General features: G+C 39.3%; 1 protein-coding gene across 5 annotated transcripts; it reads left to right on the top strand.

The window, feature by feature from the left end:
• Nucleotides 1–509: 509 nt before the first annotated feature.
• LOC139746591 (palmitoyltransferase ZDHHC20-B-like) lies at nucleotides 510–111,697 on the top strand. 5 transcript variants are annotated; one of them, XM_071657985.1, is made up of 12 exons: nucleotides 510–667; nucleotides 4,060–4,188; nucleotides 5,807–5,982; nucleotides 10,909–10,935; nucleotides 13,041–13,135; nucleotides 20,970–21,096; nucleotides 28,557–28,780; nucleotides 35,318–35,447; nucleotides 37,302–37,440; nucleotides 61,001–61,102; nucleotides 107,619–107,755; nucleotides 110,705–111,697. In XM_071657985.1, exons 3-12 carry the CDS (start codon nucleotides 5,832–5,834, stop codon nucleotides 110,749–110,751), a joined length of 1,179 nt encoding a protein of 392 aa, XP_071514086.1. In that variant the 5' UTR covers nucleotides 510–667; nucleotides 4,060–4,188; nucleotides 5,807–5,831; the 3' UTR covers nucleotides 110,752–111,697. The 5 variants fall into 5 exon arrangements, with proteins under 5 accessions (XP_071514086.1, XP_071514090.1, XP_071514088.1 ...); XM_071657987.1 differs by having other exon boundaries at nucleotides 662–799; XM_071657986.1 differs by lacking the exon at nucleotides 510–667 and adding an exon at nucleotides 670–807.
• The last annotated feature ends 4,086 nt before the right edge of the window (nucleotides 111,698–115,783 follow it).

The raw sequence follows: 115,783 nt of genomic DNA, 5'->3' as shown, positions 1-115,783 counted from the left end.
AGGATCAGTAAAACATTGCTAAAGAATTAAGTAGCTGGAGGACCATCCATTCTAAACAGCTTTTATTTCACGCAACATTTAAAGGTGTTGACAGTGAAGTAGTAATACAAAGTCTTTCATTCGGTTGTGGCTTTTTCTGATTCATGGCCAAAGCAAAGACGCGCTATAAGTGTATGTGTTATGTGGGTAAATGGGTAGAACTAAATGCTAAACGTTTCCCCTGGGCTTGAGACAACTGGAAGGGGTTACTGTGCTAACAATTTGCATGAAATAACTTTCATGTCTGTTACCTTAGTAAGATATGGTATTTAACATATGTCTGCTTTCTCTTATTAGAAATGATCTTTTTTGGAGAACAGAGTGCATATAATTTTTGTCTAGAAGCCATTAATTTTTCACTAAAAACATCATATTTGGAGGCAATAGGGGTTACAAGTTTCTCTTTAGTAAGAACCTACTTATACAAGGGAACGGCATGAATGGTATCAAGGAATATAGAATAAAGAATCAAGTTGCTTAAGGCACGAATCAAATGTTACCTTGGCTTCAAAACTCGTAACTTATATATGGATTTGTTTTCCTGTGTTCTTGTCAACTTGTATCGTGAAATTCGAGACTTACTTAATAATTTTAGTGAAAATTGTTCTCCTAAGTGGGAAGAGGCGGGGTAAGTGGTGGGGTGAGGCGCAGGTGTAGTAATGGCTGACTCTTTCCTCAGCGTCCTGTCTTCTCAGGAATTACATGATCACCTTAGAGAGCCAGCTGAGTGCACTGGCAACAAGAAAGGATATAATGCTGAGTAAGAAGGTGCTGGACTGTGTTTATCAAGTATCATGTCATGATAAGTTTGTATTTCCATCATGTAGTTGCTGTAATAGTTCCCCGTGGGTGTACAAGCGGTCACGAGCTGGGTGACAGTTGTGATGGCTCATGGAGTGACAGGAGTGTGTCGTAATACTCAGTGATATGGCCATAGTCAGGGCACTTAAATTGTGCAGAGAATGATAGGAAAGGTAACGTTGAAATGGTATTGGTGTTTAGGAAATCGAAGGGCTTCAGCTCGCCAAGGACTTTCACTGATTTTGTTTTCCACTGATATTATTTTGTACAGTAAAATGAGCGTGTGAGCAGGATATTGTACATTGATATGATAAAGTTTCAGTTTAAGGGTACTATAGGAATAAGTCGTGTCTTTGAAAGAAATTCAAATCAGCAGACACATTATCTTTAAGAGAAGTGATGAAGACAAGGGAATCTTTATTTTTATCATACAAAGCTAATTTATCAGAAAGAGGATGTGTGTGTTCTGTTTGATCTTGATGATAGTATTACGAGTGGATTCCTTACCCTTTACAGACATGATGTAGAGTGTGGATTTTTACTCATAACACCTCCTACGCCCACAATTTTACAGTCTTCAAATAGAGTAGGGCTTTCAGTTATGAAGGAAGTTGTGAAGTTAAAGCATTCTCCACCAACTGTTCAGGGAAAGGAATGGATTGTTACCACTTTCATTAAACTTAACAACCAGAATAGAAAGGTTGCCTATGATGTCCTGTTGATGAGTCATACTACCACATGGCACTTGTTTAGATTCTTTGGTTGGTTAGTATATTGCTGTACTAAAGAATTACAACCTGCATAATAAGGTAAGAAAGTCAAATGAATTACGTAACATGCTTCCTATTTGAATCTGCACCATCTGTTGCAATCCTCGCATCAACATGTGTCTTCGCAATATGGAAGCAGCATTTTTTATGTTTCTTCTCTAGAACAATGTGGGCACTGTGTAATCTTATCAATTAATCGATGTGTCAGAAGGAAGGCAACTATAGTGACCATGTCGAGAAATAGGCATCATAGCTTAAACTTTGTAAATCATAATTGTCACAAACTTCTATTGATGAAGTGCTGCCTGAAAGAGGTGACGAAAATAAGGTCTTTGGACAAACTTTTATCAACTTTTTTTTGGAAGAACAAAATTCATCATTGACGAATAATTATTTCTTATTCCCCCACCCCACCCCCAAGAAACATATTCCTTTTCCAGTAGGACTTTCTAACCCTTTTGAAATATTTAGTTATACCATTTATATATGAAACCAAAATTGCATTAACTTAAAGTGTCAGATTCTGTCTGAAAGGATCTCATGTCTCTGTAGAGTTATCAATTCCTCTTAGAAATAATGATTACCAAGTTTATCCTTGTTTTCCAAATGTTTATCTCTTGACACCTAGTATAGATGCCAGAAACCACTTACAATGAAAACATTAGTGCACTTCCTCTTAAATGAGGTAATTTCGCTATTCTTAGAATGCACATCTCATAGGTACCCCTTGAAAATTTCAAGTTATATGTTTTAGTGTCATCTAAGGTATTACCATATTTAAGACTTTTTCATTATTCACTATTTTTTAACTCCACATTTTCCCAGTCCTTCATCAACCCTGCCACTGTTTGTGTATTGATACTGAAAGATGAGTTATGTGAGAGCCAGTAAAAGGATGAATATACATATACCCCACATCTCTTCTACTGTATTGATATCAAGTATTTTTATCCAGTTAGTATATTGCTGAATTCATGTCATATTTTCTCAAAGTTTACTCACCCGTGAACTGGGTTTAAAGTTTGTTGTCAGTGACTTCATATCTTTTAATTATCTCTAATCTGATGATATAATGATTGCAATTTGCCAGAGTCTCGCCTACCTCACAGGAGTTGATCACTTTATACAGGAAACATGAAAACCTTGAGTATCAGTTTAGGGCACTCAAGCAAGTAACTTAGTCATGGACCAATAAGTCTTCTGTAATCTGGTTTTCCTGTGTACTTCAGTGCACTTACATTAACAGCAAAAAAATTGAATTTGATTATATTTTGAATAAAGTGTTTATGGCAATTCAAGAAATTTTCTCGTGCTAATTTAATTGTTAGGCTTATTTGAATTAGTAAATATTTCTTCACCACCAGATATTTTCCTCTCATATTTCTTTCATGATACCTTGTCTCAAAAAGTTCTTTGTAAAATGTGGTTAAAGAAATTTCCTATTAATTAATTAATTTCTAGGACATTACATTTTGGCATTGTGGTAATATATTTTTTATTGATGTTATTATTTAAGGAATTATTATGCACTGGGGATAAGGGAGAAAGAATACTTCCCATGCATTCCTCACGTGTCGTAGAAGGCAACTAGAGGGGACCGGAGCGGGGGGCTAGAAACCCTCCCCTCCTTGTATTTCAACTTTCTAAAAGGGGAAACAGAAGGAGTCACACGGGGAGTGCTCGTCCTCCTCGAAGGCTCACATTGGGGTGTCTAAATGTGTGTGGATGTAACCAAGATGAGAAAAGAGGAGAGATAGGTAGAATGTTTGAGGAAAGGAACCTGGATGTTTTGGCTCTGAGCGAAACGAAGCTCAAGGGTAAAGGGGAAGAGTGGTTTGGGAATGTCTTAGGAGTAAAGTCAGGAGTTAGTGAAAGGACAATTGTCAACTGTTGAGGAAAATGGTGCATAATTATTCCAAAGTTGTGATGTATCTAGGTGGAAATGATCAGCCCATTTCTTATTCTTCTATGTTCTTACATCAACTTTCCAAACTTTAACACGGTTTTAACCCTTCTGTAAATGCACATCCATTAGAATCATATCCGGCTCAGCTAAAAACCCAGATGATACATCTGTCATCTACCTAGGTGGACCCTGTACTTCTCATAAGGGAGACCCCCCCTAAAAGGGAGACCAGTGAGCAAACCTCCCTTTTTCTTTCCAACTCCCATCCCTACTTCTGTTCACTTCCTGTTGTGTAATTTAGCATTTCCTTAAAAGGAGAAGTGGAAAGGGAAGTGACTACAATTTTCCAGGCACACTATGCCTTTGGATAATGACAGTGGTTGTGATCAGTGGTTTGTGCAAGGCAATCTTGTCGATAGGGGCAGATGGTGGGTTATTCTCAGAGAGAGTGGAGTTAGGATTTGCCTTGCTTACTGGTCTCCCTTGTTAAAGAAATAGCTTAACTGAGTTTCAGACTCCTTTTTTTTCTTTTTGTACCCACAGTGCAGTAAACAAGACCAATGAAGACAAACTTGCATGATGGCTAGACACCGGTGGCAGCACACGAACGCAGTTGGCCTATGACTCATGTCCAGCCATTGTCATCTGCTGCCACACCCTGACCCTTATCCTGTAAGTTCTTACATGTTGTTTGTTAGAAATAGATACCTTGTTTAATGATTGTAACATGGAAGATGATTTTTACCCCTATGTCATCTCATTGAAATTAGAATTTAGAAATGTGAGTTTGTCATTGCTTGGTGTAACAGTAAGTGAGGAGTCCACTCCAGTAGTATGTATGGAAAATGAAAGAGAGCAGATGAACTGAGCTAGAGGATAGACAATTATATTAGTTTGATAATGAGGGAGGGCTAGCCATGAGACAACCTTTGGTTAAAGAGAAATGTAGTAGGATGTTAAAGTGTGTCAGTATGTGAAATGTGATTAAGCCATCTATAACCTGATAAGAATTTTTACAGTTGTGCTTTTTTATATCTATTTTATTTTTTGATATTTCAAGCATGAAAAGTGTCAAAGCACAAAAGGATTGAAATGTTCATGATATTTTCACAAGTGTGGTTACTCCAAAGTATGCTAAAAGAGATATTGTGATATGTTTTTTATTTTTTTTATTTGCTTTGTCGCTGTCTTCCGCGTTAGCGAGGTAGTGCAAGGAAACAGACGAAAAAATGGCCCAACCCACCCACATACACATGTATATACATACACGTCCACACACGCAAATATACATACCTATACAACTCAATGTATACATATATATACACACACAGACATATACATATGTACACATGTACATAATTCATAGTCTGCCCTTATTCATTGCCATCGCCACCTCACCACGCATGGAATAACAACCCCCTCCCCCTCATGTGAGCGAGGTAGCGCTAGGAAAAGACAACAAAGGCCCCATTCGTTCACACTCAGTCTCTAGCTGTCATGTAATAATGCACCGAAACCACAGCTCCCTTTCCACATCCAGGCCCCACAGAACTTTCTATGGTTTACCCCAGACGCTTCACATGCCCTGGTTCAATCCATTGACAGCACGTCGACCCCGGTATACCATAGTAAGACAGCTCTAGCATCTACCATTGACACTTTAAAAGGCTACCAAGAGCAGCAGGAGCAAGGGCTGGAAAATTTTCCTCTCCTTTATTATCTTTTGAAAAGTAGAAATACGAAAAGGATCAAGGCAAGGATTTTTCCTTGTGGGCTGAGTTCCATATGTTGCCTCACAAAAATGGGAAACTCAAGCATAGATAAAGGAAAGATTTTTTTGATTTTGTGAACATTCAAGATATAACATATAAGTGTGTTATGGTTCAAACATCATCAGTACCTGTTTCCCTGTTAACAGTGAATATTTCTTTACTGATTTATGTTAATGGAAACACAACACCAAGTTAGTTTGCTGCATTTAAAGCCAATGTCTTTCCACAAAGTTTTTTCCCACACTAGGATAAAAGCCCAAAATTAGACCCTGGTGTCTCCATTTACATGGTTAGTTGTTATTATTGATTTCCATTATTCTTTTCTTCCCCCACCAAATGCAATAATGATTGGGCTGGAACATCCTGTTGACATAATCAAGTAGATTTAAGTAAATTCCATTGATCACATAAGACTCATGTAACAGTACAAGCCCATCAGAACATCTAATGGGTTGTGATATGTAAAAGTATTTAATATACTTTGAATAAGAAAGTTTACCTGGCCTCCTGATTTTCAGAGCTTGCTGAAGTAACCTATTTGGGATGTCGGCAACAACAGCCATGGCACCCAAGTTCAGTGTGAAGACAGCTCCATGCAGAATATGCTTTAAGGCTGCAAAGTGGCTTCCAGTTCTTTTTATTGTGACTGTAGTAGTTTGGTCGTACTATGCTTATGTAATTCAACTCAACCTTCGTAAGTATCTTATAATTCACTTTTAAGATATTTTCATTGTGAAGTATGAATTGTCCTGAAATGTAGGTCATGTTGACATTCTTGGATGCCTAAGAATTTGATTTAAAATCAGTTCATAGAATTTCATGTACACCTTTTTGTCATACATAATATTGTTTTTGTTATGAGGGGTGAATATTTCTATGAAAGATTGTGTAAAAAAAAAAAAAAGGAAATACGAGGTGGTTCTCTCTTTAACCATATCCATGCTCCCTGTCACTGTTGTGGCAAAATGTTGGGAAGTTCTTTGACAGTTTGGCTCATTTTGAATTCCCAACTTCTATATGATTCCACAACTTATCAATAGATATCACTAGCAACCTAACAACACAGCTGGAAAAAGTCTCACGTTTCATAATCACCTAGAAATTGTCTAAGAAAGTGTATTTATCTTATCACAGCAGGAAATGAGATTTGTATTGTATTATAGAGAAAGTTACAAGAACAGAAAGTTCCACTTGTATTATTGCTTGCACTTTTTATGAAAATTTGGTTATTTTTTAATTTATTCATGGGATAAAGTTCTGTCCATGTAAATACTTACAAATGTACCTACCTCCTGCCCAAGTAGACTATCTTGATGAGGCACCATTTGCATTCAACAAGCTGGCTGTGCCCACAAGTCAGGACCATAGTTCATACAGTGTAGTGATGTTTTTGGGTGCCTCTGTGAGTAGAGAATGCAAGGCAATTGAGCTACAGTAAATGCTTGATGCATTCATTGGTGGTAGCTGCGTCATGGGTATAATACCATCCACTCCAGCCGCTTTTGCCATATTTCATCTTACACAGGGCTTTCACTACTACTTCTCTCTTCACCAAATGTAATGAAAAATTTTGGCTTATAGCCAGAATTTAAGATATGATATTTGTAACTGTATATCGTCTTTCACGTCAGACAAATACAGTCTAAATCTGGGACATCACTGTCAGTGTGTTTGTATAATGCTTTTTTGTGGGACAGGTGATGCTCTCTTTGCTTGCTTGAAGTTACATTGTCAGTAAAGATTCACTTTTAGCAAGGTTGTATCAGTCACTTGACGAAAGAGAGTACAGTCTCATCAAAGAACTCTCTGCTAATGAAGCCTTAAAGCTGAAGGAGCCCCTGGATAAGGGCTTGTCCGGTTGTAGCCCAGTACCTCTTTCATGAATGGGCATTTTGTGACATGAGATTAAGGTTGGGGTGATAGTGATATATTGCTGAAATATAATGGAAGAGAATGGAAGGTACCACGTGTATGCAGATGATGCTCCTTTTTTAAAGTGAGTCTAAGAAGGGATGATTTTCTGGTAATGTATTTAGTAGGAAGAGGTTTGAAGTAAGTGGGAGTAAGAGCAAGTTTCTTGTTTTTACACAAGATGGGCTATTAAAGTGCAGTATTAATTTAAATGGAAAAGAAACAGAGTATGTAAATAACTTTAATTATGGAGGAGTGATGATAGAATAAGAATATGTAAATAAGTTTAATTATGGAGGAGTGATGATCAGTAAGGAGAATAGTGTGAATGATGAAATTGGGAATAGAGAAGAATTAGAGGTGCACTGAAATGGTATTGATTGGAAATAATGTAAGTATCAAGTGTTGAAGACGCAAGTTAAAGGAATTTTGTGCTTCATCTCCCGTGAATATCAAGTGAATGTGGTCATTGTAAAATCAGCAGGGCAGTTGATATGCATAGGTATCACTGGACTCTCCCTGCTTAAGCTTACTCCGCGAGTGAAAAGTCACTATTAGCCAGGTTGCATTATTGAGATTATGTATTCATTAAAGAAGTTTCCACTTCAGAGGAGTCTGTTTCCCTATCCACTCAAAAGGAGTCTATTTCCCTGCTAATAAAGTAAAAAAATACTTGGGCAACAAGAGCCTTTAGAGTGTTCTTGGGTAACAACAGGACTCTTTCTTAGAAATTTGTCCTGGGATAATTATGAACGATTACAGTGACATAGATATAATATTTAGGGTTAGGGAAAATGATTTGGTAAACAGAGAAGAGGTAGTAAAAGCTTTGCGGAAGATGAAAGCCGGCAAGGCAGCAGGTTTGGATGGTATTGCAGTGGAATTTATTAAAAAAGGGTGTGACTGTATTGTTGACTGGTTGGTAAGGTTATTTAATGTATGTATGACTCATGGTGAGGTGCCTGAGGATTGGCGGAATGCGTGCATAGTGCCATTGTACAAAGGCAAAGGGGATAAGAGTGAGTGCTCAAATTACAGAGGTATAAGTTTGTTGAGTATTCCTGGCAAATTATATGGGAGGGTATTGATTGAGAGGGTGAAGGCATGTACAGAGCATCAGATTGGGGAAGAGCAGTGTGGTTTCAGAAGTGGTAGAGGATGTGTGGATCAGGTGTTTGCTTTGAAGAATGTATGTGAGAAATACTTAGAAAAGCAAATGGATTTGTATGTAGCATTTATGGATCTGGAGAAGGCATATGATAGAGTTGATAGAGATGCTCTGTGGAAGGTATTAAGAATATATGGTGTGGGAGGCAAGTTGTTAGAAGCAGTGAAAAGTTTTTATCGAGGATGTAAGGCATGTGTACGTGTAGGAAGAGAGGAAAGTGATTGGTTCTCAGTGAATGTAGGTTTGCGGCAGGGGTGTGTGATGTCTCCATGGTTGTTTAATTTGTTTATGGATGGGGTTGTTAGGGAGGTAAATGCAAGAGTCTTGGAAAGAGGGGCAAGTATGAAGTCTGTTGGGGATGAGAGAGCTTGGGAAGTGAGTCAGTTGTTGTTCGCTGATGATACAGCGCTGGTGGCTGATTCATGTGAGAAACTGCAGAAGCTGGTGACTGAGTTTGGTAAAGTGTGTGGAAGAAGAAAGTTAAGAGTAAATGTGAATAAGAGCAAGGTTATTAGGTACAGTAGGGTTGAGGGTCAAGTCAATTGGGAGGTGAGTTTGAATGGAGAAAAACTGGAGGAAGTGAAGTGTTTTAGATATCTGGGAGTGGATCTGTCAGCGGATGGAACCATGGAAGCGGAAGTGGATCATAGGGTGGGGGAGGGGGCGAAAATTTTGGGAGCCTTGAAAAATGTGTGGAAGTCGAGAACATTATCTCGGAAAGCAAAAATGGGTATGTTTGAAGGAATAGTGGTTCCAACAATGTTGTATGGTTGCGAGGCGTGGGCTATGGATAGAGTTGTGCGCAGGAGGATGGATGTGCTGGAATGAGATGTTTGAGGACAATGTGTGGTGTGAGGTGGTTTGATCGAGTAAGTAACGTAAGGGTAAGAGAGATGTGTGGAAATAAAAAGAGCGTGGTTGAGAGAGCAGAAGAGGGTGTTTTGAAATGGTTTGGGCACATGGAGAGAATGAGTGAGGAAAGATTGACCAAGAGGATATATGTGTCGGAGGTGGAGGGAACGAGGAGAAGAGGGAGACCAAATTGGAGGTGGAAAGATGGAGTGAAAAGGATTTTGTGTGATCGGGGCCTGAACATGCAGGAGGGTGAGAGGAGGGCAAGGAATAGAGTGAATTGGAGCGATGTGGTATACAGGGGTTGACGTGCTGTCAGTGGATTGAATCAAGGCATGTGAAGCGTCCGGGGTAAACCATGGAAAGCTGTGTAGGTATGTATATTTGCGTGTGTGGACGTGTGTATGTACATGTGTATGGGGGGGGTTGGGCCATTTCTTTCGTCTGTTTCCTTGCGCTACCTCGCAACCGCGGGAGACAGCGACGAGGTATAAAAAAAAAAAAAAAAAAAGATATAATATTGTCAAGCCTTACATAACCCTTAAGTTTTACTGGTCAGGCTTTGTAGAAATGAAGAGCTGCTGAAATGGTTTACCCATGTAGTATAGTTGGAGGAGGAGGAATAAGAATGAAGTCATTGGATATATGCATGGATGAAAGTTCTTTAAAATGGTGAGGCTTTATGTAATACATGGCATTTGATTTGCTTATCAATAAAGTTTATGGAGTTACAGTTGAAAGTACAAGAAGAGATGACCTTGGAAGAGATGGATAGATGAAGTGAGAGAATTCATCAGAGTTGAAGGTATTTCAAATGAGGATACCAGAAGAATGACTTTGAACTGGGTAGAATGGTACCATTTTCTGAAAGGGTATTGTGGATGGAAATACTCATCTTATTTCATGGAGATCATGAAATAAGGGAAGTAGTAGGTGACAATAAAGGGGTGATTCTTACTTGCAAGAATATGTGAAGATGAGAAGACAGTGGAAAAAGTGTTTATATCTATTAGAACTTTGTGTTGGAATGACCAGGGATTAGGTTGCAGAACATGGTGAAAAATTTTTGTTGTTAACTACAGTGGAATGTGATTGACAATTGTTAAGTGATTCTTTATAGGATACTGCATTAGAGCATATTGTAGGCTGCACACGTGGAGTTTTTAAGTGTAAGCCACATCTCAAGGTAATTTGGAAGGTCAGAGTTTAAAGTCAGGATGTTTTGGTTCAAACAAAGCCAAAATTTGCTTTAACTGATACTAATCTTTTGTTCACTGTAACACATTGATCGTGCATTGATGATGGAAAATAGTTGGAGGAAGGGATGAGTGCTGTTTTGGAGGCTCTGTGTACCTGAATTACCTCACTGAATTGGGAATGGCATGACAATGGTAGATGCAGTTCTTATTTTTGTGATTTTATTTACAGTTTGAGGATTCTAGACCAGTGAAATCATATTGATTAATCATATCGAAATATCAGTCAAGCCTGTTGACCATCCCTTGTCTTATAGGAAGTTTGCTCTTGGATTTATATTGGATTTGTGTCTAAATAACTTTGCCAGAATTTTAAAGTGTGCCACAGTATGATTAAAACATGTTTAAGATACAGAATTTCTTGCTTGGTAGAATAATCCATATACTAAAATGTCAAATGATATTTATCCTTCCTTTGTTTTGATCTTTTCAGTAACAATCTCAAGCATCACAGAAAAATGTAAGTGAAACTTATACTGTATTATTTTTTATATAGATTGAGAGTATTTTAACATTAGAAAATTTTTGATTGAAATAGTAAGATTCATTAATCATTCATTGTAAAATGAAGGTTATTTATGCGATTTAAACTTTTTAGACTTTAGTACTTATTTTGAAATATATGTTATATTCATGTTCATATTGATTTGATATTTGATACTCAGAAAAGTTGGTATGTCATATGGGATTTAGTGGACACAAGTTTTGAACTCACACAGAGGGATTATACTCTCCTGAGTTCTTTATGTAATTTTCTTTTTGCCAGTAATTTGTATGTCCCCCTTTTCTATCTGTGGCTTATTTAGACCACAGTAATTATTGTGGATGTCCATCTTATTTCTTATTGTAGGATTTTTCAAGACTTTTTTTGAAATCATGGAAGAAAAGTAGGTTATTAGTTTAAGAATGAAGTTCAGTGAATGATTCACAGAAGTCATACTTGCATATTAGATATACATAATCATTTCTTACGTCCTTGTTTATAGAGTTTTCAGAAATGCAGAAGTAGGAAAGATTTTATTGATTATATCCTTGTTATCCTGGGGATAGTGGAGAATGAAAACTTTGTATTCCCTGCATGTTGTGGTTTTTTAAAGTTGAAACTGATGAAAGAGCCATGTTAAGAGTGCTCATCCTCCTTGAAAGCTCAGGTTTAGGTGTCTGAATTTGTGTGTATGTAACCAAGATAAGAAGGGAGAGGTAGTATGCTTGATAAGAAAAACTTGAATGTTGTGGCTCTTGAGTGAAACAGCTCAAGGGTAAAGCAAAAGAAAGGTTTGGAAATGTTTTAGGATAAAGTCAGGGATGAATGTGATGATGAAAACAAAGAAAGGGGTAGCACTTTTGCAGGAGTAGAGATAATGAGTGAAAGGAAGTGAGCCATAGATTGGTGAAAGTGGATTATATGAGAGGTGAATGATTCTTAATGCTTATGCATGTGGAAGTGAGAGGAGTGAGGAAGAGAGATGAGTGTTTTTGCCACTAGGGATTGGGTATTAGTGATTGATTTGAATGCAGAAGTGGGTAATGCGACTGTTTAGGGCATCAGTGTTTGAATGTATAAGATTACTGACAATGATGTATAGATGTGAGGCATGGGCTTCAGATGAGAAAGTGAGCAATATGGTGAATGTTTGATGATCATTTGTGTGAGGAGGGGTGATTGAATAAGAAATGATAGGTTAAGAAGGACATTTGGTAATAAGAATGGTATGGTTGAGAGAACTACAGAGGACATATGGAGAGAATGAGTAATCAGAGGTAGACAGATAGGGTACATAGATCAGAAGTGGAGGGGACAAGGAGAAAAAGGAGGCCATATTGGAGTTAAAAGGATGGATTGAAATGGTTTTAAGTGCATGGGGCCTGAACATACAGGAAGGTTTAAGGTGTGTACTAGATAGAGTGAATTGGAGCAATATGGTGCATAGGGGGTCGTATGAAGTGGTCATTGGAAACCATGGAAAGGTTTGTAGGGCCTGGTTATAGTTTGGTGGCTGTAGTTCTGATGCATTACATATGATGTCTCTCATCATAAAGCAGATGGACACCTTCCTTGAAGGTTTATCAGAGCAGCTAGGTTGAACAGCATATGATAGATCTAGACCTGTAGAACTGAGCAGCCTTGTAAACTCGGCCTTCAAAAGGGAAGTTTGATGGTTCATTTTCTTGCAAAGGAGGTAGGACATTCCCAGTCAAGGAAGGACAATTTAGATGTTGTTCTCAGATTATAGTGACTAGTTTTGTGGATACTGGTAGAATATCTTGTCCTGCTTTCCATTTATTAATTGTTGTGATAACTCATACTATGAAACAAGGTTTAACTCTGCTCATTTGGGCTTTAAAAACCACATTTGTTCCAACTCTTTGTAATTACTCTTTGCACCAGGTTACGGTGGTTGATGTATTTTAAGAATATCTCTAGGTCATGTGTTCCCTGTTCAATGTCATACTTGGTATAGTGTTCACATACTGTTTGTGTGTTTAATTCTATGTGAAAGTGATAAATTATAAATTTTTCTTGAATTTTGCTGACCATAGCTAACTTATTGTTATGTATTTCAGGTTTTTATCTAGTTGTGTACCATATTTTGTTGGTGCTGTTTTTGTGGGCGTATTGGCAGACTATATTTACAGAAATTGGCATTGTTCCCAAACAGGTAAGTGAATGAGTAAGTGAAGAATTTTCATTTTTCAATAGCATTCATTTATTTATTTTATTTTATTTTGCTCTGTCGCTGTCTCCTGCATTAGCGAGGTAGCGCAAGGAAACAGACGAAAGAATGGCCTAACCCACCCACATACACATGTATATACATACATGTCCACACACGCAAATATACATATATATACACACACAGACATATACATATATACACATGTACATAATTCACACTGTCTGCCTTCATTCATTCCCATCGCCACCCTGCCACACCTGAAATAACAACCCCCTCCCCCCTCATGTGCGTGAGGTAGTGCTTGGAAAAGACAACAAAGGCCACGTTCGTTCACACTCAGTCTCTAGCTGTCATGTAATAATGCACTGAAACCACAGCTCATAAACATCAAAAGGATTTTGACAGAAGTAATGACTTTTCATGTTTCTTAATTTCACTTATTTATGATTATCCAGGATCAAAATCAGTAAAAGAGTCCTGCATTACCATGGACCTTTCTGAATACTCCTGCTGCTTAAGGTTGTGCCACTTCCAGTAACAGGGAAATTTAGCCTCCTTTGGAGAGAAAAGTTCTTTGAAGAGTGCACAACCAATCAAGCAGCCTCGCCAACTTTGACTATTCACTCATGGTGTAACCTCAAACAGGTGTAGGGGGTAATACATTTTATTTTATGGGGCCTAGATGTGGATAGGGAGCTGTGGTTTCATTGCATTTAGCATGACATTTATAGAATGATGTGAGTAGATGTGGCCTGTCTTTGTCTGTTTCTTGGCACTGCCTCACTGTCACAGGAGGTGGCAATGCTGTTTCCTATGGGGTGGGGTGGCACTAGCAGTGCATAAAAGCAAGCAATATGAATATGTACATGTTTATATATGTATTTATATGTATATTTAAGGCATGTGTAAACGAGGATGAAGAGAGGAGGATTGGTTCCCAGTGAAGGTCGGTCGATGGCAGGGGTGTGTGATGTTCCCATGGTTTTTTAATTTGTTCATGGATGGGATGGTTAGGGAGGTAAATGCAAGAGTTTTGGAGAGAGGGGTAAGTATGCAGTCTGTTGGGGATGAGATGGCCCGGGAAGTGAGTCAATTGTTGTTCGCTGATGATACAGCACTCGTAGCTGATTCCAGTGAGAAGCTGCAAAGTTGGTGACTGAGTTTGAAAAAGTTTGTTAGAGGAGGAATTTAAAGGAAAATGTGAATAAAAGCAAGGTTATTAGGTTCATCAGGGTTAAGGGACAAGTTAGTTGGGATGTTAGTTTGAATGGAGAAAAATTGGAGGAAGTCAAGTGTTTTAGATATCTGGGAGTGGACTTGGCAGGGAATGGAACCATGTAAGCGGAAGTGAGTCATAGGGTGGGGTAGAGGGTGAAGGTTCTAGGAGCAGTGAGGAATTAGTTGAAAGAGAGAATTTTATCTTAGAAAGCAAAACTGAGTATGTTTGAAGGATTAGTAGTTCCAACAATATAATATGATTGCGAGGCATGGGCTATAGATAGGGTTATGTGGAGGAGGATAAATGTGTTTGAAATGAAATGTTTGAGGACAATATGTGGTGTAAGGTGGCTTGATTGTGTAAGTAATTAGAGGGTAAGAGAATGTGTGGTAATAAAAAGAGTGTGGTTGAGAGAGCAGCAGAGGATGTGTTGAAATGGCTTGGATATATGGAGAGAATGAGTGAGGAAAGCTTGACAAAGAGGATACACATGTCAGAGGTGGAGGGAACAAGGAGAAGTGGCAGACCAAATTGAAGGTGGAAGGATGGAGTGGAAAAGATTTTGAGTGATCGGGACCTGAACATGCAGGAAGGGTGAAAGGTGTGTATGGAATAGAGTGAATTGGAACGATGTGGTATATTGGGGTTGACTTCTTTTTAGTGGACTTAACCAGGGCATGTGAAATGTTTGCCATTAACCATGGATAGTTTTGTGGGGCCTGGATGTGGACAGGGAGCTGTGGTTTCATTGCATTACACATGACAGCTAGAGAATGAGTGTGAGCTGATGTGGCCTTTTTTTTGTCTGTTTTCCTGGCGATACCTCGCTGAAGCAGGGGGGCAGCGATGCTGTTTCCTATGGGACGGGGTGGCGACATGAATGGATGAAGACAAGCAAGTATGAATATGTACATGTGTATATATGCATATGTCTGTGTATGTGTATATATATATGTATATGTATATGTATTAATTGGCGGGGTGATTGTTCCCTCCACTTCTGATGCATATATCCTCTTTGTCCTCTATCCTCATGTTCTTAACACTACCTCACTAATATGGGAAATGACAAATATATATGAAATAAAATATATGTGGTTTGATTGACTAAGTAATGAAAGGGTAAAAGATATGTGTGGTAATAAAAAGAGTGGTTGAGAGAGCAGAAGTGGCTTTGTTGAAATGATTTGGACTCGTGAGGATGAGTAAGGAGGATTAACAAAGAGGATGTACGTGTCAAAGATGGAGGGAACGAGGAGAAGTGGGAGACCAGATTAGAGGGGAAAAGATGGAGTGAAAAAGATTTTGAGTGATCGGGGCCTGAACATGCAGGAGGGTGAAAGGCATGCAAGGAATAGAGTGAATTGGAACGATGTGGTATACTGGGGTCGACATGGTGTCAATGGATTGAACCAGGGCATGTGAAGCGTTTGGGGTAAACCATGGAAAGTTCTGTGGGGCCTGGATGTGGAAAGGGAGCTGTGGTTTCGGTGCATTATTACATGACAGCTAGAGACTGAGTGTGAACGAATAGGGCCTTTGTTGTCTTTTCCTAGCACTACCTCACACACATGAGGGGGAAGGATGTTATTCCATGTGTGGCGGGGTGGCGATGGGAATGAATAAAGGCAGACAGTATGAATTATGTACAGGGGTATATATGTATATGTCTGTGTGTGTATATATATGTATACGTTGAGATGTATAGGTATGTATATGTGGTGTGTGTGGACGTGTATGTATATACATGTGTATGTGGGTGGGTTGGGCCATTCTTTCGTCTGTTTCCTTGCACTACCTCGCTAGCGCGGGGGACGGCGGCAGGGCAAAGTGAATAAATAGATAAATATATATAGGGGAGAAAGAATACTTCCCATGTATTCCCTGCATGTTGTAGAAGGCGACTAAAAGGGAAGGGAGTGGGGGGCTGGAAATCCTCCCCTCTCATTTTTTTTTAAATTTTCCAAAAGAAGGAACAGAGAAGGGGGCCATATGAGGATATTCCCTCAAAGGCCCAGTCCTCTGTTCTTAACGCGACCTCGCTAATGCGGGAAATGGCGAATAGTATGAAAAAAAAAAATGTGCATATATGGGCATTTATGTATATATACATGAATGAGAGTGGAGGAGCCATTCTTCATCTGTTTCTTGGTGCTACCTCGCTGATGCAGGAAACAGCAGTTTTGTATAATGAAAATATGAATAATATATATTCTGAACTGAAGTGAGAGGGTTAGGGAAAATGATTTGGTAAACAGAGAAGAGGTAGTAAAAGCTTTGCGGAAGATGAAAGCCGGCAAGGCAGCAGGTGTGGATGGTATTGCAGTGGAATTTATTAAAAAAGGGGGTGACTGTATTATTGACTGGTTGTTAAGGTTATTTAATGTATGTATGACTCATGGTGAGGTGCCTGAGGATTGGCGGAATGCGTGCATAGTGCCATTGTACAAAGGCAAAGGGGATAAGAGTGAGTGCTCAAATTACAGAGGTATAAGTTTGTTGAGTATTCCTGGTAAATTATATGGGAGGGTTTGATTGAGAGGGTGAAGGCATGTACAGAGCATCAGATTGGGGAAGAACAGTGTGGTTTCAGAAGTGGTAGAGGATGTGTGGATCAGGTGTTTGCTTTGAAGAATGTATGTGAGAAATACTTAGAAAAGCAAATGGATATATATGTAGCATTTATGGATCTGGAGAAGGCATATGATAGAGTTGATAGAGATGCTCTGTGGAAGGTGTTAAGAATATATGGTGTGGGAGGCAAGTTGTTAGAAGCAGTGAAAAGTTTTTATCGAGGATGTAAGGCATGTGTACGTGTAGGAAAAGAGGAAAGTGATTGGTTCTCAGTGAATGTAGGTTTGCGGCAGGGGTGTGTGATGTCTCCATGGTTGTTTAATTTGTTTATGGATGGTGTTGTTAGGGAGGTGAATGCAAGAGTTTTGGAAAGAGGGGCAAGTATGAAGTCTGTTGTGGATGAGAGAGCTTGGGAAGTGAGTCAGTTGTTGTTCGCTGATGATACAGCGCTGGTGGCTGATTCATGTGAGAAACTGCAGAAGCTGGTGACTGAGTTTGGTAAAGTGTGTGAAAGAAGAAAGTTAAGAGTTAATGTGAATAAGAGCAAGGTTATTAGGTACAGTAGGGTTGAGGGTCAAGTCAATTGGGAGGTAAGTTTGAATAGAGCAAAACTGGAGGAAGTAAAGTGTTTTAGATATCTGGGAGTGGATCTGGCAAGGGATGGAACCATGGAAGCGGAAGTGGATCATAGGGTGGGGGAGGGGGCGAAAATCCTGGGAGCCTTGAAGAATGTGTGGAAGTTGAGAACATTATCTCGGAAAGCAAAAATGGGTATGTTTGAAGGAATAGTGGTTCCAACAATGTTGTATGGTTGCGAGGCGTGAGCTATGGATAGAGTTGTGCGCAGGAGGATGGATGTGCTGAAAATGAGATGTTTGAGGACAATGTGTGGTGTGAGGTGGTTTGATCGAGTAAGTAACGTAAGGGTAAGAGAGATGTGTGGAAATAAAAAGAGCGTGGTTGAGAGAGCAGAAGAGGGTGTTTTGAAATGGTTTGGGCACATGGAGAGAAAGAGTGAGGAAAGATTGACCAAGAGGATATATGTGTCGGAGGTGGAGGGAACGAGGAGAAGTGGGAGACCAAATTGGAGGTGGAAAGATGGAGTGAAAAAGATTTTGTGTGATTGGGGCCTGAACATGCAGGAGGGTGAAAGGAGGGCAAGGAATAGAGTGAATTGGATCGATGTGGTATACCGGGGTTGACGTGCTGTCAGTGGATTGAATCAGGGCATGTGAAGCGTCTGGGGTAAACCATGGAAAGCTGTGTAGGTATGTATATTTGCATGTGTGGATGTATGTATATACATGTGTATGGGGGTGGGTTGGGCCATTTCTTTCGTCTGTTTCCTTGCGCTACCTCGCAAACGCGGGAGACAGCGACAAAGCAAAAAAAAAAAAAAAAAAAAAAATATTCTGAACTTCATTGTCAGAATTTATAGATATATTTAGGGTACTGTTACTAAGTATGTCACTTTATCAGTGTCATTTTTCATTCCCTACTGCAAAGCAGGGGGCAGATTGGTTTGTTTTTGACCATATGCAGTTACATATTTTTACTGTACAAAGAGGGAGTTTTACACTTGGAGGGGCCATTTTCTTGAACATTTTCCTCTGTTCATAAAACTTTTCAAATTTCTGTACATTGTCTGCTTTTAACATTTCTATATTCATTTTGATCCCTCATTCACCACATTTATATTACTTCACATCTGTCTTGACAAGTTTTTAGCTTAATTTCATGTTGTGTCCTGTGGTTGTACTATTTCTACAAATGTCTAAAAGTTCTTATTGTCTACATCATCAAACTGTTTCAGAAACTTAAAGGTTAGAATCGAGCACCCCTCTTTCTTCATTCTTCCAAGGTGGGAAAATTTAAGGCCTCTGTCCTTTCCATGTGACTCAGCTCACGTAATTTATATACCATCTTTGTTGCTCATCTCTGTTAGCTTTTTGTGTTTTTAGGTGCAGTCGCCAAACTTGGGAAATTGTAGTTTTGGCCTTGAGTAAAATGTGAACAGCTTGCTGAATGTTTATTTATCCTTGAACTTGAATGAAATGTTAATATTTGCCAGCAAATGGTTGGTCTGATTAACTATTCCCTTAAGGTGGAACTCTGGTGACAGGATAGGAATGATATTGACTCCCAAGTCTTTCTCTTACATAGATTCGTGCTGCTAGTTGATCATCATATCCAGACTTTCATTTGCTGTGACCCATCTTTATTCCTTTTCATTCACTCCATTTGAATTTTATCAATCATGTATCAGACCAACTTTAGGTTGATGCAATCTTCCATGCTATGCACTTACCTCATGACCTTTGAAATCTCCTGTTTGTATTATACAGGGAAGGAGTTTTACACTCATAGGGCCCATCTCTTGAACAGTCTTTATCATTCATCTTTTGAATGAATGTTCTGTGTAATGACCATATCCTTAGTCACTCTTTTCCATTTAAACACCTTTCTTATACTTTAGAAATACAAATTTTGTACCTGGTTTTGTGTTATGTCCCCTACTTGCTTTTTAAACAAGTTTCTCTATTAATTTCACATAATGTCCTCTGGTTGCTCTATCCCTTTATCTCAGATAACTGTCCACTAACCACATTATTGGTCTTTTTTAAAAACATGAAGCTTATGATCATGTCTCTATGAGCTCATAAGGTTCAATTTAGCTGTGTTGCTGAACTGCAGCTGAGTTACGAGACATCTCAAATATTAGTTGACATTGGCAAGGACTATGCAGTAGCATCATCTTGAACAGTTGGACGAGATCAAAGTGATGGTTAAAGTCATTGTGTTTAGTCCCTCTTGATAGGTTGTGGATGAGAGAGAGAGAACAGCAGTGCATGTTCATTTCTTTCCCTTCTTTATTTTTCTCTCTTTTGTAGTAGATAAGGTAGAAGACAAGGCAGGGAGTTTAGGAAGAGTGACATTTATGAAAGTGTGCTTGAGTTCAGGTACAGGGAGTACGTATGTCCAGAGTTGATGAAGATTATAGAGATGATAGCTGGAAGATTGCATAAAGATACTATTTATCTAATTACTGGATACTGAATGGGGAGGGAGTTGTACACTTGTTAGGCCCCATATCTTGAACATTCTCTACTGTCATGCATTTTCTTTAACCTATGGAAAGATGGAGTGAAAAAGATTTTGAGTGATCGGGGCCTGAACATGCAGGAGGGTGAAAGGCGTGCAAGGAATAGAGTGAATTGGAACGATGTGGTATATCGGGGTCAACGTGCTGTCAATGGATTGAACCAGGGCATGTGAAGCGTCTGGGGTAAACCATGGAAAGTTCTGTGAGGCCTGGATGTGGAAAGGGAGCTGTGGTTTCGGTGCATTATTACATGACAGCTAGAGACTGAGTGTGAACAAATGGGGCCTTTGTTGTCTTTTTCTAGCACTATCTTGCACACATGAGGGGAGAGGGGGTTGTTATTCCATGTGTGGTGGGGTGGCGATGGGAATAAATAAAGGCAGACAGTATGAATTATGTACATGTGTATATGTGTATATGTCTGTTTGTGTATATATATATATATGTGTACATCGAGATGTATAGGTATGTATATTTGCGTGTGTGGATGTGTATGTATATACATGTGTATGTGGGTGGGTTAGGCCATTCTTTCGTCTGTCTCCTTGCACTACCTCGCTAACACGGGAGACAGCGACAAAGCTAAATAATAAAAAAAAATAATGCTGTCTTTATGTGTATTTGTGTGTGTGCATGTATAAATGTACTAATATGTCTGTGTCTGTTTTTCATTATGTCTTTGTATGTCTCAAGGTTTTTAAAGTTTTTTGTTACCTACATTTCATGGTATCTTATGGTAAGTCTGATGACCCAAGAAGATTCTCCAAACTGTTTTGTTGTGAGTTACCAGCCTTTAGACCCAACATTTACATACTTTTTTGGATCAAACCTTCATTGTACTCTTCTGTGGTATTCCTACTTTTGTACCCAGCTGAAGTAGTCATTCATGAAGTGTAAAACTATTTATTTTGCATAATCAGTTTAGATTACCACCTGGTGAACTGGACCGCTATGAGTCAGCAGAGTCAGACGAAGTGAGACGGGACGTCTTGGAGAGGTTTATACAGAGGCAAAATCTTCCTGTCTACAACCGCACCATGACAGGTGGTAAGCTTTGATAGTTTACTGTGAAGTTTCTTACAAATTTATATATTTTTTATTCAATGTGGGATAGAATCTTTTGGATACTTTGAATTCGATTGACCAGTTTTATATATCTGCTCGTTCACATCATATTTCAAATTTGTGTTGGTGGCATGTTTATAATCATTCTCACATATATCATGTAATAACCACATCTTGTATACATTGCACCTGAGTTGTTAAAGACCTTGTCAGAATGCTCAGATGATGTTGCAGAGAAATCTCTGTATTGTTTTGGCTGTCATACATGTAAGGTATATTGGTAGAGAATGAGAATTGCATTAGCCTCAGTACAAGGAAGACAACAGAAATTAGGAGAGCAGAAAGCTAAAAATGAAATATAGCAGTAAAAGATTTAAAACAGATTAAAAGTCTTGTTAGAATGAAGTGTGAGAATGTTTGTATTGCAATTGTTATATCATTACCTGTGATGTTGTAGGGTTGCCCCAAAGAATGCTTTTCAGATACTTTTCCTCACAGGTTTTTTTAACATTCCTCCTTGTAAACATGTATATCATTTATTCATCTCATTGTGTTTACCAATCAATATCTTCATCTAATCCCACAACTGAATAGCTCATCATCTTTAACATTCTTCTTTGTAAACACATAGCTCATTTATTCAGTATGAGTCTCATTATGTTTGTATACCTATCATTTTTTTTTTTTTTTGTATACCTCGTCGCTGTCTCCCGCGTTTGCGAGGTAGCGCAAGGAAACAGACGAAAGAAATGGCCCAACCCCCCCCCATACACATGTACATACACACGTCCACACACGCAAATATACATACCTACACAGCTTTCCATGGTTTACCCCGGACGACTCACATGCCTTGATTCAATCCACTGACAGCACGTCAACCCCTGTATACCACATCGCTCCAATTCACTCTATTCCTTGCCCTCCTTTCACCCTCCTGCATGTTCAGGCCCCGATCACACAAAATCCTTTTCACTCCATCTTTCCACCTCCAATTTGGTCTCCCTCTTCTCCTCGTTCCCTCCACCTCCGACACATATATCCTCTTGGTCAATCTTTCCTCACTCATTCTCTCCATGTGCCCAAACCATTTCAAAACACCCTCTTCTGCTCTCTCAACCACGCTCTTTTTATTTCCACACATCTCTCTTACCCTTACGTTACTTACTCGATCAAACCACCTCACACCACACATTGTCCTCAAACATCTCATTTCCAGCACATCCATCCTCCTGCGCACAACTCTATCCATAGCCCACGCCTCGCAACCATACAACATTGTTGGAACCACTATTCCTTCAAACATACCCATTTTTGCTTTCCGGGATAATGTTCTCGACTTCCACACATTTTTCAAGGCTCCCAAAATTTTCGCCCCCTCCCCCACCCTATGATCCACTTCCACTTCCATGGTTCCATCCGCTGACAGATCCACTCCCAGATATCTAAAACACTTCACTTCCTCCAGTTTTTCTCCATTCAAACTCACCTCCCAATTGACTTGACCCTCAACCCTACTGTACCTAATAACCTTGCTCTTATTCACATTTACTCTTAACTTTCTTCTTCCACACACTTTACCAAACTCCGTCACCAGCTTCTGCAGTTTCTCACATGAATCTGCCACCAGCGCTGTATCATCAGCGAACAACAACTGACTCACTTCCCAAGCTCTCTCATCCACAACAGACTTCATACTTGCCCCTCTTTCCAAGACTCTTGCATTTACCTCCCTAACAACCCCATCCATAAACAAATTAAACAACCATGGAGACATCACACACCCCTGCCGCAAACCTACATTCACTGAGAACCAATCACTTTCCTCTCTTCCTACACGTACACATGCCTTACATCCTCGATAAAAACTTTTCACTGCTTCTAACAACTTGCCTCCCACACCATATATTCTTAATACCTTCCACAGAGCATCTCTATCAACTCTATCATATGCCTTCTCCAGATCCATAAATGCTACATACAAATCCATTTGCTTTTCTAAGTATTTCTCACATACATTCTTCAAAGCAAACACCTATCATTATCTTCATGTAATCCCACAGCTGAATAACTCATCATCTTTACAGTCTTGACCGCCTTATTACTCCATTATTAATCAATTTTTCTATAATTACTTATCATCAATGAATTTCCTTTTTCCTTGGTATTTTCACAATTGGTAGGTAGTAGTTGGAAGGGCAACCACTGACCAGGGAGGTATATTACCAGTTTTACTCACCTTGGTATCAGGTGGGCCTGTGATGCTACTAAGTAAGCCAGGGCTTCAATAGTTGTCAGGTTGTACTCCTTTAACCTAGGTAGCTGTCTTTTCTTTCTGGCTCTTCCACACATAACACATGACAACACTTAACTCACACAACTAATTCTTCCAAACACCAGATTTTTCTGTTGTGAGTGCTATGTGTTAGCCCTGCCTTTTGACAAAATGTTTGGAGCAACACATAGAAGGAGTAGGTAGGAACATCAGACAGGAGCATTGGGTAGAACCTTTTGGTAGAAGTACTAGGCAGGAACATTAGCTTGAAGCATCAGGTAGAAGTAGTTGGATTGAATATTAAGTAGACACAGGTAATAGTAGTTGGTGGGAACATTAGGGAGTACGTGGTGTAACATGATAGAATGCCAACACTGCTTCCCAAAGTACCTCCCATTCCTCACCCACTCCCTTAGCTTCATTTACTCTCATCTTTTGCCATTCTACACTCCATCTCCCCTAGTATTTCTTCACACAAATGTCTTTTCCAAGGCCACTTACTTTCTTCACCCGCTTCTCACCTATATCAGTTTCTTGTTTTCTGTAAACCTCTTCAAACCTTCACCCTCGCCTCCACTTGGTAATGATCAGACATCCCGCCAGCTGCCCCTCTCAGCACATTCATATCCAAGAATCTCAATTTTGCCTGCTTATGTCCCTCTTTTTAACCCAGGTAAACTCAATCACCAGCTCTTTTCAGCATTCACCTCCACAAGCTGTTTGCCATTTCCATTCACCTTAATGAACACCCTATACCCCCCAATCATACCTTTAACTGCCACATTATTCACATTTACATTTAAATCACCCACCACAAACCCCACTTTTTATATCAAAACTATTGAGACAACTTACCCTGCTGTTCCATAAACACTTGTCTCATATTGTCTTTCTTTTCATGGCCAGGTGCATAATTACTAATAATCACCCATCTCTCTCAGTCCACTTTCATTTTTACCCACATCATTCTAGAGCTCACTCACACATTTTTGTACATTCTGTAACTCTTGCTTCAGCAGTAATGCTACCCCTTCCTTAGCTTTTATCCTTACACCAACCCTGAACTTTACTCCTAAAACATTCTCAAATGATTCTGGAGTTTCTGGAATTATAATGATAATGATACAGATATCCCCTGCTTAATGATGTATCAGTATATGAAGTTTTGCATATATGTTGTTCAGGAAAGAAAATAATAATACAGATAAGATAAAGTTGACACAAAAGGGAATTAAGTTGCAGTAAATGCACATGGCAGTAGTGAGCAATCACTTTAGTAAATGACCATTTGTGAGCAAGTGGTACCACAAAGATATGTTGGGAGACAGTGTTGAATGTTTTACTGAGATCTGTTGCCGCTGTTACTTTGTAAGAGGCACAGAACAGAATGTTTGCATCCCTATAGAAATCAACCATGACCTTTGTAAAGCCTGACCCATAGATGAATCCATCCTGCATCCTCTCATTACCCTGAGTAAACAATCACTCCCTATCAACAAATCACCAACCACTTGAGATATCACATGATGATGTACAGATGATATTCGCTCCCCTTATCACGAATATCGATGCAAAGGCCTTACACAAACTAAATGCCTTCAGAACACTTTAAACAAGAACACCAATCCCTCAGTGTCCTCTACAAACAATGCATGTGATCTGCCTTAAAAAGAGTTTCACCTGCTTGCTCACCCATCATTTCAGAAGCAAACATGAAAGATGTACAAACTGCACAAAATATAGTGCTCAGAACAATCACTGATTGCTCATCAAGCACATATATTAAACATCTGCATTACAAAACATAGATAGTTCCAGTACAATCCCACCTCACCATGCTTGGTACAGTTTTATGCAGCAACACTACCCTCCTCACATGGAAGCAACTTCATGTGAAAACCATCCACCAATCTCCTTTTGGAAATAGAGATCATCCCAGATTCACATAGCAAACTATAGTAACAGGTCCTCCCACCTTCAAGCAAACATACTTTTCCTATTAGAATGATGCAAGAAACAGTCAACAATTACCACACCTCCTCCACCACAGTCTTAAATTCCATTCCCCCTGATGTACATGAACCTGGAACTACACTCCCTAGACATGTGAAAGTCACACTTTTTGTCTACTGTGGATACTACCCATTCTTCAACATTACAAATATTAATATAACACATCACAGGACCTCCCCATGCCCAAGTTGTAATATCCACACTGAAGATCCTGAACACTGGCCACTTACTCTTGAACTTCTCTGAGTTCACCTCACCAAAACAAACATACAGTATGATACAGCTTGACCTATGATCCCTTTTGTTGGATGTAGCTGATTTTCTAGGTGCTGAAAGAGCCCCATAAAAGGGTTATTAAGTATCCCAGGAGTTAGGGGAGAAAGAATGCACTCATGCTTTTATTACTGCTGCTTTATTTGTGCTGTTTTATTATAATACTCTTGTTGGGTAAAAGTCCTGTTCAAGAACAGTCAGGATGCATAGGTCTCTTTTGTCTGAGCTGTGTGCTTAGCCAGTGGTTAGAGCAAGTGTTTGTTGATCAGTGTACAACCTCTCAGTACCTTGGGCTACCAGTTTTGAGTGTTCTCCAGACTGCCAAATTTACTGCAGTATGGTTGATTTATTTATCTTATTTTTGCATACTTTTGTTTGCACAAGAAGCCCATAATGTCTGAAAAAGACCTGGAGGTGCTAATGTTGATTGTGTGGGCAGTCATTCGAAAGCAACAGTTTGGATGTGAAAATGCAGAGTATATGGCATATTGGAGTTCTTTATGTTCATTTCCAGCACTGTGGTTGATATATTTTTATTTGCAATAGGCCCTTAATGTCTGGAAAAAGGCTTGCAGACATTAGTGTTGGTAATGTGGGCTAGCATTTAGCAAAATGAAATAGTTTGGGTGCGAAAATGTAGTTTTTAAGACATGATTGGATCCTGACATCCTTATTCACTGCAGCATGGTTGGTTTATTTATTGTATTTTTGCCCATTTTTGTGTTTGCAAGAGGCCTATCATGTTTGGAAAAAGGCCTTTAGGTCTTAGCATTGGTATTATGGGCAAGTATTAAGGGAAAAGCAACAGTTTGGATGTGAAAATACATACAGGTATACTGCCGAATTTCTGGCAACTGATAGTTCGGCATCTCCTTTAGTCCAGACAAAATTACATGAGGGAACTTGAAATTACCACAGCCACGAGACTACTTTACTGGGCAGCCACAGATGGTCTTGTGTGTAGGGTGCGCTTATTTACATTCTTTACACTGCACTTGTTGATGGTGATACCACAATTCTGTGAGATTCTTAGCTTATTTTGCTTAAATTTAACCCTAGCTATGGCTTCTAAGACATATGAGAGTGTCAGTTGTGGTGTCAAGTGTAAACACCAGTCCATATCGATCGAAGATTAAGTAGAACTGTTGAAAAAAAATGGACCGTGGTGTTTCGGTGTGTAAGCTGTGTGACACCTACAGTATTGGTTCAACTGTTTCTGATATAAAGAAGCAAAGGGAGAAACTATTGAAATTCTATGCAGACAGCGATTCCAAGAAGCAAATGATGATTAGAAAAACTATGAAAGATGGTAAGAGTACTGAGCACAATCGAGTGATGATGGAATGGTTTTGACAGGGTTGGAGTGATGGGGTGGGAAGGATGACTTCTAAGATTCAAGAAGAGTCATGGATTTCCATGAAGAAAGTGCGCAGAGAAAAGCGATCTGCAGACCACGAAGGAGCTGCCAAGTATGTGGATGAATTTGCAAAACTCGTAGCTGACAAGCACCTTAGTCCTGAGCAGGTGTATAATGCAGATGAAACTGCATTATTTTGGCAATGCACACCTAGGAAAACACTGACAACAGAAGACGAAGAAGACCCCACAGGATTCAAACAATATAAGGACAGGCTTACCATCTTAGGGTGCTCAGACATTTAATATTTGTTTGATTTAAATTTCTAGCAGTCCATGGTATACTTTAGACACATGGGAAACATATAATTAGTGGGTTAGAGGTGTGTTGATGAATTATTATTATGTGACGATAGTTGGTCCAGCAGAATGGTTAATCTGGCTAGGCTTTGGAACCAAGAGTGCTGCAAATTGGTAGTGTACCTGTATTATGTGTTGAGGCTCTTGTTTGTTTTCACACTGGTTGAATTGTTTATCATATGTTTGTTTATGTTTGGGTGTGCAGGAGATCTATTATGTCTGGAAAAAGGTCTACAGGTATTAGTGTTGGTAATGTGGTCAACCATTCAAGGTAAAGTAATAGATTGGGTGCAAAAAATGCATTTTATAAGGTGTACAAATGGTGGTTGTCATGTTATTGAAAGTTATTTTAGTTATTTAGAGATTGATTTAGAGCATTATTGTATGTGCTCTAACTTCATTTGTGTTATTACCAATATCCCAGTAAAGCCATTATATATCATTTATAGGTGAGCAGTGTTGCTGTCTTTACACATCTCCATTTGAGCCATGCTGTAATTACCTTGTTTAGCTTTCTTTTTAAGGGCTCCTGGCATTAATCAAGGAATCTGTGTTTTTGTGATGTATCTCCTCTCTGTTGCATGTGGCAAGAGGGTTTTGGAGTGGAAGGACTAGAAATTCTTCCTTTCTGTTGTATGATTTTTTAAATGGAACAGAACAAAGATTTTTCCTGAAAGGCACAGTTGTATGTTTTTGTTGCTCCATGCCGATATAGAAAAGGCTGGTATGTTTATGGAAAAAAAATATATTTCTGGAGGAGAGTGAAAGGTGTGCACAGGATAGGGTAAATTGGAGGGATTTGGTATATAGGGGTTGATGTGCTGTCATTGGGCTATACCAGGGCATGCTAAGTGGCCAGGGAAAGCCATGGAAATGTCTGTGAGGTATGATTGTGGATAGGAGGCTGTGGTTTTGTTGTATGACACATGACACCTTGAGAATGGATGTAAATGAATATTGCCTTTCTTCATCTGATCCTGATGCTGCCTTGTTGATTCTAAAAATGCATATCAGGTATGAAAAATATTTCTTATTTGCTTATTATTCATGTATATTTGTTGGGCATGTATCTTTGTAAAGGTCCAGAGATGGTATAGTCTTTACGGCACTGTTAGATTTGTGGAGTTTGCAGACAAATTAAATGGGTTAATTTTCTTTTCTTCAGACATTCGTTACTGTGATAAATGTGTGCAGATCAAACCAGACAGATGCCACCATTGTTCTGTATGTGGTGTGTGTGTTTTAAAACTGGATCATCATTGTCCATGGGTCAACAATTGTGTTGCCTTCACAAACTACAAATTCTTCATCTTATTCCTTGGGTATGCCCTCTTGTACTGCCTCTTCATTGGAGCCACGACCATACAGTACTTCATTAGGTTTTGGAAGGTAAGTACAAGTTTCTACAGTAGATTAGTACTTGCTTTGCTTTGATATAGGAAGAAGGGAGAGTGTTGTGTGTGTGGGTGCTGTATAAGCCATTTTTATATCATTGTAGGTCTGACCCAATTTGATGAGCAAATAAAATGTGGTAGAAGTTTAATTTTAAAGATTGTTTTTAACTTAAACCACTGTACTTCTGATAATATTTTAAGAAAAAAAAGAATTAAAGAGAATGATATGGTATATTGAGATAATATTACGGAAGTAATTGAATTAAAGGTTATATGGATGATATGATTATTATGTAGTTGCTTTTGCAGAAGTCTAGGGAGAGATTTAATGTTGCAATATGTAAGAAAGATTACATTTCTTATCCAGATCTTTATGTTTATGTTGCCTGAAGGGTCTTGAGTGACTTGGTGTGAAGTTGATGCTTTATGAGGAAAATTAGGAATATGTTCGCAGTGAGAATTTTAATTGTTGCTTTACCTGATATATATTTTCAGATAAATCGTATTTAGTGCTTCTAATTTATTTATTTCTTAAATTGTTTTGTATTATACTTGATTGCTGTTTCTCCCGTCAGTGAGGTAGCACCAGGGAACAGACGAAGAACGACCCATCTACTCATATACACACATTTATACATACACACACATACCCGTACATATACATATCAACATATACATACATGTACCCAGACATATACATGTATACATGTGTATATATTCATACTGGCTTTCCTTCATCCATTCCTGGCACCATCCTGCCCCACAGTAAACAGCTTCACCACCCCCTGCATCAGCGAGGAGCGACAGGAAAACAGACAAAAAAGGCCACATTCGTTCACACTCACTCTCTAGCTATCATGTGTGATGCACCGAAACCACAGCTCCCTGTTCACATCCAGGCCCCACAGACTTTTCCATGGTTTGCCTCAGACATTTCACTTGCCCTGGTTCAGTCCCTTGACAGCATGTATCAGTCCATGCAACATGTAGACATTGTTCCAATTCACTCTGTTCCTTGCACACCTCTCACCTTCCTCTTAATGTTTCAACAAAAACTGAATCTCATTCATGAGTAGCTGGAAATCCTCCTGTTTTTGAATTGCAATTTTGAAAGATGGAATGGAAGAAGGAGCTAATCAAGGATTGCTTATCCTCCTCAAAGGCTCAGGCTGAGGTGTCTGAACATGCCCGTGTGGATGTAACAAGGATGAGGAGAAGAAAGAGCTAAGTTTGAGGAAGAAACATGGATGTCTTACTGCTGAGTAGAATTAAGCTCAGGGAGTGGGAGGAAGAATGACTTGTTTATATCATAGGGATAAAGTCAGGGGTAAGTGTGAGGGTAAGAGCAAAGGAGGGGGTTGGCATTTCAGCTGGAGGAGGAGTTTTGAGAATGTGTGAAAGAGTATAAGGAAGTGAGCCCCAGATTGATGTAGGTGAAATGATTGTTAATGCTGATACTCCTGTCTCTGAGAGAAGTGAGGAAGAGAGGCATATGTGTTAGTGCTGTTATCGAGAGAAGTAAGGAAGTGAGGCATGTATTTTGAGAGGAGCTTTGTGAATGCATAGGCAGTTTGATGGAAAAGGCTAAGTGTTATTGATGGATGATTTGAATGTAGTTTAGCTAAGATTTAGGGGCCTGGGATTTATAGTGTTGTCAACATTTGTGGTGAACAGTATGTTTGGTGATTAGGAAGACTTGGTTTAAAAAGAGGGTTATTCATAAGTGTATGTTGGTGAGAAGGGTAGAAAGTAAGTTGGCATGATTAGATTATGTATTAATCGATAGCTATGCTAAAGAGAGACTATTGGATGTAAGAGTCTTGAGAGGGACAGCTAGCAGGATGTCTGATCACTTCTTGTTGGGGGTGAGGTTGAAGGTTTGTAGATGTTCTAGAAAAAGAGGAAATGACATGTGTGGGAAGGAGGTGGTGAAAATGAGTGAGTTTGGAAAAGGGGATTCTGTGAGGAGATTCCAGGAAAGATTGGGTGAAGGATGGCAAAAGGTTAGATTAATGAAACTATAGGAGTGGATTAGGTATTTACAGAAACATTGCTTGCCTGTATGAGAGTCATGTGGTATGTGGAAGGTGGGATGTGGGTAGAGATAAAGGATGGTGAGTGGTAGGAAGTAAAATTGTTTTTGAAAGAGAAGAGAGAGTTGTATGGGTATTACCTGCAGGGAAGTAGTGCAAATGAGGAGGTCAAGAGGAAGGTGCAGAGACTGAGAAAGAGTATCAGCAAGCTAAAAGGAATATCAATGAAATTTTTGAAAGGTGATTAATGGTGTGAGAACAAGAGAACAAATGGGAGTATCTGTGAAGGGAGAAGATGAGGAAGTGGTGACAGGTAAGGAAGAGTTGTAAAAGAAATGGGGAAAGTATATTGAGGGACATCTGACTGTGTTAAATGATAGGGTGACAGATGAAGGGCATTTGGGTCTGGTAAGTATGCACAATGTGAGAATCATGGCAAATGGTTCGGTGAAAAGAGAAAAGTTTGGTGAAATCCTTTTGAAAAGTAGAGTGTGGCAAGGCAGCTGGAGTGGATTGGATTGCAGTTGAGTTTCTCTAAGGAGGTGACTGTTCGTCATGGTTAGTTTGGAATTTTGATATATGTATGGCTCATGGTGAGGTGCTTGTGGAATGGCAGAATGCATGAATTGTGCCTTTGTGTGAAGGTAAGATAGACAGAATTGAATGTTTGAATTACAGAGGTATAAGTTTGTTGAGTGTACCTGATAAGTTGTGTGAGAGGGCAGTGAATAAGATAATAGCATGCACAATGTATCAGATTGGATAGGAACATTGTGGCTTTAGGAGCATTAGAGGATTTGTGGATCAGGTGTTTGCAATGAAAAATTTGTGTGAGAAATTCTTAGAGAAACAGAAGGACCTATATGTGATGTTATTGAGCCTGGAGAAAGTATTTGTTAGGTTGATAAAGATACTCTGTGGAAGATGTTGCAGATATATGGTGTGGGAGGAGAGCTGCTAGAAGCAGTGAAGATTTTTTAACGAGAGCAAGACGTGTGAGTAGAAAGAGTGGGAGATGAGTGGTTCCAGGTGAAGTTTGGTCTGCTACAGGGTGTGTGTGATGTAACCATGGCTGTTTAATCTGTTTATGGTTAGAGTGATAAGGGAGGTGAATGCAAGAATGTTGGACAGAGGAGCAGGTATGCAGTCTGCTGTGGATAGCAAAAGGCTTGGAAGGTGAGTCTGTTGTTGTTTGCTGATGACACCGCACTGCTAGCATATTCAAGTTTGAACTTGCAGAAGCTGGTGTTTAAGTTTGGGATAGTGTGTGAAAGGAGAAAATTGAAAGTAAATGTATAAAAAACAGGATTGTTAGGTTTAGCAGTGAAGAGGATTGGATTTTTTGGAGTGTGAATTTGAATGGAAAGAACTTTGAGGAAGTGGAATCCCTGTTTAAATGTTGAAAGTTCCTTTCTTCTGAACCGTTGCTATGTTTATACAAAGGATTGACTCATCCTTGTAAAGAGCACTGCTCTTTCTAGCTTTGCATCCTTACTTGACAGAGTCAAAAGCTGCCTGACTTATAAACTCTTTCAGACTAACTGCAAAACTTGACCCGCTTTCCCTGTGTCACAGTGTTGGTTCACTTACCCTCTTCTTTCCTTTGGTTATTGCTTCCAAGAGCTGGCTGCTTGTATGCCCCTACCACTAGCTAGATCATGCAACACTCAGCAAGCTTTGTGTTAAATGATTACTGTGTGGCTGTTGGCAAATCAGGGGTGGGCTGTTTTGATAAATGTTTCTTTCCTTACACACAAGATTTGGAACTCTTTACCCTTTCATGTTTTTCCCAATAACCATGACCTGACATATTTTAAAAGAATTGTCGGTACTTTCCCTTTTGTCTACTTTTTCCATTCATTAACCAATACCCAAATCCTTCACAGTATTGTGGTGATAGAAATCAATGGAATATTTGATTTTGTCTTCTGACATCCTCTCACACAAAATATACTTGAGACCACCCTCCATAACAATGATATAAAGTGGTTGACCACCTTCTCAGCCAGCTACCATGGAAGAGTCACTCATAATGGCTTTGCCTCTAAAATGTTTAAGTTCTACAGTGGAGTTCCTCAAGGAGCAATTCTTTCTCCATTCCTCTTCTGTTTCTTCCTACAGTACCTCCCATTACCACAAGCAAATCACAAAATGAAAGTCTTCTCATATGTAGATGACCACACAGTCACATCAAAATACCCTGACACCACAGTAGGAATAACAAATGAGCAGCACAACATCACACATTTAGAACAGTGATTCATTTAGGAAAGAACTAGTGCTTCTCCACAGAAATCTTCAGTCAACTTTTCAACCCTAGACTGACTTGAATCCAATCTGCACCTTCAGATCAACTTGAATGGACAGTCACTCTCACCCAACAAAACGACACCTATTCTAGGCATCATATATGAAACACTTGGTATTCACTTCCCATGCCACAAACACTAGCATAAATGTAACATATGAACTAAATGATCTCAGAACTCTAACTGGTACCATATTTGGACAAGAAAAAGAATCCCTAAGTATTCTCTACAAACAGTTTATCCTCTCATGCCTAAGCTGTGCCTCACCTGCCTGGTCATCTACCATCTCAAAATCAAATATAACAAAAGCTGTAAGCTATGCAAAATAGAGCTCTGAGAACAATTAGTGTCTGTCTTGCAACCACAAACGCTCAGCATGCAGACAGTGAAACAGAGATCATATGAATGCAGTCTTACATCGGTATGCTTTGTGTTTAATTCCTCGCTGCGTCATTAGACCCCTCTCGTCCAAACCAATGCATGACTCGCCTCTGACCTGCAACTAGAAATGAAAGCTTACGACTGCCTCACAGATCAGCAGCCTATACTCATATCCTCCCACCCATAACAAATATATTACTTACAAGATGTTTACTCATGGCAATGATTCATGAAGCACTAAACATCCACACTCAACAACTTAGTCTTAAACACCACCATACAGCATAAACTTGTCTGAAATCACACTTCTCAGAATACATGAGTTGCACTCTTCTATGTATAGTGTGGTCATAGCCAATCCCTACAACATTACAAATACTGATTCTCAACATATCTTAAGTCCCTTCATGCCCATGGTGCTACTCCCACAATGTGGACATTGAACACTTACTGCTCATTTGCCCTGCACTCTCTCCACATTGACACACACACACACACACACACACGCACACACACATCAGTACACTTTATGGCCCCTTCCTAAGTTATATGGAATCCCCATAGATGATAGATGGGACTCCTAGGGCAGGAAGTAACTAAGTATGTAGCCTGTCATACTAAAAAGTACGACTGATAATAGACGTTTTCATGAACACCACCAGCCCTGCTAGGTTAAGCTCAAGTGACCTCTAGATAGTGTAAGTTGCTCTGTATAACTAGTTGCTGTAAAAGGTGGTCACAATAGTTAGCTTTTAAAGATGCAAGGTAATTGATGAACCACTTTAGACTTCAGGTTTGCATCACATTTTTTAAATTAAATATTTCAATTTTTTATGAATCATTACTTCCTTCTGCCTGTGGTTTATCATAATTTAGATAATCACTTTGACTGATCTTCTTGGATAACATTGTAAGTGATTATTGTTTTATAGTATATACATAAAGTGATACATCAAAATCATTGAGAAAAAATTTAAAGACCACAGAAGCTTATACATCAACAGATACTAAAATTATCTGTAATGGATTAACAAGGTTAGCATGTGATGTATCATAAGTTTATTTATAAAAGCAGCGCTGATAACATGAGAATATTTAAAAAAAAAATGAGGAGAAACTGATAATAAAGGGAGTAAGATAATAATGTGAGCTGCCTTCCCCTCCCAATTTCCAGATGTTTGTATATTTTTAGTGTTGCAGTCCCAAGGAACATTACCCTTTTTCATATGTCTATACACATTGCATAGAATGTGAAGCACTCTCTCATTTCCTTCAGCACTCTATTTTTTCCATCCATTTCAGGAGCTTTTGCATATTTTGCCTTTAGTAGTTTGGTCTTATTTCAATTGCTGATCATCATACATTTATTTTCATCATCTGGTCTTTCCTGCCCTAGACACAAAAGTATTGCACATGCATATTTGACATATAACAGACCTCAAAGATTATTCCATCTCCAGCTTTTGTCACAAGGGTTTAAATGTGTATCACCATTTTTTTTTCTTTGTTCTTTACCCTCTCTCTCTCTCTCTCTCTCTCTCTCTCTCTCTCTCTCTCTCTCTCTCTCTCTCTCTCTCTCTCTCTCTCTCTCTCTCTCCTCTCTCTCTCTCTCTCTCTCTCTCTCTCTCTCTCTCTCTCATGATTACAACACAAACCATCTCTTTACATTAATTTAAAGTTTAATTTTGCTATCAGGGACATAGGTAATGTTGAATCTCTTAAAACTGAGTTTTGAAACATTATTGATAGAAAGATTTTGGAAATGTGAGTTCTTTTATTACTGATAGAATAAATTCTGTTGATCCTCAGAATCAGCTTGATGTTGATGGGAAGTTCCATATACTATTCGTCTTCTTTGTGTCCATTATGTTTGCCATCAGTTTGGTTTCATTGTTTGGGTACCACGTCTTCTTAGTCATCAAGAATAGGTCCACCCTGGGTAAGTATGACAATGAATTTTGTTATTATTTTGTAAGAACTTGTTTGCTTTTTCTTCATTTGTTAGTCTATGTAAGCAGGTGTGTCAGATATAGAAGGAATTTTTTCAAATGTAGTGCCTTCCAGGCAACTAAGACCTACTATTGCCCTACATCTTTAGTTTGTTATACCTGTTTGTTTCATGTACTAGCTGTTCATTGACCTTTCACTTACCTGTTGCACTCACTAGTGTGGTTTGGGTGTCTGGAAGTATACCAGTGATGCAAATTTTAAGTAGCAATCATTGTCCTTTTGAAAATAAATTTTGATGAGAAGGTAGCCCTTTAGGAAGACCTCTGTGTGCCATGAAGTACTTTTATAATGTAAGTAGTTTATGTAAGTGGTGGAATGAGCAAGTGGTTTGAAATAAGTGTGAGAAAGCATCAAGCATGTGAGATGTCACCATGGATATTTAATGTTTTTATGGAGTGGACAGTGCTTAAGTTCAGAGGAGGTGGGATGATTACGAGATGATGCTAACTATGAAGGAACAAAAAGGAAGTTACCATCATTATTGCATACACATTAGCTAAATCAGTGAAAGGTTTGAAAATAATTGTGGGCCACTCAGATGAGGCATGTAGGAGGAGGATGGTGGGCCACTCAGATGAGGCATGTAGGAGGAGGATGGTGGGCCTCTCAGGTGAGGCATGTAGGAGGAGGATGCTGAAAGTTAATGCTGAGAAACATATGATGCGAATTTTAGAGAAGGATTGGCAAAAACAGTGTCAGATCAGTTTTCTTGGTGAAGAACTGGAGTATGTGGAGGAGTTTGGGTATTTGGGGTAAAGTTTGATAAGGAGAATAGTGGAAAAGCTGAATTTAAAAGGCTTTGCTTATGCTGTATGAGAAAAATTTTAATATGTACACAAGAAGCTTGCATGAAATGCTAGTGCACATAAGTTGGAAGTAGTAGATAGGAATTTTAGACAGGAGCATTAGGTGAAAGTGGTATGTAAGAGCATTAGGTAGAAGTAGTAGGTTGGAACATTAGGCAGGAACATAAGGTAGACTCATTTGGTAGATGTACTTACTAGGAACATTTGGTTGGAACCTCTGAAAAGACTGTGCTCGAGTTGCCCTCTGCTAGTGGCCCTTTAAGAGTGAGGCACTAAAGGCTAAGAAGTGGCAATAGAGTTCATTAGTTATGGAGACTCTGCTGTGGCCACCCCCCTTGAGGGAGTTCCCAAAGGGAATGGGTGCTAGAGATACAGATAGATAGATAGATGTAGGTCAGGATAGGTTGAGAAATGTGAATGGTAGACGTAGATGATTTGTATAGCGTAGTTGGAATTGGCTGATAGATAGATTGAAGAATGAAAATTAGATTACATGGTATGATAAGTCTTTGGAGAACATATGAGTAAAAGTCTTTTAGGGTGTTATGGTCATACAGAATTTATGGCAGATGATGGGTTGGTCAGGAAGGTATTTAGCAGTATAGTAGAGATTGATTGCAGAAGAAATGGATAGATGTTGTGAGAGAATTGACCAGGGCTAAGAATATCTTAGATGACGTTAGAGGAATTATTTAGGATTGGATGCTGTGGAAGCATTTTGTGAATGGAAGCAGTATGAATGGAAACATTCATATGCAAAAATCAGGTTAGAATCACTTTTAGTGTTATGGACATATATTTTTCACTATAACACATGAGGCATGGGTTGAGGAGATGTGTGAATGATGTTCAGAGGCAGTGATTTTGATCCACCTCATTAGCTGGATAGATTGGTCAATAGATGATTGTAAAATCAATGAAACATGATTCTGATTGATGATTCAGTGAAAAACACTAATGTACATGTATCTGAACAGAATCTTTTCGTGCCCCCATCTTCCGGGTGAATCATACATGGATGCAGGACAAGGACGGCTTTAGCTTGGGTGCATTCAATAATTTTATTGAAGTGTTCGGGGATAATAAGAACATGTGGTTCCTGCCAGTGGCGTCAAGGTGAGTATCTCAAACCTTTATGGAAGTCTTTGGTGTGGTTGATCTTCTGGTTATTATTTTGTGAAGTATGGTTATGTTGAGGGGCTAAGAATTTCTGAGTTGAAGACAGCCGTTGCATCTCATACTCTGCCAATGTCAGGTAAGGTAATATTTTCAGTAGTTTTATTTTAGTGATTTGATCCAGGTTTTATTGTACTTATGTTTTGGCTGATGAGTTGGGAAGACCCGTGCCAAACCAGCTTCTCTCTGCTCAATGGAAAGTTTCATTCACTTTAAGAATACTTGGATTATTTTTTAAAATACTCTCAATTAGCATTCATGCCTGTTGCTGGCAAACAACCTTAGGGATAAATGCACAGTTTTATATAGCTTTTGTGCTACTTATCCCTTATTGGATTTACTCCTTCCAAAAATATTACCTTTTAGCAATAGTTGGTACATAGAAAGAGGATATATGTGTCACAGGTCTAGGGGTAAAGAATGGGTAAACCAAACTGGAGATGGAAGGATGGAGTAAGAAAATATTTTTTAAGTTTTTAGGTCATAAGCATGCAGTAGGATGAAAGGCAATTCACAGGATACAATGAATTAGAATGATGATGTATTCAAGAAGCAACATGCTATCAGTGGACTAAACAAGGGAATGTGAAGTGGCTTCGGGAACCATGGAAAGGTCTGAAAGGTCTGAATTGGAATGATGTGGTATACTGGAGTCGACGTTCTGTCAATGGACTGAACCAGGGCATGTAAAATGTCTGAGGTAAACCATGGAAAAGTTTGTGGAACCTGGATGTGGATAGGGAGCTGTGGTTTCAATACATTACACATGACAGCTAGAAACTGATTGTGAATGAATGTGGCTTTTTTTGTCTGTTTTCTTGTTGCTACCTCGCTAATGCAGTGGGTAGCTATGCTCTTTCCTGTGGGGCGGGGTGGCATCGGGACTAGATGAAGGCAGGTGAGTATGAATATGTACATGTGTATATATATGTATATGCCTGTGTATGTATATGTATATGCACATGTAGGTATGTATATGTACATATATGTGTGTGTGTGTATGTATATATGTGTATATAGGAGTGGATGGGAGCATAGAAAAATGTGTGGAAGTCGAGAATGTTATCTTGGAAAGCAAAAATGGGTATGTTTGAAGGAATAGTGGTTCCAACAATTATATATGGTTGCGAGGCGTGGGCTATAGATAGAGTTGTGCAGAGGAGGGTGGATGTGCTGGAAATGAGATGTTTGAGGACAATATGTGGTGTGAGGTGGTTTGATCGAATAAGTAATGAAAGGGTAAGAGAGATGTGTGGTAATAAAAAGAGTGTGGTTGAGAGAGCAGAAGAGGATGTTTTGAAATGGTTTGGTTGCTTGGAGAGAATGAGTGAGGAAAGATTGACCAAGAGGATATATATGTCAGAGGTGGAGGGAACGAGAAGTGGGAGACCAAATTGAAGGTGGAAAGATGGAGTGAAAAAGATTTTGAGTGATCAGGGCCTGAACATGCAGGAGGGTGAAAGGCGTGCAAGGAATAGAGTGAATTGGAATGATATGGTATACTGGGGTCGACGTGCTGTCAGTGGATTGAACCAAGGCATGTGAAGCATCTGGGGTAAAGCATGGAAGGTTTTGTGGGGCCTGGATGTGGAAAGGAAGCTGTGGTTTTGGTGCACTATAAATGACAGCTAGAGACTGAGTGTGAACGAATGTGGCCTTTGTTGTCTTTTCCTAGCACTACCTCACGCACATGTGGGGGAGGGGGTTGTTATTTCATGTGTGGCGGGATGGTGACGGGAATGAATAAAGGCAGACAGTATGAATTATGTACATGTGTATATATGCATATGTCTGTGTGTGTATGTATATATGTATCTGTTGAGATGTATAGGTATGTATATGTGCGTGTGTGGACGTGTATGTATATACATATGTATGTGGGTGGGTTGGGCCATTCTTTCATCTGTTTCCTTGCACTACCTCGCTAACGCGTGAGACAGCGACAAAGTATAATATAATAATATGATATATATGCAGAAGGGTGAAAGGCATGCAAGTCATAGAGTGAATTGGAACAATGTGGTATACTGGGGTTGATGTGCTGTCAATGGATTGAATCAGGGCATGTGAAGCGTCTGGGGTAAATCATGGAAAGTTTTGTGGGGCTGGATCTGGAAAGGGAGTTGTGGTTTCGGTGCATTATACATGACAGCTAGAGACTGAGTGTGAACGAATGTGGCCTTTGTTGTCATTTCCTAGTGCTACCTCGTGCACATGTGGGGGTAGAAGGTTGTCATTTCATGTTTGGTGGGGTGGCGACGGGAATGAATAAGGGCAGACTATGAATTATGTACATGTGTATATATGTATGTGTCTGTGTGTTTATATATATGTATATGTTGAGATGTATAGGTATGTGTATGTGCATGTGTGGACGTGTATGTATATACATGCGTTTGTAGGTGGGTTGGGCCATTCTTTCATCTGTTTCCTTGCGCTACCTCGCTAATGCGGGAGACAGTGACAAAGTACTACTAAGGAAAAAAGAAGAGTGATTGTGTGTAATTAATTATTTTTACTATATAGGGAGGGAGTTTTACACTCAGGGGGCCCCATGTCTTGAACATTTACTGCTGTTGTACAACTTTTCAAATTTCTATTTGCTGTCACCTTTTTCTCAGTCTTTTTGTTCCATTTATCCACCTCTCTTATAGAATAAAAGCACTTCTTTACAATTTCCTTAAATGTTTTCTTTATTTCATGTAATGTCTTGTGGTGGTTCTATCTCTACACTTCTCAAAGAACTGTTCACTGTCTGAGTCATCGATCTGTTTTAAGAATTTAGAGGTTATCAGGTTACCCCTTACTCTTCTTTGTTTCAGGGTGGGCAAATTGAAAACTTCCAGCCTTTCCCTGTAATTAATCTCTCTTAATCCTGGTACCATCTTTGTTTCCCTCCTGTGGACCTTTATTCACTCTTTGTGCTTCTTAGGTGTGGTGACCAAACTTGAGAAGTTGTGTGTAGGACATGAACAACTTGTTATTTTCTTATCCATATACTTGAAGATTATTCAAATATTTGCTAGCAGACAATTTGTCTCCTTAACTATTCTCCTAGCGCAGGTCTTTGGCAAAAGGTTAGGGATGATATCTCTTCCCAGATCCTTCTCTCACCCAGATTCCTAAAGTTCATTGCACACTATATAAAGATCATATTAAGGTCTTTTTCACTCTGTCCCATCATAAATTTTAATTGCTGTGGATGAATTTCATCAACCATATATCAGACCTTTTTTTTGAGTGTGATTAAGTTCGTATGTGAGATGATGCAGTGCTCCTTGCTTTTCACTTCTTTTATAACCTTTGCATCTACAAACTTATTCAGGAAGGAGGTTGTACATTCAGGCAAGTCATATATATTGACCAAGAACAGTTCTAGAACTGAATCCTGTGGAACTCTGCTGGTTGCTTTGACTTATTTGGAGAGGGCTCTTCTGTTATATGTCTTTTTACTCCCTTCTACTGAGGTAATCTTTCTTCTATTGAAGGAGTTTCCTCCTTATTCCTGCCTGATGACCCAGCCTCTTAATCAGCCTTCCATGCAAATACTCTCTGGCAGTACAGATAGAAACAGTCCATCCGACCTTGCCTTTTGTCTAAGACACAGCTCAAATCTTGCATAGAAAAATTGAAAGGTTTGTTACAAAGGACCCCTCTTCCATAAAACCATGCTGTCTCTCAATGGGGCAATTTTCCCTACATAGAAAGTCATCCATTTGGTTTGTAAATGAATTTCCAGAATCTTACTGACCACAGTCTGTGAGACTGGTCTGTTGTCCAGCACTTGTTCTCAGTCATCTTTCATGTAGATAGGTATGACATGCACCCTTTTCCATTCTCTTAGCACTCTACTTCTCTCCAGTGATATCTTGAAGAGTATTTCTAATAGGTCTGCTCTTAGCTTCAGCACATATGTGTAATTACCTACTTGTATGGGGCCCCATCTCTTGAACATTTTCTGCTGGCATACATCTTAGACTCATGTATGCTGTCTACATTAACCATGTCATTAGTCATTCTGTTCATTCATCCACTATTCTTATACTATAAAGTACTTCTATACATATTTTTTTTTAAGTTTCTTGTTTGATTTTATGTTAAATCCTCTGGTCACCCCATCCCTACATTTCTACAGAAACTCGTCATTGTCTGTGTCATTGATCTGTTTTAAAAACATAATGGTTGTAATCAGGTCACCCTTCACTCTTCTTTCCATGAAGGGCAGATTTAAAGCCTCTAGCTGTAAGTTTGTATGACTTCTTCTTTCTCTGTTTTGACTCCTAGATATACTGTCCCCAGATTTTGTTTTGTTATCTTGAAATAAGGGCTAAGTGGGAGCTTTTTTACATATACTCTTTCAAAGTACTGTGTCTGGTACGGGAAGATGGGTTTGTTAATAGATCCTTTGTGCAATTCCATTTTTTTTTTTTGGTTCCCTTCCATTGCTTTGTGTAGAGAGTTACACAATTGAGGAAAATAAATTTTTTCCCTTAGCTTTCCAGTTTGATCCGTTGGAATCTGATCCTGTACATCATTCTTGTTCTCAATCATTATGGTTCTCATTTTCTTTAATTTCATTGCTTAGATTATAGTTCTGTGTTCATCTGTATCTATCTATCTCTATCTCTGATGCCCATTCCCTCCGGAAACTCCCATCAAGGGGTGGCCATGGCAAAAGAGTCACCACTTATCCCTGTCCTTACATACCTCCCTCACATACACAATTCCATGCATTCATCCTCTGTTTCTCTCCCTCTAGTATTCTTCTGTCCTATTTGCCCATGTCACAGGTGGTCTCCCACTCACTTCAACCCTTTTAATTGTGCTATTGTATACTCTCCTAGTAAACTCCCAGTCTTGCATTCTTTCCACATACTCAAACCACCTCAAAGTATTAAGTTTCACCCATTCTACCACTCGATAATTCATTCCCTTTGCATTCCTTTCTATACTACATCTCTTATACACCCTTTCATTTCTTTCGTCATTCCATCTAGTCACACCACATGCTCTTCTAAAATAGCTCATTTCCACTGCCTGGATTCTTAACCTCTGTGCCTCATTCCACATCCATGTTTCGGCTATGCTGTCCCTTAATTCTTTCTTCACTTTCATGCTTACACCTCTACCCTGCATTATTCTTTTAAGGGACCCAATGACTGTTCTGCCCTTTACTGCTCTGTCCCTTATCACTCCTTCCATATCACCACACTTAGGAAAGACAGTTCCCAGGTACTTAAATTCTCTCGCTTCCAGTCTTTTTCTCCCCATATCCACTGCGCTATTTAGTACACTTTATTCTTTCGCTCTTTATGGTTTCACAAAATCTATACTTTCACACGGTTTCCTTTCATACACCATTACTTTCCTTTTACTTGCATTTTCCTTCAAATTCTTCCGTTTACACACATTGTAAAACACACAACCTTATGCAGCTCCTCTTCACTCTCTGCAAACAACACAGTATCATCTGTGTACAGGCCTGCCACTATCCATCTTATCTCTGCCACACTCCATCTCTGCACCCTTTTCCCCTAGTTTTGCTTTCATCTCTTATTTCACAGCCCTGCCTCACACCTACATGTACCCCAAGACTTTTGCTCAGCTCTCCATCCACTCTCACACTCATTTGCTCCTCTGTTGAAGGCTTTCACACCATCCAACAGTTTTCCCCCTGTATCATATATCCTTAACACATCCCAAAAGCAATTCACTCAGCTCTGTCATACACTTTCTCCAGATCCATAAAAGCTGCATACAACTTGCCTTCCACTAAATACTTTTCCATGGTCATCTTTATGACAAAAATCTGATCCACACATCCCTTACCTTTCCTGAAACCTCTTGCTCTTTACTTTTTCTGCATTCAGTCACTTTCATCACTGTCAATTGATATTCTTGTATACACTTTTCCTGGTTTACTTAACAGTCATCTTTCTTTCTTTTTCTTTCAAACTATTCGCCATTTCCCGCATTAGCGAGGTAGCGTTAAGAACAGAGGAGACTGGGCCTTTGAGGGAATACCCTCACCTGGCCCAATTCTCTGTTCCTTCTTTTGGGGAAAAAAAAAAAAAAAAAAAAAACGAGAGGGGAGGATTTCCAGCCCCCCGCTCCCTCCCCTTTTAGTCGCCTTCTACGACACGCAGGGAATACGTGGGAAGTATTCTTTCTCCCCTATCCCCAGGGATAAAACTTAACAGTCATATCCCCTATAATTGCTGCATACATCTTTTACACCTTTTCATCTCATACATATGATTATAATTGCTCATACAACTATCCTTTTCTGTATCTGTTATCTTTTAAATCCATTTTCATTCATATGGGATAGATAAAGTGTTTACAGCATACCATTTCATTTGCAGAAATCCTCAACATATGTCCAGTGTGCTAAAGTGAACAAAGGCTTCCACCCTGTAAGAACTCTTTTGTTTTTCACCATGCACTCTAGAATGATTCCTCAAGCAAGATTATTTCCATTCACACCTCCGTAATCTTATGCAGAATCCCTTGTTGCAGATGACAGTATCATTCCCTTGGCATCTTTATTTAGATTATTTCTAGCCCTAAACAGTTTTCTGTGTGTCTGTCCATCTTTTTCCCACATATTCTATTATCATTGTCCTAGATCTTTACCACCCTTTCATGTCATACATCCTGCATGGCTTTGCTATTTTGTAAAGCTTTATTCCTTCATCATTTTAACCGATTCTTCAGTGAATGTATCTTTTTTTCATCTTTGGTCTTTGCCATATATATTTTGAATCCTATTATACTGCATAAGCTATCAGGCTCACTCTGAATTTTGGACAACTTTGATTTCACATTCATGCTGGAAGAATATCCTGCAAGTTTTAGCACATTCTACACTTAAAATTCCATTCCCTAGAGCTTTTAGTGGACCTTCAGTTGATAAACTTTGCAAAACTTCTCTCTTCTTCAGCTATTTCACTACCATCCTTTCTGATCATCACTGAGGTACATAAAGTGTCTTTTACCCTATGATGAAACTGTAATTGGTAATTGTTTCAGAGGACATTGATGAGTGATTTCTGGATGAAATTTTGTGATGCTTAAACTAGATGTCATCATTCGCTCAGTTTTTTCATGTCAGAACTAGGCACTGGTATTCTGATTTCATTAGGATGTGCATTGTATCAGTTTTAGTTTTACAAAAGAATAAGTCTGGTTTTGTCCTGATAATACATGGACTGGAAAGACCATCTTTTGTTTCCCATCCATCTGATTGGTCAAGGAAAATTTCTTTGAGGTTCTTGCTCTTACAGTTTTGGAAAGTAAAGGTGGTCATCACATGGATTATTGGGTGACCTGTTGCAGTGTTGAATGTTTGCAGGTTGAATGTAGGAATGTGAGTGAAAGATACTTTTCAAAGCTTTTTGAAATTCTTGTACAAATGAGAAGCTTCCGATAGACCAGTAGTTAAAGATTTTGCTGTGGACTTCCTAACCCATGTGTCACTTGTATTATTCTAGATCTCAAAACTGATTTTCTTTTGCTAAGGATAAAAGCTCCATAGGAAGTAGCCGCTGAGGCTGGGTCACTTCTGACAGCATCAGCAACAGTAACAAAAAGCTGCTGCTACAGAAGCAGTCTTCTTTGTCATCACCACTACAAACAAGAAACCATTGACTGAAAATGAACAAGCATTTAGGCCTTTCTTAATTGTGTAGCATTGCTGAAAGCTCTGCCATCCTTACATCTTTTAACTCTGCTTTGTCTATGCTGATGTCAGAGGCTAAGATTAAGGAGGATAAGATTATGGTTGATGAATCTGTGGGATTTATGAGATTTCTGCAAGGGAGTAAGCAACATATTATATAAAAAAAAGGTAGATGACAGTGTTTCTCATCAGCCTCATAAACTATTTCATTTTATTTGCAGACTGCTTGCATGTCTGTTGCAAAATTTCACTTTTGACATTATTAGACATATTTAAGGAGCTGGTAAGTCAGGATGGTAAGACAGATGTTTAAAGAGCTGATGAATCAGCGTAGTTCTATAGTGCATTCAAGTCAATTTTCAAGTTGTGATATATGTGAAAAGTCTGCTTTTTACACTTAGGTAGAAGTCTAGTTATGTATAGTCTGATGAGTATAACTAAAGAAAGAATAAGTCTTACTAATTCACCTCTGTGAATATTTTATAGTACCTATGAAGAAGTAACAGAAGGCCTTTTGGCCTATGACTTGGGTATATGTTGTTAGCTATTCAAGATGGTTGGTTCACATACCAGTTGAATGGTAAGAAGGCTCACTCCCACCTTCCATTCTTCCAGCAACAACACCCAGCAAATAAAAGAACTGAAGAAAAACTTTGCATTGCAGATATAGAACAAATTGGAACAAAAGGAATTGAAACACCAATTAGCTACTGTCAAAATTGATTTATCACATTGCTAATATACTCAATACAGTGTTTTACTGTACTATCCTACTTTGTGTCATTGTTTCACTCAGAGAAGTTATCTCTCAGATTTAGGTTGAAAGGGTGTGTGTTGTTTTATGTGTGAATATTATTTTTTTGATTAGTGAATATCTGGATGTAAGAAATATTCATCCATATAGTGTTTGGTGTTAATAGTTTTCATTACAACACATGCTTGTAATTTTTTCAAGTCTTCAGCAATTCCATTTGGAAAGAAACTTTGTTCCACTTTAATGTTACACCTATTTGCTATAATTAGGTTTTATTCCATATATTCTGATGACTGTATTACCTTGTATTTTAACACACTGCTGCACAGAGGGTGAGGCCTTATCTGTAGGCTTCGGGCACAAGCTTTCCCAGCCTCCTGCTCTAATGGCTTTGGTGGCTTGGCAGGATACTAGTTCTTCTCACTTTCTCCCTGGTATCTCCACTGTTTTTTTTTTTTTTTTTTTTTTTTTCATACTATTCGCCATTTCCCGCGATAGCGAGGTAGCGTTAAGAACAGAGGACTGGGCCTTTGAGGGAATATCCTCACCTGGCCCTCTTCTCTGTTCCTTCTTTTGGAAAATGGAAACTTACCTCCACTGTTTTTATTATTGAATAATACTTTTGGATGTGTTAGTTAGGTAAGACATTACTGAAGAGAACTGTATATAATTCAGTGTTAAATAGAAGAAAGTACTATGTGTTTGGATGAGCATAAGATAACAAATGGTTAGCACATGGCTCAAACAACTGATATAGATATGTAATTTTTTTTTTTTTTTTTTTTGCTTTGTCGCTGTCTCCCGCGTTTGCGAAGTAGCGCAAGGAAACAGACGAAAGAAATGGCCCAACCCACCCCCATACACATGTATATACATACGTCCACACACGCAAATATACATACCTACACAGCTTTCCATGGTTTACCCCAGACGCTTCACATGCCTTGATTCAATCCACTGACAGCACGTCAACCCCGGTATACCACATCGCTCCAGTTCACTCTATTCCTTGCCCTCCTTTCACCCTCCTGCATGTTCAGGCCCCGATCACACAAAATCTTTTTCACTCCATCTTTCCACCTCCAATTTGGTCTCCCTCTTCTGCTCGTTCCCTCCACCTCCGACACATATATCCTCTTGGTCAATCTTTCCTCACTCATTCTCTCCATGTGCCCAAACCATTTCAAAACACCCTCTTCTGCTCTCTCAACCACGCTCTTTTTATTTCCACACATCTCTCTTACCCTTACGTTACTTACTCGATCAAACCACCTCACACCACACATTGTCCTCAAACATCTCATTTCCAGCACATCCATCCTCCTGCGCACAACTCTATCCATAGCCCACGCCTCGCAACCATACAACATTGTTGGAACCACTGTTCCTTCAAACATACCCATTTTTGCTTTCCGAGATAATGTTCTCGACTTCCACACATTCTTCAAGGCTCCCAGAATTTTCGCCCCCTCCCCCACCCTATGATCCACTTCCGCTTCCATGGTTCCATCCGCTGCCAGATCCACTCCCAGATATCTAAAACACTTCACTTCCTCCAGTTTTTCTCCATTCAAACTCACCTCCCAATTATGAGTGATAATAACACATTTCCATTGTGTGATTATTGCTTGTATTATTAGTTTATGTGTTAGGCAAGACATTTCTAAAGAAAACTATATGAGAATCCATGTAGAATAGAAAGTAACAAATGCTGTAGGTTGATGAGCATGATAAAAGGAAAGGTAAGTGCCTGGATCAAACAACTATTATATGCTGAGTAATTATATGTTTTGATTACACATTTGTGATTATCTATCCAGTTATCTGTATCGTTGATGCCTGTTCCCTCCTGTAACTCCCTCAAGGGGGTGACCATGGCAGTAGAGCCTCCATACTTAGTGAACTCTAGTGCTACTTAGTTTTTCAGTGCCTCACCCTTAACAGGCCACTTAGTTTTTAGTGCCTCACCCTTAACAGGCCATCAGCAGGGGGCAACTTTAGCACATTGTTTGCAGAAGCTCCTACTTAATGTTCCAACTGACTACTTCGTAATGCTCCTGCCAAACGTTTCTACCTACTACTAATACCTAATGTTTCTTGCTAATGCTCCTGCCTAAATGTTCCTACCTTCTACTTCTACTTATTGCTCCCACCATTTTGCCAAAAGGCAAGGTTAGCGCATAGTGCTCACTGCAGGAAAATCTTGAGTAACAAAGAATGAGCTGTGTTAGTTAATTGTTGGCAAGTGTTATGTGTAACAAGGTGAGATTTTATGTTTGTGGACTGAATGCCAATAGTCCATGTGTTTGCGAGGCAGAAAGAAAAGAGAAGCTACCCAGGTCAAAGGAGTGCCACTTGACAGCCACTGAAGTGCTGGATCACTACACAAACATCACTGACTCTCCCACTGCCCAGGTGGGTTGTACTTGTGATATTTATCCATGGTTGTTGGTTGTCTACCAATACTACTTACGTTGTGATTGTTTCTCACAATATTTGTTTATGACACGTAAGACATTTCTGAAGGGCACTGTTAAAATGGCATCAGTAGCTTAAGGAATAAATTTTTAGCAAATTATTTCCAATTGTACTCCAGTTGGTGTCATTCATGTCCAAATGGCACTACAAATATCAGATGTCAATGTGACATCATAAGTGCATGAAAGTACAAAATAGTCTTCATTGTTTGCATTGTTGAATTAGTTCAGAATTTTGAAAACTTGTATCAGGTCCTTGGGCAGTCTTTCCTAAGAGAAGAGAAAAGTAATATCTCTCAGCTCCACATCATATGGAAGAGATATAAGAGTTGAAACTAATTTTGTTTTTTCTTTATTGCCAGAACTGGACTGCATATTCAGGATGCAGTTTACTATTGCGTCTAAAGATGCAGGATTGTTTCTGATGTATGTGGACGATGTTTCTGGTTGTGAAGTAGCATTTAGTTTGCTCTTCTACATGCTGTAATGCACTATGTAGTGTTATTTAAATTGTTACTGATTATTACTCCAACATTCTCTTTATTAACTTGGAGTTGTGGATTTTTGAGCTTTTGAAAGTCATGGCTTGTATTCATATCTCCAGAAAGCATAACTTTATATTTGTCAGTGTTAGATTTCTTTTGTGTCAGGCATTACCACTCTCCAGTCTTTGATTCATCTATACCCAATGTTCTTGTTATAGATGTTCTTATATCTCCTTTGATATTGATACTTTACGTACATAAAATATTTATGGTTAACACATATCCCCTTCTGCAAAGCACAGGGTGACATTAGTTTTCCCTTTTTAGTCCACCTCTGGCCTTTTCTGTCCATGTGAACACCAAGTGAACTCTGTCTGTCATAGCTGAGTGATTGGGCATGGACCATAGGTAAAGCATACAGAGTTGTACACCTGCTTAAAGTTTTCAGGGTTATGGTCAAAGGTTAAGGTCACAAGTTCTTGTGAACTAAAATTCTGTTAATTTTGTGAAATTTACATATATAGATGTGAACCAAATTGGTACCCAAAATACTACGTAGAAAGTGCTACATTTAATTATGTTTTGGAGATAAGGATCAAAGATGAAGGTGACCAGGTCTTGGACACAGAACTTACACTAAAGGCTTGTGTATGCTATGACTTCTCAAGTGGATGCTGACAAAACTTACTCCATAGATACTGTATAAAATGCTCCTCACCTAAGTTTTTGAAGTAGTATCAGGGGTCAGGGTCATAAGGTCTTTTGTACCGATGCGATTCATTGCTAGTGTACGCAACATATGAACACTGGGTTAATGGATGTATACCAGTTGTATACATCTGATATGATAATGATATTTCTAATTCAGAATTAGATAGGAAGTTGATTGTTTGAGGTAATGGCATTTGACCATTTGTTTGATAATTATACTAAGTGCATCAGTCCACAATATCTGATGAAATGGATATTGACCATATTTGTATCAGTGCCACTTAATGCTTTGCTCTGCATCTCATTTGAGGTTGAATAATCATGAGAATAAAATGTGGATGAATTTTTGTGCATGATAACATATGATTAGATGAATGGTGATACTGATCAAACTTTTACCATAGCTGCAGCTTACTTCTGACTACCTTATAGAAGTCAAGAGTCAAAGTAATATGTACTTAGATACAACTTACTGTTTGTGCACATGATATCAGAATAAAAGATGAATGGATATTGACCAAGCTTGTGCTACAGATAAAACTCACAAAGTTCTGCATGTGATAAACATTAGGATGTCAGGGTGAAAGGTCTTATACATTGAAATGTCATGAAGTGCCTGCATACACAGTATCTGAGGAATGGGTCAGTGGATGTTCTATTCTGTTCTATTCTGTATCTCTAATGCCCCTTCACTCAAGAAACTCTCATCAAGGGGTGGCCACTGCAAAAGTCTCCGCTTATCCCTGTCCTTACATGCCTCCCTTGCTTATGCCATTCCAAGCATTCTTCCGCTATTTCTCTCCCTCCAGTATCCTTTCATCCTATTTGCCTGTCACAGGTGGTCTTCCACTCACACCAACCCTTTTGATTGTACTGTCATACACTCTCCTTGTAAACTCCCAGTCTTGCCCAAACCGCCTCAAAGTATTACGTCACCCATTCTACCCCTCCACAATTTGCTCCCTTTGCATTCCCTACCATACCACATCTTATACACCCTTTCATTTTTTTCTTCATTGCATCTAGTCATAGCACATGCTCTTCTAAAATAGCTCATTTCCACAGCTTGGATTTGTGACCTCTATGACGACGCATTCCATGTCCATGTTTCGGCTGCATAGGTCAGGGTTGGAAGGACTGTTCTATCCCTTAATCCTCTCTTCACTTCCATGTTTACACCTTTACCCTTCATTACTCTATTAAGGGACCCAATGACTCTTCTACCATGTACTGCTCTCTCCCTTATCTCTCCTTCTATATAACCACACTTACCCAGGACAGCTTGTATTTATTTATTTATTATTATACTTTGTCGCTGTCTCCCTCGTTTGCGAGTAGCGCAAGGAAACAGACGAAAGAAATGGCCCAACCCCCCCCATACACATGTATATACATACGTCCACACACGCAAATATACATACCTACACAGCTTTCCATGGTTTACCCCAGACGCTTCACATGCCTTGATTCAATCCACTGACAGCACGTCAACCCCGGTATACCACATCACTCCAGTTCACTCTATTCCTTGCCCTCCTTTCACCCTCCTGCATGTTCAGGCCCCGATCACACAAAATCTTTTTCACTCCATCTTTCCACCTCCAATTTGGTCTCCCTCTTCTGCTCGTTCCCTCCACCTCCGACACATATATCCTCTTGGTCAATCTTTCCTCACTCATTCTCTCCATGTGCCCAAACCATTTCAAAACACCCTCTTCTGCTCTCTCAACCACGCTCTTTTTATTTCCACACATCTCTCTTACCCTTACGTTACTTACTCGATCAAACCACCTCACACCACACATTGTCCTCAAACATCTCATTTCCAGCACATCCATCCTCCTGCGCACAACTCTATCCATAGCCCACGCCTCGCAACCATACAACATTGTTGGAACCACTGTTCCTTCAAACATACCCATTTTTGCTTTCCGAGATAATGTTCTCGACTTCCACACATTCTTCAAGGCTCCCAGAATTTTCGCCCCCTCCCCCACCCTATGATCCACTTCTGCTTCCATGGTTCTATCCGCTGCCAGATCCACTCCCAGATATCTAAAACACTTCACTTCCTCCAGTTTTTCTCCATTCAAAAAAAACTCACCTCCCAATTATGAGTGATAATAACACATTTCCATTGTGTGATTATTGCTTGTATTATTAGTTTATGTGTTAGGCAAGACATTTCTAAAGAAAACTATATGAGAATCCGTGTAGAATAGAAAGTAACAAATGCTGTAGGTTGATGAGCATGATAAAAGGAAAGGTAAGTGCCTGGATCAAACAACTATTATATGCTGAGTAATTATATGTTTTGATTACACATTTGTGATTATCTATCCAGTTATCTGTATCGTTGATGCCTGTTCCCTCCTGTAACTCCCTCAAGGGGGTGACCATGGCAGTAGAGCCTCCATACTTAGTGAACTCTAGTGCTACTTAGTTTTTCAGTGCCTCACCCTTAACAGGCCACTTAGTTTTTAGTGCCTCACCCTTAACAGGCCATCAGCAGGGGGCAACTTTAGCACATTGTTTGCAGAAGCTCCTACTTAATGTTCCAACTGACTACTTCGTAATGCTCCTGCCAAACGTTTCTACCTACTACTAATACCTAATGTTTCTTGCTAATGCTCCTGCCTAAATGTTCCTACCTTCTACTTCTACTTATTGCTCCCACCATTTTGCCAAAAGGCAAGGTTAGCGCATAGTGCTCACTGCAGGAAAATCTTGAGTAACAAAGAATGAGCTGTGTTAGTTAATTGTTGGCAAGTGTTATGTGTAACAAGGTGAGATTTTATGTTTGTGGACTGAATGCCAATAGTCCATGTGTTTGCGAGGCAGAAAGAAAAGAGAAGCTACCCAGGTCAAAGGAGTGCCACTTGACAGCCACTGAAGTGCTGGATCACTACACAAACATCACTGACTCTCCCACTGCCCAGGTGGGTTGTACTTGTGATATTTATCCGTGGTTGTTGGTTGTCTACCAATACTACTTACGTTGTGATTGTTTCTCACAATATTTGTTTATGACACGTAAGACATTTCTGAAGGGCACTGTTAAAATGGCATCAGTAGCTTAAGGAATAAATTTTTAGCAAATTATTTCCAATTGTACTCCAGTTGGTGTCATTCATGTCCAAATGGCACTACAAATATCAGATGTCAATGTGACATCATAAGTGCATGAAAGTACAAAATAGTCTTCATTGTTTGCATTGTTGAATTAGTTCAGAATTTTGAAAACTTGTATCAGGTCCTTGGGCAGTCTTTCCTAAGAGAAGAGAAAAGTAATATCTCTCAGCTCCACATCATATGGAAGAGATATAAGAGTTGAAACTAATTTTGTTTTTTCTTTATTGCCAGAACTGGACTGCATATTCAGGATGCAGTTTACTATTGCGTCTAAAGATGCAGGATTGTTTCTGATGTATGTGGACGATGTTTCTGGTTGTGAAGTAGCATTTAGTTTGCTCTTCTACATGCTGTAATGCACTATGTAGTGTTATTTAAATTGTTACTGATTATTACTCCAACATTCTCTTTATTAACTTGGAGTTGTGGATTTTTGAGCTTTTGAAAGTCATGGCTTGTATTCATATCTCCAGAAAGCATAACTTTATATTTGTCAGTGTTAGATTTCTTTTGTGTCAGGCATTACCACTCTCCAGTCTTTGATTCATCTATACCCAATGTTCTTGTTATAGATGTTCTTATATCTCCTTTGATATTGATACTTTACGTACATAAAATATTTATGGTTAACACATATCCCCTTCTGCAAAGCACAGGGTGACATTAGTTTTCCCTTTTTAGTCCACCTCTGGCCTTTTCTGTCCATGTGAACACCAAGTGAACTCTGTCTGTCATAGCTGAGTGATTGGGCATGGACCATAGGTAAAGCATACAGAGTTGTACACCTGCTTAAAGTTTTCAGGGTTATGGTCAAAGGTTAAGGTCACAAGTTCTTGTGAACTAAAATTCTGTTAATTTTGTGAAATTTACATATATAGATGTGAACCAAATTGGTACCCAAAATACTACATAGAAAGTGCTACATTTAATTATGTTTTGGAGATAAGGATCAAAGATGAAGGTGACCAGGTCTTGGACACAGAACTTACACTAAAGGCTTGTGTATGCTATGACTTCTCAAGTGGATGCTGACAAAACTTACTCCATAGATACTGTATAAAATGCTCCTCACCTAAGTTTTTGAAGTAGTATCAGGGGTCAGGGTCATAAGGTCTTTTGTACCGATGCGATTCATTGCTAGTGTACGCAACATATGAACACTGGGTTAATGGATGTATACCAGTTGTATACATCTGATATGATAATGATATTTCTAATTCAGAATTAGATAGGAAGTTGATTGTTAGAGGTAATGGCATTTGACCATTTGTTTGATAATTATACTAAGTGCATCAGTCCACAATATCTGATGAAATGGATATTGACCATATTTGTATCAGTGCCACTTAATGCTTTGCTCTGCATCTCATTTGAGGTTGAATAATCATGAGAATAAAATGTGGATGAATTTTTGTGCATGATAACATATGATTAGATGAATGGTGATACTGATCAAACTTTTACCATAGCTGCAGCTTACTTCTGACTACCTTATAGAAGTCAAGAGTCAAAGTAATATGTACTTAGATACAACTTACTGTTTGTGCACATGATATCAGAATAAAAGATGAATGGATATTGACCAAGCTTGTGCTACAGATAAAACTCACAAAGTTCTGCATGTGATAAACATTAGGATGTCAGGGTGAAAGGTCTTATACATTGAAATGTCATGAAGTGCCTGCATACACAGTATCTGAGGAATGGGTCAGTGGATGTTCTATTCTGTTCTATTCTGTATCTCTAATGCCCCTTCACTCAAGAAACTCTCATCAAGGGGTGGCCACTGCAAAAGTCTCCGCTTATCCCTGTCCTTACATGCCTCCCTTGCTTATGCCATTCCAAGCATTCTTCCGCTATTTCTCTCCCTCCAGTATCCTTTCATCCTATTTGCCTGTCACAGGTGGTCTTCCACTCACACCAACCCTTTTGATTGTACTGTCATACACTCTCCTTGTAAACTCCCAGTCTTGCCCAAACCGCCTCAAAGTATTACGTCACCCATTCTACCCCTCCACAATTTGCTCCCTTTGCATTCCCTACCATACCACATCTTATACACCCTTTCATTTTTTTCTTCATTGCATCTAGTCATAGCACATGCTCTTCTAAAATAGCTCATTTCCACAGCTTGGATTTGTGACCTCTATGACGACGCATTCCATGTCCATGTTTCGGCTGCATAGGTCAGGGTTGGAAGGACTGTTCTATCCCTTAATCCTCTCTTCACTTCCATGTTTACACCTTTACCCTTCATTACTCTATTAAGGGACCCAATGACTCTTCTACCATGTACTGCTCTCTCCCTTATCTCTCCTTCTATATAACCACACTTACCCAGGACAGCTTGTATTTATTTATTTATTATTATACTTTGTCGCTGTCTCCCGCGTTTGCGAGGTAGCGCAAGGAAACAGATGAAAGAAATGGCCCAACCCCCCCCCCATACACATGTATATACATACGTCCACACACGCAAATATACATACCTACACAGCTTTCCATGGTTTACCCCAGACGCTTCACATGCCCTGCTTCAATCCACTGACAGCACGTCAACCCCGGTATACCACATCGCTCCAATTCACTCTATTCCTTGCCCTCCTTTCACCCTCCTGCATGTTCAGGCCCCGATCACACAAAATCTTTTTCACTCCATCTTTCCACCTCCAATTTGGTCTCCCTCTTCTCCTTGTTCCCTCCACCTCCGACACATATATCCTCTTGGTCAATCTTTCCTCACTCATTCTCACCATGTGCCCAAACCACTTCAAAACACCCTCTTCTGCTCTCTCAACCACGCTCTTTTTATTTCCACACATCTCTCTTACCCTTACGTTACTCACTCGATCAAACCATCTCACACCACACATTGTCCTCAAACATCTCATTTCCAGCACATCCATCCTCCTGCGCACAACTCTATCCATAGCCCACGCCTCGCAACCATACAACATTGTTGGAACCACTATTCCTTCAAACATACCCATTTTTGCTTTCCGAGATAATGTTCTCGACTTCCACACATTCTTCAAGGCCCCCAGGATTTTCGCCCCCTCCCCCACCCTATGATCCACTTCCGCTTCCATGGTTCCATCCGCTGCCAGATCCACTCCCAGATATCTAAAACACTTCACTTCCTCCAGTTTTTCTCCATTCAAACTCACCTCCCAATTGACTTGACCCTCAACCCTACTGTACCTAATAACCTTGCTCTTATTCACATTTACTCTTAACTTTCTTCTTCCACACACTTTTCCAAACTCAGTCACCAGCTTCTGCAGTTTCTCACATGAATCGGCCACCAGCGCTGTATCATCAGCGAACAACAACTGACTCACTTCCCAAGCTCTCTCATCCCCAACAGACTTCATACTTGCCCCTCTTTCCAAAACTCTTGCATTTACCTCCCTAACAACCCCATCCATAAACAAATTAAACAACCATGGAGACATCACACACCCCTGCCGCAAACCTACATTCACTGAGAACCGATCACTTTCCTCTCTTCCTACACGTACACATGCCTTACATCCTCGATAAAAACTTTTCACTGCTTCTAACAACTTTCCTCCCACACCATATATTCTTAATACCTTCCACAGAGCATCTCTATCAACTCTATCATATGCCTTCTCCAGATCCATAAATGCTACATACAAATCCATTTGCTTTTCTAAGTATTTCTCACATACATTCTTCAAAGCAAACACCTGATCCACACATCCTCTACCACTTCTGAAACCACACTGCTTGTAGATACTTAAATTCTCTCACTTCGTCCAGTCTTTTTCCCTCCATATCCAAAGCACAATTTAGTACACTTTCTTTTTTCAATGTATATGGTTTTATAGAATCCATACTTTAACTCTGTTTCCTTTCAAATGCCATTACTTTACTTTTACTTGCATTTACACATATCATAAAACACAACTTTCTGCAACTCCTCCGCACTCTCCACAAACAACACAGTATCATCTGCAAACGGGCTTGCCACTAGCCACCATATTTCACTGCCACACCCCGTCTCTGCACCCCATTTCCCTAGTTTTGCATTCATCTTTATCACTCCATCCATAATTATTTTAAAAAGCAAGGGTGACATCACACAGCCCTGCCTCACACCTACATGTATCCCAAATCTTTCACTCAGCTCTCCATCCACAGTTACACATGCTTTTGCTCCATCCAGCACATCCCATAAAGCATTCCACTCAACTCTGTTATACGCTTTCTCCAGATCCATAGATTCTGCATGCAACTTCTTACCTTTCACTAAATACTTATCTGAGGTCATCTTTACTACAAAAATCTGATCAACACTTCCGTACCTTTCCTAAAACTCCCTTGCTCTTCACTTATTCTGTATTCAGTCACTTCCATCACTCTTTCAATTAATATTCTTGCTTACACTTTTCCTGTTATACATAAGATTTATTCCCTTATGATTGCTACATACATCCTTAGCACCTTTTCCTTTGAATAAAGGAATGATTGTAGGTTTCACCCAATCCTCAGGAACAACCTTCTGTTTCCATGCAAAATTACGTATAAGGTGCATCCACCCTATCACACTTTCTCCTCCATACTTCTGCATTTCAGCCATAATCCCATCCACTCCAGGTGCCTTTTCTACCTTCAGCCTCATTATTGCCCTTCTTACCTCCTTTTTAGCTATAGGCCCTTGCATTTGTATCCTCTTCCTTCCATCTGCCATACCCATGCATGTAACAACTGCCACTCCCTTCTCTCCCACACATCAGTTTGTCAAAATACTCTTTCCATCTTCCTTTCACTTCCTTTTGATTCAGCAACTCTCCTTCCTTACTCACATCAACATTTCCACTCTTGTATCAACCTCTTTCCTTTCTCATCTCCTTCCAGTATAGTTTCATATTATGCCAAAACTTTTCACTTGATTTCCTTCCAAAATCTTCATCTACTCTTTAATTACTTTCCTCTATCAGCTTCTTAACATTCCACTTACATATTTGTATTCTTACCTCCTTTTCTGAACTTCCACTGGTACTTTCCTATCGAGCAATCTACCATATGCCTTTTTCTTCTCTTCCACAGCATTTTCAATCTCTTCTGCTCTTTTCATTCCCATATCTCTCTACCTTGTATTCAACTACTGATTCTACAACCTGTAATAGTATTTCTCTAAATATTTTAAACACCTCATTCACACATGACTGCATTCCTACATTCACTTCATTGCCATCTAAGCTTTCAGTTCCCTTCCTTTCATACTCCTCCCTGCATTTTCCTGATTCATCTTCTCTCTTGCCAATGCTTTTACCTCTCCATTCTTCCTTATGCCATACCTCCACTTCTCCCTGATCCTCATCCCCACAAGAGCTGCGAAATGGTCAGTCTTCAGAGAATCCTTTCACGACTCTAGCATCTAGCATGGCCTTTCTCAATCTTTCATCCAGTGCCACATAGTCAGTCAAAGCATTTTGCTCTTCTCTTTTATCATTCCTCATCCATGTATATCTGTGAATCATCTTGTGCTGTGAAAAGGTGTTTGCAAGGAATAAACCAAGCTTATGCTGCAGGTGCTACACCAAAAGCTGATTTAATTTTCAAGGTAGGGTTCAGAGATTAGGGTCACAAGGTTATACATACTAAAATGATATTGAATGTTAATATACACAATATCTAAAGACTTAGTAGATGAATGTGGATTAGACTTGCACTACAAATACTGAGATACAGAATTCTCAGTCTCATGAATTTTTGGTAATTTGGCATTTTTGTGTACATCATGAACTTTATAAAGTTAAAGTTCATGATGTACACAAAAATGCCAGTAAATTCATGTGTGCAGATCAGAGGAATGGGTCAGTAGGTGTGGACTAGTTTTATACCTTGCATACTACTTGTAAAGGCTTTCATTAGATTATGTTTTATGGTTAGGGATCAGATTTCAATGTCATATGATCTTTGATAAAACACTAGCAAGTTCCTGTGTACACAGTATCTTATGACCAGATGATTGCATATGAACCAAACTTATACCACAAATACTGCATACAAGTTCTACTCATGATTAAGTTTTCAAGTGGGGGTCAGATGTCAAGGTTATGGGGTCTTGTGTACTAATATCTGCTAAATGCTAATGTATACAGTATCTTACTTGATGAATGGATGTGAACCGAACTTGTACCACACATATTACATACAAAGCTCTTCACCTTTAAAAGATTTAAGGTGTGGAGGCAGAGGTTGAGGTCACAGGTTATTCTGCACCAAAATTTTTTAAATGCATTGGTACTCTATCTGTAGCTTAGATGAATGGATGTGAACCAAACTTAAATGAAAGAAGCTTCATGGAGATTTATGAATTTGATAATTTTTGACTTAAGGTAAAATGTCAAGTTCAGAACATGACATTCTTTGGGATGTACAAAACCCCATGCAGGGGCTAAAGGGTTTTTCAGTAAGACCAGTTTTCTTGCTTTGATTTTCTCCAATCACTCATTCCTCCTCTGCTTAACCCATTTTCTGTATCGTGTCATTCAAATGTTGGTTCCCAAAAAGTGTCAGTTTACCACTAAAGATGATCATATTAAATTTCTAACTACTTTTCTAGTGTGAAAAGACAGTAAGTTTTCTATATCTGATGATTGCTCTCCTTAGAATATATTAAAAAAAAACGCTGAATTTATGGAAGAAAACAAATGCAGAAGATATTTGAATGTCCCTGCGTGGATGCAGGTTAGCTGGTACTGTTTATGTTTGTGATTTAACTCACTGCTTCAAGGTGGCAGCACCTTCTGGACAACTGCAGCCATTCTGTATTTAGGGGGAGTTAACATTTTTTGAAGTTCAATGCTCAAGTGATTTGTTAGTACAGAAATGCACTTTCTGTAGCGAGAGGGTTAGTACATTTCATGCTGTTATAATAAAAAGATCATGCCTCATCACCCATTTTGCCCCATTTATATACTTTAAAACATTCAGCAGCCCTCATCAATTTAGCAGTGGTTCTTTTCTGTATGATGAGTGATTTTTCCCAGAGGCTGCCCCGAGTCCACCACCTGTGGTTCATTTAATTGTACGTCCCATGAAATAAGGGAAGGATAGCCATACAGCACTTATACATAAATTTTAACGTTACCAAGTTGTCAAGTTCTTTGCCTTCTTATAGTCACTACATAGATTTTACCCACTATACCTCATTTTTAGCATATAAAGCAGAGTTTTATTGTTGTCGGCCCACTACAATAATTATTGGGTTTTTCCTCATGAGAACAGTATCAAGTGTTTTATATGTTTGCTTTGTGAGTGCACATGAATTCTGTATCAACTATTGATGGTAATGGTAAGTTTCAGCTTCCACTACCAGCATAGTTGGAGGACTTGTCCTTGTAGGAAAAAGTTATTACGTGGAGCAATTGATTTTCCCCACCCCTTGTTGTTAGTCCTCTTGTAATTTTTGTAAAGCACATTGAAATAAAGACCTAAGAATTGTTGATTACTTACTTATAATCACTGTTACAGTATTTTCATTAATTTGATATCCCAGTCATAATAATTAAGAAGGTAAAGGACCACTTACAGATTGAATTGATTTATCAGATGTTTTGCTTTGTTGGCTAGCTTTTTCCATACTCCAGTCTGATTAGAATGTAACAACAACCAGCTGTGGCCTGTTATGATAAGCCATCATCTCGTGGTTCTGATGTTTGAATAGGAAAATTTCATGGGATAAGTTTGTTACATTTTTTTAATATGTGTAAACAGGTTCTGGTCAAAGATGTTTTATGAAATGGTTATGCATACCTTCTCAAACTGTATTAAAGCACATTTTTTCATGTTCATATTACTGTAATGATAGTTTTATTTATGGTGTATATAATGTACAAATTAAGTATCATCCCAGAAAGTATTATTATTCCATTAATTCAAGTCATTTTGTATAGGTTTCATTATTCATTGTGCCACATTTGCTTGATAGCACAGTAGAATTCATTGATATATTCTTTTTGTGATGTTAGATATGAAAGTGTTTTCAGTGAAGCATTGTAGGTATGTTTATTTATCATTATGACTGTATCAAAGAGCTACAACCTAATAGCGGTAGCATTGTAAATTACATAATAGTCATCCAATTTCTTATGATCAAAAAATTCAGATGCATATAGGATGTTATGAGTTGTTGATCAGAGTGGCATCACAAACAACTACCATCACCACCCTACCTAGAAGCGTCAACCCTTTAAGAATGTGTACTCTCTCATTGTTGTTCTAGTCTAGGCGATGGTGTAAGTTACCCGGTGCGAGGCCAACAGCCCCCTTCTACCACTACTGCCACCACTACCCCTGTGCAATCCTATGGCAGCACACAGACCAGGTAGAGAGCTTCACTTACCCACCTGGCACATGCCTTGTCAGGGGAGGGTTTAACTTATTGTGGTATTTGATTTTGATTTTTAATGCATCCTCCATGCCCACTAATTCCTGGTAGATCTTTACCCATTTCTTTTCCCTAATGTCTTCTTATTTTCTTCTCATTCTTCTCCCTCTTATCTGTACCTTTTCCCATAGATCTTGTATGAGTCTTCATGATGTTGCCTTATCACTTTTTTCCATACTCTGTTCCATGGTAACATTTATGTGGCTTCTTTTCCTTTTGTCATTCTTTTCTAGACTCACTTTTTATTGAACCCCTACTCTCTGACGTATGTTATTTTCTTTTCTGTACCCACCTCATTTTTAACTAACTTATATCCTTTTTATCATCTCTCTTACCTCTTACCTCATGATTTATCCATGCTGACATCTGCCTTAACTGTATTTCAGTTTTCCTTACTGATATTTCATCTTCATTTACTGTGTTTTAGTAACAGTCTGTCACATTTTACTTGTATATCATTTGACCTTACCTGTCTCACACTTAATTTGTTGTTTTTTCCTCAAGAAGTTTATGGTATTTGTAGGTTTTCATATAGTTTTATTGTTGTCTTACCTTCTTTATATCATAAATTGATTATGTTTTCTCTAATAATCTGATAACCTATTTTATTGTCTTTTTTTGATAAACTTTTTTATTAACTTTTTTTTTCCAGCTTTTGATTTTATTGTTCTGTCATTGCTGCTATCATTTTTCTCTTCTTTTGCCCAATAATGTTATTTTTATGTATTTGTTTACTATCATCCCCTTCCAAGCCTCCTCCTCCATCCTCATTCTTCCCTTGTCAGTATCTCCTACTTTCCCTTTCCTTCCTCTACTCCTCTTCCTTCTCATCCTTTGCATTTTCTTCACTATTTCCCTTCTTTCACTCATCCTTCACTCTCCCATTTCCACTTTACTCATTATTGACCTTCCCTTCTACTTGCTCTTTTCCTCTGCCTCCTTCCTTTGTATCCTCCTCCTTCCAGTTGTCATAACCTTCTTGTGGACCATCTGGTCTCCCATTGTCTAACTTTTTCATGCACTTGCTCCTCACCCTTTCCTCTCCCTCCCCATTCACCCTCCCTCTTTTCCCAATCCCAAATCCATGCCTGTCATGTGCTTGTGGTTGTCTGGTGCAGTGTAAAATTTTCTGCTTGAAAATGGAGCCTTGAGCAATTTCTGACATGAGTTTATTCAAAATGATTTATGTAGTTGAATCTAGGCAGTCATAGTGCTTTGTTGAATTAAGTGAAACATGATGGATTAATGGAAGGTGTTATTTGCCCTATGAGCTAAGCATGACAGCCTTGTATTTTTGTGGAGCATTTGTGTAATTTCACTGAAGATTTTGCTATCATCACGAATGACTGAATTCTATTGTAGGTTAATGTAACTAATAAGAAATTAGTATTGTTCACTTGAACTCAAGCTTAAAGAAAGCTGCATGTATTGATGCTCATTGTCTTAACAGTTTTTAATGTAAGAAAATGTGATTTGAAATTCTTTTATACAGGTTTAAATGATTTGTGTGGGACAGATGAATGTCATTTCTTGAATGTTGTATAGTAACTTCAGCCTTTTTTTGTAGCAGTGAGACTTTCCATATTTCAACTATCGAATGATACTCCACATAGAAATAATTTCAAAACAGCATGGATGTAAATAATCTTAAAACTTTGATTCTTACTTTCTTTTTGTCTGAATGTTTATGAAGGTGCACAGTTCAACCACATAATCATTGCAGGTTTATTATCTTTCAACATAGGTTTTGAACATTGTTGCCCCCAAGTTTTGTAGAGAAAAAATCTGGAAAGTTTTTGTATAATGTTAAATATTTCACTGAAAAATAGAGTAAGTTACTTTTCTTAGTAAGATAACGTTGATGCTCTTTATTTCATGCATTTGATCTAGTCAGAAAATTATATGCTTCTTACATTGAAAAATAGGTCAACTTGATTCTGAAATGTGGTAGTAAAGAGTCATACAAGTGATTATTAAAATAAAACCTGGAATGTGCTGCCATTGGTGCAATGAAGATTAGATCCCCAGTACAGTCCCACTTAAACATGATCGGCACTGAAGATATTCAGCGGCACTAGACCTCTCTCACCCAAATCACTCTATAACTAACAACCCCCGAGTAGAAAGAAAAGTTTGTTCCTGCCTCACACATCTGTAATCATTAGTCACATATCTCCCTGCCTCCAACAAATATAACACACACATACTGAACTAACCTGGCAGACCCTAACAGCTGACCTTCCAACTCATTCTTAGACCCTAACCCACCAGATATACAATCATCAGAAAATACACTTCTCATACAGCATGAGTCACACTCTCCTGCAATCTCTGGACATCACCCATCGCTATAACACTATTGTTGCTATTTCAACATATCCTAAGGCTCATCATGCACACAATGCATCTACCATAAAGAAGACACCTAACACTTATTACTCAGTTGCCCTGTACTCGCTGCACATAGATGCTCACATAACATCACAATATTTTGTGACAAGTTATCCCAGCCAAAAGATGAGTGCTGCAGGAGCCTCGTAAGAATAAAAGAGACTCCTGGAGCAGGAAATAAGTAAGCAAGCAAGTATATATATATATATATATATATATATATATATATATATATATATATATATATATATATATCTTTCTTTCTTTCTTTCATACTATTCGCCATTTCCCGCATTAGCGAGGTAGCGTTGAGAACAGAGGACTGGGCCCTTGAGGGAATATCCTCACCTGGGCCCCTTCTCTGTTCCCTCTTTTGGAAAATTAAAAAAAAAAAAAAAAAGTGAGAGGGGAGGATTTCCAGCCCCCCGCTCCCTCCCCTTTTAGTCGCCTTCTACGACACGCAGGGAATACGTGGGAAGTATTCTTTCTCCCCTATCCCCAGGGATATATATATATATATATATATATATATATATATATATATATAGAAAAGAAGAGTGAATGTTGGGGTGAAGAGGGTGGTGAGAGTAAGTGAGCTTGGGAAGGAGACTTGTGTGAGGAAGTACCAGGAGAGACTGAGTACAGAATGGAAAAAGGTGAGAACAGTGGAAGTAAGGGGAGTGGGGGAGGAATGGGATGTATTTAGGGAATCAGTGATGGATTGCGCAAAAGATGCTTGTGGCATGAGAAGAGTGGGAGGTGGGTTGATTAGAAAGGGTAGTGAGTGGTGGGATGAAGAAGTAAGAGTATTAGTGAAAGAGAAGAGAGAGGCATTTGGACGATTTTTGCAGGGAAAAAATGAAATTGAGTGGGAGACGTATAAAAGAAAGAGATAGGAGGTCAAGAGAAAGGTGCAAGAGGTGAAAAAAAGGGCAAATGAGAGTTGGGGTGAGAGAGTATCATTAAATTTTAGGGAGAATAAAAAGATGTTCTGGAAGGAGGTAAATAAAGTGCGTAAGACAAGGGAGCAAATGGGAACTTCAGTGAAGTGCGCAAATGGGGAGGTGATAACAAGTAGTGGTGATGTGAGAAGGAGATGGAGTGAGTATTTTGAAGGTTTGTTGAATGTGTTTTATGATAGAGTGGCAGATATAGGGTGTTTTGGTCGAGGTGGTGTGCAAAGTGCGAGGGTTAGGGAAAATGAGTTGGTAAACAGAGAAGAGGTAGTAAAAGCTTTGTGGAAGATGAAAGCCGGCAAGGCAGCAGGTTTGGATGGTATTGCAGTGGAATTTATTAAAAAAGGGGGTGACTGTATTGTTGACTGGTTGGTAAGGTTATTTAATGTATGTATGACTCATGGTGAGGTGCCTGAGGATTGGCGGAATGCGTGCATAGTGCCATTGTACAAAGGCAAAGGGGATAAGAGTGAGTGCTCAAATTACAGAGGTATAAGTTTGTTGAGTATTCCTGGCAAATTATATGGGAGGGTATTGATTGAGAGGGTGAAGGCATGTACAGAGCATCAGATTGGGGAAGAGCAGTGTGGTTTCAGAAGTGGTAGAGGATGTGTGGATCAGGTGTTTGCTTTGAAGAATGTGTGTGAGAAATACTTAGAAAAGCAAATGGATTTGTATGTAGCATTTATGGATCTGGAGAAGGTATATGATAGAGTTGATAGAGATGCTCTGTGGAAGGTATTAAGAATATATGGTGTGGGAGGCAAGTTGTTAGAAGCAGTGAAAAGTTTTTATCGAGGATGTAAGGCATGTGTACGTGTAGGAAGAGAGGAAAGTGATTGGTTCTCAGTGAATGTAGGTTTGCGGCAGGGGTGTGTGATGTCTCCATGGTTGTTTAATTTGTTTATGGATGGGGTTGTTAGGGAGGTGAATGCAAGAGTTTTGGAAAGAGGGGCAAGTATGAAGTCTGTTGGGGATGAGAGAGCTTGGGAAGTGAGTCAGTTGTTGTTCGCTGATGATACAGTGCTGGTGGCTGATTCATGTGAGAAACTGCAGAAGCTGGTGACTGAGTTTGGCAAAGTGTGTGAAAGAAGAAAGTTAAGAGTAAATGTGAATAAGAGCAAGGTTATTAGGTACAGTAGGGTTGAGGGTCAATTCAATTGGGAGGTGAGTTTGAATGGAGAAAAACTGGAGGAAGTGAAGTGTTTTAGATATCTGGGAGTGGATCTGGCAGCGGATAGAACCATGGAAGCAGAAGTGGATCATAGGGTGGGGGAGGGGGCGAAAATTCTGGGAGCCTTGAAGAATGTGTGGAAGTCGAGAACATTATCTCGGAAAGCAAAAATGGGTATGTTTGAAGGAATAGTGGTTCCAACAATGTTGTATGGTTGCGAGGCGTGGACTATGGATAGAGTTGTGCGCAGGAGGATGGATGTGCTGGAAATGAGATGTTTGAGGACATTGTGTGGTGTGAGGTGGTTTGATCGAGTAAGTAACGTAAGGGTAAGAGAGATGTGTGGAAATAAAAAGAGCGTGGTTGAGAGAGCAGAAGAGGGTGTTTTGAAATGGTTTGGTCACATGGAGAGAATGAGTGAGGAAAGATTGACCAAGAGGATATATGTGTCGGAGGTGGAGGGAACGAGGAGAAGAGGGAGACCAAATTGGAGGTGGAAAGATGGAGTGAAAAAGATTTTGTGTGATCGTGGCCTGAACATGCAGGAGGGTGAAAGGAGGGCAAAGAATAGAGTGAATTGGAGCGATGTGGTATACCGGGGTTGACGTGCTGTCAGTGGATTGAATCAAGGCATGTGTATGGGGGTGGGTTGGGCCATTTCTTTCGTCTGTTTCCTTGCGCTACCTTGCAAACGCGGGAGACAGCGACAAAGCAGAAAAAAAAAAAAAAAAAAAAAATTTATTATACTTATTCCCTGTCTCCTTCGTTTGTGAGGTAGGGCACATGTACATACATATACATTGACAGACATATACATATATACACATGTGCATATTCATACTTGCTGCCTTCATCCATTACCGTCGCCCCTCCGCCACACATGAAATGGCACCCTCCTCCCCACGCGTGCACGCAAGTAGCTCAAGGAAAAGACAACTAAGGCCATGTCCGTTCACACTTAGTCTCTAGCTGTCATGTTTAATGCACTGAAACCTTATGTATATATATATAAACCTTTTTTTTTTTAATTATGGCCACCTCCCACCATTCTCATGCCACATGCATCTTTTGTGCAAGTCCCCACTGCTTCCCTAAATACATCCTATTCCTCACTCACTCTCCTCATGTCATTTGCTCTCACCTTTTGCCATTCTACACTAAATCTCTCCTGGTACTTCCTCACACAAGTCTCCTTTCCAAACTCACTCACTCTCACCACTCTTTTCTCCCCAACATTCTCTCTTCTTTTCTGGAAACTTCTACAAATTTTCCCCTTCGCCTCCACAAGATAGTGATCAGACATCCCTACAGCTGCCCCTCTCAGCACATTAACATCCATGAAAAGGTAAGGTTGTTAGTTAAAGAGAAAAGAGAGGCGTTTGGAAGATACTTGCGGGGAAGTAGTGCAAATAACTGGGAGATGTATAAAAGAAAGTGGCAGGATGTCAAGAGAAAGGTGCAAGGGGTGAAAAGAGGGCAAATGAGAGTTGAGATGATAGAGTATCTTTAAATTTTAGGGAAAATAAAAAGATGTTTTGGAAGGAGGTAATTTACTTGCATAAGACGAGAACAAATGACAACAACTGACTCATCTCCTGGGTCCTCTCACCCCCAGAAGATAGCACTTCTGCTCCTTTCTCCAAGACCCTTGTGTTCACTTCCTTCTCCACCCCATTTATAAACAAATTAAACAGCCTTGGTGACATAACATCCCTGCCATTTACCCACCCTCACCTGGAACCACGCCCCCTCCTCTCTTCCTTCGTGCACTCATGCCTTACTCTCTTGATGAAAACTTTTTACTGCTTTTGATAGCTTTCCTCCCACACCATATATTGACAATGCCTTCCACAGAGTATCTCTTTCAACCCTATCATATGTTCTTTGCAGAACCATAAATGCCACATACAAATCCTATTCTCTTAAGCATTTCTTGCACACATCCTTTGAAGCAGACACCTGTTCAACACATCTGCTACTCCTGAAGCCACAGTGTTTATACCCAGTCTGAACTCAGTGCATACCGCCATCCTCTCAGTCATTAATCTTCTATACAGCTCACCAGGTACACTCAACAGACTTACACCCCTGTAATTTGAGCATCCACTTTTGTCTCAATTATCTTTATACAGTGGCACTACACAGAGAAGCACTGCAGACCTCTCCATGGTTTTCTCTGGCCATGTTCCAGTTCAACCCATTGACAGTACATCGTCCTATATACTACATTGCTCCATTTCTCTCTCTCTCTCTCTCCCCCTTACACACTTCACACCCCATGCACATTAAGGTCTCAGTGACTCAAAGAGTCTTTTGCTCTTTCCTTCCATGTCATCTTTGGTCTTCCCTTCTTCCTTGCTTCCTCTGCTTCTGATCCTTATTTATTCTCCATGTGTCCCAACTATTTAGGCACAGGCTGTTCACCTTTGAAATATACCTTGATTTCTACTCTCTCTCTCTCAGTGTCATTCCTCAGTCAATCAACTCTCCTCACATCATACATTTTCTAAAGGCATATCATTTCCAACTCATCCCTCATCTTCGGTACATTTGCATTTTGGGCTCAAAACTCACATCCACAAAGCACTGTTGAGACTACTATACCATGTCATACATTCACCTTTGCCTTTACAGAAAGGATTTCTCTTTCCATATATTCCATAACATACTCAGGATCTTAACATACTCAGGATCTTAATCCCTCCTTACCTAGCCTGTGGTTCACTTCAGCTTACGAATTCTATCCAGTACCATATTCACTCCCAGGTATCTAGAAAACTCCACATCCCACAGGTTCTCACCATTCAAACTCACAATCTAACAGAACTGTCTCTCTCCTGCTAAATCTCCTTACTGTACATTTATTCACATCAGGTGCACTTACCCGTATACAATCCTTGAATTCTATCACCATCCCATTTGCTACTAATCCATCAATATCTTCAGTTTGATATTACCATCTCGTAACACTTCTGCCCTCTCAACAATGCTGTCAGGGCTGTTCAGTCCTCCTGCCTAGTTTGGCATCTCCATTTTTTTTTCCCTCTGACTGTAGTTTTTGCTCTTCTCCCTCTCGTCCTTTACCACATTCAGTGAATGCTCCACTCAATTCTACCTTGTTTTTAAGTTTCCTTGTCTGTTTAAATATCTCCTTGATAGTTGACTCCAAAGTCAAAGCCAACCATAATTGGTTGTCCCTTTATGTCTTGATTATAATGACCCATGCTTTTCCCTTCAAATCTCAATGAAATTGCATCTGACAGCTCTAAAGCTTCCAGTAGCTTTTCTATAAGCACTCCTTTTTTACTTTCTGTGTGTGTATGTGATTACTTATTTCTCTTGTGTGGTTTGGGAGTTTTCATGTGGGGCCCCATCTCTTGAACATTCTCTGTTATCATACAACTTCTTAAGTTTATGTATGGCATCTTTATTAACTATGTCCTTAGTCATTTATTGCTATTCTTCTACCGGTCTTATACTATGAAAATGCTGCTTCACATCTTTTTTTAACAAGTTTCTATCCGAATTTCATGTTATTTGAAGAACTGTTCAGTCAGTGTCATTGGTCTGTTTTAAAAGCAAAGGTTGTGATCAGGTCTCCCTTACTCTTCTTTCTTCTAATATGGACAGATTTAAAGCCTTTAGCCTAACATTTCCCTAAAACTTCTCTCTCTTAATTCTGGTACCATTTTCATTGACTTCATTTGAACTCACTCTGTTAGCTTTAAGTATTTCTTTAGATATGGTAACCAAATTTGAAAAGCATATTCTGCTTTTGACCTTTTGTATGATATTAACAGCTTGCTAAATATTTCCTTATCCATTTACTTAAAAGCTATTCTGATATTTGCCAGAAGACAGTTTGTCTCCTTTACTGTTCAAACCTTCCTTATTTAAAATGTAATTCCTTGGTAAAGCATTTGTTCAGTTCCTCTCAAAAGATTCACCTCTCTTTTTAACTCCTTTTGTTACCAAGTGGTTAAGAACTGATGGTCATCCATCTTCCACTTTCTCACCCAAATGTCTTGAACTGACTTTTTTATTATTTAACATTTCCCCATAACTCCTCCTCCATCAGAAGTGGCACCACCCTCCTTTGTTCTTGTTCTCTCACTTACCTTAGGCTTTATCCCTTTGAGCTTTATTTCACACAGAACCAGAACACCCACATCTCAGTCCTCAGACTCTTCCTAGACATTTCACCCATATCTCCCTTCCTATCCTGGTTACATCCACACACAATAAGACTCCCCAGTCCAAGTTTTCAAGGAGCACTCCTTGCCGAGCTCCTACTCTTGCTCCTTTTAGAAAGTGACATTATAGGGATGGAAGGGTTTCCAGCTCCTGCTCCTGCTCCTATTAACTGTCTCTAATCTTGCACACAGATAAGTTGAAATAATAGAACCTAAACCAGCATTGAAAGAAATGTTGACTCTACAATATATACATTTTATAGTATCAGGAGTGTTTAGCTTCACAAACAGGTTTAGATCTTCAGTTCTAGAAATGTTTGGATGATTTTTCCCATGTTGTCCCGTAGTGGTGTATCCATTGGACTGTCTCCTGTTAGTTAAGACTTCAGTATGGTTCCTTTTTTAGATATTAGCAATTTGATGGGATTTTGCTGTTTTCGTAACTTCAGACAAGTGTGAAATAACTGTTTACTTATGTGTGACCAGCAGATTTGGGCTCTCAGTTTCATCTGCTATCTTCTGCAAAGGGCTGGAGGCCTTTGAACCCCCTTGGAATCAGCCATATCTGTGAAAGTCATGTCCAATTAGAAGAAAAACATGTCACGGGACAATTCTGTATTGTATGTCACCATAAAAGTGGACTAGACTGAATTTTTTTCTTAATTTGTTTAATATTTCATTTGATTTTTTAATTTTCTTTTCTTTCTCCTCTCTTGATTTTGAAAACTTGTTCTTAGGAGCCATGAATACACCCACAAATTTTATCTCAATTAGCTCACCCATATTGGCTTAGGAGACTTACCCTCATATAGTTTTGCTTTTAAATAAAAGGTTTTATCCTTTTTTTACCATAACCTGTCCCTTGGAGTCCTGATTACACCCACAAAATTTCATTTCAGTTGGTGCACACATACAGGTGTCAGAGCAGTATATGTAAGGCATGTGTACAAGTAGGAAGCAGGGAGGGTGATTGGTTCCCAGTGAATGTTGGTTTGTGGTAGGGGTGTGTGATGTCCCCATGGTTGTTTAATTTATTTATGGATGGGGTGGTTTGGGAGGTAAATGCAAGAATTTTGGAGAGAGGGGCAGATATGCAGTCTGCTGTGGATGAGAGGGCCTGGGAAGTGCGTCAGTTGTTGTTCGCTGATGATATAGCTCTGTGGCTGATTTGGGTGAGAAACTGCAGAGATTGGTGACTGAGTTTGGAAAAGTGTGTGAAAGGAGAAAGTTGGGAGTAAATGTGAATAAGAGCAAGGTTATTAGTTTCAGTAGGGTTGAGGGACAAGTTAATGGGAATGTAAGTTTCATTGGAGAAAAACTGGAGGAAGAGAAGTGTTTTAGGTATGTGGGAGTGGACTTAACAGCGGATGGAACCATGGAAGCAGAAGTGAGTCACAGGGTGGGGGAGGGGGCGAAGGTTCTTGGAGTGATGAAGAATGTTTGGAAGAAGAGAACTTTATCTCGGAGCAAAAATTGGTATGCTTGGAGGGATAGTAGTTCCATCAATGTTATATGGCAATGTTATATGGCATGGGTTATAGATAAAGTTGTACGGAGGAGGTTGGATGTGTTGGAAATGAAATGTTTGAGGACAATATGTGGTGTAAGTTGGTTTGATCGAGTAAGTAAAGGGTAAGAGAGATGTGTGGTAATAAAAAGAGAGTGGTTGAGAGAACTGAAGAGTGTTTTGAAATGGTTTGGTCACATGGAGAGAATGAGTGAGGAAAGATTGACAAAGAGGATATATGTGTCAGAGGTGGAGGAAACAAGGAGAAATGGGAGACCAAATTGGAAGTGGAAAGATGGATTGAAAAAGATTTTGAGCGATCGGGGCTTGAACATGCAGGAGGGTGAAAGGCATGCAAGGAATAGAGTGAATTGGAACAGTGTGGTATACCGGGGTCGATGTGCTGTCAGTGGATTGAACCAGGGCATGTAAAGTGTCTGGGGTAAACCATAGAAAGTTCTGTGGGGCCTGGATGTGGAAAGGGAGCTGTGGTTTTGGTGCATTATACATGACAGCTAGAAACTGAGTGTGAACGAATGTGGCCTTTGTTGTCTTTTCCTAGTGCTACCTCGCGTGCATGCGGTGGAAGGGCGTTATCAATGCATATGTGGCAGGGTGGCGATGGGAATGAATAAAGGCAGCAAGTATGAATTATGTACATGTGTATATATGTATATGTCTATGTATGTATATATGTGTATATGTATAGGTATGTATATGTGCGTGTGTGGACGTGTATGTATATACATGTGTATGTGGGTGGGTTGGGCCATTCTTTCATCTGTTTCCTCCACTCCCACTTCTTGTTCCCTTCACCTCTGACACATATATCCTCTTTGTCAATCTTTCCTCACTCATTCTCTCCATGTGACCAAACCATTTCAACCCCCCCTCCCCTCTTCTGCTCTCTCACCCACACTCTTTTTATTACCACACATCTCTCTTACCCTTTCACTGCTTACTTGATCAAACCACCTCACGCCACATGCTGCCCTCAAACACCTCATTTCCAACACGTCCACCCTCCTCTGCACAACCCTCTCTACAGCCCACGTTTCCATATCCTCGTTCCGGTTTCTTTAAATACTCCCTCAAATTTTCATCTCAGCCCACCCATATAGGTGAGGAAGCTGGGCATACCCTCAGATATTCAGAATTTCATTTTTTTATGTGATTATAACTGTATACTGGACTCTACATGCTTGAGGTTTCATGGCAAGTGAAAAGTCACCATTGGCAAGGCAGTATTATTTGGAGTACAGTCTCATCGGAGAACCTCTCATCCCAAAGGGGCTCACACATTCCTGTTATTGGAAGTGGTGCAGCCTTGAGCTGCTGGAGCTTCTGGAAAGAGATTCTGGGTAACAGCATGTGTCTTACATAGAAATTGGTCCTGAGATTATAATAGAGAAATGAAGAAATAGATGTACAGTACAGCAAGAGAACTCTGTACTTGTTAGGCCCTTCCTCTTGAACTCTGCTCTTTTTCATCCAATCTAAACTTATGTACTGTATTCATGTTTACATTATATATGACCAAAGAAAGAAAGAGGGCAAAAAATTAGAAACAAACTGGGAAGATAGATGACAGAGTGGCGGGGAAAATAGTTTCCATCCTGCCACCACCTGGTACGGGCTGCCATAGGTGGCCACAGTTAGGAAGAAAGTCAACTATCCTTCCAACCACCCTGTTGCCTAAGCAGCAATATAAAGATAATTTGCTTCAAACAGCTGTTTACTTCTGATAGATCTAAGGAAAGGAAAATATTCTTGTCAGATAAATAAGTAATAGACAATCATAGTAATGCAGTCAGTGTTCATTGTTTTGTCATTTATGTATGTATGTAAGATTGTCCTCATCGACAAGTGTTTGTCATTGTGTGATTCGTATTCATTTGTTGATAGAGTTTTACACTCATTTGTCTGGATGTATGAGTGACTATGTTTATTGAAGTACAGCAATCTCTTAAGGATTCTTCATATTTCGTGAATGCCTCATAGTTTTGCTGATAAGCATAACTGACAAGGAAAATTACTTGCCAGTACTATCTCCAGCAACATTGCTTATCATGCACATGACCAGGCACACTGTACCCCCTTTTCCCATCCATCCCAGCACTTCCCCTCACCTAGCTTCCTCTCCTATTGACCCACCTGCACTTGGCTAGCTCTTCATTCCCATATATTTCTGGTGAATGCAGTGCAGTATACTGTATTTCATATTCAATGCATATTTTGCTGTAGAAATTAAACTCATGTTTGTTTATTAATTTGCTCTTGCAAATATGGTTTTTCTTGTATGTTGTAGAGTAAAATGCTAACAAGTCAGTATATTGCAAATCTCTGTCTGATGGAAGGGGGCCATTCTCAGTTGGTTAAGATATCCAGGTCCTAACTATATATATATATATATATATATATATATATATATATATATATATATATATATATATATATAAATAAATAATATATATATATATATTTTTTTTTTTTTTGCTTTGTCACTGTCTCCCGTGTTTGCGAAGTAGTGCAAGGAAACAGACGAAAGAAATGGCCCAACCCACCCCCATACACATGCCTTGATTCAATCCACTGACAGCACGTCAACCCCAGTACACCACATCGCTCCAATTCACTCCATTCCCTGCCCTCCTTTCACCCTCCTGCACGTTCAGGCCCCTACCACACAAAATCTTTTTCACTCCATCTTTCCACCTCCAATTTGGTCTCCCTCTTCTCCTCGTTCCCTCCACCTCCGACACATATATCCTCTTGGTCAATCTTTCCTCTCATTCTCTCCATGTGACCAAACCATTTCAAAACACCCTCTTCTGCTCTCTCAACCACGCTCTTTTTATTTCCACACATCTCTCTTACCCTTACGTTACTCGATCAAACCACCTCACACCACACATTGTCCTCAAACATCTCATTTCCAGCACATCCATCCTCCTGCGCACAACTCTATCCATAGTCCACGCCTCACAACCATACAACATTGTTGGAACCACTATTCCTTCAAACATACCCATTTTTGCTTTCCGAGATAATGTTCTCGACTTCCACACATTCTTCAAGGCTCCCAGAATTTTCGCCCCCTCCCCCACCCTATGATCCACTTCCGCTTCCATGGTTCCATCCGGTGCCAGATCCACTCCCAGATATCTGAAACACTTCACTTCCTCCAGTTTTTCTCCATTCAAACTCACCTCCCAGTTGAATTGACCCTCAACCCTACTGTACCTAATAACCTTGCTCTTATTCACATTTACTCTTAACTTTCTTCTTCCACACACTTTACCAAACTCAGTCACCAGCTTCTGCAGTTCCACACATGAATCAGCCACCAGCGCTGTATCATCAGCGAACAACAACTGACTCACTTCCCAAGCTCTCTCATCCCCAACAGACTTTATACTTGCCCCTCTTTCCAAAACTCTTGCATTTACCTCCCTAACAACCCCATCCATAAACAAATTAAACAACCATGGAGACATCACACACCCCTGCCGCAAACCTACATTCACTGAGAACCAATCACTTTCCTCTCTTCCTACACGTACACTTGCCTTACATCCTCGATAAAAACTTTTCACTGCTTCTAACAACTTTCCTCCCACACCATATATTCTTAATACCTTCCACAGAGCATCTCTATCAACTCTATCATATGCCTTCTCCAGATCCATAAATGCTACATACAAATCCATTTGCTTTTCTAAGTATTTCTCACATACATTCTTCAAAGCAAACACCTGATCCACACATCCTCTACCACTTCTGAAACCACACTGCTCTTCCCCAATCTGATGCTCTGTACATGCCTTCACCCTCTCAATCAATACCCTCCCATATAATTTACCAGGAATACTCAACAAACTTATACCTCTGTAATTTGAGCACTCTCTTATATATATATATATATATATATATATATATATATATATATATATATATATATATATATATATATGTATATATATATATATATGAATGTATTGGAAAGAATCACAATTTTGCGCATGATCAAGATATTCCTATGAGTCCACGGGGTGAATGAAACACAAAATGTTCCCAAGTGCACTTTCATGTAATAATCACATCATCAAGGGAGACTCAAGAGAGAAATATAAGTCAGTTGATATACATTGAAGACATGAAGCTAGGACGCCATTTGGTAAACATGTGGAAAGGGAGCTGTGGTTTCGGGCATTATTGCATGACAGCTAGAGACTGAGTGTAAACGAATGGGGCCTTTGTTGTCTTTTCCTAGCGCTACCTCGCACACATGAAGGGGGAGGGGGATGGTATTCCATGTGTGGCGAGGTGGCGATGGGAATGAATAAAGGCAGACAGTGTGAATTGTGTGCATGGGTATATATGTATGTGTCTGTGTGTGTATATATGTATACATTGAGATGTATAGGTATGTATATTTGCGTGTGTGGACGTGTATGTATATACATGTGTATGGGGGTGGGTTGGGCCATTTCTTTCGTCTGTTTCCTTGCGCTACCTCGCAAACGCGGGAGACAGCGACAAAGCAAAATAAATAAAATATATATATATAAAATACAATATATATATATATATATATGTGTACGTGTAGGAAGAGAGGAAAGTGATTGGTTCTCAGTGAATGTAGGTTTGTGGCAGGGGTGTGTGATGTCTCCATGGTTGTTTAATTTGTTTATGGATGGGGTTGTTAGGGAGGTAAATGCAAGAGTTTTGGAAAGAGGGGCAAGTATGAAGTCTGTTGGGGATGAGAGAGCTTGGGAAGTGAGTCAGTTGTTGTTCGCTGATGATACAGCGCTGGTGGCTGATTCATGTGAGAAACTGCAGAAGCTGGTGACCGAGTTTGGTAAAGTGTGTGGAAGAAGAAAGTTAAGAGTAAATGTGAATAAGAGCAAGGTTATTAGGTACAGTAGGGTTGAGGGTCAAGTCAATTGGGAGGTGAGTTTGAATGGAGAAAAACTGGAGGAAGTGAAGTGTTTTAGATATCTGGGAGTGGATCTGGCAGTGGATGGAACCATGGAAGCGGAAGTGGATCATAGGGTGGGGGAGGGGGCGAAAATTCTGGGGGCCTTGAAGAATGTGTGGAAGTCGAGAACATTATCTCGGAAAGCAAAAATGGGTATGTTTGAAGGAATAGTGGTTCCAACAATGTTGTATGGTTGCGAGGCGTGGGCTATGGATAGAGTTGTGCGCAGGAGGATGGATGTGCTGGAAATGAGATGTTTGAGGACAATGTGTGGTGTGAGGTGGTTTGATCGAGTGAGTAACGTAAGGGTAAGAGAGATGTGTGGAAATAAAAAGAGCGTGGTTGAGAGAGCAGAAGAGGGTGTTTTGAAGTGGTTTGGGCACATGGAGAGGATGAGTGAGGAAAGATTGACCAAGAGGATATATGTGTCGGAGGTGGAGGGAACAAGGAGAAGAGGGAGACCAAATTGGAGGTGGAAAGATGGAGTGAAAAAGATTTTGTGTGATCGGGGCCTGAACATGCAGGAGGGTGAAAGGAGGGCAAGGAATAGAGTGAATTGGATCGATGTGGTATACCGGGGTTGACGTGCTGTCAGTGGATTGAATCAAGGCATGTGAAGCGTCTGGGGTAAACCATGGAAAGCTGTGCAGGTATGTATATTTGCGTGTGTGGACGTATGTATATACATGTGTATGGGGGTGGGTTGGGCCATTTCTTTCGTCTGTTTCCTTGCGCTACCTCGCAAACGCGGGAGACAGCGACAAAGTATAAAAAAAAATATATATATATATATATATATATATATATATATATATATATATATATATATATATATATATATGTATAGATTAGAAAGGGTAGTGAGTGGTGGGATGAAGAAGTAAGATTATTAGTGAAAGAGAAGAGAGAGGCATTTGGACGATTTTTGCAGGGAAAAAATGCAATTGAGTGGGAGATGTATAAAAGAGACAGGAGGTCAAGAGAAAGGTGCAAGAGGTGAAAAAGAGGGCAAATGAGAGTTGGGGTGAGAGAGTTTCATTAAATTTTAGGGAGAATAAAAAGATGTTCTGGAAGGAGGTAAATAAAGTGCGTAAGACAAGGGAGCAAATGGGAACTTCAGTGAAGGGCGCAAATGGGGAGGTGATAACAAGTAGTGGTGATGTGAAAAGGAGATGGAGTTAGTATTTTAAAGGTTTGTTGAATGTGTTTCATGATAGAGTGGCAGATATAGGGTGTTTTGGTCGAGATGGTGTGCAAAGTGAGAGGGTTAGGGAAAATGATTTGGTAAACAGAGAAGAGGTAGTAAAAGCTTTGCGGAAGATGAAAGCCAGCAAGGCAGCAGGTTTGGATGGTATTGCAGTGGAATTTATTAAAAAAGGGGGTGACTGTATTATTGACTGGTTGGTAAGGTTATTTAATGTATTTATGACTCATGGTGAGGTGCCTGAGGATTGGTGGAATGCGTGCATAGTGCCATTGTACAAAGGCAAAGGGGATAAGAGTGAGTGCTCAAATTTCAGAGGTATAAGTTTGTTAAGTATTCCTGGTAAATTATATGGGAGGGTATTGATTGAGAGGGTGAAGGCATGTACAGAGCATCAGATTGGGGAAGAGCAGTGTGGTTTCAGAAGTGGTAGAGGATGTGTGGATCAGGTGTTTGCTTTGAAGAATGTATGTGAGAAATACTTAGAAAAGCAAATGGATTTGTATGTAGCATTTATGGATCTGGAGAAGGCATATGATAGAGTTGATAGAGATGCTCTGTGGAAGGTATTAAGAATATATGGTGTGGGAGGAAAGTTGTTAGAAGCAGTGAAAAGTTTTTATCGAGGATGTAAGGCATGTGTACGTGTAGGAAGAGAGGAAAGTGATTGGTTCTCAGTGAATGTAGGTTTGCGGCAGGGGTGTGTGATGTCTCCATGGTTGTTTAATTTGTTTATGGATGGGGTTGTTAGGGAGGTGAATGCAAGAGTTTTGGAAAGAGGGGCAAGTATGAAGTCTGTTGTGGATGAGCGAGCTTGGGAAGTGAGTCAGTTGTTGTTCGCTGATAATACAGCGCTGGTGGCTGATTCATGTGAGAAACTGCAGAAGCTGGTGACTGAGTTTGGTAAAGTGTGTGAAAGAAGAAAGTTAAGAGTAAATGTGAATAAGAGCAAGGTTATTAGGTACAGTAGGGTTGAGGGTCAAGTCAATTGGGAGGTGAGTTTGAATGGAGAAAAACTGGAGGAAGTGAAGTGTTTTAGATATCTGGTAGTGGATCTGGCAGCGGATGGAACCATGGAAGCGGAAGTGGATCATAGGGTGGGGGAGGGGGCGAAAATCCTGGGAGCCTTGAAGAATGTGTGGAAGTCGAGAACAGTATCTCGGAAAGCAAAAATGAGTATGTTTGAAGGAATAGTGGTTCCAGCAATGTTGTGTGGTTGCGAGGCGTGGGCTATGGATAGAGTTGTGCGCAGGAGGATGGATGTGCTGGAAATGAGATGTTTGAGGACAATGTGTGGTGTGAGGTGGTTTGATCGAGTAAGTAACGTAAGGGTAAGAGAGATGTGTGGAAATAAAAAGAGCGTGGTTGAGAGAGCAGAAGAGGGTGTTTTGAAATGGTTTGGTCACATGGAGAGAATGAGTGAGGAAAGATTGACCAAGAGGATATATGTGTCGGAGGTGGAGGGAACGAGGAGAAGAGGGAGACCAAATTGGAGGTGGAAAGATGGAGTGAAAAAGATTTTGTGTGATCGGGGCCTGAACATGCAGGAGGGTGAAAGGAGGGCAAAGAATAGAGTGAATTGGAGCGATGTGGTATACCGGGGTTGACATGCTGTCAGTGGATTGAATCAGGGCATGTGAAGCGTCTGGGGTAAACCATGGAAAGCTGTGTAGGTATGTATATTTGCGTGTGTGGACGTATGTATATACATGTGTATGGGGGTGGGTTGGGCCATTTCTTTCGCCTGTTTCCTTGCGCTACCTCGCAAACGCGGGAGACAGCGACAAAGTATAAGAAAAAAAGAAAAAAAAAAAAATATATATATATATATATATATACACATGTACATAATTCATACTGTCTGCCCTTATTCATTCCCATCGTCACCCCATCACACATGAAATGACTACCCCCTCCCCCGCATGTGTGCAAAGTAGTGCTAGGAAAAAGACAACAAAGGCCACATTTGTTCCCACTCAGTCTCTAGCTGTCATGTATAATGCACTGAAACCACAGCTCCTTTTACACATCCAGGCCCCACAAAACTTTCCATGGTTTACCCCAGACGCTTCACATGCCCAGGTTCAATCCATTGACAGCACGTCGACCCCGGTATACCACATCGTTCCAATTCACTCTTTTCCTTGCATGCCTTTCACCCTCCTGCATGTTCAGGCCCTGATCGCTCAAAATCTTTTTCACTCCATCTTTCCACCTCCAATATGGTCTCCCACTTCTCTTCGTTCCCTTCACCTCTGATACATATATCTCTTTGTCAGTCTTTCCTCACTCATTCTCTCCATGTGACCAAACCATTTCAAAACACCCTCTTCTACTCTCTCAACCACACTCTTTTTATTACCATATATCTCTCTTACCTATTCATTACTTACTCGATCAAACCACCTCACACCACATATCGTCTTCAAACATCTCATTTCCAGCACATCCACCCTCCTCCGAACAACTCAATCTACAGCCCACGCCTTGCGACCATATAACATTGTTGGAACCACTATTCCTTCAAACATACCCATTTTTGCTTTCCGAGATAATGTTTTCGCCTTCCATACATTTTTCAATGCTCCCAAAACTTTCGCCCCCTCCCCCACCCTGTGACTCACTTCCGTTTCCATGGTTCCATCCGCTGCCAAATCCACTACCAGATATCTAAAACATTTCACTTCCTCCAGTTTTTCTCCATTCAAACTTACCTTCCAATTGTCTTGTCCCTCAACCCTATTGTACCTAATAACCTTGCTCTTATTCACATTTACTCTCAGCTTTCTTCTTTCACACACTTTACCAAACTCAGTCACTAGCTTCTGCAGTTTCTCACCCAAATCAGCCACCAGCTGATTGATCGAGTAACTAATAATAGGGTAAGAGAGATGTGTGGTAATAAAAAGAGTGTGGTTGAGAGAGCAGAAGAGGGTGTTTTGAAATGGTTTGGTCACATGGAGAGAATGAGTGAGGAAAGATTGACCCAGAGGATATATGTGTCAGAGGTGGAGGAAACAAGGAGAAATGGGAGACCAAATTGGAAGTGGAAAGATGGAGTGAAAAAGATTTTGTGTGATCGGGGCCTGAACATGCAGGAGGGTGAAAGGCATGCAAGGAATAGAGTGAATTGGAACAGTGTGGTATACCGGGGTCGATGTGCTGTCAGTGGATTGAACCAGGGCATGTAAAGTGTCTGGGGTAAACCATAGAAAGTTCTGTGGGGCCTGGATGTGGAAAGGGAGCTGTGGTTTTGGTGCATTATACATGACAGCTAGAAACTGAGTGTGAACGAATGTGGCCTTTGTTGTCTTTTCCTAGTGCTACCTCGCGTGCATGCGGTGGAAGGGCGTTATCAATGCATATGTGGCAGGGTGGTGATGGGAATGAATAAAGGCAGACAGTGTGAATTGTGTGCATGGGTATATATGTATGTGTCTGTGTGTGTATATATGTATACATTGAGATGTATAGGTATGTATATTTGCGTGTGTGGACGTGTATGTATATACATGTGTATGTGGGTGGGTTGGGCCATTCTTTCATCTGTTTCCTCCACTCCCACTTCTTGTTCCCTTCACCTCTGACACATATATCCTCTTTGTCAATCTTTCCTCACTCATTCTCTCCATGTGACCAAACCATTTCAACCCCCCCTCCCCTCTTCTGCTCTCTCACCCACACTCTTTTTATTACCATATATCTCTCTTACCTATTCATTACTTACTCGATCAAACACCTCACGCCACATGCTGCCCTCAAACACCTCATTTCCAACACGTCCACCCTCCTCTGCACAACCCTCTCTACAGCCCACGTTTCCATATCCTCGTTCCGGTTTCTTTAAATACTCCCTCAAATTTTCATCTCAGCCCACCCATATAGGTGAGGAAGCTGGGCATACCCTCAGATATTCAGAATTTCATTTTTTTATGTGATTATAACTGTATACTGGACTCTACATGCTTGAGGTTTCATGGCAAGTGAAAAGTCACCATTGGCAAGGCAGTATTATTTGGAGTTACAGTCTCATCGGAGAACCTCTCATCCCAAAGGGGCTCACACATTCCTGTTATTGGAAGTGGTGCAGCCTTGAGCTGCTGGAGCTTCTGAAAGAGATTCTGGGTAACAGCATGTGTCTTACATAGAAATTGGTCCTGAGATTATAATAGAGAAATGAAGAAATAGATGTACAGTACAGCAAGAGAACTCTGTACTTGTTAGGCCCTTCCTCTTGAACTCTGCTCTTTTTCATCCAATCTAAACTTATGTACTGTATTCATGTTTACATTATATATGACCAAAGAAAGAAAGAGGGCAAAAAATTAGAAACAAACTGGGAAGATAGATGACAGAGTGGCGGGGAAAATAGTTTCCATCCTGCCACCACCTGGTACGGGCTGCCATAGGTGGCCACAGTTAGGAAGAAAGTCAACTATCCTTCCAACCACCCTGTTGCCTAAGCAGCAATATAAAGATAATTTGCTTCAAACAGCTGTTTACTTCTGATAGATCTAAGGAAAGGAAAATATTCTTGTCAGATAAATAAGTAATAGACAATCATAGTAATGCAGTCAGTGTTCATTGTTTTGTCATTTATGTATGTATGTAAGATTGTCCTCATCGACAAGTGTTTGTCATTGTGTGATTCGTATTCATTTGTTGATAGAGTTTTACACTCATTTGTCTGGATGTATGAGTGACTATGTTTATTGAAGTACAGCAATCTCTTAAGGATTCTTCATATTTCGTGAATGCCTCATAGTTTTGCTGATAAGCATAACTGACAAGGAAAATTACTTGCCAGTACTATCTCCAGCAACATTGCTTATCATGCACATGACCAGCACACTGTACCCCCTTTTCCCATCCATCCCAGCACTTCCCCTCACCTAGCTTCCTCTCCTATTGACCCACCTGCACTTGGCTAGCTCTTCATTCCCATATATTTCTGGTGAATGCAGTGCAGTATACTGTATTTCATATTCAATGCATATTTTGCTGTAGAAATTAAACTCATGTTTGTTTATTAATTTGCTCTTGCAAATATGGTTTTTCTTGTATGTTGTAGAGTAAAATGCTAACAAGTCAGTATATTGCAAATCTCTGTCTGATGGAAGGGGGCCATTCTCAGTTGGTTAAGATATCCAGGTCCTAACTATATATATATATATAATATATATATATATATATATGTGGTAAAGTGTGTAAAAAAAAAAAAAAATATATATATATATATAATATATATATATATTATATATATATATAAATAAATAATATATATATATATATTTTTTTTTTTTTTGCTTTGTCACTGTCTCCCGTGTTTGCGAAGTAGTGCAAGGAAACAGACGAAAGAAATGGCCCAACCCACCCCCATACACATGCCTTGATTCAATCCACTGACAGCACGTCAACCCCTGTATACCACATCGCTCCAATTCACCCCTTTTTTTTCCCCTCCTTTCCCCCTCCTGCAGTTCAGGCCCCACCACAAAAAAATTTCCTTTTTCACTCCATCTTTCCACCCCCAATTTTGGGTTTCCCCCATTTCTTTTCTTTCCCCTTTCCCTCGACACAAAATATTTTTGGTCAATCTTTCCTTCATTTCCCCATGTGCCCAAAACCCTTTTAAAAAACCCCCTTTCTGCTCTCTAAACCCACGCTCTTTTTATTTCCACACATCTCTCTTACCCTTTCACTGCTTACTTGATCAAACCACCTCACACCACATATCGTCTTCAAACATCTCATTTCCAGCACATCCATCCTCCTGCGCACAACTCTATCCATAGTCCACGCCTCACAACCATACAACATTGTTGGAACTACTATTCCTTCAAACATACCCATTTTTGCTTTCCGAGATAATGTTTTCGCCTTCCATACATTTTTCAATGCTCCCAAAACTTTCGCCCCCTCCCCCACCCTATGATCCACTTCCGCTTCCATGGTTCCATCCGCTGCCAAATCCACTACCAGATATCTAAAACATTTCACTTCCTCCAGTTTTTCTCCATTCAAACTCACCTCTTATATATATATATATGTGTACGTGTAGGAAGAGAGGAAAGTGATTGGTTCTCAGTGAATGTAGGTTTGCGGCAGGGGTGTGTGATGTCCCCATGGTTGTTTAATTTGTTTATGGATGGGGTTGTTAGGGAGGTAAATGCAAGAGTTTTGGAAAGAGGGGCAAGTATGAAGTCTGTTGTGGATGAGCGAGCTTGGGAAGTGAGTCAGTTGTTGTTCGCTGATGATACAGCGCTGGTGGCTGATTCATGTGAGAAACTGCAGAAGCTGGTGACTGAGTTTGGTAAAGTGTGTGAAAGAAGAAAGTTAAGAGTAAATGTGAATAAGAGCAAGGTTATTAGTTTCAGTAGGGTTGAGGGTCAAGTCAATTGGGAGGTGAGTTTGAATGGAGAAAAACTGAGGAAGTGAAGTGTTTTAGATATCTGGGAGTGGATCTGGCAGTGGATGGAACCATGGAAGCAGAAGTGAGTCACAGGGTGGGGGAGGGGGCGAAAATCCTGGGAGCCTTGAAGAATGTGTGGAAGTCGAGAACAGTATCTCGGAAAGCAAAAATGAGTATGTTTGAAGGAATAGTGGTTCCAACAATGTTGTATGGTTGCGAGGCGTGGGCTATGGATAGAGTTGTGCGCAGGAGGATGGATGTGCTGGAAATGAGATGTTTGAGGACAATGTGTGGTGTGAGGTGGTTTGATCGAGTAAGTAACGTAAGGGTAAGAGAGATGTGTGGAAATAAAAAGAGCGTGGTTGAGAGAGCAGAAGAGGGTGTTTTGAAGTGGTTTGGGCACATGGAGAGGATGAGTGAGGAAAGATTGACCCAGAGGATATATGTGTCAGAGGTGGAGGAAACAAGGAGAAATGGGAGACCAAATTGGAAGTGGAAAGATGGAGTGAAAAAGATTTTGTGTGATCGGGGCCTGAACATGCAGGAGGGTGAAAGGCATGTACAGAGCATCAGATTGGGGAAGAGCAGTGTGGTTTCAGAAGTGGTAGAGGATGTGTGGATCAGGTGTTTGCTTTGAAGAATGTATGTGAGAAATACTTAGAAAAGCAAATGGATTTGTATGTAGCATTTATGGATCTGGAGAAGGCATATGATAGAGTTGATAGAGATGCTCTGTGGAAGGTATTAAGAATATATGGTGTGGGAGGAAAGTTGTTAGAAGCAGTGAAAAGTTTTTATCGAGGATGTAAGGCATGTGTACGTGTAGGAAGAGAGGAAAGTGATTGGTTCTCAGTGAATGTAGGTTTGTGGCAGGGGTGTATGATGTCTCCATGGTTGTTTAATTTGTTTATGGATGGGGTTGTTAGGGAGGTAAATGCAAGAGTTTTGGAAAGAGGGGCAAGTATGAAGTCTGTTGGGGATGAGAGAGCTTGGGAAGTGAGTCAGTTGTTGTTCGCTGATGATACAGCGCTGGTGGCTGATTCATGTGAGAAACTGCAGAAGCTGGTGACCGAGTTTGGTAAAGTGTGTGGAAGAAGAAAGTTAAGAGTAAATGTGAATAAGAGCAAGGTTATTAGGTACAGTAGGGTTGAGGGTCAAGTCAATTGGGAGGTGAGTTTGAATGGAGAAAAACTGGAGGAAGTGAAGTGTTTTAGATATCTGGGAGTGGATCTGGCAGTGGATGGAACCATGGAAGCGGAAGTGGATCATAGGGTGGGGGAGGGGGCGAAAATCCTGGGAGCCTTGAAGAATGTGTGGAAGTCGAGAACATTATCTCGGAAAGCAAAAATGGGTATGTTTGAAGGAATAGTGGTTCCAACAATGTTGTATGGTTGCGAGGCGTGGTTATGGATAAAGTTGTGGGGAGGAGGTTGGATGTGTTGGAAATGAAATTTTTGGAGGACAATTGTGGTGTGGGGTTTTTTTTGATCGAGTAAGAAAAGGGTAAAAAGAGATGTGGGGAAATAAAAAGAGGTGGTTGAGAAAAACGAAGGGGTTTTTTTAAAAATTGGTTTGGTCACATGGAGAGAATGAGTGAGGAAAAGAAAAGACCAAAAAGGATATATGTGTCGGGGGTGGAGGGGGCAAAGGAAAAAAGGGGGACCAAATTGGAAAAAGGAAAGATGGATTTAAAAAAAATTTTGGGATCGGGGCCTTTAACATGGGAGGAGGGTGAAAGGAAGGGGAAAAAATAGAGTGAATTGGAACAGTGGTATACCGGGGTTGAATTTCTGTCATTTGGGTTGAACCCGGGCAAAGTAAGGTCTGGGGTAAACCATGGGAAAATTTGGGTTTTTTTGCCTTTTGGGGAAAGAAAAGGGGGGTGGGGGGGTTTTTTGGTTTTTCCTTTTAAAACCGGGGGCAGGAAAAATTGAAAAAAAAAAAAAAAAAAAAAATTTAAACGAAAAAAGTTGGGCCCTTTTTTCCCTTTCCCTAAAAACTACCCCCCCCCGCGGGGCAAAAAGGGTGGAAAAAAAAAGGGCCCGTTATCAATCCTTTTGCGGGCAGGGGGGAAAAGGAATGAAAAAGGCCCTTTTAATAGGAAAAATTTCCTGGGGTTTTTAAAGTTAATGCCCCCTTCAAAATTGGGTATATAAATGGGTTTAAAATTTCTTTTCCTTTTATGTTTACCCCCCGGATGTTAGGGTTTTGGGGCCAAAACCTTTTTTATCCTTTTCCCCCCCAAACTCCCACTTTCTTGTTCCCTTCACCTCTGAACATATATCCCCTTTGTCCCTCTTTCCCCACTCATTCTCCCATGTGACCAAACCATTTCAAACCCCCCCCCCTTTTTCTCTCTCAACCCCCACTTTTTTTTATTACCAAATCTCTCTTTACCCCTTTTATTCTTACTGATCAAACCCCCTCACGCCACCTGCTGCCCTCAAACACCTCAAATTTTCCCAAAACGTCCACCCTCCTCTGCACAACCCCCTCTACAGCCCACGTTTCCATATCCTCGTTCCGGTTTCTTTAAATACTCCCTCAAATTTTCATCTCAGCCCACCCATATAGGTGAGGAAGCTGGGCATACCCTCAGATATTCAGAATTTCATTTTTTTATGTGATTATAACTGTATACTGGACTCTACATGCTTGAGGTTTCATGGCAAGTGAAAAGTCACCATTGGCAAGGCAGTATTATTTGGAGTACAGTCTCATCGGAGAACCTCTCATCCCAAAGGGGCTCACACATTCCTGTTATTGGAAGTGGTGCAGCCTTGAGCTGCTGGAGCTTCTGGAAAGAGATTCTGGGTAACAGCATGTGTCTTACATAGAAATTGGTCCTGAGATTATAATAGAGAAATGAAGAAATAGATGTACAGTACAGCAAGAGAACTCTGTACTTGTTAGGGCCCTTCCTCTTGAACTCTGCTCTTTTTCATCCAATCTAAACTTATGTACTGTATTCATGTTTACATTATATATGACCAAAGAAAGAAAGAGGGCAAAAAATTAGAAACAAACTGGGAAGATAGATGACAGAGTGGCGGGGAAAATAGTTTCCATCCTGCCACCAACCTGGTACGGGCTGCCATAGGTGGCCACAGTTAGGAAGAAAGTCAACTATCCTTCCAACCACCCTGTTGCCTAAGCAGCAATATAAAGATAATTTGCTTCAAACAGCTGTTTACTTCTGATAGATCTAAGGAAAGGAAAATATTCTTGTCAGATAAATAAGTAATAGACAATCATAGTAATGCAGTCAGTGTTCATTGTTTTGTCATTTATGTATGTATGTAAGATTGTCCTCATCGACAAGTGTTTGTCATTGTGTGATTCGTATTCATTTGTTGAAAGAGTTTTACACTCATTTGTCTGGATGTATGAGTGACTATGTTTATTGAAGTACAGCAATCTCTTAAGGATTCTTCATATTTCGTGAATGCCTCATAGTTTTGCTGATAAGCATAACTGACAAGGAAAATTACTTGCCAGTACTATCTCCAGCAACATTGCTTATCATGCACATGACCAGGCACACTGTACCCCCTTTTCCCATCCATCCCAGCACTTCCCCTCACCTAGCTTCCTCTCCTATTGACCCACCTGCACTTGGCTAGCTCTTCATTCCCATATATTTCTGGTGAATGCAGTGCAGTATACTGTATTTCATATTCAATGCATATTTTGCTGTAGAAATTAAACTCATGTTTGTTTATTAATTTGCTCTTGCAAATATGGTTTTTCTTGTATGTTGTAGAGTAAAATGCTAACAAGTCAGTATATTGCAAATCTCTGTCTGATGGAAGGGGGGCCATTCTCAGTTGGTTAAGATATCCAGGTCCTAACTATATATATATATATATATATATATATATATATATATATATATATATATATATATATATATATATAAATAAATAATATATATATATTTTTTTTTTTTTTTTGCTTTGTCACTGTCTCCCGTGTTTGCGAGGTAGTGCAAAGAAACAGACGAAAGAAATGGCCCAACCCACCCCCATACACATGCCTTGATTCAATCCACTGACAGCACGTCAACCCCAGTACACCACATCGCTCCAATTCACTCCATTCCCTGCCCTCCTTTCACCCTCCTGCACGTTCAGGCCCCTACCACACAAAATCTTTTTCACTCCATCTTTCCACCTCCAATTTGGTCTCCCTCTTCTCCTCGTTCCCTCCACCTCCGACACATATATCCTCTTGGTCAATCTTTCCTCTCATTCTCTCCATGTGACCAAACCATTTCAAAACACCCTCTTCTGCTCTCTCAACCACGCTCTTTTTATTTCCACACATCTCTCTTACCCTTACGTTACTCGATCAAACCACCTCACACCACACATTGTCCTCAAACATCTCATTTCCAGCACATCCATCCTCCTGCGCACAACTCTATCCATAGTCCACGCCTCACAACCATACAACATTGTTGGAACCACTATTCCTTCAAACATACCCATTTTTGCTTTCCGAGATAATGTTCTCGACTTCCACACATTCTTCAAGGCTCCCAGAATTTTCGCCCCCTCCCCCACCCTATGATCCACTTCCGCTTCCATGGTTCCATCCGGTGCCAGATCCACTCCCAGATATCTGAAACACTTCACTTCCTCCAGTTTTTCTCCATTCAAACTCACCTCCCAGTTGAATTGACCCTCAACCCTACTGTACCTAATAACCTTGCTCTTATTCACATTTACTCTTAACTTTCTTCTTCCACACACTTTACCAAACTCAGTCACCAGCTTCTGCAGTTCCACACATGAATCAGCCACCAGCGCTGTGTCATCAGCGAACAACAACTGACTCACTTCCCAAGCTCTCTCATCCCCAACAGACTTTATACTTGCCCCTCTTTCCAAAACTCTTGCATTTACCTCCCTAACAACCCCATCCATAAACAAATTAAACAACCATGGAGACATCACACACCCCTGCCGCAAACCTACATTCACTGAGAACCAATCACTTTCCTCTCTTCCTACACGTACACTTGCCTTACATCCTCGATAAAAACTTTTCACTGCCTCTAACAACTTTCCTCCCACACCATATATTCTTAATACCTTCCACAGAGCATCTCTATCAACTCTATCATATGCCTTCTCCAGATCCATAAATGCTACATACAAATCCATTTGCTTTTCTAAGTATTTCTCACATACATTCTTCAAAGCAAACACCTGATCCACACATCCTCTACCACTTCTGAAACCACACTGCTCTTCCCCAATCTGATGCTCTGTACATGCCTTCACCCTCTCAATCAATACCCTCCCATATAATTTACCAGGAATACTCAACAAACTTATACCTCTGTAATTTGAGCACTCTCTTATATATATATATATATATATATATATATATATATATATATATATATATATATATATATATATGTATATATATATATATATGAATGTATTGGAAAGGATCACAATTTTGCGCATGATCAAGATATTCCTATGAGTCCACGGGGTGAATGAAACACAAAATGTTCCCAAGTGCACTTTCATGTAATAATCACATCATCAAGGGAGACTCAAGAGAGAAATATAAGTCAGTTGATATACATTGAAGACATGAAGCTAGGACGCCATTTGGTAAACATGTGGAAAGGGAGCTGTGGTTTCGGGCATTATTGCATGACAGCTAGAGACTGAGTGTGAACGAATGGGGCCTTTGTTGTCTTTTCCTAGCGCTACCTCGCACACATGAGGGGGGAGGGGGATGGTATTCCATGTGTGGCGAGGTGGCGATGGGAATGAATAAAGGCAGACAGTGTGAATTGTGTGCATGGGTATATATGTATGTGTCTGTGTGTGTATATATGTATACATTGAGATGTATAGGTATGTATATTTGCGTGTGTGGACGTGTATGTATATACATGTGTATGGGGGTGGGTTGGGCCATTTCTTTCGTCTGTTTCCTTGCGCTACCTCGCAAACGCGGGAGACAGCGACAAAGCAAAATAAATAAAATATATATATATAAAATACAATATATATATATATATATGTGTACGTGTAGGAAGAGAGGAAAGTGATTGGTTCTCAGTGAATGTAGGTTTGTGGCAGGGGTGTATGATGTCTCCATGGTTGTTTAATTTGTTTATGGATGGGGTTGTTAGGGAGGTAAATGCAAGAGTTTTGGAAAGAGGGGCAAGTATGAAGTCTGTTGGGGATGAGAGAGCTTGGGAAGTGAGTCAGTTGTTGTTCGCTGATGATACAGCGCTGGTGGCTGATTCATGTGAGAAACTGCAGAAGCTGGTGACCGAGTTTGGTAAAGTGTGTGGAAGAAGAAAGTTAAGAGTAAATGTGAATAAGAGCAAGGTTATTAGGTACAGTAGGGTTGAGGGTCAAGTCAATTGGGAGGTGAGTTTGAATGGAGAAAAACTGGAGGAAGTGAAGTGTTTTAGATATCTGGGAGTGGATCTGGCAGTGGATGGAACCATGGAAGCGGAAGTGGATCATAGGGTGGGGGAGGGGGCGAAAATTCTGTGGGCCTTGAAGAATGTGTGGAAGTCGAGAACATTATCTCGGAAAGCAAAAATGGGTATGTTTGAAGGAATAGTGGTTCCAACAATGTTGTATGGTTGCGAGGCGTGGGCTATGGATAGAGTTGTGCGCAGGAGGATGGATGTGCTGGAAATGAGATGTTTGAGGACAATGTGTGGTGTGAGGTGGTTTGATCGAGTGAGTAACGTAAGGGTAAGAGAGATGTGTGGAAATAAAAAGAGCGTGGTTGAGAGAGCAGAAGAGGGTGTTTTGAAGTGGTTTGGGCACATGGAGAGGATGAGTGAGGAAAGATTGACCAAGAGGATATATGTGTCGGAGGTGGAGGGAACAAGGAGAAGAGGGAGACCAAATTGGAGGTGGAAAGATGGAGTGAAAAAGATTTTGTGTGATCGGGGCCTGAACATGCAGGAGGGTGAAAGGAGGGCAAGGAATAGAGTGAATTGGATCGATGTGGTATACCGGGGTTGACGTGCTGTCAGTGGATTGAATCAAGGCATGTGAAGCGTCTGGGGTAAACCATGGAAAGCTGTGCAGGTATGTATATTTGCGTGTGTGGACGTATGTATATACATGTGTATGGGGGTGGGTTGGGCCATTTCTTTCGTCTGTTTCCTTGCGCTACCTCGCAAACGCGGGAGACAGCGACAAAGTATAAAAAAAAAAAAATATATATATATATATATATATATATATATATATATATATATATATATATATATATATATATATATATATGTGGTAAAGTGTGTAAAAAAAAAAAAAAAAATATATATATATATATATATATATATATATATATATATATATATATATATATATATATATATATATATGTATAGATTAGAAAGGGTAGTGAGTGGTGGGATGAAGAAGTAAGATTATTAGTGAAAGAGAAGAGAGAGGCATTTGGACGATTTTTGCAGGGAAAAAATGCAATTGAGTGGGAGATGTATAAAAGAGACAGGAGGTCAAGAGAAAGGTGCAAGAGGTGAAAAAGAGGGCAAATGAGAGTTGGGGTGAGAGAGTATCATTAAATTTTAGGGAGAATAAAAAGATGTTCTGGAAGGAGGTAAATAAAGTGCGTAAGACAAGGGAGCAAATGGGAACTTCAGTGAAGGGCGCAAATGGGGAGGTGATAACAAGTAGTGGTGATGTGAAAAGGAGATGGAGTTAGTATTTTAAAGGTTTGTTGAATGTGTTTCATGATAGAGTGGCAGATATAGGGTGTTTTGGTCGAGATGGTGTGCAAAGTGAGAGGGTTAGGGAAAATGATTTGGTAAACAGAGAAGAGGTAGTAAAAGCTTTGCGGAAGATGAAAGCCAGCAAGGCAGCAGGTTTGGATGGTATTGCAGTGGAATTTATTAAAAAAGGGGGTGACTGTATTATTGACTGGTTGGTAAGGTTATTTAATGTATTTATGACTCATGGTGAGGTGCCTGAGGATTGGTGGAATGCGTGCATAGTGCCATTGTACAAAGGCAAAGGGGATAAGAGTGAGTGCTCAAATTTCAGAGGTATAAGTTTGTTAAGTATTCCTGGTAAATTATATGGGAGGGTATTGATTGAGAGGGTGAAGGCATGTACAGAGCATCAGATTGGGGAAGAGCAGTGTGGTTTCAGAAGTGGTAGAGGATGTGTGGATCAGGTGTTTGCTTTGAAGAATGTATGTGAGAAATACTTAGAAAAGCAAATGGATTTGTATGTAGCATTTATGGATCTGGAGAAGGCATATGATAGAGTTGATAGAGATGCTCTGTGGAAGGTATTAAGAATATATGGTGTGGGAGGAAAGTTGTTAGAAGCAGTGAAAAGTTTTTATCGAGGATGTAAGGCATGTGTACGTGTAGGAAGAGAGGAAAGTGATTGGTTCTCAGTGAATGTAGGTTTGCGGCAGGGGTGTGTGATGTCTCCATGGTTGTTTAATTTGTTTATGGATGGGGTTGTTAGGGAGGTGAATGCAAGAGTTTTGGAAAGAGGGGCAAGTATGAAGTCTGTTGTGGATGAGCGAGCTTGGGAAGTGAGTCAGTTGTTGTTCGCTGATAATACAGCGCTGGTGGCTGATTCATGTGAGAAACTGCAGAAGCTGGTGACTGAGTTTGGTAAAGTGTGTGAAAGAAGAAAGTTAAGAGTAAATGTGAATAAGAGCAAGGTTATTAGGTACAGTAGGGTTGAGGGTCAAGTCAATTGGGAGGTGAGTTTGAATGGAGAAAAACTGGAGGAAGTGAAGTGTTTTAGATATCTGGTAGTGGATCTGGCAGCGGATGGAACCATGGAAGCGGAAGTGGATCATAGGGTGGGGGAGGGGGCGAAAATCCTGGGAGCCTTGAAGAATGTGTGGAAGTCGAGAACAGTATCTCGGAAAGCAAAAATGAGTATGTTTGAAGGAATAGTGGTTCCAGCAATGTTGTGTGGTTGCGAGGCGTGGGCTATGGATAGAGTTGTGCGCAGGAGGATGGATGTGCTGGAAATGAGATGTTTGAGGACAATGTGTGGTGTGAGGTGGTTTGATCGAGTAAGTAACGTAAGGGTAAGAGAGATGTGTGGAAATAAAAAGAGCGTGGTTGAGAGAGCAGAAGAGGGTGTTTTGAAATGGTTTGGTCACATGGAGAGAATGAGTGAGGAAAGATTGACCAAGAGGATATATGTGTCGGAGGTGGAGGGAACGAGGAGAAGAGGGAGACCAAATTGGAGGTGGAAAGATGGAGTGAAAAAGATTTTGTGTGATCGGGGCCTGAACATGCAGGAGGGTGAAAGGAGGGCAAAGAATAGAGTGAATTGGAGCGATGTGGTATACCGGGGTTGACATGCTGTCAGTGGATTGAATCAGGGCATGTGAAGCGTCTGGGGTAAACCATGGAAAGCTGTGTAGGTATGTATATTTGCGTGTGTGGACGTATGTATATACATGTGTATGGGGGGGGGTTGGGCCATTTCTTTCGCCTGTTTCCTTGCGCTACCTCGCAAACGCGGGAGACAGCGACAAAGTATAAGAAAAAAAGAAAAAAAAAAAAATATATATATATATATATATATATATATACACATGTACATAATTCATACTGTCTGCCCTTATTCATTCCCATCGTCACCCCATCACACATGAAATGACTACCCCCTCCCCCGCATGTGTGCAAAGTAGTGCTAGGAAAAAGACAACAAAGGCCACATTTGTTCCCACTCAGTCTCTAGCTGTCATGTATAATGCACTGAAACCACAGCTCCTTTTACACATCCAGGCCCCACAAAACTTTCCATGGTTTACCCCAGACGCTTCACATGCCCAGGTTCAATCCATTGACAGCACGTCGACCCCGGTATACCACATCGTTCCAATTCACTCTTTTCCTTGCATGCCTTTCACCCTCCTGCATGTTCAGGCCCTGATCGCTCAAAATCTTTTTCACTCCATCTTTCCACCTCCAATATGGTCTCCCACTTCTCTTCGTTCCCTTCACCTCTGATACATATATCTCTTTGTCAGTCTTTCCTCACTCATTCTCTCCATGTGACCAAACCATTTCAAAACACCCTCTTCTACTCTCTCAACCACACTCTTTTTATTACCATATATCTCTCTTACCTATTCATTACTTACTCGATCAAACCACCTCACACCACATATCGTCTTCAAACATCTCATTTCCAGCACATCCACCCTCCTCCGAACAACTCAATCTACAGCCCACGCCTTGCGACCATATAACATTGTTAGAACCACTATTCCTTCAAACATACCCATTTTTGCTTTCCGAGATAATGTTTTCGCCTTCCATACATTTTTCAATGCTCCCAAAACTTTCGCCCCCTCCCCCACCCTGTGACTCACTTCCGTTTCCATGGTTCCATCCGCTGCCAAATCCACTACCAGATATCTAAAACATTTCACTTCCTCCAGTTTTTCTCCATTCAAACTTACCTTCCAATTGTCTTGTCCCTCAACCCTATTGTACCTAATAACCTTGCTCTTATTCACATTTACTCTCAGCTTTCTTCTTTCACACACTTTACCAAACTCAGTCACTAGCTTCTGCAGTTTCTCACCCAAATCAGCCACCAGCTGATTGATCGAGTAACTAATAATAGGGTAAGAGAGATGTGTGGTAATAAAAAGAGTGTGGTTGAGAGAGCAGAAGAGGGTGTTTTGAAATGGTTTGGTCACATGGAGAGAATGAGTGAGGAAAGATTGACCCAGAGGATATATGTGTCAGAGGTGGAGGGAACGAGAAGTGGGAGACCAAATTGGAGGTGGAAAGATGGAGTGAAAAAGATTTTGAGTGATTGGGGCCTGAACATGCAGGAGGGTGAAAGGTGTGCAAGGAATAGAGTGAATTGGAACAATGCCCTTAATATCCATAAGACCTAGTGATGATGGTGTATCAGTCCCACTCATCCTCATATGCTTCTTGACATGGTGGTATAGGAAATTATCCTGTATTTACTCAAAAAATCATGTCTCCATGACTCCCTCTCACCATGAGAATCCAAATTTCCCTGGTCTATTTTTGTAATAGAAATCCCCTGTTATCAGTGCTTTACCATCTCAGAAGTGAGAGTTTCAGCACATCATGTACCATTCTGATTGTTTCATCATTATCATTGTATGACCATTTCATTTTATTGCAATTTCAGTCTGCCCTCTTCAGCTTGTTCAGCCAAACCCTTCTTATTACCACACATTTCTTGTAACCTATCATTTCTTACTCAGTCAACCCCCTCTCACACTACATATTGTCCTCAGACATTTCATTTCCAACACATTCACTCTGTATTACATTCTCATCTACATCCCATGCCTTGCATCCATGCAACACCATCAAGACTTCTATACATGATGACATGAGAAAGGTCATGGAAGAGGGTGAGATTTGGTTTCCATATCTAATTAGCTCCATTTTGTCCACCAACAATGATAAAGCCTTGCCGAAGAGGATTTTTCATTAGCCATATATGATATTCCATGCAGATGGGGTTCAGTAACACTATCAGTTATAGATATACACACTTACGTATGTAAATAGGGATTACCAGTCTCTCTGTATGAGGTTACACGGCAAATGAAAAAGTTGCCATTTCAGCCCACCCTGTTCAGCTCACTCAGCTATACTCTTTGTATTACTAAACCTCTCTCTTAACCTATCATTTCTTAATTGAGCAACCCTCCTCACAGCTAATATTGTCTTCAAACATTTCATTTCCATTACATTCCCCCTCTACCATATATTCTCATCTATATCCCATGCTTTGCATCCATACAACTCCATCAGAACTACTATTTCTTCTAACATCCCCTTGTTCACCCACCCAGATAGTGACTTCTTTTCCATGCATATCTCTGCTCCCCTCATCTACCCTGTGGCTTACTTTATCTCCCATGCTTCTGTTTGCTGCTTCACCCACTCCCAGGTGTGTAAAACACTTCACATCCCCAAGTTTTCTCCCTTCAGACTCGCACCCCAAATAACCTGTCTTATAGTGCTAAACCTAGTAGCTTTGGTTTTATTCATATTTACTCTCAGCTTTCTCCCTTTACATGCTTTTTGAAGCTCTGACACCAACTGCTGCAGTTTTTCATTTGAATCTGGCACCAGCTTAGCAATTTCAGCAAACAACAGTTGGTTTTGTCACACACACACACACACACACACACACACACACACACACACACACACACACACACAGCCTGTATATAGGGTGTTGAATGAGGATGTATATCAGTTGTGGTTATAAGTCATAGGCTGAGATCAATATTCTAACTTTTGGAGGTTGATAATTTTCAGGCAGTTCTTGCACATACTGAAGATACTAAGGCCTTGAACAGGTTTACACAACTGAGTATTGTAGTCCATAGAGATAGCAGGTTTGGTATGAGGCTTCATAGTTGATCTCTTATTGTGTAGGAGTTGAAAGATAACACTTAGTTCTAGCACTTAAATCTGTCATACAGAGATGCTGTAATGCAAAGGTTGTTTGCTAGGAAGGCATACTGGAGTGGCCATTTGGTCAAGAACCAAACAGGGGCTGCTCTATTGCATTTCCTTTATTTCTGCTGCTTTGTTGCAAATCTTAACATCTTTTGTTACTTTCAGTCCTGACCTCTTGGAAAAAGTTGCTTTACCCAGCTTGATGAGTACTGACCATATTTGAATTATTAAAAAATTTGCCTCATAAACAACTGTAGCCATTTAAATCAAGTGCATCACACAGACATTAAACCTTGCTCTAACATGATTTGAATATTGGTATGATTTGGTCATTAAACCCATTGTGTACTCTATGATACATTACATTTTCCCTTTACTTCTTTTCCCTCACTTTTTGCTTGGAGAGTGAGTCTTTTTTTGATATTTGAAATTACTCTTAATGGTTTGCTGATATGTTCAGATATGATGATTGAGTGCAATCAAAATCTGAACTCCCCAAAATGTTGTTTGTTTACACTGTCTCGCAGGGTAGGGCAACCCCACCACTGTTTTCTCTAAGTAACTGAGCCTTGTGGACATTTCTGGATGCTAGTTAGAGTTGCAGGTGACATCTGACATTATGCATTCTTTTAATCAATGAGGGAACCATTGATTCCTTCAAATGTTTGCATAAGAATTCTGCACTTTCAGCATACATGGCTGTGACTACTGATTACACACATGCAATATGTGGTTTGGTGTTAAATTTAAAGAATGTTAACACCTTATCAGTTTTCCCAGCAGATTTATTACATAAAATTTTTCATTTGTAACTTAATTGAGAACTGAGTCAAAAGTTCCAAGAAAGTGTGAAGATTTGGTGTGTTTTACTGTGATTCTGAAATTATATATTAATGACTGATTCTCTTTACAGGGACACTGCATATAGAAACTTAAAAGAAAGGTATTCATACACCTTTGTTTGGAATATAGCATCATCTAATAGTTTGTCATATCCCTCTTACTCTTGTAGACACAGTATTATCAACAGAGTATTATTTGTAGTTTCCACTAAACTTGCATTTGCAGGTTTATAGATATTTCCTTAAATTTGAAGTTGTGCTGTTATTTCCAGTTGCAGTAGTAAACTTAACTAAAACCACATACAATGCCATATCCTTTCAACTGCAAGATGGCTTATACATTTAGATTAAGCATGTGAGTTGGGAATCTGGTGGCATAAGATGATGAAAATAATGTCTCTCAATCTGCCTCTGGTAACTAGGCAGCAGCGTTGCCTTTTATGATGGTAACAGGGGAAATATGTCCATTCTTTACACATTTTGATGTGCAAACATACCCTCTACAGTTAATTTGCTGATCAGAGACAACTTAATACTGTATTTTAAAGATATTCAAATGTTCTTGACAGCCTGTTTCTTCAATTTTGAATTTTTTTAATGTACATTGCACTTTCATACTGTGTTTTTCTGAGAGTGAAGAAGTTTCCATATAGGACTATAACATAGGGTAACTCTATTCGTCATAATCTCTACTTTAATCAATCAGTAGGTTTTGTGTTGATTATCCATGGAATCCATACATTACTTTATTTCTTCATAACGGAAATTCATTTCACAAACACCTGTCCCTTTTCTGCATCTTCTTTTGGTACTCATTTGTCATTTCAGTTACCTAATTTACCCTCAACACTACCCTTTTCTTGCCTCATTTTTTCTCCTAGTCTCTATTTTAAAGAATCTTTTATTTTTTTTCGTATCTTAAAATGCAAGCAGCACTTGACAGTTGCTTTCTACTTGATAGTTAAGCCAACTTGCAGAACTTATCTGCACATGTTTTTAGCTTTTCTCTTGAGTCTTCAATACTTATTAGGTGAAAGTTGGTCAGCAGCCGAAATAATTAAGAAATATTTTGCTTGTTCCATCTTCCTTCAAGAGAGTGAAACGATGCATATGACCTAAAGTAATTATATGTATTGGAATACCTTGGGACTAACTTTGTCCCAGGATATAGGATCTTACAGTTAATAGAGAATATCCCAAGAAGTATATATCCTGTAAGCTGCAGATATTTAATAGATTCTGTAAACAGTTGATTATATTTAGAAGTTGCTTGATTAAATGTATTTATTGAATTCTGTAAAGTTGGACATGAGATAAGATAATAGTAGGATTCATAACAAAATACCTATTTTTTATTACATAGTCTACAAACAGTAGTTATGAAATTTAGAAGCATGTCAAGATTAATGTTTCGCTCAATGTTTGAGACTGTGGAATAGTCAGCAACACTGTTATCCCTATTCTCACCCAGTTGAAGATCAGCTTCCAAGCACAACAAAGATTCTTGGGAACCAAGAGGTAGGGGAGACCTTTCATCATGAGCAGCAGAGGTTTTCTTGTAAATAATAGTTGTTGTCTAGTGGATCCAAGTAGTACATTATTTATTAGTTTTATCATCAGTGATTTTAGAAAATGAAACAGAACTATCAAGTAATGGGAGCCTAGTATTTTGAATGACTTTATAGGTTCATAAGACTTTATTGGTTTTTATGTTAGGCTCTACCAATTGTATGTTTATGAAGTTCATATCCAATGCATATATAGATGCATAGTATGTTCATAGCTTTTAAAACACTGGCACAGAAATTTCTATATGTAGATTTACAGTTATACCAATACTTTGATTAGTTGTTAGTTAAGTATGCTTTCTTTGTTGGGCATATCCTTAAATGGGCATTCCAGGTGTCTGTCTCTCTGACATACAGACAGAAATAAAGTTATTGCAGTTGCTGTTATGTTAAGAGATCTATGTAGTGATAGCAAAGATTATAGACTATTGCCATGTGTCTGGTGGCCAGTACACACACCAAACAGTTTTCCCCTTTCTCTGGTACTGTTTTGCCTTAGAATTCTTTGAATTATTGACATTTTTGTGGGTACAGGTTGAGTATCCCATATTCGAAATGCCTGGGACCAGAAGTGTTTCTGATTTTGGATTTTTTTTTGGGGATTTTGTACTATTTGCATATACAAAATAAGATATCTTGGGGATGGGACCCAATTCTAAACACAAAATCCATCAGTGTTTCATATACACCTTATATGAATAGCCTGAAGATAATTTGTATAATATTTTTGATAATTGTGTGTATGAAACAAAGTTTGTGTAACACTGAACCATCAGAAAGCTAAGATGTCACAACCTCAGCTGCCCATGTGTCCTCACAGATAGTGACCTCTCTACACATCCTTTTTTGTACCCAGGACCATTGTCCCTTCTCCCACCCACTGGTTCACTTCAGTTCTCAAAGTTCCAACTTGTGCCATGTTCACTCCTAGGTATCTAGAGCATTGCACTTCCTCCAGGCTTTCTGTCAATCTGTGGTTGTTTGGCATCACCTTTATTCCTGAGTCTAAATGTATATGATACTGATAAGCAATCCTTTTCTTACACTTATTCTCATATAAGTACTTAACAGTAAAACAATGTGAAATATCATTAATACAATAAGAAAAATAAAGTGTTTAGGGTTACTAAGCAGCATGGCAGCATCAGCAGAATAACTGTATCAGCTGTTAAACAATAACAGTAAACAACTGTAGGTTTTCATCTTCCACCTATGATGCTGTGTTTTGATTGAAAAGTTACAGTACACTGTGTTTTATTTTTTAGGGTTTTTTGAGAAATAATTTTCCACTTGTAACGTCATGTCGCCATTCAAAAAGTTTCTGATTTTGGAGCATTTCGGATTTTCGGATTGGGGATGCTCAACCAGTAATAGGTTACCACTTAATCAGTTCAGTGCCTTAGAAATCCTTAGAAATACAAGACTATTATGAATAGTTGCAATGACATCCTAAGATCTTGTGATCTTGTCAGTTTTTCTAATTCCAAGTATCTTCCTCAAGATTTCATTCGTAATTTTTTCCATTCTTGATTATCTATCTGACAAAAGGACATGTATCAGAGTTTATGATGTTTTGATATGCCTCCATATTTTTCCAAAGCTTTAAGGTGAACTGTGACATTATGACCCTCAGCTGCTGCATAGGTGTGTAGGATCCTACACATATTTAAATGGTCATAATGGTTTCTCACAAATTGTCAATAGCAGGCAAAGGGTGTAAGTAAAACGTCATTATCTCAGCTCTTTTCTTACCAGATGTTGCCAGCTTACTCCATATCGTCCATGCTTGACTTCAGTACTGTTGTCTTATCCTGGAATGTATTGTTACCTTTGCCTTTGAATTGGGAGCACATGATCATTCACTTTCTCTTCAGTCTTGATCCAAAGACTGCCATGATGATAAAAATGATAAACCACTTAGCAGTTGCTATGAGCCAGTCAGTAGTTAGTTTGGTTGAATGAACTGACCATGAATCCCTAGCGTTAACTTCTGGTCAGCACATGGATGTTGCTGATTGTTTTTGTATTTGATTCTGTGAGATATTTTCCCACAGCCAAATGCTAAGTATAGAGATCATCTTTCCAGCTGACAGGCAAATGCCGGTATGAACGATTCTGAGACAACTCAAGTTAACAATATCTTTCATTTTATTTTGTCAGTGAAGTTTGCTCAGTTTTCTGTAAATAGTTTATTCATATCTTTGAATGGGAGGGGAAGTAGGTGGTTTACAATTAGTGAATATGTTGTTAACAAAGTTATTATGTAGATTCAGATGTAAGGATAATGTTTCTCTGATTATTTCAAAGGATGAACCAGTTTCACTGTTTTTCTCATTTTCTCTTGCCCAAGGAGATGATAGAATGGAGTGAAAGAGGATTTTGGGCCTGAACATTGAAGTGAGAGACATGCATTGGATATATTGAATTTGAATGATATTGTATGTTACAGATGTCTTTTGGGCTTGGCTGTGAATTAGATTGTGCAAAGAGCCCATGGGTCTTTTGTTCTTGACGATACCTTGTTAAAGTGAGCGAGGCAGTTAAGTTGCATGTGACCTGTAGAAAGCTAAGTTTGGATTAAAGAAAAGAATCCTGAGATTTTCTGTATCCCACTACAGAATGAAAGAAATACATGTAAAATTAAAGGATGTTTACAAACAAGTGAACTAACATAGCTTACATGGCTGCATTATTGTACTAAATGCATAGTTTGCCTAGTAGAAGTGGTGGAAGAAGGGAGGAGGTACACTAAGGTTGAGCGTCGTGACACACTTTCAAGAAAGACATAACTATATAGGAAATGAATACTAATAGAAATAAAGATTTAAAAGCAGAAGTAGGCTAGCGCAACTTATGTAGCCATGTATAATGCCAAAGTAATGCATGAATACCCTGGCGGATGGAGACAGTTGGGTGAGGAGGAAGGGAGAAAGAGTGAGATAAGGGGATGAGCCTTGTCATTTACTAAAAGACTTTTAAAGTCATTCAGTATCACTGTTTACATGTCAACATATGTGATTACACATATTTACAAATATTTATGTATATTTGCTCTTCAGATTTCCTTTGAATGAAAAAAGCAGCCTTACAAATATCAAATTATTTGGACAGGATTTAAAGAAAGAAAAAGAAACTTATTGCTCATGTGATGTTTTCTGCTGCCTGCTACATAGGTTTATACATATATGTATATTTATTTACATATTACACTTGATTGCCATTGCCCGTGTTATTGAGGTAGCTCCAAGAAGCTGACAAAGAAATACCTATCGACTCACATACACATATATTTGCATATATGCACATACACATACATATATATGTATTTATATATGTTCATTATACTTAACCGCTGTTTCCCGTGACAGTGAGTTAGCGCAAGGAAACAGACAAAAAATGGCCCAACCGCTCATATACACACACATATATATATATTTTCTCCATGTGTTCAAACCATTTCAACACACCCTCTTCTGCTCTCTCAACCACACTCTTTTTAATACCATATGTCTCTCTTACCCTTTCATTACTTACTCGATCAAACCACCTCACACCACATATTATCCTCATACATTTCATTTCCAACACATCCACCCTCCTTCATACAACCCTATCTATAGCCCATGCCTCGCAACCGTATTATATTCTTGGAACTACTATTCCTTCAAACATGCCCATTTTGCCTTCTAAGATGTGCACATATTGTAAGGTCGTATGTATAGTGACACTGGAGGAATTTTTACGAAATGAAGAGCATTTACTGTGAACATAGAAACATGACAGTTAGAGATTAGATGTGCACAAATTATGCCACTTCTCATTTGTTCCTAATACTACTTGCAAAAGGGAAGGTAGTTAGTTATAAAGAAATTAATTACAAGCTTAATTTTATTGAATGCACTTGTAAGATATTCTAAAATGGGAAAGGCAATTAGATTTGAAAAGCGCCGTACATGCTCAATTCAACGAATGAATGTAGGAGTAAGAAATTTTGCCTTTTTCTGACATATTGTCTAATTGCAGTTGTAAGAAATTTTTCATTTATCTGACAAATTGTCAAGCATGCATTTCTGCTATGAGTATTATTTTCGTGTAAATATGATTATATGTTAAAGCAAAAGTGTATTGTGGAGTAGGTAAACTAACTCTTTCAGTATGTTGGGATTTTATAAAAAATATAGTATTAGTTTACAAATAACCTCATACTTGTATTTCATATCTATTGTTTATTTATAGCTTGCATTGACATTTTGGCATATTTTAAGGTTGCTCATAGTTTGTGATTTGTTTATTAGAAATCTGTACTTAAGAGTACATTGCACATCTCTTGTTTTGAATCTTGAATTTGAAAAAATATAGGACATGATTAGTTTCTTTCCATTGCAGGAGTGTTCTCATTTGGTCCTCTTTATGGCTTTCTTATGATGATTTTGATACCTGTAATGGTTCCTTGTTTGACTGAATTACCATATTACTTCACTGTATTTTGGTTGTTTTGCATGAATTTGCAGATTCTGCACTTGCTTTAAGAGACTGTCATTTTCATTTTTGCTCTTGATTAAGTCTTTGTTTTTCTCCTCTGTAAGCCTTAAAAGATAATTTTAAGTTTTATGTCATGGCAGTGTCATGACATGTTGCTCATAAACAATTGGTTTTTCATGCTTAATTTTAGTTTCCATTAACCATTTGCTGTTGAGGTCTTAAGATAGTCATGTTTTCACTACTCTTCATTTGCCACCCTCTCTCTCAATAGCCTTAAGTCAGTGGACCCTCATTACTCCATTGCCACCTGTACTTTATACCCATGCTCCATCACCACCTTGTAGTTAAATCTTGCAATTATAGACAAAAGCTCTTTTATCATGTATTTCCTTTCTCCCCTGCTTCTGTTTTCCCTCTTTGTATACTTTTTTGCATTTACTTTTTTTATGTTGCAGGTTCCAGTCACGGACAATAGTCCACATCGAGGCTGGGTTTTAATTGCAATGTAGAGAGGATTATGAAAGGGAAAAAGAAGAGACAAGGAAAAGTATTTACAAATTTTGGAGGAAGTGAGAAATCAGTCTTTTAAATTGTACCAGGTCATAGTTATTGGGAAAGTCATGAGAAGGTAGAGAGTTTCAGAACTTCAAGGGGAGGGAAAAGAAACAACTATCAAAATAGCCCACTCTAGAGTTTCCAGCACCCATGCGGTAATTATGTGTTGCGGCAGCTTGCCAAGTATTGCATAGTCTTATTAGTGGTGGAAGCATACACAGCCAGTTCTTGTGAGCAAAAACCAAAGTAATACCCATAGAAGAGGGAAAGTCAACCAATATTGCAGCAAAGGGGAGCAAGTCAAGTTTTGATGTAATCCTTGGAGAGTTTGTAAGTTGGGCTGCTTTTGACTCTGTCAGGTAAGGATGCAGAGCTAGAACCACTCCAGATGAGAGAGCAGTACTCTATACAAGGATGAATCAATCCTTTGTGTAAATGGAGCAACTAGTTAGAAGAAAGGAAATTTTAACATCTAAACAGGACTCCCAGCTTCTTAGAGGCAGACTTAATGCAGGGTTTCCAAGAAAGTGCAGATGTTACTGTAATGCCAAGTATGTTCACTGCATCAAAGGTTGGAATTACAGAACCAAAGGAGAGCCAGGAGTTGTGAGGAGTTTTTGGTAGAGAGATGTGTAGAGAATGGCTCTTAGAGGCATTAATCTGAACCAGATTTTTTGAGGAATTTGTGTCGAGATGAGATGCACATCGAGTGAGAGAAGAAGAATTGAGGGATGTTGACGAATGCATTGTTAAGTTATCAGCATATAAATATACTTGGTTTTTAATGGAAAAGAGGAAATTGTTAATAAAAAGGAGAAAAAATATAGGGTCCAGGACAGAATCTTAAGGGACACTACTGTTGATGGAGTAAGTGGGGAAGGCTGATCTATCAACAATTACGAAGATAGATTGGTCAGAGAAGAATCTAGATATGAGGGAGCAAAGTAAGGGAGGGAAGCTGAAAGATGGGTGCTTAGAGATGAAACCCAGTGCCACATCCTCTCATAAGTTATGGATATGTCAAGGGCAACTACATAAGACTCTCCAAATTCTTTCAGGGATGATAACCAGACATTAGTAAAATAGGAAAGAACATCACTCATGGATCTTGCCTCATGGTGAGTAGAGAGAAGACCATGAGATTCAAGATATATAAGGATATGAGAAATGAGGATGGATTCTAACACTTTGGAAATAGTATATGTCAAAGCAACAGGACCATAGTTCAAGGGCTTAGAATGGTCACCTTTCTTAGGAGCAGGTGCAAGGTCAGAGGCAAACTCTTTCAGTACATGTGAATGGATGCCATCAAGACCATAAACCTTGCTTGTATCCAGAGAGAAAAGCATTTTTTTTTTGGACAGTCTGTAAAGAATTATGGGAAGGGCATAGGATTAGTAGGAGGAGCATCCAGGGATGAAGGAGTGTTTAGAGTCATCCAAGGTGTAGTTACAGGAGAAACGAGAACCAAAGAGAGTTGTTTTGTCTATGGGAGAGACAGCTATAGTACCATCAGAATGGAAAAGTGAAGGAATGGTAGAGCAACAGAAATTAGCTGTATCCTAAGCTAAAGACCAGAAAGACTTATGATGAAGCATCCCTCATTATTTTGCCATATTCTTTTTTCCTATTGCAAGCAATTTTCAATTGCTTCTCTTACTTATTTCTTATGAAAGAATCTTGCACAGTTTCTTTGCTGATGTTGTGGGTTTGGCTTCTTGACATTTGATGAGGTGAAGATGGCTGTTTACTGAAATGTTTTGGGGAGATTATTTTCGTGTCACCTTATATAAATGCAGGTAGCTACAGATATGTAGCTTTGTAGGTAATTTTGAAATTCTGCCCTACAAAATGTAATGGAATGTTCCCTGGCCATTACCTGTACTGTATTCATTATAACAGTAGATAGTAAACTTTGGCATTGTATTGCATAATGTACATATCTTTCAGTAAAATAATGTTAGCGTTGTTCACTGTTTACTTATTTGAACGTTATTATCATGTTTATAAAGAACAGGGTTAAACTTTATTGAAATAGTATGCTATGCATTCATATGTAATTGACTGTAAATTGTCTTAATTGTTGGTTTTATTTCTTTAACTAGTTTTACCATTAATCAGACTGTTTTTGTTACTGAGGTTTTAATGAATGCAACTGCATTTGTGTGTGTGTGTGCTGATAATTGCCTATATATATATAATTACCTGTGTGTACTGAGCTGGGAGGGAGTTTTACCCCATCTTTTTAATTTTCCACATATTGTTTTCATTAACCACATCTTTCAGTTTACTCCATTTTCCCACTGCTCTTGTTTTATAAAAGTGCTTCTTAACATATGTTTTAACAAGCTTCTTGCTTAATTTCATGTTATGTCCTCTGGCTGTTCAATCCCTCCTTCTTTTGAAGAACTCTTCACTGTCTGCATCATCAGTACGGATTAAAAACTTAAAGGTTTTGATTCTAGCCCTCCTTTGGACCTTCTCTGAGAAGCATACTCTAATTTTGGTCGTATATGGGACATGACCAACTTGCTGATTACTTCTTTATCCTTATACTTGAATCCTATTCTGTTATTGTCAGAAGACAGTATGTTTCCTTTACTATTCCTCATATGTGAGACTAATGACATTTGTGAATGATATCAACTGTCATGTCCCTCTCCCATAAAGATTCCTGTAGCATATTACCTGCTAGGTAATATTCATATGGAGGCTTTCTTTCACTGTGTCCCCTCCTCAGTACTTTACATATTTACTCAGACTGAATTTCATTAACCATATATCAGACCTACTTTTGCCTATGTTTAGGTATCCTTGTAAATTGATGCAGTCCTCCTCACTTTTTGTTTCCCTTATTACCTTGATGTCACTTGCAAACATAAGGAAGTAGGAGTCCATACCTCCTGATTAGTTTTATACATAAATCAGGAAGAGTAATGGTCCCAGAACAGAACCCTGCAACACTCCACTGGTGAGCTCAGTGGACTTCAAAAAGGCTCTTCTGACATGCATTCTCCGTTCCCTTCTACTTAGATAATTTTATATTCATTGAAGGAGTCTGCCCCTTATTCTTGCCTGATGATCCAACTTCTTACCCTTGTTGTACAGTGTCAGATGCTTTCTGGCAGTCCAGAAGCAAACATTCCAATATACGTGTAATTACCTATATGTACTGTATGGGGAGGGAGTTTTGTTCTCGTAGGTTCCCATCTGTTGAACATTTTCAACTATCATGCAATTTTGTAAACTTATTATGATATCTGCAAAGATGGCTGTACCAGAATTGAGAGAGTCAAGTTACAGGGAAAGGCTATGGGCTTTTAAGGCCTCTATCCTTTCCCTGTAACTCATCTTTTTTCTGGTGACACATCTGTTGCTCCACTCTAAACCTTCTTTGCTCTTCTTTAGGCGTGGTAATCAAGCTTAAGAAGCATATTCTAGTTTTGGCCTCATGCAGTATGTGAACAGCTTGCTGAATATTTTGTTATCTATGAACTTTTGTGTGTGTGTGTGTGTGTGTCTGTGTGTGATTACTATTTGTGTTTTTGGGGGAGAGAGTTGTGCACTCCTGTTTCCCATGAGTATGTGTCTGTCTGTTAGTATGTGAATACCTGTTTATGTAATATGAAGAGGGAGTTTTGTGCTCATTGGGACACATCTCGTATCTTGTGTGTTTGTGTTTTCAGGCTCCTTTCTATCTTTGATGTATTCCACAGCCTCGGTGATGGGGTTACATATCCTCAGCGATGTGTAGATGAAGACACAGATGATCTGCTAGGAGCTCGTCAACGCTGGGCTGATGATGAAGAAAATGAAATGATGTGTACTGGATATGCCAACAACCACGCACATGGTTAGTAGGAATTTTTTTTTTTTTTCTTATTGCTGAATTTATTCATCATTGCTCCATTCCTGGCTTAGTGGGGTAGATCAATTATCCGTAACCTCTCAAATTCATTCATACACATCTTCAATCCATGAACTTTCACACTTGATTGTTTCTTACAACTTTTCACACAGTTTGATTTAGGTGAGTCTGTCATTTACATCACCTCTGCACACATAATGTATCCATTGTTTTTCTCTACATGAGTCCATCCTCTCTGCTTTTTACCTCTCCTTCTTATATTTTCAAGTAGACTACTGTGTATTATCTTGATCAACCTGTCACATGCCATATGTTCTACATAACTATACCATCTTAAGAGGATTCAATCTATGTGCCTTTCTGATGACTTTACACCATAAAGAGTCTCACATTTTCATTCTCATCCAATCTCTGAATTCCATCTGTCCCATACATAAGATCAGTCTCATCTGCTTTTATTTTTAGATAGCCTTTATTTACGTAAACTTAGGTTTTACATACGTACATAAGAGTTGGAGCAAGATCTTCAGGCAAGCATCTTGAACATAACATGTATTTTAAGCTCACTTGTTCAGTAGCCAAAGGCGAAGTGAAATGTTACCATCACTTGTTAGCTGACCAGACCAAAGGCTTTAATGCATCTCACCTTTCCCCAATGCATAGCTTCCTTACGAATCACTTTATTATGATAATGACAATTTTGAGGGAGTGACTTTTCTCTCACCCTAACAAAAGTTGTACCCCTTCAGGGTTTTGTCTTACCACTTACCCACTTTTTTCTGTCCATGAATTATATCATCAATCTTTACTCCTAATTTTGTGCTGATGAAGCTACTCTAAATTCTTTAAATTACTTCCCCCCCTTTTCACTGTAATATTTATGTCTTTTTCACATTAAGTGTATCTCCTGTTTTAAGTTGGACCTGTGCAGCATCTTGGAATAAGGAAGCAGTATTATGGTTAATTTCAGCAGTGTAAAAACACAATTTCTACCTATAAATCTCTCAAAATTTTAATTCCTACTCATCATAGCTATTACAATATTCCAGTTCCACCAAGAATACGTATGTTGGGCATAACCATATCTTCCACTCTAAACTCACACTCCAACTAACCTGTTTCTTTCCACTACTAAACCTAATAACCTTGCTTTTATTCACACTTGTTTTCAACTTTCTCCTTTTCTCACTTTATTCCAAACTCATAAACCATATCTTAACTTGAATCTACCTCCAGTTTATTGAGTACAGTAAATAGCAACTGACATCATACACCCCTAATGCAGACCCACCTTTACATGCAAGCACTCCCCCTCTCCTCTTCTTATATGTACACATGTCTTACTCTCTTGATATGTGTTACCAGACTCTACCTGCTCAAGGTTACACCATGATTGAAAAGTCACCTTTGATGAGGCTGTTTAATTGGAAGTACAGTTTCATTAAAGAACTTCTTACTCCAATGAAGGCTACCTTTCCATGCTACTGGAAGTAGCACACCCCTGAGCTATAGGAGCCTTGAAAAATGTTCTGGGTAACACAAGGACTCTCTCATAGAAATTGGTCCTAGTGTAATTATAGAATCAATGAACTCCTGGGAAAAACTCCTCTGCTCCTAGTAGCTCTCATATCTATCTGTTTATATATATATATATATCTGTTACGCTTGTTCCAATTGGAATGTCTTCAGAGGGGTGGCCACAGCAACAGTCTCCATAACCAAAGAGCTCCAGTGCTGCTTATCAGCCTCTAGTGCCTCACCCTAAGCAGGCCACTGGCAGAGGACAAGTCTAGTGCAGTGTTTGCATAGGATCCTACCTAAAGTTCTTACATCCTACTTCTACCTTATGCTCTTTCCTAGATATTTATACTTTCTCTTCTAATTACTGTTCCTACCATTTTGCCCAAAAGCAGGGATCATATATAGTGCCACTGCAGGAAAATCTAGAGTTACAATCGATGAGCTGGATGACTTAAGCATTATCAAGTGTTAAAGTTGACGAGAAGAGATTGTATGTTTGTTAACAGAATGCCATTAATGTACATGTTAGTGAGGCAGAAAGAAAAGACAGCTACCTGGGTCAGAGGAGTGCAACTTGACAACCACTCAAGTGCTGGCTTACTAAGCAGAAGTCACTAACCCTCCTGATACCCAGGCGGGTAGTTTTAGTAATATACCTCCCTGGTCGTTGGCAACCTGCCAACTACTACCTACCAGTAGCTCACTTCCCCCTTCATATATTCATGATGCTTTCCACAAAGCATATCTGTCATCATCATCATACACTTTCTCCAGATCCATAAAGTCATGTATGAATTCTTGTTTCTCTAATTATTTCTTACACAAATTCTTCAAAGCAAACCCCTGATCCATGCATCCTCTTCCACTCTAGAAACCACATTGCTCTTCTCAAGTTAAGGCTCCATGCATGTCACCACCACTCTCTTGTACAACTTACCAGGTAACTCAGACATCCAATCTTATACCCTTGTATACAATGGCACTATACAGGCATTCCACCAATCCTCAGCCACCTCACCATGAGCTATACATGCATTAAAAATCCTGACTAACCAAGCAGTTAGTCAGATGAAAGTGCAGATGAAGTTTCAGGAGTGAAATGGTTGGGGAGTGCAAATGAATGACCTTCATAGACTTCATACATAGTTTGAAGGTCCCATCAGAGCATATATATTTATTCTTGCTGTTTTTAAAGTCAGTCACTATACAGTATGACAAGAAATTATAGGAATGTGAACATTGTAGCTTAGATAATTATTGGAGTGTGAATAACTATCTTACATGTTACTATAACTTTGGCAGTTTTGTGGAAAGTTTTGTTCAAAGGATTAGAAAGAAGGTGACATTCATCCTTTTATGAAAAAGATTTGTGAAGGTTTTCAAAGTTGTAATGACATTATATTTCTTTCTCAGCACTGGAAGAAGTTGTGGTCCAAGCCAACCATACCAATCCAGTCTAGAGTCTGTCTCTTGGAAGAAGACCTGTGCATCCTCATTGGTTTAGCATGGCAATAAGAGTTCTTTACATTTTGTACTTGAGAATTGGATAACATATTAGTATGATTAGTGCATTAGTGTCCATGAAATGATCCTGATTCATGTTTTATCAAGTGTCTGTTCATTGAACAGAGGGGCCATCAAATTAAGGAGATAGAGAGGCTTTCCTAAGAGGGTACATCTGAAGTACATAGGCTCGTTTGTCCATGCCATAATCAAGACTTATAGTTGAGAGTATTATGGTACTCTACAAAGAGTAAGATGTTGGCCCCTCACAACTGAAGATATAAGGACCATTTAGTGTCTCAATCTGCTAATGCCTTTGTGAGATTTTAGACTAAGAATGATTTGTAGTCTAAGAATGAACTTAGTCTTGAGGTGTTACTGCTGTTTAAACTGTATGCTAATGGAAGTGTGAACTTTAAAATTTGTATGTATTCTCCCAACTAGATAAAATATTTAATATTTCTAAAGATTTAGATCAAGAACTATGTCTTCTTGTATGCTTTTTTTATTTATTTGGAAAATTTAGGTACCGTATAAGTATGGGACATCAAAATATCAGTTATGAACTGGTTTCAGAATTTTTTAAAAATGTAATGTTAACTGTTGAAAGAAAAATTACCGATGGTGTTTGGTTCAAGCCTTTCAAGAGTATCCAAAGTAAAATTTCCAAAGATATGATTAGGTACAGTCATTGTGATGTTAATTTGTAATGCATTTTATGTTTAAAAGAGGATAAGAAGTGAAGGAAATTTGTTCATATGAGCACATTGCATTTGTCAAACATCCTCTGTAATCATATTCCTTTTACTCTAAATCAGGCAGGAGTGACTATGCAAAGAACAGGAGAGACTTTAGCAAGCTTATCAAGGCCCAATTGCATTTAAATACATGTATGATTGTGTATGTTTCTGTGTGAATGAGTGGATTTAAGATTGAGTGTTGGATTTAATTCTCTCTCTCTCTCTCTCTCTCTCTCTCTCTCTCTCTCTCTCTCTCTCTCTCTCTCTCTCTCTCTCTCTCTCTCTCTCTCTCTCTCTCTCTCTCTTTCTCTCTCTCTCCTTCTCTCTCTCTCCTTCTCTCTCTCTCCTTCTCTCTCTCTCCTTCTCTCTCTCTCTCTCTCTCTCTCTCTCCTTCTCTCTCTCTCTCCTCTCTCTCTCTCTCTCTCTCTCTCTCTCTCTCTCTCTCTCTCTCTCTCTCTCTCTCTCTCTCTCTCTCTCTCTCTCTCTCTCTCTCTCTCTCTCTCTCTCTCTCTCTCTCTCTCTCTCTCTCTCTCTCTCTCTCTCTCTCTCTCTCTCTCTCTCTCTCTCTCTCTCTCTCTCTCTCTCTCTCTCTCTCTCTCTCTCTCTCTCTCTCTCTCTCTCTCTCTCTCTCTCTCTCTCTCTCTCTCTCTCTCTCTCTCTCTCTTTTTGTGTGTGCACATGGCTTGTGGATGCATTTTTCAGAAAGTTGAATTTATTAACTTGTATTTTTATTTGTGATAATGGACTTTTATAAATGCTTGTAGAATTAGATTGTGATATTTTGAATAGCTTTATTCCAATAGACAGATGCATTTGTACTGTCTTGATCAATGAAGTGGTGGGTCTTAAAGTAACTTTCAATCCATATGGAACAAAATGGAATGTAAAGTTTTAGCTGTTTTGGCATTTTATAGCTATTTTTTAAAGATTCAGAGAAGTCAAGAGTAGAGAAGAGATACTTAAGTCAGTAGGGTGTAGAACGTTCTGCATGTGCTATCCAGTTGTTTTTCATGCCCCAGCATTTGCACACATAAATACATTCTCATGTGTGTGTGTGTTTGTAAATGATAGGTAATTCCATTCTCTTTCTCTCAGTTATTATTATTAGGTTAACAGATTGCTCAAAGGGTTTTTGTATTCTCATACAGTGATATTTTTCAGCACTTTGACCATTAATATGAGTGTGAGGAGTTAATAGTTTTACAGACATAATTTCTGTATTATCATGTATCTGATTTTGATAATCTCTCTTTGTTGAGTCTTGTAAGTCAGGCCCTGAGAGTAGATGGAACTTATCTCCTTGATCCAACATGTCCTTGTCACTAGTATAAGTTGAAGTGCTAATTTATTTATGTAAAATGTATATAAAGTTTTCTCAAGAATGATGATTAGAAAAAAGTATAATGCTCTTGATTGCATTAAATGATCAGTGTGGACAAAATACTAACAAAGTTCTGTACAATTATGTTTCTAGTAGTGATTACTGGTGTGGAGGTAGCACCTATTGTGGACCACCAGGAGGAAGGCTAGGCTAATGACATCCTTATCTGTAATATGATTTGTTGCACCTTTTTATTATTATTACTGGATCATAAGGATAATCTTGCTGTATCATTATGTAGCTATGCTCTCCAGGATCACACTGTACAATTTGCCTTTTTTTAAGAATAAGTTTGTTAGTACTTAGGCTCCAAATGGATTTGTGTGTGTATGTGTGTGTGTCTGTGTGTGTATGATAAGTGATATATCCACTAAGAAAACGTTTTATCAGATGTATCATTTTTTAATAAAACTTAGCCAGAAGTGCTTGCTCTATATTCTTATGGGATACACAATATCCTGACATTTTCTTCCATTGGTGACAGTTATATTGAAATTAATATCACATTGCTTTTGAATTATATAGTTTGGATCATGTATGTTATCAGCTTTTTGTAGAGTCATAATTGTATGTGTTATGATGACTACATGGTTTTGAGTATCATACCAAAAGAGAAGACACAACCCTGATTGTATCTGAAAAAGTTATTTATCTTTTCTCTCTGCACATTTGTGAACTAGAATTTTCCACTAAATTGGGTTGCCATATGAACCTCATACAGATTTTTATTGATTTCATTATGTTTAGGCAACTTGTCTTGTGGTATTATATTCTTTCACTCATAGTCCATACAGATAATCTGTTTGTTATTTCATTTTCAAACTTCCTCCTTCTACCCGCTCAGTCATGTTTCTTTTTCAATCTATAGTTGAGCTCAAATACACTCAGCTATTTCCCTGTGTGCACTAGTTTTTTCATTCTAACCTTCAACCATTATTGCATTTAGCTCTTCATCATATTAATCTCGTCAATAAACCACTTTTGGAATGTCTTATTAAACTTTATCTCTTTTCAAGAACCAGCTGAACCACAGTTACCTTAAGTTAAGCAAGTAATATTTACTGTTATTTCATCAATGTTTATCTGTGATGATTCAGATGATTAACATGAATTTGTATAACATCTGTATTGGTGTAAGGCATGTAAATCTTAGGTACACCATGCCTGCCATGCTGTGCTGTATGACTGTATAGCATGAAAACTTTTTGTACACCATGTTTGCCATGCTTTGAATATTTGGTGAATCAGGTGATCATGAATCTGTATCATATGTGCTACATCAGTAAAAGACATGAAAAATCTTGATACACCATAACTACCATACCTAAAGTACTTGGTGCATCAAATCTTCATAACTCTTGTTAGAGTATTTCATATAAACTCATAAAGTACGTGAAACAGATTTTCAGGGATGGAAGTAATTGCATTCGAAGAAATTTTTATAACAATTGTATCTTTGAATCCTGGGAAGATATTAGATATAGAGATTACCTTTGTGAATATGCAGTACCAGGCCACATACTGTTAAATGGTACCACATGAAGCAGAGTATGTAATGGTGTTTTGCTCAAAGTTAATCATGCAATGGAAAATGTAATGGTTGTTATTTTTTCTGAGATGGCACAGGCAGCTGAGGCCCTAATCAAGGCTATCAAATTAACGCTATAGATATAATATATATTGTTAATTAATTTTGTATTATACCTGATCGCCATTCCCCACATCAGTGAGTTAGCGCTAGGAAACAGACGAAGAATAGCCCACCCACTGATATATACATAAATGCCCATACACACACATATACATACCTATACATATGAACATATACATACATTGCTACCCCCTGCTTCAGCAAGGTAGCGCCAGGAAAACAGACAAAAAAAGGCCACATTTGTTCCTGCTCAGTCTCCAGCTCTCATGTGCAATGCACCGAAACCACAGCTCCCTATTCACATCCAGGCCTCACAGACCTTTCCATGTTTACCCCAGGGGATAGGAGAGAAAGAATACTTCCCACATATTCCCTGCGTGTTGTAGAAGGCAACTAAAAGGGGAGGGAGCAGGAGGCTGGAAATCCAACCCTCCAGTTTTTACTTTTCTAAAAGAAGGGACAGAGAAGGGGTCCAAGTGAGGATTTTCCCTCTAAGGCTTAGTCCTCTATTCTCAATGCTACCTCGCTGACGTGGGAAATGGCGATTAAGTAATAAGTAATAGCAAGTGGTGGTGAGAGGGAGATGGAGTGAGTATTTTGAAGGTTTGTTGAATGTGTTTGATGATAGAGTGGCAGATATAAGGTGGTTTGGTCGAGATGGTGTGCGAAGTTAGAGGGTCAGGGAGAATGATTTGGTAAACAGAGAAGAGGTAGTGAAAGCTTTGCGGAAGATTGAAGCCGGCAAGGCAGTGGGTTTGGATGGTATTGCTTTGGAATTTATTAAAAAAGGGGGTGACTGTGTTGTTGACTGGTTGGTGAGAATACTGTATGTATGTATGGTTCATGGTGAAGTGCCTGAGGATTGGCGGAATGCATACATAGTGCCAATGTACAAAGGCAAAGGGGATAAAGGTAAGTGTTCAAATTACAGAGGTATAAATTTGTTGAGTATTCCTTGGAAATTATATGGGAGAGTATTGATTGAGACGGTGAAGGCATGTACAGAGCATCAGATTGGGGAAGAGCAGTGTGGTTTCAGAAGTGGTAGAGGATGTGTGGATCAGGTGTTTGCTTTGAAGAATGTAAGTGAGAAATACTTAGAAAAACATATGGATTTGCATGTATCTTTTATGGATCTGGAGAAGACATATGATAGAGATGCTCTGTGGAAGGTATTAAGAGTATATGGTGTGGGAGGTAAGTTGTTAGAAGCAGTG

The sequence above is a fragment of the Panulirus ornatus genome, chromosome 65 (assembly GCF_036320965.1).
Source record: "Panulirus ornatus isolate Po-2019 chromosome 65, ASM3632096v1, whole genome shotgun sequence".
NCBI lineage: Eukaryota > Metazoa > Arthropoda > Malacostraca > Decapoda > Palinuridae > Panulirus > Panulirus ornatus.
Note: the sequence above shows the minus strand (reverse complement) of the source record. Positions and strands in the feature narration are given on the sequence as shown.

Excerpts from the sequence above, each read along its gene's own strand:
- LOC139746591 (XM_071657985.1), top strand. The coding sequence starts at position 5,832 with ATGTCGGCAACAACAGCCATGGCACCCAAGTTCAGTGTGAAGACAGCT. Across the intron at positions 35,448-37,301 it reads CAAGAATAGGTCCACCCTGG|AATCTTTTCGTGCCCCCATC; the intron begins GTAAGTATGACA and ends GTATCTGAACAG. Across the intron at positions 107,756-110,704 it reads TGCCAACAACCACGCACATG|CACTGGAAGAAGTTGTGGTC; the intron begins GTTAGTAGGAAT and ends TTTCTTTCTCAG.